The sequence below is a fragment of the Equus przewalskii genome, chromosome X (assembly GCF_037783145.1).
Source record: "Equus przewalskii isolate Varuska chromosome X, EquPr2, whole genome shotgun sequence".
NCBI lineage: Eukaryota > Metazoa > Chordata > Mammalia > Perissodactyla > Equidae > Equus > Equus przewalskii.
The window spans coordinates 41,517,650-41,661,828 of record NC_091863.1 but is presented as its reverse complement, the minus strand read 5'-3'; the positions used below and the strand labels follow the sequence as shown (position 1 = coordinate 41,661,828).

At 37.9% G+C, this 144,179-nt stretch overlaps 2 protein-coding genes across 3 annotated transcripts; one reads left to right on the top strand and one right to left on the bottom strand.

Moving 5' to 3' along the window:
* Positions 1–27,448: 27,448 nt before the first annotated feature.
* Positions 27,449–28,436, bottom strand: LOC103545898 (diphosphoinositol polyphosphate phosphohydrolase 3-beta). Its single transcript, XM_008512417.2, has one exon. The coding sequence runs from the start codon at positions 28,420–28,422 to the stop codon at positions 27,928–27,930; it is 495 nt and encodes a 164-aa protein (XP_008510639.2). The 5' UTR covers positions 28,423–28,436; the 3' UTR covers positions 27,449–27,927.
* A 122-nt stretch (positions 28,437–28,558) lies between these two features.
* On the top strand, positions 28,559–93,171 carry LOC139080856 (probable fibrosin-1). 2 transcript variants are annotated; one of them, XM_070603346.1, is made up of 3 exons: positions 28,559–28,750; positions 29,871–29,961; positions 92,866–93,171. In XM_070603346.1, the coding sequence occupies exons 1-2, from the start codon at positions 28,559–28,561 to the stop codon at positions 29,922–29,924; spliced, it is 246 nt and encodes an 81-aa protein (XP_070459447.1). In that variant the 3' UTR covers positions 29,925–29,961; positions 92,866–93,171. The 2 variants fall into 2 exon arrangements, with proteins under 2 accessions (XP_070459447.1, XP_070459446.1); XM_070603345.1 differs by lacking the exon at positions 92,866–93,171 and having other exon boundaries at positions 29,871–30,057.
* Positions 93,172–144,179: the final 51,008 nt, after the last annotated feature.

The following is a 144,179-nucleotide window of genomic DNA, read 5'->3' as shown; positions in this document are numbered from 1 at the left end:
TCAAGGAAGATAGTACCCCTAACTCTCCGTCTCCTTAGAAGTTTAAATTAGGTGTTTGGTTCCAAACTGTAACTACCTGCCTGTCATAAAAATATGAGAAGTTTTATTATGACTTTGGATAAAGGCAGTTAACAAAGATAAATGGCCACTTCAATTACCAGGTGAATTTAAGATGAACTATGTGTGACAGAGGGTGCCGTCAAGTCCTTTTACTTGAGGACTAGTCATTGTTTATCCTGAGGACAGGTATGTAATGGGTTGTATCTGCCTGGGCTATGTAAAAAGGCCAGATTTTTGGCGGGGGGCTTTGCAATCTCTTCAGCAGATTGCCTGTGATGCACATCACATTCTGGTGTAATGCTTATTTAATAGTGAAACCGTTTCCTTTCTCTTCTACTTTTGTAGAGAGGTTTTCTGGGTTGGAAGGAGATTTTGTTTGTAATTACATTTTTCCAACAGAGGTATTTGGGGGAAATTTGGAAAAAATTACCTTTTTCCAACAGAGGCACCTAGGGGACATGGGAACCTCCACTGGACTTCTAAACCAAATGGAAGAGCTTTTCTGCAACACAGAGCTGGAGGAGATGGGAGCTGCCATTCACCTGCTGATGCTCAGCTGTTGAATCTGCTGGAATAGTTAGTTCTTCAGCAACATGGAAATGTGTGTGGGGAAGTGCAGCCCCAGGCTCAAATGCCAGAGTTTTCTGCTGTTCCTACAGAATTTCAATAGATTTTGCTGGATAAAAGCTTCTCAATTAGTTATAAACACCTTGGTCAATCTCCAAAGACTTTGTCCAATTTGAAAGATTTTTCTCTGGAGGGAAGGATTAGCTGAGCTCCTCACACCACCATTCCAGAAGTCCCAACCCTTGAACTATTTTTGCAACTTCTTGTGAATCCTAAATTATTCCAAAATAAAGAGTTTAAAAAATAAACTAAAAATTCAGTGATGCCTAGTGTGATTCAGGGAGTGTCCTAGATGTTGGATTTACAAAGACCAATGAAACCTGATTGCTTTCCTTAAGGGTCATACAGTCTGGTGTGGAAGGCAGACACAAACGTTGAAAAGCACTGAAACGTGCTATAGATGCTGAATTAGAAATCTATGCAAGTAGTCAGAATACTGAGAGACAAAAAACAAGAGTAGTCAGTAAAATAAAGAAATGACCAACAAATTAAAAGAAAAATCAGAGGAACTGTGTCCTTTTGAGTGTGAGAATAGTCACTTGCACTTGACAATTTACGTGATCAGTGGGTTTTGCATCCTTGGCTCTTTCTAGATAATATTGATTAATATCTATCCTCAAAATAAAATAGTATAACTTGCAAGCTTGTCTTAATTTGACCATGCATCCACTCAAATAGTATTTTATGAAACTTCCCTGTACATCAATCATTGTTTATCAGGGAAACTTTCAGTGAATTATCTAATACAGTCCCACTACAAGATCAAATCTGAAGGAAAGGGAGTAATGGGTTGGCCGAAGTACTTTATGAAGTCAAGGAGTCAGGACTAGAAATTTCCATAACGGAAACATGGTGTAAAGAACAAAAAATCTCAAATGAGAAGAATTTTGAGTATAGATGTGCCCTATGTCAACTCATTCTCCATATATTTTTCCAGTAGAGACATAACAGAGACAACGATAGCAATAGTTTATCGAGCAAGTAACAAGTGTTACAGCAATTCATTCAATAAATGTTTACTGATGATAGAGAGATAACTTAAGCCGGGTTTCATCCCCCAAAGATTTCATGGTCTAGTGGGCAGCGTGTAGGTAGATAATTCAATCAAATTGTGAGGAGAGCTTTGACAGAGATAAACAGAGGGGACCCAGGGAAACAGAAGTGGGCCTCTTAACCTAGGTAGCCATAAAAGAATTCTCAGAAGAGGTTATGTCTATGAATTAGGCACTGTTGTGATCCTCAATGACAGATTAGAAAACTGCAGATCAGGGAGGTAAAGAAACTTGTCCAAGATCACATGGATAGTAAATGGTTGAGCCAGTTTTCATTCTTGGTATGACAATTTCCCAAACCTCATTTGTTTTGCTTGACTGCCACCACTTAGATTTTCAGTGGGTCTGCTTGCTTCAAATTTTTTTAAAAATCAGCTAAATTTTATAATCCATGGGAAAGTCAGAAAAAAAGACTTGACATCTGTCAGTGTTAGTACTGCTCCTCTGAGTTCAAACTACTAGGCCCTGGTGCTAGACAGAATTCTGAACACAGTCTAGAACTAAACGCTGTTTTTTTCCTTCTGCAGACTGAAATGCTAAATGATTCATTTCAGCCTTGAGTATTAACTACTTTTTTCCTGCTTACCCCACTCTTAAAAAAATTTTAAGTTACTTAATCCCCTCTCAAAATCCAATCAAATAAAGATATAGTAGGGATCTTTATAAAGATCCTAGAATTTCCTCCTCTGAAATGCCATCCAATTGACTATTCACCTCAATGGAAACTGGATTTAGAGTGTTATAAAAATCCTGCTCAAAAGCATACATTAAACCCTTACCATTTTCCAGTAAGTACAATTTGAAAGAGCCAATTAAGAATATGACTCAAATGAGACTATAGAAAAGTAGCTTTTAATCGCTCCTGAATGATTTCTCCCTCTCCTTTCAGGTATCTGAACCTCATAGACCAGAAGTAGTAGTATCCTAGAATGAAAGAACTCAGACTAAAACTAAAACCTTTCCTCCCTTTTCTTTTCTTTTTTATTTACTTCTACGCTATACACTGACCTTAGTGAGAAACACTGTGATAACCAAATGTGTATGTGTGTATGTAGCTATCTCTGAGCGGTGTATCTTCAGTCATTTATGACCTTTGTCTGTAGAGAAATTGCCTAACCTCTCTGATTCTTGGTTTTGCCTTATGTAAAATGTTGGGTAAAATAACTACTTCTCAGAGATGGTATGAGAATTAGATGCCGTAATATACCTGAAAATACTTTTGTGTGAACTACAAAGGGCTATACATGTGTTACATGCTCCCGGGGAATCTTCTGGTGCACTACACATATGAATCACAGAAAAAACAATTTTTATAAAAACAAACAGTTTCTTTAGCCCACTTCCTAGTATACAACAGTGAGTACTCAATATATTTTATTGTACCAATGAGTTTACACAAACTTAACTCATTCAGATGGATGAATGGTCTATTAGGGGAACAATCCTGGAAACAAATAACTACAAGGACTGTGACAGGGTACATAGTAGAAGTGTATGCTGGGTACAATGTGGTTGTACAGATAGGGCAGGTACTCCCAAACCCTTTCTCTCTCTCAGACTCTTGTTCTATTGATTACCATATCTTTCTATGTCCTCATCTTCTCCCTCTTTACTGGCTCCTCCCCATCAATGAATAAGCCATGCTACCATCTCTGTCACAAAGTTCAGTGACTGAGTCAGACAAGTACTTCAAAGAACTGCAGGATTCGCAGTGGAATTTCATTTTAAAGTTAAATGAGAAGGGATGGCAGTGGAGTAGTGGTAGGGTGAAGTGTCTAGTTTTGGTCACTGAGAACATGGTGGTGTCATTCACCAGAACAGGGACCATAGGAGGAGGGAAATTATTAGAGAAAGGAGGCTTTGTAAGGTGGCAGGCCCAGATGTATATGGATAAATCATAATTAAGTTTAATGCTTCGTACTTGGCAAGAAGTATAACAAGATAATTGAGGAAGAAGTTAGTCTTTGTCAGGCCAAATTCAGCCCAAATCCAGGCTGTGCTGTCCCTGAGCTCTATGACCTTGGGAAATTGACTTTTATGTGTTTAAGGTTCCATTTGCCCAACATTATTGATAAATTTAAAAACATTACAAGACATAATAAGGAATACAGACTCTGGAATTAGATTGCCTCGGTTTAAAACTCAGTGCGACCCTTTACTTTCTATAGGCACGTGATTAAATGTTAACCTCCCAGTTAACCCCTCACCTATAAAATGGCATGTTAAATAACAGTGTTGATCTCACAGAGTTCTTATGGAGATTCAACTACTAAATATGTTAAATAGTATAGACTAGTGTCTGGCATGTAGCAACTGCTATGTTTTCTAAATATGCTAAAAATACATAATTCAAAGTTCATTGCAAATCTTATAGGATATGAAGATAATAGTCATTGTTGTTATGCCACTATACCCTCTTCCGAAATCTTGATTTTAAAAAGAATATCATGGCATGTCTTCATAGCTTAGAGTTATCTTTAACTTTAAACTGGAGTTCTACTGTGAATCCTACAGTTCCTTGAAGTACTCATCGGACTCTCCCACTAAACTGTGACTGTGACAGAGACAGTAGTATGCCTTACTCTGGGACTGTTAATCTGTAGGTATCTGGTCTTTCGCATGTGGTCCTCAACAAGAGTCAGCTTCCTGTAGCCAGGGAAGCTCAGCAGCAGGTTCAGTGCACTGGCACCATGAGTTGCCCTTCTGAGGATGTGGCCCCCACACAGAGGGTCATGATAACACCTGAGATCACCAAATTTGTTCTCCTTTCCTATAGAACTTTCCTCAACATTCACTCTGCCTGACATTTCTCTCCATCTCATGGCCTTGTGGCATCAGGTACATGAATGTTCTATCCTCTGGCAAGGAGCTATTAGGACTAGTCATGAGACAGACTTTGAATATATGGATTTGAGAAGCAGGTAAAGTGCAAATCCAAATAACAGATAAAATATATTCAAACAGAGGTATTGTTTTTGGAGTGGAAGCAGTGGAGGTTTGTTCAGTTTGTCATTTAACTATAAGAAACAGGGCTACATTAGATAGATTTTCCATGGGTCTGTAGGCACTTGTTGCCACATAGGTGTTTTCCAACCTCACCTGGGGCCCTCACTGCTGCCTAGAAATCTTGCTCTGTTTTCTTAGTCAGTTCTTTTTCCAGTTCTTCACAGAGCTACATCAATTCTGCTCCCCTTTCTCCTAAGCTCTTATCATATACATTCTCTCCTCACACTCAGTAGATGATTCTGACTCTTACCTCTCCAAGAGAAATTAATCTCTTAAGTGTAACATATCTCAATTTGATAACACAAACATACAACCTGCCTTATACTCTAATCTAGCCTTTCCTCCTTCCCTCCTGGTATAGTGGAGGAGGTAACCTTCCCCCAACTAAGATAAATTCTTCATTGTGCTTCACATCACAAGTCCTTCCACTCTCTCAGGCACTTGTTCCATTGGTTAACACATCTTCTTATGTCTCTAGGCTTTCCCTTTCTACTGGCTCCTCCCCATCAAGAAATAAAGTTGCCCAAGTCTCTGCCATCTTGAAAACATTAAAACTCTCCTTCAATCTGGCAACACCCTTAAGCCACTATTGCATTTTCCTCTTCTCCTTCATAGTCAAACTACTTGAATGAATTATTTAGACTTACTGAATCTAATTTCTTATCTCCGACTCATTCCTCAACTCACTGTTAATCTGCCTTCCCACTCTGCCACTCTATTGAGAGAGTTCTTATTAATGGTCTTTTCTACTATGTCATTGTCACTGCAACACTCATACACCTTACAACTCTCTCCTTAAAATGTTGTATACTTGCAATTCTGTGACTTTACTTTCTCCCAGTTTCCCTCTTATTTTAATGACCACTCCTGTTTTGATGATCCCTTTGTCGACGAAAATAATCCGTAACCAATCTATAAATGAAAATTTGGGTGAGTTTATTCTGAGTTTAAATCTGAGGATTATAACCTGGGGCCTTTCTTCCCGAAGGAACAAAGGGCACCAAAGAAGTGGGGTGCACAGAGTGGTTATATATCCCCAGAGAGGATGTTTCACATAGGATTGAAATGTCCCTTTTACAACAGTCGCGAGACTGCTCTGTCGGCACAGCGATTGATGGAAACAGCAGGTAGGTCTGCTGTCTCAGTGAACACAGCAGGGGGGCAGTCTGTTGTCTCCAGCTGAGTGGTCACAGGTGAGCTGGGTGGTCAAAGGTGAGTGCAGCAATCAGTTCCCAGCCTAACGAAAAATGCTTATCCCTAAGGAAATGCCAATGTGGGGGGAAGTTGTACCTTTATCTCAAGGGCCTTTGTTCTGGCCATAGGAAATGTCTAAGCAGATATACAATGCATGCTCAACAGCCACAGTCAGGCCCTTTTGAAAAAAAAACAAAGTCAGGCCGAATTAGGTTTATACCAAATGGCTTCCTCATATACTCCAATATATCCTATTGCTTGCCATTTTTATTTGTCACCTTTGTATGCACTTCTTTCTTTACCTACCCTAGAAATTTTTCTTAATAGTTTTATTAAGATATACATTACATACCATAATCTTCACCCATTTAAAGTGTATAATTCGATGATTGTTAGTGCATTTACGGAGTCATACAACTATCATCATAATCTAATTTTAGAATATCTTCATTATGACAAAAAGAAACCTTGTACCAATTCGAGGTCAATTCCCATTCCCCTTTCCTTCAGCCACAGGCAACCATTAATCTACTTTTTGATTCTATAGGTTTGCCCATACTAGACATTACATATAAATGAAATCATACAATACGTGATGTGTTGTGTCTGCCTTCCTGTTCATTCATGAAATAATATAGTACTTCATTCCCTTTTATTGCTGAATAATGTCCCACTGTATTAATATACATTTTGTTTATACATTCATCTGTCAATGGACATTTGGGTTGTTTCCACTTTGGGGTAATAGGAACAATGCTGCTATAAATATTCATGAACAAGTCTTTTTGTGGAATATGTTTTCATTTCTCTTGGGTGTATATCCAGCAGTGGAATTATTTGGTCTTATGATAACTCTGTTTAACATTTTAAAGAGTTGCCAAACTATTTTCTAAAGTAGTAGTGATATTTTACACATATGAAGGCTCCAATTTTTCCACATCCTCAGTAGCACTTGTTATTTTTAGTATCTTTGATTATAGTCATTCTAGTGGGTGAGAAGTGATATCTGATTGTGGTTTTGATTTGCATTTCCCTAATAACTAATAATGTTGAGCATCTTTTCATATGCTTAGTGTCCACTTGTATATTTCTTTGGAGAAAAGTCTATTCAAATTCTTTGCCAATTTTTAATTGAATTATTTGCTTTATTATTGAATTGTAAGTGTTCTTTAATATTCTGGACACAATACAGATTGTTTATCATTTCAAAGAGCCAACTTTTAGTGTTGTAGATTTTCTCTATTATTTTTCTATTGTTTAATTTATTTTCATTCTGATCTTTTGTATTATCTTCTTTCTCCTTGCTTTGTATTTACTTTTTTCTTCATTTTATAGGAATAAATAATTATGAATTATCCTTTAAGTACTGCTTTAGCTGCACCTCAAGTTTTCATGTTTGATTGCATCTATCTTGAAGTATTTTCTAATTTCCGTTGCGACTTCTTCTTTGACACGTTGGTTATTTAGGAACATATTGTTTAATTTCCACATATTAGTGAGTTTTCCGCATTTCTTTCTATTGCTGATTTCTAATTTATCTCCATTTTGATTAAAGAACATAATATGTATGATTTTGAGCTTTTAAAATCTATTGAGGCATGTTTAAGGCCTAGCATATGCCTACTTTTGAGAAGAATCCATGTACTTGAGAGGGATGTATATACAGTCAGCGCTGTGTATCCATGAGTTCTGCATTTGTGGATTCAGTCAACCACAGATTGAAAGGCCTATGATGCTTATGTCTGAACAGAACATGTACAGACTTTTTTTCTCATCATTATTCCATAAACAACACAGAATAACAACTATTTACATAGCATTTACATTGTATTAGGTATTATAAGTAACCTAGAGATGATTTAAAGTATATGGGAGGTTATCCATAGGCTATATGCAAATAGTACACCATTAATTACAAGGGACTTTTGATTCTGTGTATTTTTGTATCTGTGGGGGCAGTTCCTGGCACCAATCCCCTGTGGATACTGAAGGAAGACTGTATTTTGTTGTTGTTTGGTGGAGTGGCCTTTAGATGTACGTTCGTCTAGTTGTTTTATAGTGTTGTTCCCTTGTTGCTACTAGTATCCTGGAGCTACCAGGCCCCTCTTAATTGCTCACCATTCAGATCCCTATTGTTGTGTTAGCATCATGGTAGAGTCAGTTGCTCCCTTTCTCTCTCCTTTCTAAGTTACAACCAGTAGGACATCCATAGACCAAAAAAGGATTCTCTGCACAGAAAACAAGAACACCTGAGAGATCCAGACATCTGTACATCTGAAGGTGGGTGGATTGGACCTCGTGTAGGCAGTGGAACCAGGATGCATCAGTGGCAGCTCCCAAGATCAAATGCTCCAGGAACTGTGGCCACACCTGCAACCAGAGGCTCCAGGAACTGAGGTTAATGCCCTCAAATGGAGGCCCGAGGAATGGAGGTAGCCCATGCTCCTAGACGATCCAGGAACTGCTAGGGTGCCTGGAACCTGAGATTCCAGGAATCATAACAGTGCCTGAGACCAGAGGCTCCAGTATCTACAGCAACACTCACAAATCAACCCCTCCTCCTTCCCCAGCAGTGGTAGTGGCACCAATGACCTGAGACTCCACGTACCACTGTGGCATCTAAGACCAGAGGCTCCAGGAACCATGACAGTGCCCATGACCCGCCCCTCCCCTCACCCAGAAGTGGTGCCCCTGACACCAGACCTCCCAGCAGCAGGGGCCGCACCCAAGACCCAAGTGCCCCCAACAATAGTGGCAGTGCCTGAGACTTGAGGTTCACAGGAACCACATCAGCACCTGAGACCTGAGGCTCCAGGAACCATGGTGGTGCCTGTGACCAAGGTAACCCTCCCCTCATGGTGGTGGTGTCTGTGACCCTGGCCCACCTAACAACAGTGGTAACACCTGCAAACCCAGTGTCCCCAGCAGCAGTGGTTCCAGTACCCTTGAAAACCCAGGAGCAGCAGTACAGGCAGTACATGTGGCCGCAACACCCAAGGCCATAGAGAGCTTCATAACAGCAACAACAGATCCCATAAACCCAGTCCCCCCTAGCTGCAGCAGAGCCCACAACTCCAGCCCTCCCTACCTGTTGCAGTAGCACATGCAGACCCAACAGTCTTGGACATGGCCCTGGCTCCCAACCCACCCTCCCACTCCACCGATCACAGTGGGGAAACTTGTAACCCAGGTGACCCTGGAAGCACCAGTGACACTGGTGGCAATGCCTGTGATTGCAGAGACACTATAAGTAGCACAGCACCAGAAACCTTGGAGCACAAGCAGCACAACCAGGGGACTGATGACACCTCTGGCAGAAGCAGTGGAGGGTGGAAATTGCAGGTTCTAAAATACAATCAGAAGCACTCAGAATCAAAGTAAACAATGCTTTACCTAAATAAGAAAGGTGTTTGCTACTACAAATGTGCCAGCAAAGGAAAAACTCATTAAAGCACCATGAAAAACTACGGTAATACAGTTTCACAAAGTGAAAATGACAATTCTCCAGAAACCAAGCTTGAAGTCATGGAAGACTGCAATCTAGCTGATAGGGAACTCAAAATAGCTGTCAAGAAGAAACTCAATGAGCTACAGGAAAACTAAAAAAAAATATAGAGAGACAGTTCAATGAGCTCAGGAATAAAATTAATAAACAGAAAGAATACTTCACCAAAGAGATTGAAACTCTAAAAAAGAACCAAACAGAAATTCTAGAGATGAAGAACTCAATAAATACGATGAAGAATGCATTAGAAAGCACTGGAAATAGAGCAGACCATATAGAAGAGAGAATTAGTGAGCTTCAAGATAGAAATCTAGAAATCATTCAGGTGGAAGAAGGTAAAGAATTAAGATTTTTTTAAAAATGGAGATATTCTATGGGAAATATCCGACTCAATTATGAAAAGTAACATAAAGATAATGAATATCCCAGAAGGAGAAGAGAGGCAGAAAGGAACAGAGAGTTTATTTAAAGAAATAATAGCAGATAACTTCCCAAACCTGGGGAAGGAACCAGATATTCAAGTGCCTAAAGCTAATATAACACCTAATTATCTCAATGCAAAAGGACCTTCTCCAAGTGACATCATATTAAAACTGTCAAAAGCCTATGACAAAGAAAGAATATTAAAGGCAGCCAGAGAGAAGAAAATACCCTGCAAAGGAAGCCCCATTAGACAATCAATGGATTTCTCAGCAGAAACTCTACAAGCTAGGAAAGGGTGGAACGATATATTCAAAATATTGAAAGATAAAAACTGTCAGCTAAGAATACTCTATCCAGCAAAGTTATCTTTCTAATATGAAGGAGAAATAAAAGCTTTACAGACAAACAAAAGCCGAGAGAGTTCATTGCTGCTAGATCTGCCTTACAAGAAATCTTGAAAAGAGCTCTCCTACCTGAAATGGAAAGGCAAAGCTATACAAAGTTTTAAACAAGGTGATAAATAGGCAGAATCAGAAAATTGCAACTCCATATCTGAATAGGTTAGTAAATACTTAATTATAACAAAAGTTAAAGGGAAAGAAAGTATTAAAAATAACTATAACCACTTCAATTTGGTGATGAACCCACAGTACATGAAAGGGACAATTTCTGACAACAAAAACATAGAAGTGGAAGAGGAAAGGGACAGAACTTGCATAGGCAAATGAAGATAAGATGCTATAAGGAGAAAAAGGACTATCTCATCTATGAGATCTTTTATGCAAACCTCACAGTAACCACAAAATAAAATTTCAGTGCAGAGTCACAAAACACAAAGAAAGAGGAAACTGAGAAACACATCACGGAAAGCAACCAAACTGAAATGGCAGACAGAAATCAAGGAAAAAGAAACAATGGACATATAGAACAACCAGAAAACAAAAGATAAAATGGCATTATTAAGTCCTCATATGTCAATAATCATCCTAAATGTAAGTGGATTGACTCTACCAATCAAAAGACACAGAGTGGCTGGATGGATAAAAAGCAAGACCCAACAATATGCTGCCTCCAGGACATTCATCTCAGCTCTAAAGAAAACACAGTCTCAGAGCAAAGGGATGGAAGATGATAGTCCAAGAAAAATGGCAACCAAAAGAAAGTGATGTAGGCATACTTATATCAGACAAAATAGACTTCAAGCCAAAAAATATAACAAGAGACAAAGATGGATATTATATAATGATAAAGAGGAAACTCCATCAAGATGAGATAACATTTATTAATATATATGCACCTAGTATAGGAACACCAAAGTATATAAAGCAACCATTAACAGACCTGAGAGGAGAAATTGACAGCAACATCATAATAGTGGGGGACTTTAATACCTCATTTACATCATGGATAGATCACCCAGACAGAAAGTCAACAAGGAAATGTTGGTCTTAAATGAAACACTAGATCAAATAGACTTAATAGGTATATGGAGAACATTCCAGCCAAAAGTATCAGAATGCACATTCTTCTGAAGTGCACATGGAACTTTTTCAAAAATAGGTGATACGTTGGGAAACAAAGCAAGTATCAATAAAGTTAAGAAGATTGAAATCATATCAAGCATCATTTCTGACCACAATGGTATTAAATTAGAAATCAACTACAAGCAGAAAGGTGGAAAAGTCCCAAATATGTGGAGACTAAACAACATGCTATTGAAAAACTATTGGATCAACAAAGAAATCAAAGGAGAAATAAAAAAAATACCTGGAGAAAAATGAAAATGAAATACAATGTACTAAACTTATGGAATGCAAGGAATGCAGTACTGAGAGGGAAGTTTATAACAATACAGGCCTACCTCAGAGAACAAGAAAAATCCCAAATAAACAATCTAACGTTACACCTAAAGGAACTAGAAAAAGAAGAACAAATGAAGCCCAAAGTCAGCAGAAGGAATGAAATAATAAAAATCAGACCAAAAATACATGAAATAAGTACTAAAAAGATAATAGAAAAAAATCAATGAAACGAAGAGCTTGATCTTTGAAAAGATAAACAAAATGGACAAATTCTTAGTTAGATTCACCAAGAAAAAAGGGGAGAAGGTTCAAATAAATAAAATCAGAAATAAAAGAGGAGAAATTACATTGTATAGCACAGAAAAACAAAGGATCATTAGAGAATATGTTGAAAAGCTATATTCCAACAAACTGGATAACCTAGAAGACATGGATAAATTCTTAGAATCATACAACCTTCCAAAACTGAATCAAGAAGCAGTAGAGAATCTGAATAGGCTAATCAATAGTAAAGATATTAAAACAATAATCAAAAACCTCTCAAAAAACAAAATTCCAGGACCAGATAGCTTCTCAGATGAATTCTACCAAATATTCAAGGAAGATATAGTATGTATTCTTCTCAAACTCTTAAAAATTGAAGAAGAAGAGACATTTTGAATTCATTTTACAAGGTGAAAAGGATCCTGATACAAAACCAGACAAGGACAATAGAAAAAAGTAAAATTACAGGGCAATATCACTGATGAACATTGATGCAAAAATCCTCAACAAAATATTAATGAATCAAGTAAAATAATATATTAAAAGGATCATACACAAGGATCAAGCAGGATTTATTCCAGCGTTCAAAGGTGGTTCCACATTTGCAAATAAATCAATGTGATACACAACATTAACAAAATAAAGAATAAAAATGATATAATTATCTGAATACATGCAGAGAAAGCATTTGACAAGACTCAGCATCCATTTATGATAAAAACTCTCAGTAAAATGGGTATAGAAGGAAAGTACCTCAGCATAATAAAGGCCATATATGACAAACCCACAGCTAACAGTATACTTAATAGTGAAAAACTGAAAGCTATCCCTGTAAGAACAGCAACAAGACAAGGATGCCCACTCTCACCACTGTTATTCAACATAGTTTTGTAAGTCCTAGCCAGAGTGATTAGGCAAAAAACAAACAAACAAATAAAAGGTATCCAAATTGGAAAAGAAGAAGTAGAACTGTCACTGTTTGCTGATGACACGATTTTATATGTAGAAAACGCTAAACAATCCACAAAAAAACCTATGAGAAACAATTAACAAACACAATAAAGTTGCAGGGAACAAAATCAACACACAAAAATCAGTTGCATTTTTATACACTAACAATGAGCTAGCAGAAAGAAATCAAGAATACAATCCCATTTATGATCACAACAAGAAAAATAAAATACCTAGGAATAAACTTAAGCAAGGAGGTGAAAGACCTATACGTGAAAACTATAAGACATTGTCGAAAGAAGTCAAAGAAGAAACAAAGAAATGGAAAGTTATTGCATACACATGAATTGGAAGAATTAACATAGTTAAGATGTCCATATTACCTAAAGCACTAACCAGATTCAATGCAATCCCTATCAGAATCCCAACAACATTTTTGAAGGAAATGGAGCAAAGAATCATAAAATTTATATGGAACAACAAAATGCAAATAGCCAAAGCAATCCTGAGAAAAAAGAAGAAAGCTGGAGGTGGGACACTCTCTGATTTCAAAATATGCCATAAAGCTACAGTAATCAAAACAGCATGGTACTGGCAGAAAAACAGACACACAGATCAATGGAAGAGAATTGAGAACCTAGAAATAAAACTACACATTTATGGACAGCTAATCTTCGACAAATGAGTGAAGAACATAAAATGGAGACAGGAAAGTCACTTCAATAAATGACATTGAGAAAACTGGACAGCCACTTGGAAAAGAATAAAAGTAGAGGAATATCTTAATTCATACACAAAAATTAACTCAAAATGAATTAAAGACTTGAATGTAAGACCCGAAACCATAAAACTCTTAGAAGAAAGCATAGGTAGTACCCTCTTTGACATTGATCTTAAGAGTATCTTTTTGAATTTGTCTCCTCAGGCAAGGGAAACAAAAGAAAATGCTAAAAATGGGACTACATCCGACTAAAAAGCTTCTGCACAGCAAAGAAAACAAGGGGTCCAGCCAGGTGGTGCAGCAGTTAAGTTTGCACATTTCACTTTGGCAGCTCGGGGTTCGCCAGTTCGGATCCCAGGTGCAGACACGGCACTGCTTGGCAAGCCATACTGTGGTAGGCATCCCACATATAAAGTAGAGGAAGATGGGCATGGATGTTAGCTCAGGGCCAGTCTTCCTCAAAAAAAATAGGAGGATTGGCAGATGTTAGCTCAGAGCTAATCTTCCTCAAAAGAAAAAAACAAAAACTAAAAGACAACCTACAAATTGGGAGAAAATATTTGCGAATCATATATCTGATAAGGGATTAATAAGCAAAATATATAAAGAACTCATACAGCTCAACAACAAAAACAAACAATCTGCTTAAAAAATGGGCAGAGGATGTAAACATTTTTTTCCAAGAATATATACAGATGGCCAACAGGCACATGAAAAGATGTTCAACACCATTAATTATTAGGGAAATGCAAATGAAAACCACAATACGATATGACCTCATGCCTGTCAGAGTGGCTGTTATTAAAAAGACAAGAAATAAATGTTGGAGAGGATGCGGAGGAGAGGGAACCCTCATACATTGCATGTGGGAATTCAAATTGGTGCACCCTGTATGGAAGTATGGAGTTTCCTCAAAAAATTAGCAATAGAACTATCATATGATCCAGTTATTCCATTTCTGGGTATTTATCCAAAGAACATGAAAACACTATTTTGAAGATATATGCACCCCTATGCACCCCATTGCCCTATTACTAAAATAGGCATGACCTGCAAACAATCTAAGTGTCCATTGATGGATGAATGGATAAAGAAGATATATATATATTTATATTTATATATACATACACACACATACATACACACACAAGAGAATACTAGTCAGCCACAAAAAAGGTGAAATCTTGCCGTTTGAGACATTGTGGATGGACCTAGAGGATATTATGCTAAGTGAAGTAAGTCAGATGGAGAAAGACAAATACCATATGATTTCACTTATATTTGGAAGATAAACAAAGAAACAAACACATAGATACATGTAACCAAGTGGCAGTTACCAGTGGGAAAAGAAGATTAGAGGAGGGAAAAAGGGGTAACGTGGGACATTTGTAGGGTGACAGATGGAAACTAGACTTTTGGTGATGAACACAATATAGTTTATACAGAAGTCAAAATATAATGATCTACACCTGAAATTTATAGAATGTTATAAATCAATGTTACCTCAGTTAAAAACAAAGGAAATTAACTTAAATCCATCATGATTTGAGTAAATAGTTCAGTTCAAACTTAGTGGCTGGTAATAGCACTAGCTGTGTTCCCTTCAAAGGCTACTGTTTACAAAATGAAAATAAATTAGATGGATTTCAAAAAAAAAAAAGATCTCCATTGGTTTCAACAATGCCCTTAGGCACGAAATTTTCCAGGTTCTTTTCCAAATAAATTTAATGCCTTCAGGCAAAGCTGCTGTGCTTAGTTCCTATGGACTGCCCCTCCACCCAAGGCAGAAACTCCGGACAACTGTGCCTGAACTGGGGATGGGTAAAGTAAGCCATTTCTTCTGTAGTAATGTCATCGACTAGTTACCCCAAGAAACTCAAGGGTGAGTTGGATATTTGAATGGTTTTTCCAAATTGTTCTTTTTCCTTTTGTTATGTCAATGAGATCCAGTCACCAACCACCCTGAACAAGACCAAGCCTCACCAGAGAGCTATGACTATGACCTTTGCCTTATTTTTAATGCTAAGATCTCTCCAGGAGGTGCTTAGGCCTTAATACCATAACCTGCAGTGTAGGTGGAAGCATGTTTTCCATCTGAGGCTGTGCAAGCAAATACCCACCTCTCCCTTTTGAATATTCATTCTCCATCCAAAATAAATGTCCCTGTTTCCCTTTGTTTGGGGACACCATGACTTTGGAAATGATTCCTCATGGTCTCCTATTTGCCGCAAATATCCTTTACTTTGTGAGACAACTACTTCTGGTGGAGAGTCTGATTTAACTTGCCATCAGGGAACCCACTTTGGTTCAGTAACAGTAACACCCCATTCTGTTTGTGGGCACTGAGGAGAGATGGTAACCCCTGGTTATTTCAGCTTCCTTGTCTCCATCTTACAAATGAACTGAGGCAGAGGAGATTGGGATCCCACTATTCTTGGCCTATCATGCCTGAGGCCAAGCCCCCATACTACAATTGGTAAATAGTCCTCTAGCCCAGGTTTGCCTGGAATAGCACTTCTGCAACATGGGGCTGTGGGGGAATAAGAGACACTGCTAGCCTTCTTCTCCTGGGGTGAAAACATAGCTCTTGACTAGGAACTGGGAGGATAGAGCATTCCCATCATCTTGGGTGCATCCATATTTGGAGTAGAGTTTATCACATGGAGCTGGGGGAGATGGAACAGATTATAGCTCAAATGCCACAGATTCTCACTATTTTTACAGAGATTTAGTAGATTTCCTTGAACAAATGTTTATTCGTTTGCTGTACGCCCTTATGACAATTTCTAGGGACTTTAAATGTGTGTGTGTGCACATACATATAATTGTTACCAAGTAAATGGTGTTTCATTATGAAGCGCATCCACTAAGATCCTCACAAAACCATTCTGGAAGTCCTGCACCCACCCTTAAAAGTTGATCTCCTCAGGGAGATCTTCACTGTCCTCTGTCAACACCCTCTCCTGGATGACTTTGTTTATACCCGCTTCTTTACTTACTGCCAATCTACTGATGAATCCAAAATCTACACCTCCAGCTCATTTTTCTTTCTTAACCTGTGTGTCTTTGTATCTCTGGCCTTTTAGACATCTCCAAGTTAATGTCCCTTTGGTACCAGAAACTAACAGTTGTAAAACTAATCTCATCTTCTTGGCCCTGCATAACTAATGGTTTCCCTCTATATGATTCCACCTAAGGGAATGATACCGCCAACTCAGTTGCTCCAGCCAGATATTTTTAAATATATCCATGATATCTACATCTCTCTCATCTCCCACATCCAATTAATCAACCCACACCCCTTTAAATTCTATGTATTTCTAAGACGTGTCCACTTCTATCAACATGGTCAACACCCTAGTTCAGGTCACCATCATTTCTCACCTGGACTATTACCAGACAATTTCCCACTCTTTAGAAAAGTTGATGTCATGTCTCCTCTCCTCAAATCCCTGAACAAGTCACATCAGACCCTCTATAATCTGGCTTTTTCTAACCCCATTGGCTTCATCTCTAGAAGATGCTTTCTTCTTCTCTATAACCTCAGACTATGTTCTAGACATAATGAGTAAGTTCTTGTTCCTAAAAGCACCATTGTTATTCTGGCTTCCAGAACATCACACCTGTTCTTACCTCTTTCTGGAACACCCCCCCACTACTTCTGGCTAAGTTCTATTCAGCCTTCAGATGCCAAGTTACATGGCCCTACCTCTGAGACTCTCCAACTCTCCCCACTGACTAAACTAGCTTAGTTCCCCCTATTATGTGCTGGCAGAGCCCACTGAATCCCCACTCTCACAAAAAACACTTAGTACATTTTCTTGGAATTTTTTGTTTTACTTTTTTTTTTTAAAAGATTTTATTTTTTCCCTTTTTCTCCCCAAAGCCCCCTGGTACATAGTTGTATATTCTTTGTTGTGGGTCCTTCTAATTGTGGCATGTGGGACGCTGCCTCAGCGTGGTCTGATGAGCAGTGCCATGTCCGCGCCCAGGATTCAAACCAACGAAACACTGGGCCGCCTGCCCCAGAGCGCGTGAACTTAACCACTCGGCCACGGGGCCAGCCCCTGTTTTACTTTTTTAAATAGTATTGTAACAATGTTATATTTTTATTGAGGTCATATTGACTTACAACATTGTGTAAATTTCAGGTGTACATTGTTATATATCAGTTTCTGTATAGATTGCATTGCATTCACCACCAACTGTCCAGTTTTTATCCGTCACCATACATATGTGCCCCTTTACCCTTTTTGTCCTCCTCCAACCCCTTTCCCTTCTGGTAACCACTAATCTATTCTCCTTATCTATTTGTTTATCTTCCACATATGAGTGAAATCGTATGGGATTTGTCTTTGACTTACTTCGCTTAGCATAATACCCCCAAAGTCCATCCATGTTGTTGCAAATGGCATGATTTTGTCTTTTTTATGAGTAATACTCCATTGTATATATATACCACAACTTCTTTATCCATTCTTCTGTTGATGGGCACTTGGGTTTCTTCCACATCTTAGCTATTGTGGATAATGCTGCAATGAACATAGGGGTGCATACATCTTTTTGAATTGTTGATTTCATGTTCTTTGTATAAATACCCAGTAGTGGAATAGCTGGATCATATGGTATTTCTATTTTTAATTTTTTGATAAATCTCCATACTGTTTTCCATAGTAGCTGCACCAGTTTGCATTTCCACCAGCAGTGTATGAGGGTTCCCTTTTCTCCACATCCTCTCCAACACTTGTTATTTCTTGTTGTGTTAATTATAGCCATTCTGACAGGTGTGAGTTTTGAATGTCGTTTTCATTTGCATTTCCCTAATAGTGATGTTGAACATCTTTTCATGTTCCTGTTGGCCATTTGTATATATTCTTTGGAAAAATGTTCAGATCCTCTGCCCATTTTTTGATTGGGTTGTTCATTTTGTTGTTGTTGAGTTGTCTGAGTTCTTTATATGTTTTGGATATTAACCCCTTATTGGATACATGATATGCATATATTTTCTCCAAGTTGATGAGTTGTCTTTTCATTTTGTTGATGGTTTCCTTTGCCATGCAGAAGCTTTTTAGTCTGATGTAGTCCCATTTGTTTATTTTTTCTTTTGTTTCTCTTGCCTGAGTAGACATGGTATTTGAAAAGATACTGCTAAGACCAGTGCCAAAGAGTGTACTGCTTATATTTTCTTCTAACAGTTACATGGTTTCAGGTCTTACATTCAAGTCTCTAAGCAATTTCGAGTTAATTTTTGTGTATGGTGTAAGATAATGGTCTACTGTCATTCTTTTGCATGTGGCTGTCCAGTTTTCCCAACACCATTTGTTGAAGAGACTTTCCTTTCTCCATTGTATGTTCTTGGCTCCTTTGTCAAAGATTAGCTGGCCATAGAGGTGTGGTTTTATTTCTGGGTTCTCAATCCTGTTCCACTGATCTGTGTGTCTGTTTTTCTGCCAGTACCATGCTGTTTTGGTTACTATAGCTTTGCAGCATATTTTGAAATTAGTGAGTGTGCTACCTCCAGCTTTCTTCTTTTTTCTCAGGATTGTTTTGGCTATTCGGGGTCTTCTGTTGTTCCATGTAAATTTTAGGATTCTTTGTCCTATTTCTGTGAAGAATGTCACTGAGATTCTGATTGGGATGGTATTGAATCTGTAGATTGCTTTAGTAAATAGTGACCTTTTATTTATGTTTATTCTTCCAAATCATGAGCATGGAATCTCTTTCCATTTCTTTATGTCTTCTTCGATATCTTTCAATACTGTCTTATAGTTTTCAGGGTATAGGTCTTTCACTTCCTTGCTTAAATTTATTCCTAGGTATTTGATTCTTTTTGTTGCAATTGTAAATGGGATTGTATTCTTGATTTCTCTTTCTGCTTGTTTGTTGTTAGTGTATAGAAATGCAACTGATTTTTGCATGTTGATTTTGTACCCTGCAACTTTACTATATTTGTTGATTATTTCTTGGTGGATTCTTTAGGGTTTTGGAATTTTTTGTTTTAGTATCTGTCTCCCCAATACACATAGAGCTCCATGAAGACAGGGGTCATGTCTCATTTGTTCAACCATGTATCCCTAGAGGGAACAGAATTCTTGGCCTAAAGTTCTGAATAGCTTTATCACAGCAAAAGCTCAGTTGTAAGGCTGGAGGTACTAGACAAATGCAAACACTTTTCTATTTATCTACCAGGTTAAAGCTAGATGAAAAAACACAGCTTAAAGAACTCAAAATTTTACTGATTGGAATATGATAGAGGATCTTTCTTCATATATAGAACATATTAAGATTTAATTCAGTATTAGAAAAAGATAATTATAAATAGACTTGGATAGCAGAGTTCTTGGGCAGCAGAGTGGTCCTGGGAAAGGTTTCCTTGCTCTCAGTAGAATACGTTCAAAACTGGGCTAATTCCTAAAATGTCCACTAGAGAGCAAAATGTCACTGCTGGTACCATCTACTAATAATGCTTTTGCAGTCTGTTTATGTCTTTTTAACACCCAAGAAATGAGGTGTAAGTTTGAGTGGGTAGACAAAAGGAAAAGAGAGAATTGATACTAACCCTGTTCTGAGTCCTCTATACCCTCAACACTGGCCCCAAAGAAGTCTAAACTTGCAGGGATCCTGGCTTGCTTCTTCACACTGCTGTGTAGGTTTACACAGGGCATGGTGTTAAGTCTTCTTGGACCATCCCAGAAAGAAGTGGAGCACCAAGTTCACTATAAGATATTGTCTGCCTGTTCTTCTTTGTCTTAATATAGAGCATGAGTTTTATAATTTAGAGCATGGAGTAATATAAAACTGAATTTCTATCCCTAACCTATCAATTCTAGTCCTTTGATCCATTCCATTGATTTCAGGTTCACGTCTTTGCTTCTGGGAATATAAATCTGAGACACTTTGAGTACTGTTTGGATATTGAGTCGCGGAAGAAGCTTTCCCCTTCTCCATGGGTATAGAAATCACTTTGGCCATGATTTGAAACTGCCGGCTCTCAGGTTTTTGGTGGTGATGGGGAATGAGAGGGTGGGACTTCCGGGCTATTTGGAGTCAACTTGTGTTAGGGAACTAGTCTAGCAATGGAACCTAGAAAAGATCTGACCTTTTCAGTGGTTGTAAATTGTGTTCTTTTTGTTACATTTGCCTCACATAATCTGGTAATCTTCAATAAAATCTCATTAAAAGTTATGGCCTAGTCTCTGGTGTGCTGCAGGAAATTAGGGAAGGATGAGGGCACATTCTGGGGTAAAAAGGTAGAAAGAGAACAGGATTCCATTCCCCCAGTCCAGAGTGGTGGTGTCCTTGTTTACCAGTTGAAAACCACTGTGCCCAGAAGAGCAACAAATTCATGAGGGTCAGAGGCTGCAGAGAGGTAGTGGTATGGTAGCTTGCTGAAAATCCAGAGAAGACAGAGGGAAATTTCTGGAAAACAAGGTAGTAGCAGGCCTACTTTTAACCAATATATAGAAATTGTGTGATCTATTAAACGGGTACCCCCTCTGAATTGATGCCCCCACCCCCCCCCCGCCCCGCCCCCGCCAGCCTCAGTGCTTGGTGAGTAGAAAGTTTGTGTGGAAATTAGCAAACAAAAACCAAAACAAAACACAAACAGGCCTATTCCACACTGTATCGGGACTTGATGAGTAAAGCTTGGTCTGGATCTCAGACCTAAGTTGTGTGCTATGACTGCTGTGCTTGTACAGGACACAAGTAGCACAGATTCCATAATGGCCCTGAGCGTTAGCCTAAAAAATTCTAAGAAACAGCAAGGTGCCCGTGTGGTGTGTGCTTAACAGTAAAATGGGTCATGGATCTTTGGAAATATTCTGGTGGAAGGGGCTCCCTGTGCCATCTTTGTTTGGGTTACATATATTTATATTTGAAAAGAAAAAAGGCTGGAATATAAATATATATATATATACACACACACACATACACACACACGTATTTTTTTTCAAACTTGGTTATTCTGGGTAAGGGGATCATGTGTGATTTTTTAATTCATTTTTTAGAAATTTCCTGAAATTAAGATTAATTAATTTTGTAATCAGAAAAAAATTCAATTTTTTTTAAGATAAATTGCAGAACGGGGAGTGTTGTCTCATCTGGAACCTAAGCTTATGTTCAGCACTGGGGTTCAAAGTTTTCTGGTCATGGGGCTGGCCCAGTGGCACAACAGTTAACTGCGCATGTTCCGCTTCGGCAGCCTGGGGTCCGCCGGTTCGGATCCCGGGTGTGGACATGGCACTGCCTGGCACGGCATGCTGTGGTAGGCGTCCCACATATAAAGTAGAGGAAGATGGGCATGGATGTTAGCTCAGGGCCAGTCTTCCTCAGCGAAAAGAGGAGGATTGGCAGCAGTTAGCTCAGGGCTAATCTTCCTCAAAGAAAAATAAAATAAAAAAATAAAAAATAAAGTTTTCTGGTCATGTTTGGCATATTGATTGGGCTCAAAGTCTTTTTGCATGTGGAACTGGGGGATGTCTAAGGAAAGAATTTACACTAAGGGAAGAGCAAGTCTGCCAACATGTTTAGCTCAGGAACAAAACCTAGGTCTTTAGAGGTGAGGAGTGAATTTGTCTGACTAGGCTGTAGACTTATCTTCTGATCAGCCTTCCTGACTTAAGTCTTAGGGATGGGGGTGGGGCACAAGTAAACTCAAGAATTTTTGTTTCAATTTTTATTATGTAAAATTTCAAACATATACAAAAGTATAGAGAATAGTATAATGAACTCTCAGATATCCATCACACAGCTTCAACAATTATCAATTTTTCATCTTTGTTTCATCTATACACTCACCTACCCCACCCTCAGATTATTTTGAAGCAAATACCGGTAGCATATCATTTCATCCGTAAAATTTACAGTACATTTCTCTAAAAGATAAGGATTTTTAAGAAAACATAACTACAGTACCATATCACACCTAAAAAAAGATCAATAAATTGGGGAGACGTGTTTTTATTTCAAATTCTGTAAGGATTGGGGGAAGAATCAATACATTTCCCCTATACCATGAGGAAGGGTGTTAACACTAAAATGGAGCCCAAGTTTTTTCCAATGTACTTGCTTTATAAAACAAAAGAAATAAAGCTACCATATTAAAGCCACTTTGGGACCTTTGTAGGGAGCTGGGGAAGAGTGCTGACATCACAAACCCCATGGAAAAACTCCATAAAGTTTTCTCTAAACATCTTTGTCATTTTTTTAAAGTAGCTCTCCTGGAGGCAGCTGACCTAAGTCCTCTCTTTATAAATCCTTCATTTTCTGTCACCGCCTCCCCCTCTCGATTTTCTGTTTTGAATGCCTTTTTCAAGTGACAATAATTTAGCTGTCTCTCAGTCCTCTGCATGCTTACATGCACCAGGTGGGATGAGGAGCTAGCTGAGTGTATTGGAAAAGAAGATGAAAACTGGCCAACGAATCAGTAAGAGCTGCAAAAGGGAACCTAGGCAAAGTAAGTAGCATAATTCACTTTGGAAACTGTCTATACTGCAGTCTTTGCTGGCTCTGGCATCAACTAATAAGAGCATACTGAATCTGTAAAATAAGAAACACAATCTTTTCTTCAAAGAGATATTAAGATTACATGTAAGAAGTGGTTATGGCATTGCAAAAACATCAAAATTTATTTTTATAAAAACTCACAATATTATCTTGTGTTCATTGTATTTATTTTTATAGTTTTATATCAAGTGATATTTTTTAATAGAATTTTAAGCAAATTAGCAATAGTACAAAAACACTGAAGTTGTGGCACAAAGGACTGGTTCTACAAAATGGTGACCTAAGTGATGGGGTAATCTTAAAACTGTGCTAACCACTGTGTGATTATGACATAAAATTATGAGTAATAATTCTAGTCCTTGAACATCTTACGACTGCCTTGAAAAGTTTCTGCAACACCTGATAAAGAAAAGCCACACCAAAGGGTGCCTAGACAGCACAGATACTCTACTAGCACCAGATTGGAAGGGGAATGTTTGCCATGTAGTGATTACAAATACGAATTTAATCAAAGAAGCTTCAGTGATGCCAACCATATTTCAAGTAGTGTCTCAGATGCAGAATATGCAAAGAATAAGGAAATGTGGTCCTTGCTCTCAGGGACATCATAGTCTAATGGAGAAGGCAGAGACATCAAAAAGCATAACAAAAGGCAATAGGTGCTGAATTAAGAGTCTGTTCACGTACAATAGTACAACCACCAGGGCAAGAGGAGTCAGTGGAGTAGACAGGGAAGGAGGATGCAGGAGGAAAACCAGATGAGCTGTCTCCTTGGAAACACGAAAGCGCCCAGCTGTACTTGACAATTCTATTGGTTCACAAAATTTATTCTTTCAAAGCAATCCTGAACATCTTTGCTGTTCATCTGGAAAAATAAACCAACATACAATTAGCAGACTTATACTAATTTAACACTTCCTCAAATCAACAAATTTACAAAGGGCCTATTATCTGCATTACTCACTTCGCATTTGGAAAGCCTTCACAGAATTATCTAATGCAGATGCAATTCTTACATGCAGAACCAGGTGGGATGAGGAACTAGTTGAATGTATTGGAAAAGGGGATGAAAACTGTGGCCAACTGGATCAGCAGCTGAGGGAGTTACAGGTCAATATATATTATGAAACAAAAAAGTCAGGAAAGCACTAATACTAGAAGTTTTGCAAAAGAAAGGGGGTTCATCAGAGACATAAAAAATGCTGAAGTCAACGTTCTGCACTCTAGGCTTATGGAAATAATTCAGGCTGGTTCCCATCCATCAAAGAGTTTGTGGTCTGGTGGCCACACAGCCATGCAAATAGGTAAGTATAAGAACTTGTGAGAACATGACACACAGAAGAGGGTATCTTAACCCCGGTGGTCAGGAAAGGTTTCTCATAGGAGAAGTTTATGAAGTATCTATTTTTATTATCTCCAATTTTATATTAACAAGAAAATTAAGCATCAGATAGTTAGCTAACTTGGCTGAAGTTACAGAGTAAGAAATGAAACGAGTTTTTAACCCTAGGTCTGTCTGACTTCAAAGCCTCAATGTACTTTCTATCACATTAAACTCTCTCATAAAAACGTCGTGCTTTACTTCAGTCACCATAGTTACTTTTCCACTTCTCAGAGTGCTGTTTGCTCATAAATATTTAAAATCTTCTAAATACAGTATAACAGTTTATCAGGAGACAGCAACCAGGAAAACACTGATAAAGCTCTGCTAGTGTCTGGTGGCTCCCCCACATGGGACACCTGAAAGAAAAAGCTCTGCCCAACTAAATATACATTATTTGTGTGTGTGTAGGTACACAGACACAACTTCTTGAAAGAATTCTATACATTATGGACACAGCACTAATTATTTCCAGTGTATCTAGATATCTATATCAACCTCTGTTTTCTCTCTATACATTAACAAGAATAAAATATTTGACCAGCTGAAAATGTAAGCCGCTTATAAACATGCGGAAAATAAATTTCTGATTCATGTCTACAAACCTCAATTATCTGTGAAGAATACTCTTTGTCCTTTTTTATTGAGGGGAGGGCTAAAAAAAACAAATAATGAATAAGTGACTTTTTAACACTCTATAAAGGAAAAAACATCCCAACTGTATATCAATCATTGGAGCGCTGAAGTGGTAGAAGTTTTCTACCTACTACCTCTGGTCACCTGTTTTAGCCTGAAACTCTTGGTCTTGATGAGAAAAAATGAATCTCCTTGGAGCTTTTAACTATTCTGACCAGGCTATGTTCCAGTGAATATTTCACAAAAACCACTTAAATGAACCTGACAGTCAATCCTGAAAAATAGCATGACTTATTCTAAATGTTTCTGGCAAAAAAAGAAAAAACAACCCACAACATATTTATAGGCTAATAATTCTTAATAATGGGTCAATATGAATACTGTACAGTTTTGCCTTTGTCAGATACTTGATTCAAGAACTAAATAAGATGATGCATTATTACCTCTAAGAATAGCAGGTACAAGTTAAGCCTCCAAAGTATTTGTGACAGCATTTCAAGTGGAAGGGGTTTTTATCTACAAAAATATCTATAAAATAAGAATCCAGTATATCTGTTATGTGAACGTAGAATTTAAGAATCTTCTTGAATAAGTTATTGGGGGAAAACATTTTGGTGTCAATTTGTTTGAAATTAAAAAACTATGTGCACAAATATATTCCATATGTATCGGTTTCCTAGAGAAAAACAGAAAAATACTCAATAACCATACTTGATCAAACTATATAATTCCGATAATGAAACTGTCATTTGTTTTAAAAACCCACTTATTCTTTTAGTTTACTTTGATAGCAATACTACAGAAAATATATTGTGAATTGAAACTTGTACTTTGCTTATCTGTACTTAAATGTGTAATAAGATGTTTTCAAAACAGTGGCACCAAATTTCTTTAGAAAGTGCAACAGAGCCCACTTTTTAGCAGCAATCATATGAAAATATTAGTAATTTTTAGAATTACAATGCAAAACAAATGGAGAAAAACATTTGAGTATTCTGAAGAGTAGTAAAACGTGCAAAGCACGCAAGGAGCAGCACAAAAGAGTATATATTCTAAAATTCACCATATAAAGTTCAAAACCAACTATTCTATGGTCTTAAAAGATAGGAAGGTGGAGTACTAATTAGGGGGAGGAATGCAGTGGGCTTTTGAGTTACAGGCAAAGTTAATTTTTTGATCTGGATTCTGGCTACATGTATGTGTTCACTATGTAAAAATTCATTAAGCTGTACACTTAAGATTTGTGCATTGTTCTGTATGCATGTTGCAACAGTAAAATACTAATTTTTTAAACAAATGGTAACTCTATTAAAATTTTAGCAGTACTTGTGTTTAAAAACAGGTTACTTTGAGGAGTAGCAAAATGTTTTTAATAACCATTATTTTCTACTTTATACTCATTATTTACTAGTAGAATGTTTTAAAAATGCTTAAGTGTTATATATGGAATGACCTTTCCACCCCTAATACTCTCTTCACAAACTTGGTTTTCCCTCTACTTAACTACTGACATGGCTAGGGAAATAAAAATAGTTAGAGAAGAGAGACCTATGCATTTCAGACGGGACTCTTGGTCGCAAGCAAGTATCAAGGCAAATGTAAGATCTTTTAATTCGGTACCGCAAAGTTTGTCCTGTGAGAACAAACGTTTATCCTAAATGTTTAAGAGAAACTGCCCTAACACTGAGAAGTCTGTAACAGCTGAATATCAAGAAAGCTAACTCGCTTAATTGGGATGTAATTACCATATAAGATTCCATTCTTCTGGCTACTGGCACTCAGACAAGTTTAACTGGAATATCCCAAATTCAAACGTGGGAAATAACTTTCTTCCAAAAACTAACTTACATTTAGAGAACTATGCTTCTTCTAGGGTATTAAGAAAAAGGCAATGGAGTTGGAGGCTGAGCATGCTACATCATACTCCACGAACACAGTTTTCATGCTAATATGTACACCTCGGGATGTGCTTGGCCAACAATACCTTCCTAAGAAGTAACACTTTGTTAAACTTCGTTGGTGCTTGTAGGGGGAAAATGGGGAAACGGCCATTTCAAGTAAGCAGTGAAAAATTACCAGGTGAGAAATTTTTTTTCTGAAAGTCAAATTATCTACATAAGAATAAAGAAATTTCCGAAAAGGGCAAACTAGATTAAATTTCTAGAGATCAAATTATGGTCCAGTGCGGAAAGAGCACAAGATGTAAAATTTCTTAAATGTTTTTTAAATTCAAAACTGATCGCTTAAACCAATTCCCATCACAGAAGGGCTTACTGACAAGGGCGAATGCTATGAACGAGAAAACAAGAAAAAAAATTAATGAAAGATGCCACACAACCAAGCGATCAGATCCCTACGAAACAAACCACAAGAATGGTACCAAAAAAGCACACGTGCGCGCGCGCGCGCACACACACACACACACACACACAAAGTATGTGTGAAACGTAAAAGAACAAACCACAGCGCGTACACACGTGTACACACACACACGCACAGCTCCCCCCCAAGGGCTGGGTGAGCAGTTAAGGCACCTTTAAAAAAAAACCCACGTGGCTTTGGCTTTCCGAAATATGTTACAGCGCTACCAGAAGCGATTTTCAAAGCATCTGAAAAACGCGCAAATTGAAAACAGTGCCTGGCAACTGAGGCGGTCTGCAAGCGTGATTCAGAGGTCTGCCAAGGAAACAAAAGAAGCCTCCCTCCGCCCCGAAGACCGCACACGGCACAGGGGTGCTCCGGCCACTATTTATTCTAAGGGAGGCGGAAAGCAGAAGTCTGTGCAGGAGCCGTACATACTAGGGATCGCTCTCTGGCGGGGACGGGGCCACGGAGTTTCCATTGGTTGGGGAACCGCCCAGCTTTAGTTTTTCCAGATATTCGGCATGCACGGGCTTGTGGCACTGGAGAACCTTGATCGCATCTTCGATTTTGAACCACTCTCGCTTCCTCCCAATGCTAACCGAATCTTCCCAATCCTCCAGAATCTCAGTGACAGTCAGTACATACACGTACGTTCGGTGCTTGCGATCTTGGTTCTGTTCGAAAATGCCCAGGAGCCGGCCTAACTTCCCCTTGACTCCCGCCTCTTCGTACACCTCTCGGACTGCCGCGCCGCCCGGCTCCTCCTCGGGCTCCATGCCCCCGCCCGGCACGATCCAGCGGTCCGGGTACCGACTGCTGCTCACTAACAGCACCTCGTCCTCGCGCTCGCTCCGGAAGCACAGGCACGCCGCCCGCTTCTTGAACCCCTCCGGGTCGTAGGTCCGCGTCTGGTTCGGCTTGCACTTCATCCTCGAGGCCGCCTGCTCCCGCCGCTCGCTGCTGCTCTGGCCGCCGCCGCCCGAGGTGCCGGGAGAGGAAGGGCCGAGGGCGAGGGGCGGGGAGAGAGAGGCGCCTCAGCCGGGGAGCCCCGGAGCCTAGGGGAAGATGAGGCGGGGGCGGGGGCGGGCGAGGTACGTCAGTCAGTCCGTCCCTCGCGCGGCGGAGGGTCCCGAGCGCAGACGCCCGAAGGGAGGAGGTGGCGCTGCCGCAGCCGCCGCCGCAGCCGCCGCCGCAGCCGCCGCCGCCGCCGGGGAGCCCGCCACTCTGCACACAGCCCACCCGCGGCCCCCTCAGCAGGTAGGGCGCGCGCCTCCCTCCCTGCTCAGCCGCCCGGGCAGGGGTTGAGCGAGGTGAGGCGCATTCGCGTGCGCGTTCGCGTCTCCATTCGCGTGCGCGTTCACGTTGGCGGGCGAGGGGCGGGGGCGGGGGCGGGGGCGGGGGCGGGGGCGGGGGTCTCGCGGCTCCCGCAGCGCGCAGCGCCTGGGGCCCACTGCGCAGGCGCCCCGCGCGCCTCAGGCTGGGAATCTCCTTCCCCCAGGGTTCAATTCACCGCATTGTGCCTTGGGCCCAGGTTCTTTCCACGTGTGCCTTAGAGCTGAACGTGGCTGTGGCGTGGCCGGACGTTTCTCCTCACCCCACCAGGTTGCAGGAAACACACACACACGCGCAGTCCTTTTACACGCAGTAAGATCAAGGGCATCGTCATCACCATCGCCCACGATGAATAGGACCGGCTTATTTAGAGCAAGGCCCCAGTTTTGTCAAAACGATCCTCGGTATTCTTGGCAAAACAGGACCTAATCTCTGCTGAGTCATGTCATACAGTTTTCTTTCTTCAACAGGTTCTTCACCTTGCCAGGCATCTTGGCACAGCCCGTTGCTTAACACTTGTCTTGAGCCCCTCTTGACATCTTACCTAACTTCTGTTCCTCAGTTTCCTCATCAGTAAACTCCTTGCCTTACTTGGTTCAGCCCTTTGCACTTTGAGCCATATTCGCCCAACAACTGGAGAACCCCCCGAGTAGTGTTTGATTAAGTCCCGAGAACCTCGATCCTCCGCACACTCCGCCCTTCTCTCTTTCTCGTTGATAAGTACCGGTTGGGGTTTTGGAAGACACGCCTGTGGAAATCTCTTCATGCTTTACATTTTGGTTTTTGGAAGGCCCCTGGCGTGGGACGGGGACTCCAGCAAGGCCACTTGGTGCTCTCTCACCTCTCTGGTCATCCTGTCCTCTTGGCCAAGAAGTGGCCCCCCACAGCCAAAAATCTAACAACCTCAAGCCTTCCCTCTCCTTCTATATTTTTCCTTGTATATTGTTTCCCTGCTCTAACAGTAGCCTTATGGAGAAGACCTCTGATGTCTCCTAACTTTTGCCCTATTGCAGCTTAGGCATCTTTGTCTCTGTCTTCCCCACAGACCCTCTGGCTGGCATCAGCCAAGCAGGATTATGAAAACTCACTTTTCTGGTGAAATAACCCCTTCATCGAGGGGAAATTGAACCTGAAAGGTAAGTGGAAAGGAGTCATGAAACTTACAGTCCAGTTTTTAAATAACAAGGTAGTTCAGCTTCCCAAGGGTCTGCTACCCTCCATTTATGCCCAAAATAGCTCGTAAAAATGATCCTGTTCCCGGTGGCAACACAGCTGCAATATCTAGAGCATAACATGACATAAATACAGGTACGGGTGGTATACGAAGAAAATGGCAAGACGGAGGCGTAATGAGAAGGACTGCAACCAGTAGAGACACTACCGCAACTGATCGTCTGTTAACGATATGTGGACGATCAAGGAACATTTGAAGGAGGACGACAGCTCATGATTCAAAACGAACTAGGAAAATAGATGTCAGCTAGCTGTATTCCTCGGTGGGTCCGTACGCACACATACACAGATAGTGTTCGACAACTAGGAAAAAATCCATTACAGTCAGGATCTAGGCAAATATACCTATTATCACCAATATTCTTAAATATCGTTTTAGACATTCTTTCCAGTGTGTGAGATTGTAAAGAGAAAAGATCTGTCATTTTGGTAAAGAAGACGAAATTGTCATTATTGGCAGATGATATGAATATGTTCTTGGGAAACACCTAAGAAACGATATAAAAATGAATTCCTTTAAGTGGCAGAATGAAATGTTGATATTTGAAATACCAAGAGCTTCCATGTATGCCAGCAGTAATCGTGTAAAAAATAGGATGGGGAAATGATGACATTCACAGTAGCACTATCAGCCACCACAAAATAAATAAAGTAGCAAGGGATCCTAAAAACATATGGTTAGGACACTGTAGTAGAAAATGATAAAACTTGTACTCAGCTTTGAAAGATGATTCGAATAAACCAAGAGGAACTCTCGCAAAGCTGGGGATTTGGCTGGTGTCTGGGGGGAAGGGTTGCCCAACTAGGCCCCCGCCACGTCACAAGTCTGCTTTACGGTTACCAGGTACTATCTCCTTGTCTCGGTAGAGCTGCCGTTTTCTGGTCTATGCCATCACTTCTCCATCACATTATGCCTCTGCAATATGCGTCTGCTTGGGGCGCATTTGTTGGAAGGGAGAGCAATAGCAGCACTATAATCAGGAAAGATGTACAGGCTGGATTCCCACTGGCAAAGTCATAGCGTGTTTCGGGATAAGACATCCACAACTTACAAGTTTAGTACAATGACGAGAAAAATTTCAAATTAGTTTTTTTCCCCCAGAATTTCATAAAATAATTTTATTATTCACCTGTTAGACCCATAGAGCAAGATGGTTATGACTTCTTCTAAAGAAGAGTCAAAATCATTTTTGAGAGACTGGCATTCCACTGTCTGGTTTATCCATAGGTAAATATTTCTGTGGTGATGAACAAGGTTATTTCGTAAACCAGCGTAGTGGTAGAGTCTTACAGTAACAACTGCCATTTGTGCAGGCCTGTATCTCCTCCCCCATTGTCCTTGGCCTTGGCGATGGAACTTGCTTTGTCCCATGGGACTAGTAGCAAGTGTGAAGCAAGCAGAGAATTAAAAAGTACTTGCACTCTCTCGCCGCTCTTGAAACAAGGTGACGACAATGTGCTGAGGCCCTGGCTAGGTGGATGATGAGAGACCCTGGCCCATGCATCCCTTTCATCCCAGCTGACAGTGAACCCATTGCCAGAAAGGTGGGTAAGACCATCCTAGACCACCCGGCTCCCAGCAGAGCCACCTAGCTGACAAGGCTCTGACCACAGTTGCACAAGCAAGCCTTCTTATGCATAAGGACCACTCAGCTGAGCCTGGCTGAAACTGCTGACCTGCAGAATTGTGAGCAACAGAATTGGTTGTTGTTTAAAGTCACTCAATTTGAGGGTTGTCTGTTATGCATCAAAAGCTAGCTGACACAACCGTTAACTGCCATGCACCAAAATCCAACCAAAAATAAGGGAGAGAAGAAACATTCTCCGTAGTAGAAATTGAACCTCTGCTTGAAGAGGTTGACAGTGACCTTTCCCTTGATCGGAAGGAAAGGGATGAGGTCAAGGCATGGAATACTTGTGGAGCACAGTCTCTGTGCCAGGCCCTGTGTTGAGCCCTGTAGCCTGTGTTCTCGACAGCCCATTATATCTTGAGCGGGCGGTTATTATTCCCATCTCCATGGGCGTGGCACCTAGAGCTGCCACTTTGGGGACTAACTTTTAAGGGGAGTACGATTCTAAGAGAGAGGAGCTCTCCAGAACAGCTGTTCCCTCGGATAGAGACTGTCACAGACCTTCTCAGAGCCTGATAGAATTCACAGCTGAACCCAGCTTTCAGGAGAGTGACCACAACGTAGCTGAGAAGATTTCAAGGTACGTTAAAGGGAAACAGAGTCAGGGGAAGTGATCTTAGTAGTAGTCAACGAGACCAAAAAAAGGTGTTTTATAAACCAAATGCCCTGGAGTATAAATCTGGCTCCCTCAGTAGCTATGCAGCCTTAAGTAAGTAAGTTTCTTTGACTTTAATATTTCTTATCTGTAAAATGGGGGTAATAAAATCACCTACCTCATTAACCTCGCCTCTCGCGAAAAAGGCTTTCCTGACCGTGTGTACTCACTCACCCCTTACACTGGGATTAAATTACCCTCCTTTCTTGTCGCAGGCTCCCTTGACTTTGATTCTGTCATTGCTCTAATCAAGGAGCTCTGTCATGATCTGTCTGCGTGTTTGTAAGGAATTTAAAGGCTGGGAGCCAGCCCGAAACATACCTGTTCCCCCTGAGTCAGCACAGTGCCTGGAACTTGGTGTCCAGCAGGGATTCAAAATACAGCGACTGAATGCAAGACCGTGACAGAAGCTACATGGATCAAAAAGGACAGTTATTATTATACCTAATTGTTTATTAGAGGTTCAAAATGAAAGAGGAGCGAACATAGGCAGCTCCATACATGTCTTTGCACTTGGGGAGGTTGAGTGGGTTGTGTCTTTCGAACCACTCTCCATAGGTTCCCAAATTCCTTGTTTCTTCCTGTACCGTGGACACTGATTTTCTCGCAGCCACAGAATTGGCTTCACGGAGGGGCTGTGCTAAGTGAGTCAGGGAAAACTTCTCAAAAGCAAAGCGACTGGAACAAAAAATGCCTCCCCAGTTTTTCATTCGATTAATTGATAGATCACGGGATGAATACAGGACTTCTAATTGCGTGATTTTTGTGAGTAATGGCACGGGTGTGCACAGAGTTGAGGGTGTGAACACAAAGATTGATGGATGTCAAGTCCAGGTGAGTGCTTCCACTCTCTCAAAGAGGCAGCACTCCTTGATTTCTCCTGCTTCATTGGTCACGACCTCTAGCTCCCTGACTGCTGTGTACCTCCCTTTCACTGATCCTGTCCCCATACAGACTTCTCATTCAGCACCGAAACCCGTCCTAGTGCTCCTCTGTTCGTGCGACAGAGTCAAATGCTAAATCCTCACACAGGTCTACGAGGCCCTGGGAGGTCAGGGCCCTGTTTGCTCTTTGACTTACCCTTAGGCTCTCCCCTCAGTCACTCCTCTCTGGCTCTGCTGGACTCTGGGCGCTTTCTGCATTATGTCAGCCAGGCTCCCTCCTCAGGGCCTTTGCTGTAGCTATTCCCTCCACCTGGGATGCTCCCTACCCCGGCTGACTTCCTCACTTCCATCAAGCCTTGGCTCAGTTCTGAGCTTCTCAGTGAGGTCTACCCAGGCCACCGTATTTTCTATTGCTGAGTGCACTCATCTTTTCCACCACCCCATATTCCTGATCCCCCCTTACCTCGGCCTAAATTGTCTCTTTGTTAGAGCACTTATCACCTAACAGATTATGTTATCTACTGTGTCGTTGTGTTTATTGCTTATCTCTCTCCTCCCCCATAGCTCCTGCTTGGACATAAACTCCTTGATGTTAGGGATCTTTGTCTCTTGCTCAATGGTTTCTCACAAGCAGCCCTGAACTTTGCTGAGCACACAGTATAGTCATCCAGACCATATCTGTTGATGTAATGAACATGCCTGTCTCCTTTGCTACATTGAGACACCCTTGAGGGCAAGGGCCGTGTTTCACTGGTCTTTGTCAATCCACCAGCCAGCACACTTTCTGATACAACTGGAAAGACACCACTGAATATTTGTCGAATTAATGAATTAGTTAATTGATTAATTAATCTTTTGAAAGTGACCCTAATAGGGAAAACATTCTGTTTCCAAACCACAGTTCTTCCAGTAGGTGCCATCTGGGTCAGCACCATGCATGTATCAGCTTCCATGCAAACTCTGTTAGTCGGCTGCGAGACAGCTGAGGGCCAGAGGTCTGACTCACTTTTGGCGAATCCCTCATAGGGCTGGCACAGTTTTTACTACACAGCCTGACTTAGGGTGGTGTTTCCAGATCCCGGTCATTCATCACCTCGGTGGTTTTTGCTTTTATCTTGGCAGAACAGGTACTATAATTTACATAGTATATTTTGTTTAGATACAACTGTGTCTTTGAGAATAAAACACAATTCTATAATTAAACAATGAAAGCAAAGCAATGGAATGAAATAGTTGACAGAATGGTTGAGATTAATGTTAAGTAATAGTACACATAATGATGGGCACTCCACCAGGCTCTTCATCGATCTTATTTCATCTAATTCTACCAAAAACCCTTTGAGGGAAATATTTGCATTCCCATTTCATAAAGGGGAATATTAAGATCAAGGGCATTATGTAAACGGCCCAGGATCTGACACTTAGTAGGTAGCCAAATGAGGTAGAAACTCAGGGCTCATTGACCATAACACCCCACAAAGAGTGCAGGGCAGGCAGAGCCCAGCTGAACTTGCCCCCAGCAGTCCTCTCTGATTCCCCTCCCTTTTCCCACTGATTGAGCTCTCCAAGGTTATCATCGCGTCTCCTAACGCTCTCAGAAGCTGTTCACCCCAGAGATCTCTCCCAGCTCCTTTGGCCAAATGTTGGTATATTCAACACTGATTCCTGCTGTGGCAGATGAAAGATAGCTATTTCAAGTCTTTGTAAAGGAATAGGATAATTGTTATTTACAACTCCTTCTTGACTTTGATGAGATGGATCCGAGGAGGGTTTTTGTTGCAGAGCTAATTTCCTTGTCTGAGAATCCTCTTCTTGGCAGGACGCCTTCCCTTCCACAAAGACATCAATCCCGCCCAGGATGGAAGATAGTTGACTTATCAATGATGCTGTGCACCCACAGGCCCAGGCACCATGAGACCCATTCCCTCAGAAGAAACAAAGGTTTCTCGGGGTCACCACGCTGTTCCACAAATTTCCTAGCTTCCTTAGATGAAGACAACAAGGCACACACAAGTGAGGTTTGAGATCAAAATCGGGATCAGGAAAATGGCCGCATTCCGTCTTTCACAGTAAAAGCTTCAAGTACCCCCAATAAAGTCAGCTCGTTCTGCAAAGATGCATCATCAGTGAGCACCATGGTGGGGTGTCTGTGACCATAGGCTCTGAACCGGGCACCGTTCTCTGGAATTCGAGATTGGTAGGAAAACAGCTTTTCCTTTTCTTTTTTCCCATCTTCTCATAGGTTATGTATTTCAAGGCAAGTTTGAAAATCAGTGGTCTTGTTGGCAGTTTTCCCAAAATACAATATTACACCTCCTAAGAGAGGGCACGAATTAGATTTTTGGTTTCTACACTTCACTTTAGCTTTGATCCAACAGCTTCGACTACCAGCCTATACCTCAAAGGAAGTATCCTTGATTTGTTGCTTTCAATGAACTTTCTGATGTGCATAATTCCCAAAATTCTTATAAAGGAACCCTATTTGGGTTTTTTGTTGTTGTTTCAAAACTGCAGTATTAGAAGAGGTAATAAAAGCTCTTTGAGGGCCTACCATGTGTCAGATCCTTTACATATCTCACTGATAATTTTCATAAAATCCCTGTGACGTAAGTACCATGATTCCAGTTTCACAAATGAGAAAAGTAAGCGTCAGGAGGATGGATAACTTGCCCCTAACCACACAGCCAGGAAGTGGCAAAGCTGGGCTTTAGAAGAACTGCTGTTACAATCCAAAGCCTGCATTGGTGAGCATATCTGCACATTAAAAAAAGAATTCGAAAAATTCCTGTTTTCTCGAAAGTCACCAGTGTAAATTTTAAAATTCCATGCCATTGCTATGTCATCACTTTATTGATTTTACAGTCTTTTTTTCCTTAAAGATTGGCACCTGGGCTAACAACTGTTGCCAATCTTTTTTTTTTTTTCTGCTTTATCTTCCCAAACCCCGCCCCTTACACACTTGTATATCTTAGTTGCTTCCAGTTGTGGGATGTGGGACGCCACCTCAGCGTGGCCTGACGAGCAGCGCCATGTCTGCGTCCAGGATCTGAACCCTGGGCCGCCACAGCGGAGCGCGCGAACTTAACCACTCGGCCACGGAGCTGGCCCCTTGATTTTTACAGTTTTACTCCTGATAAATAATACTTTTCTTTGCAGTAAAACACGAAGTTTATAACATTTCAGTTGAGGGTGGCAGATATGGAAAGGCGTCGACATGGCTAAGGTCTGGGAATTGTTGCTTTAAGCCATATTGTGTGCTGAAACCTATGCCACATGCTGTGTAGAGGCATATGGACAAATGGACCAGATTTCTCATCCTCCAACACCTTTTAGCTTCTCTAGGAGAGTTTTCATGGCACGTGCTACTCAAAAGCCACACATATGCCACCTACAGAGGAAGCATTTAGTGGACTACCATCCAGATTGAAAGTAGGTGTTGTTGCTGTCAAAGTTTCGGTATGAAATAAATGAATTCAGCAAACCTTCAGCAATGCCTATCATATTTCAGGTAGTGTACTTCCTACAAGGTAAGCAAAGTGCAAGTAAACCATCCTCCCAGCAGGAAAACAACAAAAAAAGAAGTGTAATTTCTGAATTAGAAGTCTCCACAGGGTACATTTGCAGTGCCGGGGGGGTGGGGGAGAGGAAGAGGATACAAAAATTGGACTGAGGAAGAATAGAAGCAATGGGAGCAGGAGTCGGATCAGGGAAACTGAGTCCTTGTGACTATGATCATGCGTGCCTGAACCTGATATTCCATTATTTGGGGGCTCACAGACTTGGTTCCATATTCCTGAATATTTATGATTTTCACCAGAAAATTAAATAATCAAATCACCAGTCTTATATTTATTCGTTTCTCCAGTTAAATTTTTCATGACTTTTGTGCGTCAGTCACTTTGTATTTCCAGAGCCTAGGGGAGTTTCAAATGTTCTCCCACTCTAAGCCCATTTCAGACACTGAGAGATTATTAGAAAGGCTGACTCTGATTATGAAGCCAGGAAGTCAGCAATACAGTGGTACTAGAAGCTAGTGAATACAGGGAGCTGGGATGAAAGTCAGAAAATCCATATGTGCCATGCACCGTGGTAGTCTCTGGGGCTAGAGGGATCGTTCAAGCTGATCCAGCTGTCTTAGTACAGATAATCACGCAGGCAGATGTAAACCCCAGGGGCCTCTAAAGATGTCAGAGTTGTTTATCAAGGGGGTGTTTTACATATGCATGCGCACACAGACACACACGTAATTAATAAATTAAAATTCTGGAACTCAGCTAGGATCACAGAATAATAGAGCCAGTCTGTCTGACTCTAAAGCCTCAAAGCATGTCTATGACTTCAGACCTTTTTTCGTAGTAATTTATTTCAATTTAATTCAGAGCCACCACCTGCAACTCCCCTGACTGTGCTTGTCTGTTGTTGTCTCATAAAAGAACCTTGGAACGGAATGTTCTGCCTTATCTAAAGGGCAGGGACTGAATAGGCAGCTCCAACATCCAAGCCCTTCGCACTGAGTGTGGCACCCATCTTACCAGAGTGTCCTCATTGTTGCTGTCACACTTCAAGCTGTCTGTTCTTGCCTCTGTGTTACACTCGAGTTAGACTTCACTGCCCTGTGACTTTGTCCATACTTATTTTAATTCGCACCTTGGAGCTACATGTGGTGGTGGCTGGGCCAGAAATTATTTCTCAACCTCTTCGGTAGGTTGGATAATACTGAGAAATACCTTAACCACACACATTCAATACACTAATAACTTAAATACCTGTGTATCAGTTTTCCATGGCTGCATAACAGATTGCCACAAATTGGGCAGATTCAATCGACCCATACTTATGATTTCACAGTTTCCATAGGTCCGATGTGTGGCATAGATGAAGTGAGTTCTCTCTTAGGGTCTCACAAGGCTGAAGTCAAGGTGTCAGCTGGGAGGAGGTCTTACCTGGAGGCTCTGGGGAAGAAGGTGCTTCCTGGCTCATTCAGGTGGTCGGCAGATTCTCCTCCTGTGGTGGTCGGACCCATGACACCACATCCTCATGAGATGTCCTCAGGGTCTGCTCTCAGATTCTAGAGTCTGCTTATATCTCTCGTCATGTGGCTCCCTCCATCTTCAAGTGAGCAATAGTGTGTCAAATCCTTCTCGAGCTTCCAATCTCTCTTGCTTCCCCTTCTGCTGCTAACCAGAGAAGACTGTCTGCTTCTAAAGGGCCCCTGTGATTAGATTAGGCTCTTTAGGATAATCTCCCTATTTGAAGGTCAACAGTTTAGTAACCTTAATTACAACTGCAAAGTCCCTTTAGCCGTGTAACATAACGCAAAAATGCATGTGATGCCTCTTCTTATTCACTGTTCCTGGGCTAATGGCAGGAAATCTTGGGAGACCATTTTTAGAATTCTGCCTCCCACAACCTTTAATAACCGTCAGTTAATTTTTTTATGAAAACCCTGTTTTGTGACCCTGATTGTCTGTACTCCTGTGAACATACTGCCCACTCTTTCCAGAGTTACATCATGTCATCATGTCCTTTTACTTCAACAAGAGGCTTGTGCCTTCCCGAGTGTATTAGTCAGCCTTCTCCAGAGGAACAGAACCAATACCATATACAGAGAGAGACGGAACAGAACCAATAGCATATACAGAGAGAGACGGAACAGAACCAATAGCATATACAGAGAGAGATGGAAAGAGATTTTTTTTATTAGGAATTGGGGCTCCCATGAAGATGGAGGCTGAGAAGGCCCAAGATCTACAGTTGGCAAGGTGGAGACCCAGGAGAGCCAATGGTGCAAGTTCCAGTCCAAAAGCTGCTGGGACCGAGTCTCAAAAAGAAGCCGTTATTCAGTTCAGATCCAAAGGCAGGAAAAGACCAGTGTCCCACCTCAAGTGGTCAGGCAGGAGCGGTTCCCTCCTGCTTGAGGGGAGGTCAGCTTTTTCGTTCTATTCAGGCCTCTGACTGATTGGATGTGAGACACCCACATTAGAGAGGGCAACCTGCTTTACTCAGTCTACCTATTCAAGTGTTAGTCTCATCCAAAAACACCCTCACAGACACACTCAGAATAACGTTTGACCTAATATCTGGGCACCCTGAGGCCCAGTCAAGTGGACATGTAAAATTAAACATCGCCCCAAGCATCTTGACACGGTTGGTCACAAATTAACATTTATTTTTCAATTCCTATTGAATCTTAATTAAATACTCTATTTCCCTGTTTCCTTACCTGTAAAAAGGAGCTGTGAATAATTTCACTCTGTTAGTTGCATGTTGTCTAATTACCTTTAAGGCTCCATGTCTCAAAAGGGCAAAACAAAGCAGCGAGCAGTTTACATTCTTTACTGTATGGGGAAGTTTGCATCACGTGGTCTGCAGATTTAATGATACCTCATATTTATGAAATAGTTAGCATTTTAGCAAGTCCTTTTGTAAGCTCTTTAAGCGCTTTACCTCAGTCGGTCAGCAAAACTTCATGAGATTATGTGCCAATTATTAGCCCCATTGTCATATAAAGAAACTTAGGCACAGAAGTTAAGAAATTGTCTAAGATGGCATCTTGTAAGTGGCAGGCCCAGGATTGGCATCTATGGCTTCAGAACCAGTGTTCCTAACTAATTAGTGTGACCATATAATTTATCATCAAAACCAGTTCATATAATTTATCACCAAAACCAGAAGGAAAGAGAGTACTGTGAAAAGTTATACCTCAGTAGGCCTAAAACAGAAAAGCCTTAGACATACCAAGACATTGCTCACTCTGTTAGTGAAAGTTCTTCTGGTTGCAAGTAGCAGAGAATTCTCACCTAAATTGGCTAAATCGAAAAGGAAATTCATATTTTCACAGCATTTGTAACATCATCATCACTTTTCCTGCCTCTGCTAGATTAGTCCTGTCAGCATACAAACTGGTGCTATTTTTTTCCATCTTAAAAACAACACAAAACCAACCAAACAGAAAACTTTCTTTCACCTCACTCCCTGTGCCAGCCATAGGGCCATTTCTTCTCCCCTTGATAGCAAACCTCCCATAGAGAGTTGTCTGCGTTCACGGTCTCCAATTCCTCTCCTCCCATTCTGCCTTAATCACACTCTGATCAAGCTTATATACCTTCAGCTACACTGAACTGTTCTGGTCAAGGTAACAATGACATGGATATTTCTAAATTAAATGGCTATCTCAGTCCTCTCCTTAACCGACCTATCCATAATTTTGGACAGAGCTGGTCACTCCCTGCGCCTGGGAGTACTTTCTTCCCTGGTGTATTAGTCACCATTCTCTAGAGAAACGGAACCAATCGGATACATAGATGGGAAGAGATTTATTATAAGGGATTGGCTTATGTAGCTGTGGAAGCTGAGAAGTTCCCTGGTCTGGCAGCTGCCAGCTGGAGTCCCAGGAAAGCCGGTGGTGTAATTCAGTTCAGCTCCAAAGGCCTGAGAACCAAGGGAGCCGCCGATGTAGCTTTCAGTCAGAGTCTGAAGACCTGAGAATCAGTAGCACCGAGGACAGGAGAAGATCGATGTCCTAGGTCAATCAAGCAGGCAGGAAGGGCCAAATTCTTCCTTCCTCCACCTTTTTGTTCTATTCAGGCCCTTAAAGGATTGGATGATGCCCACTCCCATTGGGGAGGGCAAACGGTGTTACTGAGTCCACACATGTAAATGTTACTTTCATCTGGAAACACCCTCACAGACACACCCAGAAATAACGTTTAGCCAAATATTTGGACACCCCGTGATCCAGTCCAGTCGACACACACACACACCTGGGTTCCAGGACAATACTTTCCTGGTTGTTCTCTGACCTCATGAGTATAACTCCTCAGTCTGCTTGGTTGTTCTCCTTTCCTTGTGACCTCTTGACATTGACATGGCTCAGAATTCGATCCTTGGCCGTCTGCTCTTCCCTACGTACACTCATTCCCTTGGTGATCTCATCCAATATTGTGGCTTTATTTGCCACGTATACCCTCTTCTCTCTCCAATTTAGATATCCAACTTAAACTCTAGAGTCTGTTTCTTCCACCTCTCCACTTGGCAAGTCCAGATGGATGTCTAATAGACATTTTGATTTTAACCATGAAAAAAAAAGAGATTCTTATTCCATCCCCCTCACTGCATCTACTTTAGTTCTTCCTCATCTCAGTTAACATTAACATTATGATTCTAGATGCTCACTTAAAAATAGTGGGTCTGTCTTGGCATTAAATCTGTTCAGAAATCCTGTTGATAACATGTTCTAAATATATGGAGAATGGGAACAGTTTTGCCACCTCCACAGCTACCACTTGATTCTAAGCCACTACCATTTCTTGCCTGGATTATTTCAATAACATTCTTACTGGTTTATCTTCCTATAACTTTACCTTGATGTTTGGTCCCATCACAGCAACCAGAGGTATCCTTTTAAAACCTAAGTCAGATCACGCCACTCTTCTGCCGTTGCTCTCCATCTCACTGAGAGGAAAAAATCAAAGTATTCACAAGTTTCTACATGATTTGATGTTGTGGTACTTCTCTAAAATCCAACTGCACTCCCACTACATGCCTCCACGTCTCCCTTAACTATAATAGTTACACTTTTACTTGAAGGCATCTGCACTGGCTGTTCTTTGTGCTTGAAATGTTCCTGCACATATTTAATGGCTCATTCCAGCTCCTTCCAGTCTTTGCTCAAATACCACCTTCTGAGGTTGGCCTATCCTGACCGCTGTTTTACAAGAATTCCAATTCCTTAGCATTCCATATTTTTCTTAACTTGCTCTAATTTTTCCCCAGAGCATCATAATCTTCTTACACACAGTATAATTTAATTATTTTATTTATTATTTGTACAATTACTGAAAAATATGAGTTCTATGAGGGAAGAGACAGTTGTCTGTTTTGTTTACTACGGTATCTTCGGAGACAACAGTAATGCCTGGCTGTTAGCTGTTACTCATTAAATATTTGGTCCATTTCCAAGATAGACTGGAAGTCAGCAGTAGGATGGGTTCTAGACATGGAGAACTGTAGCTCAGGGATGTCATCAAGGGTTCAGATCCTTTCCTTCTCTTTTCCCTGCCATCCTCAGTGTCCTCATCATCCTGGTCCCAAGATGTCTGTAGCAGTTCCAAGCCTCATACCTAGGCACGGTAACTTTAAGAGAGAAAGGGAAAATATCTTCCACTGTCCCTTTTCAAAGGGATGGGAAACCATGACACAATGCTTTCCAGAAGATATCCACCCCCATCAAGCCCAGCATATGAGACTGAATTTGGTCTCATGTCCAATCGAAAAACAGTGATTATCAAAGATATTGGACTTGTCATGACTGGCTTAGATGAATAGGTGATGAAATGGATGTTGAGGAGTCAACTACAATGTTCCCTGAGACACATCGGTGCACTAGTATGATGTGTGTGTGTGTGTGTGTGTGTGTGTGACCTGATAGGGGGCTGAATTCTGGTACTCAATTGTTGCACAGTGAGAAAGAACAGACTATGATAATTTGTGAACCAGAAATTAGAGAAGAGTTCATGTCTTGCATAGAAACTCTTTGTCTGTTAATGGCATAAGGCTAACATCATCCAATATGTCCATCTCGCTCCAGGTAATATTTTGACAAAGGGACCAGAAATCCTCAAAGTCCCTTGTTAGAGATATTTCTTTATCCACACAGATTTTATCATTGGGCGTTAAAAGTATTTTCTTTCATAGATGACCAACTAACCCCTTCTGACTGATACATTCTTCATGTAGCCATGTTAAGACCTTTATTCAAATCTTGGTGTCTCTCTGAGCTGAGACATTCCTATTCTATTTTTGTGGGTCTCAGTTGTGAAATAATATATACATACCTACAAAAAAGTGCATAAACATGTATACAGAAGTTAATAATGAGCAATTATAAAGTGAAAACCTATGTAACCACCACCCAAAGCAATGAAATCAAAGATTATTAAAACCCCAGAGCCCATGATGCTCCCCTCCCTGACCACAACTGTGTATCTCCTTACAGAGATATCTGGCATCCTGATCATTGTTTAGTATCTCTTCCTTGCTGCTCAGTAAGCTCTATCACCTGTGTAAACAACACTAAACTACCTAGTTCATTTTTTTTAACTTTATGGCATCACATCTCTGCTTTGAGTTTTTAGTGCACACTTAGAAAACAACCTTATTTTGACTTGTTTCTAGAGGCTCCTTGAAGTGTTTAAAGGCAGTCCCTCTTCCCAGGTTAAAGAGACAAACCCTCTTCCCAGGTAGGTACTTGGGTGCCTACCGTGTGCTTAGGAGTGAATCAGATGCCAGGATATACATGAGAACTAAACAGTCTTCTCTACCTTCAATGAGAGTATAGTGTAGTTGGGAAGGTGGTGCTTAATGATAGTGTACACTGGTAGAACTGAAGACAGCTCAGGTTAGCAGCGAGGCTATGGCTAGTGCAGTGAGATACTCCATGTGCCACCTCTTACTGGCTTTTTGATTTTGGGCAAGTCTCTCCACCTCTCTGAGCCTGAATATATTTACTTCTTAAAGAGAGGGAGATTTAAAACCTACTCCCCAGGGCTGTCGTGTATGGTACTTCGTAGGCTCTCAATAATTGGTAGATACTGCTATTGTAATACATTGTGCTAGACAAAAATAAGGATGAAAAATAATTCAGTTCTCCCTGGACAATGTAGACGGCATATATACAAGTCTAATGAGTTTAGTACATACTAGATGTTAACGCGAGGATTCGTTCAGCCCCAGGAACACACTTAGGCAGCTAAGTGGAGTGGTAAGAGGCTAGACATTAAGATTAAAAATATTGGGACTGAGGGTAAAATCGTCCCATTCACAACAACATGGATGGACCTTGAGGGTATTATGTTAAGCGAAATAAGCCAGACAGAGAAACAAAGTCTCTGTTTGACTCCACTCATATGTGGAAGATAAAGAAACGCGTGGACAAAGATTAGTGGTTACCAGGGGAAAGAGGGGGTGGGGGTGGACATAAAGGGTGAGGTGGTGCACCTATAATATGACTGACAATAATGTACAAGTGAAATTTCACAAGGTTGTAAACTATCATAACCTCAATAAAAAAAATTGGGATTGACAATTACTATCATGATGAAAGCTATCTTTGAGCACTATACGTTCCTGTAAGCACATAGAGTTGGACTCCCGGCGGGCACCTCAGTGACATGGTTAGATATGAGTACTTGGAACCAGAAATATCTAGGTTAATGATGTACTTTAAAGACTTTTGAAAGAATCAAAAACATTAAAGAGGTTTAACTTTTATTGAATATTCTCTGTGTCCAAGATATTGCTCAAAACATATTATATGTATTATCTCGTTTGATCATCTTACCATGGCCCTAGGATGTAGGTAGGCTCAATGATTATCCCTATTTACAGGTCAAAAACCTTGACTTCAAGGGTTAAGTAACTTTTCTGTGATCACACAGTTAATAAATTTCAAATTTACAGAAAAATTGCAAGAATAGTACAAGGAACTCCGATTTATACTTCACCCAAATACCTCAATTGTTAATATTTTACATATTTGTTCTCTCTCCCTCTCCCTCCCTCTTTCTTTTTCCTCTGCATATATACACCACACACAGATGCATATACATGTAAGTTTTTTCTAAACCATTTGAGAGTAAGCGGCAGGCAAGTCCTTTTACTTCTATTGCTGCTGTGCTACTTCCTTTGAACAAGCACCTCCTTTTGCGTAAACACAGTACAATTATCAAAATCAAAGCAATAACATTGATAGAATACTATTGTGTATCTCATTTACAGCCCTTATTCAAATGTGGCCAATTATCTCAACAATGTCATTATAGAAAATTTTATAATTTTCTATTCTACTCTGTAGTCTAGTATTATGCATCGTATTTAGTTGTTATTTCGCTCTAGTCTTCTTCAGTCTGGAACACGTCCTCAGACTTAATGTCTTGCACAACCCTATCAGTTTTGAAGAGTATGGACCATTTACTAGAGTGTCCCTCAATTTGGGTTTGCCTGATTCTCTGTTCTCATGATTAGGTTCAGCTTATGCATTTTTCCCAAGAATACCACAGTAGTGATAGTATCTTCTTCTCAGTGCATTATATCAGTTGGCACATGACATCCATTTATTCCATAATTGGTGATGTTAAATTTGATCACACAGTTAAGGTTGGACTCACCAGGCTACTCCAGTGTAAATTTAATATTTTCCCTTTGTCCACTTAAATATTTTGTGGGGACATACTTGGAGACTATGGAAATATCCTGTTCTATCATCCATTGATCATTGTTGCCTGAATCCATTAATATATGATGGTTGACAAATTATGCATTTCCGATCCCTTCACTTTTCCCCTTTTACTCTTGGGAGTCTTCTGCAATCAAGAGCTTTTCTCTCACCCTCATGTATTCATTAGTCATGTCTTCATTTATATCAGTGTGGGTTCATGGTTATATAATTTATTCACTATATAATAACCCATTACCATCATGATTCGTTTTGATGCTCAAATTTGTCCAGGTTTGGTCAGTGGAAGCCCTTGAATCTTGTTCCTGTGTTCTTTTCACATGTCCCCACTTGTCTTGGAACACATCTTTTGGTGCAGCAAGACGTTCCTGGTTCTTTTTGTACTTTCCCTGTTCCAGTCCTGGAATCAGCCATTTTCCAAGGAGCCCTGGTTTCTTTTAGTGTAGAATGGTACTGAGAATTGAGTCTGCTCTTTTTACCACCATTCTGTACTGATAGTATGACTTTACAATCCTCTATATTTCCCTTAACTTTGGTTACCCGATATGTGGAATTGGCATAGAAATAGGATTTTTGTCATAGGTGTGTTGTCAGGTTTAAATACAGTAACGAAAGCATTTAGTAAAGTGCTTGGCACAGAAGTAATTTTTTTTAAATGGGACAATTTGAGCATCAGAATGAGTAATAATAGTAACGGATTAATACAATGAATAAAATAAGAATCTATAAGTCCATTTGAAAACAAGTGGTAGCTATTTTTATCCTCATTTTTGTTACTGTTAAATACTTCTGATTGTCACTAAGATCCACCACTGGGAAAAACCTCAGGATTACAATATTATCCTTATCAAGTCAAGGCCAGCTCAACAGCATCACAGAGCCTGCAAAAGTAGTGAGAAATAGAAATGGCAAGCAATAGGATATGTTGGAGTATATGAGGAATCCATTTGGTGTAAACCTCATTTGGTCTGATCTTGTTTTTCCAAAAGGGCCTGACCTTAGCCCTTGAGCATGCATTGTATATCTGCTTTAGACATTCCCTATGGCAAGAACAAAGGCCCCTGAGATAAAGGTGCAACTTCCATCCCCCTCCCAAAGTTGGCATTTCCTTGAGGATTAATCATCTTTCCTTGGGCTAGGAACTGATTGCTGCGCTCACCTGTGACCACCCAGCTTGAGACAATAGACTTGCTTCCTGCTGCGCCAGCCAAGATAGCAGACCCACTACCTGCTGTGTCCATCAAGCGCTGTGCTGACAGGGCAATCTTGTGACTATTGTGGGAGGGACATTTCAATCATATGTAAAGCATTCTCTTTGGGGGTATATAACCACTCTGTATACCTCATTTCTTTGGTGCCCTTTCTTCCTTCGGAAGAAAGGCCCCAGGCCATGGTCCTCAGATTTTAGCTCAGAATAAACTCTCCCAAATTTTCATTTATAGATTGGTTATGGATTATTTTCGTCCACAGTAGAAACATGAGGAATGACTCTAGAAGCAGGTCTCAGGCCTTGGGGACTGACAGGGCTTCAATATAGAAACAAACAACATGAAGTGAAGAGCAGCGGCTGCTCCTACAACCCCTGCTACTAGAAGCCAATGCTTTCCTTATCTTGGCTCTAACACCACTGGGCTGTACACAGACAGTTATTTGTCTTTTCCTTCATTAGACAGTGAGCTGATAGATGTAACTTGTTTACTGACTTATTCTCAACACCTAAAACAGTACCTATCAGATGGGAGACATTCAATAAGTGTTTGCTGAATTAATGAATGAAAGTGGTGATCAATTTCAAATATCTCCTTAGGATAACTAACGAGAGGAGGAAACTAAGGCTCAAAAAGAAGAGAAGCATCCCCAAAGTCGTACAACCAGTGAGAGACAGAGGTATAATTCCATCCTGGTTCTACTCTAGAAGCTTGAAGTCTCAGTTGTATTGGCCTCTTTGGATGATGGGCCTTCCCAGAAAGATTAACTCCTCCAGTTTCCATGTTTCCTAGAGTTTGAGTGAGAGCCTTCTATGCACCAGGCTGCATATCCAAGAATTGTTCAAGGGTCAGGTAATTAATTCAACCAACATGGATTAATTACTATAGGCCTTTATTATGGGTTACTTACTCTAAGCCTTTCAGGCTCTGGGGACACAGCTGTGAGCATGACAGTCAGATCCCCTACTCTAATCAATGTTTGGTTCTAGTGTGGAGAGACAGACAATGAACAAAGGAATACAGAAAATTTAAGATGGTGGAGAAAGGACAGTGTGATTAACAAATAGAGAATCATCCAGCATGTGTGTGTACAGAAGAGAGAGTGGATGTGGAGGTGAGACAGGGCTTGCTGGGTTCAGGGAACTTGGAGTAGTTCATAATGGCTGGAGGTAGAGTGGGATATAGGCTGGGGGTTGAGGTGGGAAATTAGAAAGTAGAATCCACAAGAAAATGAGTCACTTAATTTCCCTGAGACTAAATGTTCTTTTCAAGAAAACAGGTATTCAAACGTCTGAGAAAATGCATGGAAAATGTCTAAAGCTCAAATTCAAAAACATTAATGTCATTAAGTTCAGTTATTGAACAATAAAGACAGTGATAATAGCTGATATTTTTTGAGTGTTGCTGTTTGATAGGCACTGTTCTAGTTGTTTACATGTTTATTTAATCCTCTGTAATGAAGAGTAGTGGGGATATTTATAGTTTACTAGGTTCGATAGCAGTAGGTGGCAGATATTGGGATTAAAGCCCATGTCTGTCTAGTTTCAAAGAGCTTGTTCTTTTATCTATGTTTGTGTTTTCCAGAATGACACTCAGGAAAGTGGTGGTGACCAAGATGAATTGAGTGGTACAGAAAGTTTAAAAGGGCAGTTATGAAGATTAAATGGCCATGTTTACAGAATACTTCATAAAAGGAGAATCAATTGTTGAATTGATATTTCATTCTTCGTTTTTAAACTTTTATAATTTTTATATTTCCTTGTATTAATTTTTTAAAATACCATAGCACATAATGCATGTTTTGTGTTTTAAGTAGTTACATAAAATTTTATTTTAAGTGAGCTTATTTGTGAAAAAGATGATACAATATGACTTACATTGTTAAGAAATACTAGCATGGATTTTGTGTGTATCTTGTAAACCCTAAAGTTATAGTACATGAATGACTTAGGTGCTGTTGAAAATTTTGTGCCAAGTCAGGCTCTATAATGAGAACTTTGCTAGATACCAACTGGAGCTGCTAAAAATTCTTTTGTTAATGAGATTCTCCCAGAAAGCCTCAAAGTTGCCTATGAGTTCGCTTGGAATCTGATCTTTAAAGCCATACAAATGATGACTACAAAATAGCATCCAATATATCAAGTTCCTATTGGAAGTGGGTATTTTTCCTATCTGTAGTCTTTATAAAATATTAATTTGTTATGATAGAAAATGCTCAGTTATTCCCATCATATTTCCAGAAGTATTTCCCTGGACATGCAAAGGCCAATGAAATGAGGTCTATCACAATCATGGATTCACAATCTTGTTTTGGGGGCAGATACATAAATTAAAAAATAAAAAGAGGAACTGTGGACTCTGAAATATAAATCTTTACAGACTACCATAAGAGCTCAAAGGGCGGACACAGGGAACGTGGACCAGAGAAATGTAGAGAGGAGTATCCCAAAATGTAGGATAAGTGATACCATATAGTATTTGTCTTTCTCTGTCTGGCTTATTTCACTTAGCATAACGCCCTCCAGGTTCACCCATGGCAGAATTGTCTTATGTTTTTTATGGCTGAATAATATTTCATTTTTTTGTATATTCATCCTTCAATGGACACTTAAGTTGTTTCCATATCTTGGTTATTGTGAATAATTCTGCAATGAACATGGGAATGCAGATATCTCTTTCGAGATAATGATTTTATTTCCTTTGAATATATGCCAAGAAGTGGGATTGCTGGATCGTATAGTAGTTCTATTTTTCACTTTGAGGAAACTCCATACTGTTTTTCATAATGGCTGTACCAATTTACATTCCCACTAACAGTGTACAAGGATTATCTTTTCTCCGCCTCCTTACCAACATTTGTTATCTCTTGTATTTTTGATAAAGCTACTCTTACAGGTATGAAGTGATATCTCATTGTGGTTTTGATTTGCATTGCCCTGATGATTAGTGATTTTGAGCACTTTTTCATGTACTTGTTGGTCACTTGTATGTTTTCTTTGGGAAACTGTCTATTCAGGTCCTTTGCCCTTTTTAAAATCAGATTATTTTCTTTTCTGCTATTGAGTTGCATGAGATTCTCATATATTTTGGATATTAACCCCTTATCAGACAGGTAGTTTGGAAATATTTCCTCCCATTCCATAGGTTGCCTTTTCATTTTGTTGATGGTTTTCTTGGCTGTGTGGAAGGTTTGTAGTTTGATGTAGTCTCACTTGTTTATTTTTGCTTTTTTTGCTTGTGGTTTTGGTGTCATATCCAAAAAATTGTTGTTAAGACCAACATCAAGGAGATTGTCCCGTATATTTCTTCTAGGAGTTAAATGGTTTCGTGTTATACTTTTAAGTCTTTAATCCATTTTGAGTTAATTTTTGTGAGTGGTGTTAGATAGAGGTCCAGTTTCATTCTTTAGCATGTGACTGTCCAGTTTTACCATCAGCATTTATTGAAGAGACTACCCTTTATGTGTTCTTAGTACCTTTGTCAAAGATTAGTTGAGCATATATGCATGGGTTTATTTCTGGGCTCTCTATTCTGCTCCATTGATCTATATGTCTGTTTTTATTACAGTACCATACTGTTTTGATCACTACAGCTTTGTGATACAGTTTGAAATCAGCAAGTGTGATGCCTCCAGCTTTGTTCTTTCTCAAGACTGATTTGTGGATTCAGAGTTCTTTGTGGTTCCATACAAATTATAGGATTGTTTTTCCTATTTCTGTGAAAAATGCTGTTGGGATTTTGATAGAGATTGCATTATATCTACAGATTTCTCCCAAAAAACTTCAGAACTATTAAACAGATTCAGTAAAGTTGCAGGATATAAAATCAAAATACAAAAATCAGTTGCGTTTCTATATGCTAAGAACAAAATAACTGAAAAAGAGAACAATTTCATTTACAATGGCATCAAAAACAATAGAATACTCTGGAATAAATTTAACCAAGGAGGAGAAAGACCTGTACGTTGAAAACTATAACGCATTGATGAAAAAAATGGAAGAAATCCAAAATAAATGGAAAGATATCCTGTGTTTTGGATTGGAAGAATTAATATTATTAAAATGTCCAGGAGTTGGAAGATTAGCTCCCTGCTTGGCTCTGCCAACACAACTGAGTGGGAAATTGGAACACTGCCGCCTGCTTCTATGGGACTGAAGGTGGGATGGAATAGATCAGCTCCTTGCTCGGCCCCTCTGAAACCACAGGTGAGGTGGTGAGGTGGTGGGGTATAGTTTTTCCTTTGGTGTTTGTCTGTAGGTAGGGTGAGAATTGACAGAAAGATTTTATGTTATTAGGACACTCTTTTTTGGGCCCTTTGCCTGAGGGAAACAGGCTTTCCTTGGAGCTTTGTCTGTGGCTGAGGATCACTTCACTTTATTTGTGAGAGTCTATTTCTAGGCTCTCTATCTGTTCCGTTGATCTGTCTATCCTTTCCTCAATACCACACTGTCTTGACTACAGTAGCTTTATAGAAAGTCTTGAAGTAGGATAGCGTCAGTCCTCTAATTTTGTTCTTCTCCTTCAATATTGAGTTGGCTATTCTGGATCTTTTCCCTTTCCAAATAAACTAGAATCAGTTAGTCAATAACCACAAAATAACTTGCTGGGATTTTGATTGAGATTGCATTGAATCTATAAGTTAAGTTGAGAAGAACTGACATGTTGACAATATTGTCTTCTTATTCGTGAACATGGACAATCTTTCTGTTTATTTAGTTTTTCTTTGATGTCTCTCATCAGAGATTTGTAGTTTTCCTTGTATAGATCTTGTACATATTTTGTTAGATTTATATGTAAATATTTCATTTTTTGGCACTAATGTAAATAGGATTATGTTTTTAATTTCAATTACAGTTGTTCATTGCTGGTATATAGGAAAGTTATTGACTTTGGTATATTAACCTTGTATCATGCAAACTTGCTATAATCACTTATTCTAGGAGGTTCTAGGAGGTTTTTTGTTGGTTCTTTTAGATTTTCCACATAGAGGATCATGTCATCTTACAACAAAGATAGTTTGATTTCTTCCTTCCCAAGCTGTATGCCTTTTGTTTCCTTTTCTTATCTTATTTCATTAGCTAGGACTTCCAGTACAATATTGAAAAGTTGTGGTGAGAGACAACGTCCTTGCTTTGTTCCTAATCTTAGCAGGAAAGCTTGTATTTTCTCACCATTAAATATGATGTTAGCTGTAGGTTTTTTGTAGATATTCTTTATCAACTTGAGGAAGTCCCCTCTATTCCTAGTTTCTGAGACTTTTTATCATGAACGAGTGTTGGATTTTGCCAAATGCTCTTTCTGCATCTGTTGATATAATTGTAATTTTTCGTCATTAGCATATGAATGTGAAGGATTACATTAATGGATTTTTTAATGTTGTACCAGCCTTGCATACCTAGGATGAATTCCACATGGTCGTGGTGTATAATTCTTTTTATACATTATTGGATTTGATTTACTAATATTTTGTTAAGGATTTTCTATTTATATTCACGAGGGATATAGGTCTGTAGTTTTATTTTCCTGTAATGTCTTTGTCTAGCTTTGGTATTTGGGTAATGCTGGCCTTGTATAATGGATTAGGAAGCATTCTCTCAGTTTCTATCTTCTGGAAGAGATTATAGAGAATTGATTATAGAGAATTGATATAATTACTTCCTTAAATGTTTGGTAGAATTCACCAACGAACCCATCTTGACATGGCACTTCCTATTTTAGAAGGTTATTAATTATTGATTCAATTTCTTTATACATGTAGGCCTATTCAGATTGTCTATTTCTTCTTGTGTGAATTTTGGCAGATTATATCTTTCAAGGAATTGAACCATTTCACCCAGGTTATCAAAATTGTGGGCATAGAGTTGTTCATAATATTACTTTATTATCCTTTTAATGTCCATCTGTAGTGATGTTCCCTCTTTCATGTCTAATATTAGTAATTTGTGTCTCTTTTTTTCTTAGTTAGCCTGGCTAGAGGTTTATCAATTTCATTGATATTTTCAAAGAACCAGCTTTTGGTTTTTAAATTTTTTTTGTATTGATTTTCTGTTTTCAATTTCTGCTCTAATTTTTATTAGTTCTTTTTTTCTGCTTACTTTGATAAAATTTGCTCTTCTTTTTCTAGTTTCCTAAAGTGAAAGCTGAGATTATTGATTTTAGATCTTTCTTCTTTCCTAATATTTGCATTCAATGCTATAAATTTCCTTCTAAGCACTGCTTTTGCTGCATCCCACACATTTTGATGAGTTGGATTTTAATTTTCATTTAGTTCAAATTTTTTAAAAATTTTCTTTGAGATTTCTTCTTTGACCTATATGTGATTTAAAAGTGCATTGTTTAATCACCAAGATTATGGGATTTCCCAGCTATCTGTTATTTATTTCTAGTTTAATTCTATTGTGTTCTGAGAGCAGACATTTGTATGATTTCTGTTCTTTTAAATTTGTTAAGGTGTGTTTTATGGCACAGATTGTGGTCTATCTTGGTATTTGTTTCATGTCAGCTTGGGAAGAATGTGTAATCTTTTGTCGTTGGATGAAGTAGTCTTAGATATCCATTATATCTATTTGATGGTGCTGTTGAGTTCAACTCTGTTGTTACTGATTTTCTACCTGCTGGATCTGTCCATTTCTGATAGAGAAGTGTTAAAGTCTCTAACTATAATAGTGTATTTATCTATTTTTCCTTGCAGTTCTATCAGTTTTTACCTCATATTTTGTTAGGTGCGTACACATTAAGGATTGTTATGTCTTCTTGGAGTATTGACCCTTTTGTCATTATGTAATGCCCCTTTTTATGTCTGATAACTTTCTTTGCTCAGAAATCTGCTCTATCTGTAATTATTATAGCCATTCCTACTCTCTCTCTCTCTCTCTTTTTGTTTTTTGGCTGAGGAAGATTTTTCCCTGAGCTAACATCCATGCCATTCTTCATCTATTTTGTAGTATGTGGGCCACCAGCACAGCATGGCCACTAACAGAGTGGTATAGGTCTGCACCTGGGAACTAAAACCAGACTGCTGAAGCAGAGTGGGGTGAACTTAACCACTAGGCCACTGGGGCTGGCCCCCTGACTCTTTTTTGATTAGTGTTAGCATGGTATATTTTTATCCATCCTTTACTTTTAATCTATATGTTTTCCTATATTTAAAATGGGTTTCTCTTAGGCAATATATAGTCGTGTGTTTTTTTTTATGCACTCTGAGAATCTGTCTTATAGTTGGTATATTTAGACCATTGACATTTAAAGTGATTATTGATATTTGTGGATTAATATCTGCTATATTTTCACTGTTTTCTAATTGGTGCTCTTGTTCTTTTTTCCAATTTTGTCTTCCACACTTTTTCTGACTTTTATGGTTTTAATTGATCATTTTATATGATCCATTTTCTCTCCTTTCTTAGCATATCAATTCTTTTTCTTTTTAAAACTTTTTTAGTGGTTGCTCTAGTGTTTGCAATGTACATTTACAACTACTCCAAATCCAAAACTTTCAAATAACACTATACTACTTCACGTGTAGTGCAAGTTCCTTATAATAACAAAATATTCCTAATTCCTCCCTCCCATACCTTGCATCATTGCTGCCATTCATTTCACTTATACATGAACATATATAAGCATATATATAAATATACATAAGCATACATAATTGAATACATTGTTGATATTATTTTGAATAAATTGTTATCTACTAGATGAGTAAAGAATAAACAAAATAGAAGTTTAACTTAACCATTTTCTGATGCTCTTCCTTTTTTTATGTAGATCCAAGTTTCTGACCTATATAATTTTCCTTCTCTCTCAATAATTTCTTTTAACCTGTCTTGCAAGGCAAGTATAGGGCAACACATTTCCTCAATTTTTGTCTGAGAAAGGCTTTCTCCTTCACTTTTGAAGGATAATTTTGCAAGGTACAGAATTCTATGTCGATGGTTTTCTTCTCTGAACAATTTAAATATGTCACTCCACTCTTCTTGCTTGCATGGTTTCTGAGAAGTCAGATTTTGTTCTTATCTTTGCTTCTCTATAGATGAGGTGTTTTTTTCCCCTCTGGCTTCTGTCAAAATTTTTTTCTTTATCTTTTATTTTCTGAAGTTTCAGTATGATATCCTAGGTGTAGTTTGTTTATTTATGACATTTATTTTGCTTAGTATTCTCTGAAATTCCTGGATCTGTGGTTTGGTGTCCTACATTAATTTGAGGATATTCTCAGTCATTATTACTTCACATATTGCTTCTCTTCCTTTCTTTCTTCTCCGTGTGGTATTCCCATTACATGTATGTTACACCTTTTATCAGGTTTATGGATATTCTGTTCTGTTTATCTCAATCTTTTTTTTCTCTTGATTTTCAGTTTTGGAGGTTTATTTTGTCATATCCTCAAGCTCAGAGATTCTTTCCTCAGTCATATCCAGGCTGCCAGACTTTGGGATGGGACCAAACCATCAATTCTCCTGCATCTCCAGTCTGTCAGCCCACAATTCAGATTTTGGACTCACCAGCTTCCATAATGGTGTGTGCCAATTCTTTATAATAAATCTCATTCTGTATATACACACACATACTATTGGTTCTGATTCTCTGAAGAACCCTGACTAAGACACATGGTAACCTCTTTAATCTTAGAGTAGTTACTGAATATAAAATAGACGACAGGCAAGTATGCCTTACCTTAGTCATCATAATTGTTGCCTTGACTAAATTCCCCATAGTCATAGTATCCATTGCCCTAAAATATCCAATTGTGGGCCTGGATGGTCTGACCCATTAAGTAATAAATTAAAATTAAGTCTTTGGCAAGTACAAGCTGGTGAAGAAATGGGACCCCATGGACATCCTTTCCACCTTTATCTAGTTAATACAGCTGAATGTAAATTCAAACAGAGCCTTCAATGATTGAAATCCATTATACAAGACCTGTTTAGAGAAGGGGTGATTATCCCCACTGCTTATTCTTTTAACAGCTCAATTTGGTCTGTTCTTAAACTTGGAAAAAGTGAATAGCACTTCCCAGTGGATTACCGCAGCCTTAATGCCATGATCCCACTCATTAAGGCCCCCATAACTAATATTATTGAAATTATTGACTTTGTCTAATCAGAAACTGGTAAAATTTTGCTTTTATAGATCTTTGGCTAATATGTTCTATTCTGCCTATTTCATCCATGTCTTAGACTCAGTTTGCCTTTACCTCTGAAGAGAAGTGATACACATTTACCTAGCTACTCATGGAATACCTAAACAGACTTGTCATCTCAATTTGTGTGTATGTGTGTATATATATGTGTATATATGTATATGTGTACACATATATTTATGTGTACATATATACACATACACATATACTTATATACAAAATTCCATATATAGTTATATATATACAGATATAATATATATACACATGCATCTTTCTCTCCATATATATAGAGAGAGATACATTTACATATATGTCTTTGCCATCTTGAGCATTGTGTGTGTGTGTGTGTGTGTGTGTGTAGGAATTGGCTCACAAAATTGTGGGGACTGACAAGTCCAAAACCTGTAGGGTAAGCCAGCAGGCTGGAAGGAAACTCAGGCAGAATTGCTATGTTGCAGTCTTGAAGCAGTACTGCTTCTTGTTTGCGAAACCACAACTTTGCTCTTAAGGTCTTCAACTGATTGGATGAGGACCATTTACATTTTGGAAGGTAATCTGCTTCACTTAAAGTCAACTGATTGTAAATGTTAATCACATCCACAAATACCTTCACAGATACATCTAGATTAGTATTTGACCAAACAACTGGGTACCAACATCTGGCCAATTTAACACGTAAAATTAACCATCATAGTCCCCAAGAACAAAAGGTTCTAGAATCTATAAAAACTGCAATGATATAGGCACTCTCATTAGTGACCCCCAGAGACTTCATCAATGTAGAGGTTTTAGAAACCTCCTCTCATGCCTCTGGGAGTTGCTGGACCACCTATGATGGCTTTAATTTGCCCATGTGCATCTGATACAAGAAACTGCCCTGCTAGGCCCCATGTTATATGGCATTAGAATGGCAATTGCTGTCAGCATACTAGTGTCCCTTGAAAATAGAGGCTCTTAGCCAGAGCAGTTAGGCAAGAAAAAGAAAAAAAAGGCATCCAAATTGGAAAGGAAGAAGTAAAGTTGTCTCAATTTACAGATTATATAATATGACATATAGAAAACCCTAAATACTTCATGAAAAAACTGTTAGAAACAATAAACAAATTAATTAAAGTTGCAGCATACAAAATCAATATACAAAAATTTGTTTCATTTCTGTACACTAATAAGGAAGTATCAGAAAGAGAAATTAAGAAACAGTCCCACTTACAACTGCATCAAAAGGTATAAAATGCTTAGGAATATAGTTAACCAAGGAGGTGAAATATCTGTACACTGAAAAGTATTGATAAAAGGAAGAAGGAACAAATAAATGGAAAGATATTCCATGCTCATGGATTGGAAGAGTTAGTACTGTTAATATGTCCATATTACCCAAAGCGATCTACAGATTCAGTGCAATCCGTATCAAAATTCCAGTGGCATTTTTTACTGAAATAGAAAAAATAATCCTAAAATTTGTATGGAACCACAAAAGACCCTGAATAACCAAAGCAATCTTGAGAGGGAAGAACAAATCTGGAGGTATCATGCATCCTGATTTCAAACTATGTTACAAAGGTATGGTGTTCAAAACAGTATGGTATTGACATAAAGACAGACACATAGATCAATAGAACAGAGTAGAGAGATCAGAAATAAACCCATGAATATATGGTAAAATAATTTACAACAAAAGAGCCAAGATTATACAATGAGGGACGGATTGTCTCTTCAAAAAATGGTGTTGAGAAAACTTGACAGCCACATGCAAAAGAATGAAAATGAACCACTCTCTTATACCGTACACAAAAATCAACTCAAAATGGAGTAAAGACTTGAACAGAAGACTTGAAACCATAAAACTCCTAGAAGAAAACATAGGAGGTAAATTCCTTGACATTGGTCTTGGCAATGATTTTTTGGATTTGACACCAAAAGCAAAGGCAACAAAAGCAGAAATAAACAAATAGGACTACATCAAACTGAAATCATAGATACAGAGAACAGATTGGTGGTTACCAGGGGAGAAGGGGATTGAGGGTTGCATGGAATGAGTGAATAGGGTCAATGGTATGGTGATGGATGGTAACTAGACTTTTTTGTGGTGATCACTTTGTAATGTATACAGATGTCAAATTATGTTGTACACCTGAAACTTGTATAATGTTATATACCAATTTCACTTAAATAAAAAGAAATAATATAAAACTGGAAGCTCTGAAGAGGAGAAAAGAGCTCAAATGTGGAATTCTGATCGAAATGAAGCCTTAAAGAATTTTAGATTCCTTCAGTACATTAGTCTAGATTAAGGTGATTAACTTTCTGAGATATTTAATATAAATGAAAATATTGCATATTCTCCAAATCCTATATAATTATTTATGAATCCATCAGCCATAAAATAAATTATTCAACACTAGGTAAATTATTAAATACATTAATTACCAAGCTAGAGAATAGTTGTTGGCTGACTTGGTTAGGTCTCTCCTTAAAATGAGCAGTTAAAAGACACTTCTTTCAATTAACTAGACATTAGTGATTTCAGAAGCTGCAACACATATGAGCATAGTTTAATGAGATGCTTTTATTCTGTTTTCTTTTTTTTATCAATTGACAAAGAAATATTCACTGACATTTTGGCTTAGTCATTGCATAAGCTATCTTTTATGTAAGAGTAACTTGAAAATTAAAGTTCTTTCTTTAAAAGAAAGCTTCTATACCACAAAGTAAATCATCAACAAAATGAAAAGACAACCTAAATAATGGGAGAAAATATTTGAAAATCATATATCTGATAAGAGGTTAATATCTGAAATATATGAAGAACTCTTATGACTCAATAGAAAAAAATCCAATTAAAAAATGGGCAGAGAATCTGAATAGACATTTTTCCAAAGAAGACATACAAATGGCAAACAGGTACATGAAAAGGTGCTCAACATCATTAATCTTTAGGAAAATACAAATCAAAACCACAGTGAAATTTCACCTCATGTCTATTAGAATGGCCAATATAAAAATGACAAAGAAATAACAAGTGTTGGTGAGGATGTGGAGAAAAAGGAACCCTTGTCCTCTGTTGGTGGGAATTTAAATTGGTGCAGCCACTATGGAAAACAGAATGGAGGTTCCTCAAAAAAGTAAAGAGAATTACCATATGATCCAGCAATTCCAATTCTGGGTATTTATACAAAGGAAATGAAATCACTTTCTCAAAAAGATATCTGCACTCCCACATTCATTACAGCATTATTTACGATAGCCAAGACATGGAAACAAGCCAAGTGTCCACTGACGGATTAATGGGTAAAGAAAATGTGGTATATGTACACAATGGAATATTATTCAGGCATAAAAAAGAAGGAAATCCTGCCATTTTTTACAACATAGATGGACCTTGAGGGTATTATGCTAAGTGAAATAAATCGGGTAGAGAAAGGCAAATACTGTACGATCTCACTTATATGTAGAATTAAAAAGGAAACCCAAACTCAGAAAAAACGATCAGATTTGTGGTTACCAGAGATGGAGGGTTGGGAGTGGGCAGAATGGATGAAGGTGGTCAAAAGGTACAAACTTCCAGTTTTAAGATAAATAAGTCCTTAGGATGTACTGTACAGCATGGTGACTGTAGTTAACAATACTATATTGCATATTTGAAAGTTCCTAAGACAGTAGATCTTAAAAGTTCTCATGATAAGAAAAAAAATTGTAACTATGTGTGGTGATGGATGTTAACGAAACTTACTATGGTAATCATTTTGCAATATATACATATATCAAATCATTATGTTGTACAACTAAAACTAATACAATGTTATATCTCAGATATATCTCAATTAAAAAAAAAACTTGGGATAGAAAGAAAATTCCTGGATCTAATGGAGGATATATGTGAAAACCTTATAGCTAACATTGTGCTTAATTTTGAGAGACAACATTTTGCTACAGTCAGGAGCAAGGCAAGAATGTTCTCTCTCACCAATCCTATTCAGCATCATACTGGTAGTCCTGGCTAGTGCAATAAGGCAAAAATAAATAAATAAAAGGTTTGCACATTACAAAGAAAAGTGTCATTATTTGTGGATGATATAATTCTCAATATAGAACCCCCCAAGAAATCTATTAGAAAAAAACTTCTAGAACTAACATGTGAGTTTAGTAAGTTTGCTGGATATAGAATCATTGTAAAAATTTCAATTGTGAGCCAGCCTTGATGGCCTAGTGGTTAAAGTTGAGCATACTTTGCTTCAGCAGCCTGGTTTTGGTTCCTGGGCTCAGAACCACAGCACTCATCTGTCAGCAGCCATGCTGTGGTGGTGGCTCACATAGAAGAACGAGAAGAACTTACAACTATACACAACTATGTACTGGGGCTTTGGTGGGGGAAAAGGAAGAAAAAAGGAGGAAGATTGGCAACAGATTTTAGCTTAAAGAATCTTTTAAAAAAAAGTCAATTGCCTTCCCAAATACCAGACACAAACAATTAGAATTTGAAATGTAAAAAAGTATCATTTACAATAGCACCAAAAAATTAAGTACTTAGGTATAAAACTAACAAAATATGTACAATAGCTGTATGTGGTAAACTATAAAACATTGATGAAAAATCAAAGATCTGAATAAATGGAGAGATATTCTGCTTTTATGGAATCAATATTGTTAAGATGTTAATTCTTCCCAATTTTATCAGTAGATAAAATGCAATCCCAATCAAAATCTGTGCAATTTTTTTGTGGATGTCAACAAGCTGGTTCTGAAATATATATACAAAGGCACAGATACTAAAATAGCCAACACAATTCTGAAAAAGAACAAATTCAGATGACTCTTATTAGTTGACTTCAAGAAGTACTGTAAAGCTACAGTAATCGAGCATGGTTTTGACGAAATAATACACACATACATCAATGCATTCAAATTGAGGGACCCATTCAACTATAGTGAACTGATTTTTGACAAAGGTAGAATGTCCCCTCAATATAGAAAGGATAGTCTTTTCAGTAAACAGTGCTGGAAAAATTGGATGTTCACATGAAAAATGTTCAACTTGACCCAAACTGCATAACTTACACAAACATTAACTCAAAATGGATCACAGACTTGCATGTAAAATGCAAAACTATAAATCTTTTAGAAGAAAACATGCAAAAACCTTCGGTTTGGTGAGGAGTTTTTAAATACAACACTAAAAGTATGATCCATGAAAGAAAAAGTGATAAGCTGGGCTTTATTAAAAGTAAAAACTCGTCATCTACAAAAGAGAATTTTAAGAGAGTGAAAAGACAAACCAGATACTGGAGACTATATTTGTAAGTCACATATCTGATAAAGTGCTTGTATCCAGAATATGTGAAGAATTCATAAAACTCAATTAAAAAACCATTTTAAAAATGGGAGAAAGATCTGAACAGATACTTAACCAAAGAAGATAAACAGATGGCAAATAAATGTATGAAAATATGCTTGAAATCATTTTTCATTAGAGGGATGCAAATTAAACAGTGAGATTACACTACACACCTGCTAGAATGGCTAAAACTTGTAAAAAGTGGTAATAACGAATACTGGTGAGCTTGCAGAGCAACAGGAACTCTCATTCATTGCTGGCGGGAATACAAAATGGTACAGCCAATTTGGAAGACAGTTTGGCAGTTTCTTATAAGACTAAACATAGACTTATCATAACATCTGGGAATCATAGTCCTAGACATTTATCCAACTGATTTGAAAATTTATGTCCATGCAAAAGCATCCATGCAACAAAAATATAAAGGAAACATGCACATGAATGTTTTGGCAGCTTAATTCATAATCACCAATAACTGGGAGCAGCCAAGTATTCCTTCAATTGGTGAATGGACAGACAGTCAGTGGTACATTGGTACTAAGCAAAAGTAGCAGTCTAACAAACTTCACAACATAGATAAATGTTAAATGCATATAAGTTAAAGAAGCCTATCTGAGAAAGCTATGTATCATATGATTTAATGTATATGACATTATAAACAAGGGAAAACTGGAGAGTTGAAAAACAAATTAATGGTTGCCAGTGGTTTAGGGAGAAAGAGAGGTGACTAGGTGAAGCACAAAGGATATTTTAGAGCCATGAAACTATTTTGTGGTGGGGACATGACATTTGTGAAACAGTTAGAACATTACAGCACAAAGAGTGAATTTTAACATATGCAGATTTATTTTAAAAGTAACTAGGAGGGGGCCAGCCCCAGTGGCCTAGTGATTAAGTTCACACGCTCTGCTTCAGTGGTCCAGGTTCGGTTCCCAGGTGCATACCTGCACCCCTTGTCTGTCAGTGGCCGTGCTGTGATAGCAGCTCACATACAAAAAGAGGAAGATTGGCAGCAGATCTTAGCTCAGGGTGAATCTTCCTCAGCAACAAAAGAGAAAAGAACAGAAAAAAAAGAAAAGAACTATGAGGGTGGAGAATACCATAACGTATGAAAACTGACAAAAGTCTGGCAAATATATTGCTATATGCATTACAAATGTTTGACGTTATATCACTGAAGGAGATGAATAAAAAGAAGTGCTGGCTGAAGTAACTTTGGAAATGATTGTATATCATAAGACTAAAGACAGAAGGAACTGTATATAAGCTCTGTACTCTAGTTAGTAAAATTGTTTCTCATAGGGTATAGGTTAAAAACTCTCAAATTGTTTTATGTGTATCCTGGGAATGAACAAATAAATAAATGGATGGCAGGTGGTGAGAGTCAGTTTCCTCACTGCTGGAGTAGATAAGCAGGGAGAGAAACTTAGGATGAAACATAAGGTATTGGATTAGAGTTTGAGATATCAGTATGAATTCATATTTAGTTTAATATAGATACTGACAAGTATGCATGGATAAACATAGTATATGTTACATAGTATACATATATATTCCCTAGCTCTGTGTTCTGAGAGGGGCTAGAAGCAGTGATATTCCAATAGCAACAAGCACACCAAGTGCCCAGGCTTTGCTTTCTAATATCATTCTCTAGTAAAAGTAACCAGGGCTCCTTGGAGAATTGGCTGATATTAGGGCTGCGGTGGGAAATATAACAGATGGGGCTGGGGCAGAAAATACATGAGATGAGGCTGAAGCATGTTGTAGGGAGAAAGCAAGGAAGTGCTTAAAAACAAAAGAATAGGGATATGTCAAAGGAATATAGGAGCCAACTGAAAGAGTTCCAAATGGCCAAAAATGGAACAATCTGAGCAACAACATATATAACATAGTATTGGATTATAAACCAAAGCATAAAATAAATGTTCATTAGTTCATACTGATATAAATACATTATTAAATACATAAATAAGTGGAGAAGAGACAAATCTCTCATATAAAAGAATTCCATATAATTTATGTGAATACTCCCCTTTCAAGGTGGTAGAACATAACTCTCTACCCCTAAGTGTGGGATATGCTTCATAATTTGCTTTACAAAGAATGCATTAAGGAAAAAGAGGACATAAAAATTGTAACTATACCATGGAGAAACCTGGCAAACCCTACCTTAGACACGAGATGAAAGTTAACATTATCAGTTTAAGTCAAATTGATAGCATATACTCTTGATATGTTGTGTTGAGAATGTCACTTCATCTCTGTGGTCTTCCTCCCCAAAATCCATAACCTCAGTCTAACCATGAGAAAAACATCAAACAAACACAGTTCAGGTGCATTGTACATAATACCTACCAGTAGTACTCTACACTGTCAAGGTCATCAAAAACAAGGAACGTCTAAGAAACTAACAGCAATAGGATATTATTCACCTTATTTTTAAGTTGATTTTGTTTAATATATTTTCTTCTCTGTTGGAGAAGAACACTATTTAAGTAAACTTTTCTTTAGTTACTGTTTCTTTTGTTCTTGTAAATGACACCGACAAAATTATTCACTTTTCTCTGATAATTTGATCAGGTGAAAACTTAGAAATTTTACAAGTCATAGGTTGGATTTGACAATTTTTTAGTTTTATTGAGGTCATAATAGTTTATAACATTGTGAAATTTCAGTTGTACATTATCATTTGAGTGTCAACATAGGCATGTGCCCATACTGGTTTCTGTAGTGGTTGCACCAGTTTGCATTTCCACCAGGAGTGTATGAGGGTTCCCTTTTCTCCAGATCCTCTCCAACATTTGTTATTTTTTGTCTTGGTGATTATAGTCATTCTAAGTGTAAGGTGATATCGTAGTGTAGTTTTGATTTGCATTTCCCTGATGATTAGTGACGTTGAACATCTTTACATGTGTCTATTAGCCATCTGTATATCTTCTTTGGAAACCACTATGGAAAACAGTATGGAGATTTCTCAAAAAATTAAAAATAGAAATAACATACAATCCAGTTATCCCACTACTGAGGATTTATCCAAAGAACTTGAAATCAATGACCCAAAGAGATTTATGCACCCCTATGTTCATTGCAGCATTATTCACAATAGCCAAGATGTGGAAGCAACCCAAGTGCCCATGTATAGATGAAGGGATAAAGAAGATGTAGTATATATATACAGTGGAATACTACTCAGCCATAAAAAAGCCAAAATCGTCCCGTTTACAACAACATGGATGTACCTTGAGGGTATGATGTTAAGTGAAATAAGCCAGACAGAGAAAGACAAATACTGCATGATTTGACTCATATGTGGAAGATAACAAATAGGGGGATAAAGAGAACAGATTAGTGGTTACCAGAGGGGAAAAGGGTTAGGGGGGTGGGCAAAAGGGATAAAGGGGCACATATGTATGGTGATGGATAAAAATTGGACTACCGGGGGTGAGCATGATGAAGTGTATTCAGGAATTGACAAACAATAATGTACACCCGAAATTATACAATGTTATAAACCATTATAATCCCAATAAAATTACTTGGGAAAAAAAGAATCCCATTTGCAGTCACAACAAAAAGAATAGAATGTCTAGAATTAAATTATTCATCTTTTAAAAAGAAGGGAATCCTGCCATTTGTGACAACATGGGTGAACCTGGAGGACCTTATGCTAAGTGAAATCTCCATTTCTTGGCAAGCACTAATGTGTCCTCTATCTCTATAGCTTTGTCATTTTGAGAATGTTGTATAAATTGAATCATATAGTGTGTAATCTTTTGAGATTTTCTTTTCCATCAATTGTAATGCCCATGAGATCCATATAGGATGTTGCATTTATCAATAGTTCAATTTTTTGTTGTTGTTGCTGAGTAGTATTCCCTTGTAAGGATGCACCAGAATTTGTTTACCCACTGAATGATATTTAGGTTGTTTCCAGTATTTTTGCTGTTATGAATAGAGCTGCTATGAACATTGACGTGAAGATTTTCGTGTAAAGATAAGTTTTCTTTTATTTGGGATAAATACCCCAAGAGTGTGATTTCTAGGTTATGTGGTTAAGTACAGGTTTAGTTCTATAAGAAAATTCCAAATTATTTTCCAGAGTGGTTGTACCATTTTACATTACCACTTGCAATGTATGAGAGATCTCGTTTCCTCACATCCTCACTAGCATTTGGAGTTGCCACTATATTCTATTTTAGCCATTCTGATATCTATGTAGTGATATCACATTGTGGTTTTAGTTGGCAATTCCCTTATGGCTAAAGATGTTGAACATTTTTTCATATGCTTATTTGCCATCCATATTTCCACTTTGGTAAAATGTCGGTTCATGTCTTTTACCAATCTTCCAATTTAATATTATTTTACTGTTTAGTTTTGCGACTTCTTTATGTATTATAAATATAAGAGCATGTTTGATATGTAATTTGCAAATACTTTCTCCCAATCTGTAGCTTATCTTTTCATCATCTTAACAGGGTGTTTGGTAGCACAAATGTTTTTAATTTTAATTTTGATGAAATTCAATTTGATTTTTTTTAATGGATCATGCTATTTTGTCATGTCTAAGAACTTTTCATCTATCCCTAGGTCATAAAGATTTTCTCCTTGGGGCCGGCCCGGTGGTGCAGCAGTTAAGTTTGCACGTTCTGCTTCTCGGTGGCTTGGGGTTCGCTGGTTCAGATCCCGGGTACACACATGGCACCGCTTGGCACGCCATGCTGTGGTAGGTGTCCCACATATAAAGTAGAGGAAGATAGGCATGGATGTTAGCTCAGGGCCAGGCTTCCTCAGCAAAAGAAAGAGGAGGACTGGCAGTAGTTAGCTCAGGGCTAATCTTCCTCAAAAAAAAAAAAAAGAGGTTTTCTTCCTTTTTGTTCTAAAATTTTAAAAATTTTACTCTTGACATTTAAATATACTATCCATTTTGCATTGACTTTTGTATATGATGTGAGTTTTAGGTTGAAGTTCTTTTTTTCCCTATAGATGTCTAATTGTTCCAGTACAATTTTTTTTGAAGAGCTATTATTTCTCCATTGAATTGCTTTTGCCCTTTGTCCAGAATCATTTGGGCATATTTGTGTCAATCTATTTCTGTGGTCTCTATTCTACTCAGTTTACATATGTGTCTATTTCTCTGAAATTTCACATTGTCTTGATTACTGTAGCTATATATAGTAAGTTTTAATATTAGATTGATTTCTCCCACTTTATTCTTCTTTCTCGGAATTATTTTAGTTATTCTAGTTCATTTGCCTTTCCATGTAAATTTTAGTACTAACTTGTCTATATTTATAAGTGATCTTGCTGGAATTTTGATAAGAATTGTGTTAAACCTGTAGATCAATGTGAGGAAAATTGACATATTTTCTATATTCATTCTTCTAGTCCTTGGAAATGGTATATATCTTCATTTATTTAGCTCTTATTTTGTTTATTTCATCACCATTTTTAATTGGCTTCAGCCATAGATGGAGAAATTCGCCCTGACAATGTTCCTACCTGTTGATTTTCACAGACATCTTGACAGCTATGTGGTTTAGAATAGATCAAGGGAGACATGGAGAGAATGACATGGAAAGGATCTCCACTGACGTCAGAAGCTGTGATATCAGGGCTTCATGCCTATCTTTATGCGAGAGATCAACCTACAGGTGCTTTACTAGTCTTACTATTAAAATTATACCTTGTATTTCTTTTTTTGGAGTGCTAGTATTTTTGAGGGGTTTTGCACTTATATTTATGAGAGATATTGGTTTTTAGTTTTCTTTTGTTATACTGTGTTTGTCTGGTTTTGGTATAACACTGGTCTCATAAAGTGAGTTGTGAACTGTTCTCTCCTGTTCTACATTCTGAAAGAGATTGTGCAGACTTGGTGTTAATTCTTTAAATTTTTGGTGGAATTCTCCAGTGGAAACTTCATGAGCCTGGATGATTTCTTTTCTTAAGTTTTTAAATTACAGATTTATCTAATAGATATAGGACTCAATATTATCTATTTCATATTGGGTGAGTTTTAGTAATATATAGTTTTAAGGAATTGTTCCATTTCATTTACTTCGCCAAATTTGTGTTTGTACAGTGTTTGTAATCATCCTGATTATCCTTTTAAAGAATCTGTAATTATATCTCCCATTTCAAACTTGATATTGGTAATTTATGTTTTCATTCATGTTATTTTTGTCAGCCTCATAAAAGGTTTGTCAATTTTACTGATGTTTTCAAAGGAATAGCTTTTGGTTTTTTTGATATTAGATTTTCAATTTTATAAGCCTGGTCTTATCTTACTTATTTCCTTTCTTCTGATGTTTGGTATTCGTTTTACACTGCTATATTTCATCTCATTACACTAGTTGGTGGAGGGGTAGTTAAGTTTTCATCTTGGCCTTTCTAACATCAGTGGGGGTAGTTTTACCACTGGTGCTGGTTTGGAGTAGGGCAGGTATTGTCAAAACGTTTCTGTTTTTCTAGGCTGACCTTTTCCAAGTCCTTTGGCTAAAGAGTTCAGCCTCTTTTTTGGTTGTGTCTTTTTATTTTTGTCTGCAACTGTTGGCATTTCCAGGTGGTAAACTTCTCCATCACCCTGTCTGGGATATATGACATGTAAAAGGAAAACCCAGGGACCTCACCACTGTTTTGTACCTGAAGTCCTGTGGTTCTGAGCCAGTCTGCTTTCTTATTTCCATCTTTGAGTCTTCCTATGTTTGTTGTGTTATATCCTTGGATTTTTAGTCATAAGAGGTAGAAGTAGGAAGTAATGGGGCTATTGCCTTTTGGCCAGAACTGGAAGTCCAAATATCTGGTAAAAATTAAATAATTCAGCATTACAAGCAAAAAAAGAGCTGAAATTGTTGAGAATGCTTTAACTTAATCAGCACACAAATGATTTATACATTATCTCAAAATAGTCTCGGGATCATATTTCTTTACATAGAAAGGAAAATTCTCATTTTGAATGAAAAAAGTTACATACACATTTTTATATAGAAATAGTGCCATTTTTCATCAATAAATCTCAATTAGCATGCTCTTGGAACATTCTTTCATTATCTCTTGATCAACTTCATATCACTTAAAATTATGTAATTCTACCTGCAAAAGCACTTTTATTTTAAAGCCACACACACACATTAGAATCCCTGTCCTTACAGAGAGGGGTTTTAAGCATGGTATTGCTGGCCTTGGAGAATGAATAGAAAAGTATTCCCTTCTTTTCAAATTTCTAGAAGAGTTTGTGAAAAACTGGTATTATTTCTTCTTTAAATATTTGGTGGAATTCCCCAGTAAAGTGATCTGGACTGAGAGATTTCTTTGTTGGAAGGTTATTTTTAGCTAAAAATATGGCTTTCCATAATAGATATAGGGATATTCAGGTTATCTTTCTCTTCTTGAGTTAGCCTTGGTAGTTTGTGACTTTCAAGAAATTCGTCTATGTTGTCCAACTTATTGAATTTATTGGCACAAAGTTGTGCAAAATATATTTCTATTATCCTTTTGATATCCCTATAATCTGTTGTTACATCTTGTCTCTCATTGTATATATTGGTAATATTTGTATTCTCACTTTTACTTTTCCTCATCAGAATGGATAGAGGCTTATCTTATTTTTCTTCTCAAAGAACCAGCTTTAGGGTTTGTTGACTTTATTGTTTGACTGCTTTTAGTTCATTAATTTCCACTCTAATCTTTATTATTTCTATCTTCTCCTTCCTTAGGGTTAGTTAACTCATATTTTCCCCTAGTTTCTGAGATCTTTCTTCTTTTCTATTATATGCATTTCACGCTATAAATTTCCTTTTAAATAATGTTATATCTGTGTCCCCCAAATTTTTATGTGTTTTGCTTTAATTTACATTCAGTTCAAAGTGCATTCTAATTTCCTTTTTGATCTTTTTAAAACTGAAGGGGTATTTAGATGTGTGTTACTTAGTTTCCAAATACACCAGAATTTTTGAGAATTCTTTCTACTATTGATTTGTAATTTAGTTCCAGTCTGGTCAGAGAGCACAGTTTGTATTACTTAAAATCTTTTTAAATTTATTGAGACTTGACTTATGATGCAGAATATTATCTATCTTAGTAAAGGTTCTGTGTGCACATCTAAAGAACATTTATTCTGTTGTTGAGTGGAATGTTCCATAAATATCAATTAGGACAAGTTGCTTGATCGTATTGTTCAACATTCTTGTATTGTACATTCTTGCTAATTTATGTCTACTTTTTCTATCAACTATTGAGAAAGGGTGTTGAAATCCCTGACTATAATTGAAAATTTGTCTATTTCTCCTTTCAGTTCTGTCTGTTTCTGCTTCATTTACTTTGAAGCTATATTACTTGATACATAAATGCTTAGAATTTTTATGTCCTCTTGGTGGATTAGCCACTTAATATTATGAAGCTACTTTCTTTATCAGTGCTATTATTATTTATGCTAACATATAATTTGTCTTATATTAATATACATAATCCTTATACCTTTTTAGTGATGTCAGTATGGTATGTCATTTTTTGAAACTTGATCTTTTTGTGTCTTTATATTGAAAAGGTGTTTCTTATAGGCAGCATATACTTGGGTCTTTATATTTAATCCAATCTGACAATGTATGCCTATTAATTGGGGTGTTTAAACCACTTAAATTTGATTGATTGTTGACATGGTTGTATTTCAATCTACCCTTCAGCTGTTTTATTTTGATTTGTCACATATGTTTTTTGTTCCTTTTCTTTCACTCTTTCTCTACCTTCTTTTGGATTAATTGACTATTTTTTGTGATTTTATTTTATCTCTAGTTGACTAATTTGCTATACCTCTGTTACAGTATTTTGGTGGTTGCTTTAAGGTTTATATATACATATGTTACTTATCATAATCTACCTTTAAGTAATATCATACCACTTCATGTATAAAATAAAAGCCATACAGTATTGTACTTTTATTTCTCTTGTCCCTAACTTTATACTACTATTGCTATGTTTTACTCCTCCATGTGACATAAAGGCTAAAATATGTTGTTATTATCTTTGTTTTACATGGTCAATTACCACTTTTTCTAGGTAAGGAGAGACTTTATTTGAAAGAATTGTTCCAACAGGGGGGAAAGGGACTATTACATAGGGAAAATTCTCTGACCATGAGATCTGCAAGCATCTCAAAAGTTAGGAAGAAAAGAGCTTTTCTTTATTTTTTTGAATATTTGGACACCATGGCTTATTACTTATGTGTTTTTTGAATTTTGGTAGCATAACATAAAATTAACCATTCTAACTATTGGTAAGTGTACAGTTCAGTGGCATAAAGTACATTCACATTGTTGTACGGCCATTACTACTATCCATTTTCAGAACTTTTTCATCTTTCCAGACTGAAACTCTGTACTCATTAAATAATAACTATGCATTCCCTTCTCCCTGCAGCCTTTGAAAACCACCATTCTCCTCTCTGTCTTTATGAATTTGACTACACTGGTAAATCATGTAATCGTAAACATACAAAATTTGTTGTTTTGTGACTTTTTTTTTCACTTAGCATAATGTCTTCAAGGTTCATCCTTGTTGTAGCATGTTCAGAATTTCCTTCATTTTTAAGGGTTAATAATAGTCCATTGTCTGGATATATCACGTTTTATTGATCCATTCATGTGTTGATAGACAACACTGGAGTTACATCAACCTTTTGGCTATTGTGAATAATGCAGCTATGAACATGAGTGTACAAATATCTATTTGAATGCTTCTTTTCAATTCTTTTGGGACTATACCCAGAAATGGAATTGATGGATCATACAGTAATTTTGTTTTTGTTCTTTTGAGGAACAGCCAAACTGTTTTCCACAGCAGCTGCACCATTTTAATGTTCCCACCATCAATGCACGAGAGTTGCAATTTCTCTAGATCCTTGCCAACACTTGTTATTTTCTCCATTTTTTTTTGTAATAGCCATCCTAATCAGTGTTAAATGCTATCTCATTGTGGTATTCATTTGCATTTCCTTAATGACTAGTGATACTGAGCATCTTCTCATGTGCTCATTGACCATTTGTCTATCTTCTCAGGATAAATGTCTATTCAAGTCCTTTGCCCATTTTTTTAGTTGTTGTTGTTGTTGCTGAGTTGTAGGAGATCCTTCAATATTCAGGATATTAATCCCTTATCAGAGACATGATTTGTAAGTATTTTCTTCCATTCTTTGGGTTGCCTTTTCACTCTGTTGATAGTGTCCCCTGATGCACAAAAAGTTTAATTTTCGTGAAGTCCAATTTATCTGTTCTTTTCTTTTGTTGCCTGTGATTTTGATGCCATATCCAAAAAACTGTTACCAAATCCAATGCTTTCCAGATTATGTTTGCTTCTAAGAGTTTTACAGTTTTAACTGTTATGTTTAAGCCTGTGATCTATTTTGAGTTAGTTATACTATGTAGTGTGAGATCAGGGTCCAACTTCATACTTTTGCTTGTGGATATCCAGTTTTCCCAACATCAGTTGTAGAAAAGACTGTCCCCTCTGCATTGGCACTCTTGTTGAAAATAACTTGACAATAAAGAAGATTTATTTCTGGGCTGTCTATTCTATTCTGTTGGTCTATATGTCTGTCTTTATGCCAGTAATATACTGTTTGCATTACTGTAGCTTTGTAGTAAGGTTTAAAATGGGGAAATGTGAGACGTCCAACTTTATCTTTGTTTTTCAAGACTATTTTGGCTATTTGAAGTCCCTTGAGATTCCATATGAATTTTAGGATTGATTTTTCTATTTCTACAAAAAATGTCATTGGGATTTCACAAGGATTGCATTGAATCTGTAGGTCACTCAGGGTAGTATTGACATCTCAACAGTATTAAGTCTTCTAATCAATGAATACAGAATGCCTCCATTTATTTGTGTTTTCTTTAATTTCTTTCAGTGATTTTTCTAGTTTTCAGTGTACAAGTCTTTTACCTCCTTGGTTAAGTTGATTCCTAATTATTTTATTCTTTTTGATTCTATTGTAAATGGAATTGTCTTCTTAATTTATTTTTAGGATTGTTCATTCTTAGTGTATGAAAATGCAACTGATTTTTGTGTGTTGAGTTTGTCTTCTGCAACTTTGCTGAATTTGTTGATTAGTACTAACAGACTTTTTGTGGACTCTTTTGGTTTAATAACATCATGTTGTCTGGGAACACAGATAATTTTACTTATTCCATTCCAATTTGGATGACTTTTGTTTCTTTTTCCTGCCAAATTGCCTGGGCTACAACTTTCAATACTATGTCGAATAGAAATGGCTAAAGAGGGCGTCCTTGTCTTGTTTCTGATTTCAGAGGAAAAGATATCAGTCTTTCACCATTGAGTATGATTTTTGCTGTTTTTCATATATGGATTTTATTATGTTGAGATAGTTTCCTTCTATTCATAGTTTGTTTTTAATCATGAAAATTACTGAATTTTGTCAAATGCTTTTTCTGCATCAATTGAGATGATCATGTAGTTTTTCTTTCCTTCATTCTATTAATGTTATGTATTATATTAATTGATTTTTGTGTGTTGAAGCATCTGTGCATTCCAGGAAACAATCCCACTTAGTCATGGTGTATAAATCCTTTAATATTCTGTTGAATTCTGTTTTCTAGTATTTGGTGGAGGATTTTTGCATCAATGTTCATCAGGGATATTGATCTGTAGTTTTCTTTCCTTGTAGAATCTTTTTCTTACTTTGGTATCAGGGTTATGCTGGCATGATAGAATGGTTTAGGAAGTATTCCCCCTGCAATATTTTTGGAAGAGTTTGAGAAGGAATGGTGTTAATTATATTTCTTAATTTTTTTGTAAAATTCACCAGTGAAGCCATCTGGTCCTGAACTTTTCTATATTGGCAGATTTTTTGATTACTACTTCAATCTCCTCACTAGTTATAGGTCTACACCTAGTAAGTAATTTTCTGTTTCTTCATGATTCAGTCTTGATAGATTATGTGTTTCTAGAAATTTGTCCATTTCATTTAGGTTATTCAGTCTATTGGCAATCAATTGTTAATGGTACTCCTTATAATTTTTTTATTTGAGATGCAATTGACATATAACATTGCATTAGTTTAAGGTGTACAACATAATGATTCGATATATGTATATATTGTAAAATGATTACCACAATAAGTTTAGTTAACATCCATCAGTTCACACAGTTACAAATTTTTTTCTTGTGATGAGAACTTTTAAGATGTAATCTCTTAGCAACTTTCAAATATACAATACAGTACTGTTAGCTATAGTCACCATGCCATAAATTTCATCCTGCAAACTTATTTATCTTATAACTGGAAGTTTGTGCCTTCTGACCACCTTCACCCATTTCGCACACTCCTCACCCCCCACCTCTGGCAACCACCAATCTGTTTCTATGAGTTCGGTATTTTTAGATTCCACATGTAAATGAAATCATAGTGTTTGTCTTTCTCTGACTTATTTCACTTAGCAAAATGAACTCAAAGTCCATCCATGTTGTTGTACATGGCAGGATTGCCATCTTTTTATGGCTGCATAATATTTCATTGTAAGTAGATACCACATTTTCTTTATTCATTCATCAGTGGACACTTAGATTGTTTCCACGTTTTGGCTATGGTAAATAATGCTGTAATGAACATGGAGTGCAGATGTCTTTTCAAGATAGTGTTTTTGTTTCCTTAGGTATATACCCAGAAGTGGGATTTCTGGACCATATGGTAATTCTATTTTTAATTTTTGAGGGAAACTCGAGTGGCTGTCCGGGTTTCCCAACATCATTTTTTGAAGAGACTATCCTTTCCTTATTATACATGCCTGGCTCTTTTGTCATAAATTAACTGATCATATTTGCATGGGTTTATTTCTGGGCTCTCTATTCTGTTCCATTGACCTATGTTTCTGTTTTTATGACAATACCATACTGTTTTGAATACTATACCTTTGTAATACAGTTTGAAATCAGGAAGTGTGATGCCTCTAGCTTTATTCTTCTTTCTCAAGATTGCTTTGGCTATTCGGGGTCTTTTGTGAATCTATACAAATTTTAGGATTTTCTTTCTATTATTGTGAAAAATGTCATTGGAGTTTTGATAGGGATTGCATTGAATCTGTAAATTGCTTTGGGTAATATGAACATTTTAAGAATATCAATTCTTCCAATACATGACTATGGAATATCTTTCCATTTACTTGTGTCTTCTTCAAATTCTTTCATCAGAGTCTTGTAGTTTTCAGTGTACAGATATTTTACCTGTTTAAATTTATTCCCAAGTATTTTATTCCTTTTGATGCAATTATAAATGGGATTGTTTTCTTAATTTGTGTTTCTGATAGTTTGATATGAACATGTAGAAATGCAACTTGATTTTGTATCATGTAATTTTGCTGAAATTATTTATTAGTTCTAACAGCTTTTTGATGAAATCTTTAAGGTTTTCTATGTATAGTATCATGTCATCTACAAATAGTGACAGTTTTACTTCTGTCTTTCTTTCGATGCCTTTTATTTCTTTTTCTGGCCTAACTGCTCTGGCTAGGACTTACACTACTATGTTGAATAAAAGTGGTGAGAGTGGGCATCCTTGTCTTGTTCCTGAAGTTAGAGGAAAGCTTTTAGCTTTTCACCATGAAGTAGAATGTTAGGTGGCGGCTTGTTATATATAGCCTTTATTATGTTATAATTATATTATATTTCTTTTTATTTCTGTAAAATTGGTAGTAATATCTTCACTTTCATTTCAGGTTTCTTTATTTTAGTCTTTTCTTTTTTTTCTTAGTCAATATAGCTAAAAGTTTGTGAATTTTGTTGATCTTATAAAGACTCAATGTTTTATTTCATTATTTTTCTCTATTGTTCTTCTATTCCCTCTTATTTGTCTCTGCTCTAATAGTTCTTATTTCCATTCTGTGCTACTTTACGTTTAGTGTGTTCTTCTTTTTTAATTCCTTAAAGTGTAAAGTTAGACTGTTGATTAGAGATCTTTCTTCTTTTTAATGTAAGCATGTACACCTATAAATTTCCCTGTTAGTACTGCTGTCATTATATGTCATAAGTTTTGGGGTTATATGTTCATTTTCATTTGTCTCAAAACATTTTCTAATTTCACTTGTGACTTATTCTTTGACCCATGGTTTTTTAAGAGTGTGTTGTTTAATTTCCACATATTATGAATTTTCCAGTTTTCCTTCTTCTGCTGCTTTCTACTTTCCATTGTGATCAGAAAAGATACTTTGTATGATTCAAATCTTTAAAAATTTGTTGACTTGTTTTGTGTCCTGATATGTGGTCTATCATGGAGAATATTCCATGTACACTGGAGAAAAATGTATATTTGATGCTGTCAGGTGGAGTATTCTATATATGTCTGTTAGGTCCAGTTGGTCTATAGTGTTGGCTCAAGCCTTTCTATTTCCTTGTTCATCTTCTGTCTGATGTTCTATCTATTATTGAAAGTAAGGTATTGAAATCTCCTACTACTTTTGTAGAGCTTTCTATTTCTGTCTTTAATTCTGTCAGTGTTTACTTTCCCTATTTTGGAACTGTGATGTTTGGTGCATATATGTTTATAATTGTTACATATTCTGGCTGAATTGACCCTTTTATCAATACATAATGTCCTTCTTTGCCTCTTGTAACAGTTTAAAATTGCGGTTTAAAGTAACAGTTTAAAGTTGTAACAGTTTAACTTGAAGTCTATGTTGGCTCATATCAGTATAACCACCTCTGCTCTCTTTTGGTTACTGTTTGCATGGAATATCTTTTTCCATCTTTTCATTTTCAACCTATAAGTATCCTTAGATCCAAAGTGTCCTTTGTCTGTAATGATCTAGATATAGTAATGAGAGCTCTTTTTGTTCCTTATTTCCTCTGTTACTGCCCACTTTTGTGTTTACTTCCCTTTTTTTGGTGACATTTGATCCCTTCCCATTTCCTTTTGTGTATATTCTATAGATATTTTCTTTGTGGTTACCATGGGGATTTCATATAACATCCTAAAATTATAGCAATCTTTTAAAAATTATTGTCAACCCCTCTTCAACCACATACAAAAACACTACTCCTTTACAGCTCCACGTGTCCCACTTTATGTTTTTTTTTTTTTTGAGGAAGATTAGCCCTGAGCTAACTACTGCAAGTCCTCCTCTTTTTTGCTGAGGAAGCCTGGCCCTGAGCTAACATCGTGCCCATCTTCCTCTACTTTATACGTGGGACGCCTACCACAGCATGGCGTGCCAAGTGGTGCCGTGTCTGCACCCAGGATCTGAACTGGTGAACCCCGGGCCGCTGAGAAGCGGAACATGCGGACTTAACCGCTGCACCACTGGGCCGAGCCCCCCACTTTATGTTATTGATGTCACAGATTACATCATTATATACTGTGTACCCATTAACATTGATTTATAATTATTTTATACATTTGTCTTCTAAATCCTATAGAATATAAAAACTATATTTAACAACCAAATACAATAATACTACTTTTTATGTTTACCCATGAATTTACTTTTACTGAAGAACTTTATTTCTTCATATGGCTTTGAGTTACTAGCTAGTGACCTTTCATTTCAATCTAATCTTTCATATCAATCTAATGGACTCCCTTCAACATTTTTTTGTAGAGCAGGTCTACACATAATGAACTCCTTTAGCTCTTGTGTTTCTGGGAGTGTCATAATTTCTCCTTCATTTTTGAAGGATAGTTTTGATGAATGTAGAACTTTTGGTTGTCAGTTTTTTCTTTCAGCATTTTATATGTCATCTCACTGCCTTCTATTCTCCATGGTTTCTGATGAGAAATCACCTATTTGTTGAGTATTCCCTGTATGTGAGGGGTCACATCTCTTTTGCTGCTCCTACAATCTTCTGTTCATATTTGTCTTTTGACAGTTTGGCTAAATTGTGTCTCAGTATGGAGTTTTTTCTGAGCTTCTTTTATATGTAAATTCATGTCTTCCATTGAATTTGCTAAGATTTTGGCCAGTATTTCTTCAAATATTCTTTCTGGCCCTTTCTCTCTCTTTCTTTTTGGACTCTCATAATGCATATGTTGATCTGCTTGATAATATCCCACAGGTTCCTTAGGACCTCCTCACTTTTCTTCATTATTTTTCATTCTGCTTCTCTATGTGGATAATTTGAATTGTCCCTTCTTCAAGTGTGCTGATTGTTTTCTGCCTGCTCAGATCTACTTTTGAATCTCTCTAGTGAATTTTTTCATACCCACTACTATACCTTTCAGCTCTTGAATTTCTATTCATTTCCATTTAACAATTTCTATCTCTTCATAGTTGTTCTCATTTTGTTCATATATTGTTTTCCTGGTTTCCTTTGGCTTATTGTCTATGGTTTTCTTTAGCTCTCTGGTAATATTTGATACAGTGATATGAAGTATTTTTTTAGTAATTCTAATGTCTGGACTTTCTCAGAGATTGTTTCTTTCAATATATTTTTTTCCTGTGAATGGGCCATACTTTCCTGTTTCTTTATATACCTTGTGATTTTTTCTGATGGAAGCTTAATCTTTGAATACTATAATGTAGTAAGTGTGGAAATCAGATTCTCCTCTTTCCCCAAGGTTGCTGTTTTTGATTGTTGAAGTCTGAAGTCATTCATTTGTTTAGTGAATCTTCCAAATCTTTTTTAATACCAAGACTGCATTCCCTGTCATCTGTGATCTCCAAAGTCTCTGTTCCCTTAGCTTGTGTTCAGCTAGTGTTTTGAAAGAGATTTCCTTGAATGGCTGGAGCTAATTTTTTTAAAAGATGAAAGAATTAAAACAACCCCCTCTTCTCCCAGTTTTTGCAGATTGGCTCTGTGCTGTGGCACTTCTTCAACACGCATGCTAGTCTATTTACAAATTTGCTTTAGCCTTCACTTCAGGCTTGTATAGAGCCTAGATATCAACCAGAGGTAAAAATCTTAGGATCTTCTCAGTTTTTTCTGAGCATGAGTCCTACCCTTGTCTTGAACACAGCTTTCTAAATTCATCATTAATAGATGTTTTTGAATACCAAATTTCCTGAAGAAATTCTCTCCCCAGCTTTTCTCTGAGGCCTTATGTGATCTATTGTATAGCTCAATGGTAATCTTTTGCCCCAGGGATTGCAGGTTTTTCTTTCACCTTATAATTCTTTTGAGCCATGCCCATGACTTTTTGTTAGGCAAAACAGAAACAAGCACCTGTGTCAATACTTCAAGTAGCCCACAGACAGGTTAGAAGAGACAAACACAATAATTTGGAAATAAGCTCTGCTCTGCATTCTCCAGAAGCAAGGACCAGGGTTCCACACTGGAAACACAGGCTGCCATCTTGAAGACTTCCAGTGATCTGGGGGAAGGGTTGGCAAAGGGCAAGTAAAACCACCATACAGATTTTCTATTCCTTTTAAGTTGCCTTTTTCTTGATATAACATTAACTTGTTTACTGTAAACTTGGACTCTTTTCTGAAGTTCTGATAAAGTTGATTCTAATTGTTTCTTCTTTAAAAAAGATGTTTCTGTGTAGGATCGGGAGTTTGGAGCTGCCTGCTCCACTATTTTACTGATATCACTCTCTCATATTCATTTTTATGTTATTGTTGGATTCTGTTTTAAAAAACTCTGTTGAGCAATTTTGTGTCTATGTTCGTGAGAGATATTGATCTTCAGTATTTTTTTCTGTTGTCTTTGTCTGGTTTTGATATCAAGGTCATTTTGGCCTTATAAAATAAGTGAGGATGTGTTTCCCCTGGCTCTATCATCTGCATGATACTGTGTAGAATTGGTAGTATTTAAACATTTGGTAGAATTCACCAGTGAAATGATCTGGGTCTGGAAATTAATTTTTGAGTAGTTGTAAACTATGAATTTAATGTCTTTTATAGATATAGAACTATTCATTTTATCTTTTTTATCTTGGTGAGTTTCTGTAGTTTGTGTTTTTTGTCAAACTTGTCCATTTTATATACATTGTTTAATTTATGTATTTAGAGTTGTTCATAGTATTCTCTTATTATCCTTTTAATGTCTAAAGGATCTGTATTGAGATCCTCTCTTTCGTTCCTAATATTGGTAAATTGTGTCTTATTTTCCCTTTGTCACTTCTGCTAGAAGTTTATCAATTCTACTCATCTTTCCAAGAGATGCTTTTGGTTTTATTGATTCTATTTCTTTCCTATAATCACTTTCTTTATTTTTTAATTTATTTTTTAAAGATTGACACCTGAGCTAACATCTATTGCCAATCTTCTTTTTTTCTTTCTTTCTTCTTCTTCTCCCCATAGCCCGCCAGCAAATAGTTGTATATTCTAGTTGTGGGTCCTTCTGGTTGTGCTATGTGGGACACCGCCTCAACATGCCTTGATGAGTGGTCTCATGTCCGTGCCCAGAATCTGAACCAGCAAAACACTGGGCCGCTGAAGTGGAGCATGAGAACCCATCTACTTGGCCACAGGGCCGGCCCCTCACTTCTTTATTTTCCTCTCTTATATTTATTATTTCCTTCCTTCTGCTTGACTTGGTTTTATTTTACTCTTCATTCTCTCATTTCCTAAAGTGGAAACTTGGAATATTGATTTCTCACTTTTCTTCTTTTAAAGTAGTTATGTACTGCTATAAATTCCCCTCTAAATACTGCCTTAACTGCATCCCACAAATTTTGGTGTTTTGTATTTTTTATTCAGTTCAAAAATTTACTAATTTCTCTTGAGATTTCCTTTTTGACTAATGAATTAATTAGAAGTGTGTTTAATTTCTAAGTACATGGAATTTTTACTGTTGTCTTTCTATTATTGATTTATAGCTTAATTCTGTTATGGTTAAAGAAAAATATTTGTATGGTTTTGACTATTTTTAACTGGTTAAGATTTACTCTATGACACAGGAAATGGTCTATCTTTTTTAATGTTCTATATGCACTTGAATGAATGCGTATTCTGTTATTATTAGGTGCAGTGATCTAAAATTATTAATGAAATCTAGGTGAGTAATGGTAATGTTGTTTTATTCTTACCCTTGTTAATCTTCTCTTTTTTAGTTCTATCACTGAGAGATAAGTGTTGAAATCTCCAACTATATTTGTGAATTTGTCTACTTCTCTTCTTAGTTCTGCCAATTTTTTTTCCTTCAGATATTGTAAAGCTCTGTTGTTCAGTGAATATGTATTTAACATTTTTTTTGTGAGTCCATCATTTTATCATTGTCATGATGTTAATGTACCTCTTTTTTGCTGGCAACTTTCTTTGCTTGGAAGCCTAGTTTGTCTGATAGTTGTAAAGTTGCTCCAGGTTTCTTTTGATAATTTTTTGCATGGAATATCTTTTTCTATCATATTGCTTCTATCCTACATATATCATTATGTGTGAAATGAGATTTTTGTAGACAACATATATTTGGGTCATATTTTTAGTCTTTCTGGCAATCTTTCCCTTTTAATTGTTATGTTTAGACCATTTGCATTTAAAGAGATTATTGATATGCTTAGATTTAGGTCTAAACTTAATTGTTTTCTCTTTCTTCTCCCTCATCTATATTCCTCCATTTCCCCTTTCTGCCTTCTTTTGCATTATTTCAACATTTATTAGTATTTCATTTTAATTTAAATTCTGTATTTTTTACTTTATCTTTTTGTATAACTATTTTGGTGATTGTTTTAGAGATTTCCATATAGATACTTAACTTTTCACAATCTACTTAGAATCAATATTTTATTATTTCAAATGGAGTATAGAATCCTTAACACCTTATAAATTCATTTACTGCCTCCTTTCTATTTCTCTTATATATTACATATGCATACACTGAAAATCCCTTCAAAGTTACATTTTTTTCTTTCAACCGTCAAACATTTTAAAGAACAGTAAATGAGAAGATTAGTTTATTTACCAGATGTTTACCATTTTTCTTATTATTTCTTCATTCTTGATGTTCCAAGTTTCCTTCTGGTTTTATTTCTCTTCAGTCTAAGTGAAAAACTTCCTTCAACATTTCTTTTAGAGAATGTCTCTTGGCAATGAATCCTCTTCATTTTCCTTCTTCATAGAATGTCTTTGTTTATCCTTCATTCATTAAAGATATGTTTCTGGATATAGAATTTTTGGTTGGCAATTATTTTCATTAACACTTGAAAAAAGTTTTGCTTCCTTTCAGCCACTATGGTTTCTGATGAGAAACCCACAGTTATTCAAGTTGTTGTTTTCCTATAGGTAATGTGTAATTTTTGTTCTGTCTGCTTCAATACGTTTTATTTGTGGTGTTTTTCAGCAGTTTGATTACAGTGGGTATGGGTATGTATTCCTCTGAGGTTATCATGTTTGAAGTTTCATGATCTTCTTAAATTAGTTGGTTTATGATTGTTACCAATTTGGAGAAACTTTCAGCCATTAATTTATCTAATATCTTTCAACACTGTACTCATTTCCTCTATTTCTGGGACTCAGATGACATGAATGTTGGGCCCTTGATATTGTCTCTGAGTCTTTAATTTTTAAATGACATTCCTCCCTGAAAATTAATTGATCACCTATTAAACAATACTTGGGTAAGAGAAAAACTAGAAATGATAATTATGAAATTTAAAAAAAAGAGATCATGAAATCAGTACGTATTAAGACCTTTGTCATATGAAAAGCATAGTTAGAGGAAAATTCAAAGCTTTACACTTTTTTCATCAATAACGACTAAAGAATGATAAAAAATAAATTAAATTTATAGTTCAAAAAGTTAAAAAACAACAAAGTAAATCAAAACAAAATATAATGAAGGACATAATATATACGGAAGTAGAATGTAGTAATAATGTAGAAAAAAGCAAAACATTGTTTTTCCTGGTTTCTTGAAAAATATTAATAGAAATACCACTAGCTAACATAATCAAGAAGAAAAGGAGAAATCAGACATAGAAAATAAGAAATTACAAGGATAAATAACTATTGAATCAGAAGAAATGTTAAAAAATTATTCAACCTACTTTGCAGACCTCTATGAAAGTGAATTTTAAAACTTTATGAGATGACTAATTTCGCTAGAGAAATACTGGTTACCAAAATTGACGCTATTAAAGATAGAAGGCCTAAATAGACCAATTGTCCTAGAAGAAAGAGAAAAAGTTATCAACTAGTCCACCAAAAAAGCTCATGTCCTAGAAGATTTCACAGGGGAATTCTGCCAAACTTTTAAAGACCAGATTGTTCCTTTGATTTATAAATTGTTTTAGATTATTGGAAACCAAGGAAAACTGCTTATAATTTTTTAGATAAACCAAATATAACTTTGATGTTTAAGTCTGATAAAGACAGTATGAAAAATTAAAAGTATTTTAATTTAATTTTAATAAAAAATAATTTAATTTACAAGAAAGAAACATGTAATCCAGTATAAGAATCCTCTCCTGCTCTTCACGTCCAGCCCTAGCTGCTATTCTATACCTCCTTCAGGATTAAGATAGCAGGTTACCCTAACTGCCTCCACCAACATTTCTGGTAGTCATTCCATACCTCCTTCCCAATCAGATGATTTCTGACCTACCATGTTACCAACACATCTTTGGTCACTACCAGTGACCTCCAACATGAACATCCCAATGGATATTTATCAGTTTTCATCTAGTTTTAGTTAAAATCTCTGCAATCATTGGCACTCAGTGACATTCTTCTCTCCCTTATTTTTTTTAATGCCCTCTCAGGCTACTATTCAGTATGCCTTGATGAAGACTGGACAGCCAAATGCTTCTCACCAACTCCAACCCCACATATGCAATCGAATGCTAGACTTTTCCACTGGAATACCTTTGATGCACCTAAAATTTGGTGAGAGTATAAATGAACTCATCTTTCATATACGAAGTTTCCCTTAGTAGTCATTGTCCTATTTGTGTTAACTAGTTTCCAAAGATGGCCTCTGATGAATGATGACTCGGTTTTCATATCTTTTTGTAGTTATTTTCCACAATGAATGTGGGCTGGCTCTGTAACCAAAGAATAAAGAGGTGATGATGTGTCATTTCTGGGCCTCAGCTTTAAGAAAGCCTGACAGCTTCCCCTTTTACACTATTGGGAGCCGTGAGATGCCCTGTAAGAGGATCAGCTACCCTACTGTAAGAACAACTGGAGAGCCAGCATGGTGAGGGAGAGGCTCTGAGACTACATGAAGAGAGGGAGGCCCAGCAGTCCCAAATGAGTCTGGCTTTCCAGCTATCCCCTTCCAAGGACCCAGGTATGTACATAAACTGTCATAGACTTTCCAGACTGGTCAAGCCCTTAAACGACCACTGACCCACCAATATTGAGTGGGACAGAAGAATCAACCAGCACATAATCTAAGAGGTTATAAAATGGTGGTTGTTTAAAGCCACTCTCTATGCACTGCCTTACCCAACAGCCACCACCACCACTCACCCACACAACCATACAACAAAATCCTCTCCATTAAAGACAGACATCTGCTCAGCTCTGCCCATACTAGGGTCTTCCCATCACATTAAGCAGGATACTCTACACATTCTTGCTCCTGCCATGGTGGTTCTCTTTCTTGTACGTAGGCTTCTAGCCATTCTTACCCATGCCTAACTCTCCAGTGCCACCACATGCAGTGTCATGGTTCAATTCCATCATTAATCTCTGTCACAGGTATGTTTGGTTTTTATTTAAGTTCTATTATATCACTCCTCTGTCATACACAGGGATTCCACAGATACACATATAACAAAATTTTCCATATGTGTGGCTCTGGAACCTATACTTGGATTTGGAATATACTTTCTCTTTATAGGGACAATTATTACATTATGGCTTTTTCCATGCTTTTTATATGCTTTGTGTGTCTCTGTGTGTGCTCTCATTTTCCCCATTCAAGTGATTCTGGATGGACTGGGTCAACTGTCCAAGTTGTAGTCTATGCCCAGTTGTTCCTGAATTACTTTCCTACTGCTACTAGAACAACTTTCCACAAATTTAGAGGCTTAGAAATCCCATGAATTTATTCTATTACATTTCTGGGAAGTCAAGAGTCAGAAATGGTCTTAGTGGGCTAAAAATCAAAGCGTCAGCAGAGATGTGTTCCTTTTGGAGGCTCTAAGAGGGAATCCATTCTTTTGCCTTTTTCATCTTCTAGAGGCCTTCTACATTCCTTGGCTCATGGCCCCTTCCTCCATATTCAAAGCCAATAGTGTAGCCTCTTGAGTTTGATCTCTTCTCTGACCTCTGTTTCTGTGATCTTATTCTCTGAATCTGACTCTGACCCTCTTGTCTCCCTCTTATAAGGACTCATGTGATTATATTGGACCTACCTAAATAATTCAGGATAATCTCCTCATTTCAAGATCCTTAATCACATGTGCAGTCTCTTTTTCCATGTAAAGTAACATATTCACAGATTACAGAGATTAGGATGTGGACACTTTGGGGAGGGCATTATTTAGTCTACCACAAAGATTCACATCTGTCTCAGATTAGGTGCCAAAATACATTCGTCCCACACTAAAGTCCCCAAAAGGCTGAACCCATTACAGCATCAAGCCAAGTCCAAAATCTCATGGCAATCTAGGTTTTTTCTATTATGGTCCTCAAAATTCTACCATCCCCTACCCATTGCCATTCCAAATCTACTTCCACATTTTTAGGTATTTGTTATAGCAGCACTCTATTTCTATTACCAAAATTTGTATTAGTTTCCTTTTACTGATATAACAAATTATCACAAATTTAGGGCTTTAAACAACATACACTTATTCTGTCATATTTCTGGAGGTCAGAAGTCATAAATGGTCTTACTAGGCAAAAATAAATACGTAGGTAAGGCTGCATTCCTTCTGTAAGCTGTAGGGGAAAATTCATTCTCTTGCCTTTTCCAGCTTCCAGAGGCTGCCTGTATTCCTTGGCTCATGGCCCCTTTGTCCATTTTCAAAGCCAGCAAAGTAGCATCTTCAAGTCTATCTCTTCTTTGACCTCTGATTCTGTGGTCTCCTTCTCTGACCCTGAATTTGACCCTTCTGCCTCCCTCCTGTGATTATATTGGGCCTGCCGGGATAATCTCCTCATCTCAAAATCATTAATTTAACCAAACTTGCAAAGTCTTTGTTGTAATGTAAGGAAATATATTCACAGATTCTAGGAATTAGGATGTGGATATCTTTGAGAGTCCATCATGCAGCCTACCATAGCCCTCAATCCCAATTCTCCTAGCTCTATGTCCTGACCTTTCAAACTGACCATTGACAGAACCATTTGGCAGCAACACAGCATTGATGTTGAGCAAAACACTGCAGGTTCTCCCAGTATTCATGCTGCAGCTTCCAATATCCTAGCCTTCTCTAACTCTAGTTGCCTTTCTAAACTCCTGCCTCTGGCCAATTTCCTTCATATTACTTCATAAAGATGACAATCTGGTTTCTTTCTCAGCTCCTATTTACATTCTCTCACTAAGTTGCCAGCATTGCACCAAAAACTCTCCTCACAAACCAAAATTCTTGGTAAATGGCAGGAGATTATAAATAACAATTATCTATTCATTTCAAAAATACTTAAAAGCAAAGTTGTTTTTACAAAAGGTTAGTTTCAGGGAAAATACTTAACTCTATAAAAGATGGCATGGAGTAATAAACTTCCAAAGAAGATAACTGAGCAAGCAATCAGATTGGCTTGCCAAAAGTTGATGGGTGCCAAAAGTAGATAATGAGACTTAATGAATCAAAGCACAACAGTTTATTACTCACAGCATAGGAAACAGCATGAACATCAGTATGGTAGCACAGGTGTCCCTGTCTCCAAGTCCCACAGGGCCCAGATGGTGGCTTCACACACAGTGAGTTGTACCACAGCTGAGAAAGCAAAGAGCAAGGGCTCTGAACCTTTTGTAGCAAGCAGCAAACAGGTTAGTTCTCTTTTCCAGGGAGTAAGCAGTCACACAGTAGTTAAGCTAAGATTGCCTTGACCTATGTAATTGCCTATGTGACTAACTACAGAAATTGCTTAGTATCAAGGGACAGTTAGGCACTGCAGTTTGGATGTGCAGAGACGCTCGGGACCCATGGTGAACTGCTTTCCCCAACAGTTATAAAATCCATGTATAGTATTGTAATATATCACAGGGGGCAAAACAAGAAGTCAGTGTTGTGTATGCACAGCATTTAGCCACTGGATCTAGAGGTAAGTCTCAGGAATGAAGAGCACCTGGAATTGTTAGGAGATGGAATGAAAATTGTGAAGAGCTGTAACAGAGAGGAAGGGAAAAGGAAAGAGTGGGAATTGCTAGAGCATGAGTAAGTTGGGGACTTCTTATATTACAGGACTCTGGTACTTTAGAATAAGATAGCTATAAGTTGAATTCTGGCTTGTCACATCTATATAAGGGAATAATAATGCATACATTGAGGAAACAATGTGAGAATCAACTGAACAGCTTATATAAGGCATAATTGGATTTAAAAATCCTCTGCATTCCTTGTTAATATAAATTTTCAAAATTTTGCTGATTTTTTTATTGTAATTATTTTTATCTTTATGGCAATTAATCCTCTTATATACATAAAAGTATTAGGCATAAAATGAAATGAGCTGTGTAGCTCTGACAAAAACCCTAGAGGTAATATAAGAATGAGGTATAAACAATGTTGCTCATGGTGTGTATGGGTAATTTTGCTAGTGTGTTTGTAGGTTGATGTAGAAAAATATGTGAGAATTCCACATTACCTGATACACAAAGATCTCACATATAGTTATCTATGCGGATAAGATTTACCGTACTACCTCCAATTGGAAAAAGGGCTATTTCTCTAACCAGTGTTATTACCATAAATTAATTATTCAGTTAAACAACCATTGATGACTACTTGATTTCAGGAAGTGTCCTGAAAGTTGGATATGCAAAGACCAATCATTCAAGGCCCTACCTTTCAAAGATCAAACATCTCAGTGAAAGAAGCAATCATATAAGCATATAGGTCTTAGAGGATAAGTTACTTATTCAAGGTCACAGAACGAGTAGTGGTAGTAATAAATTGTCCACTCTAGTTCTGCCAGTCTATAGTCTCAAGCAATTGTTTTCAACAAAGTTTCCTCTTATAGTCTTCTCCATTTTAACTTATCTCACTTCCCCTGGCTCTGCTTGCCCATAAATTATTAAAATATGCACAGTAAGTTAATAGACTTGTATCAGGAGGCAGCTTCCAGGGAAAGATTGCTGGAAGCCTCTCTGTATTTTTCTACTGCTTCCCCAGGGAAAAATTCTGGAAGTAAAGCTTTGTTTATCTGTGAGTGGTACAGGGATCTAAGGCAGGACTTTCACCTTCTCTTTCCTAGCTAATAACTGTTCCAGAAAAACTGCTTTCTTAGTCGTGGACCCCATTTAAGGAGTAATAACAGAAGGGACAGCTCCAGCTTCCAAGCTTTTCAAATTAAGTAATGCCTGCATGATCCTCAGAGACGGCCTCTAATGTTTCTGTCATTGTCCAAATTGCCTAATCCTTTCTGATGTATAAAAATGTCAGATAGTTGGCCCCAAGCTGGTTGGTTTCAGCATAGATCCTCTGAACTCTGACTTAGTCTTTTGAGGGATGCTACAACCTTGTGAGTTCCTGGATTTTTCAAGTGTCCTCCTGTGTTGCCAGGAAGATGACTCTGTTGTCAAGAATGAAATCTGTATCTCAACAACTGTAACAGAAGCAGTGTTTCCATGGTGAATGGAAAAAGACCCACCTTTGGAGTTCAGCAGGTCTGGATGCGAATCTAAGCACCACCACTTGACAACCTAATTTGCCTAACTCATCTCAGCATATTTCTTCAACTGCAGAAGGGGAACAATAATATCTTTCTCTCAGGTCTTTGGTAAATAACAAATGTAAAGAATTGAGCACACAGTTGGTATTCGATATAGGTTATTACACGAATGATATGTTTATGTTATTCCTCAATATTGTTGAGCTCCTTGAGACAAGGACACTGCGTGAATCATCTCTGTGTCCTTCAAACTCTTAGCAGTGTTTAAAGTGTCAGTGAATATTTGTGGAGCACAGCTAACCAGGACTCAGTCTTTATATCTGAAAAACAGATGAGTATTTCAACTCTGAATTTTTACAGCTCTGTATAAACTACTCATATGCCAATGTTGATATTGATCTCTATTATACACAAAGTAAAATGTTGCTGCATATAACACTCTTGCCATGATGATTTTCGTTTTTGCTGTTGAGCTATATGGGACTAGGCTTGACTGCAGCATTTCCAGTCCTCAAATCCAGACAGGGCAATATACAAAGGCTGAAAGATTTGGTTTCTTACAGCATCTCTTTTTTAAGAGCAGAGAAATATATCCAAGAAGCACTTCAGCAGACTTCCCCTCAGGGCGCATTGCCCAGATCTGGGCCACACACAATCCTAAATCAGTCAAAGACAAGGAAAGTCATGTGAGAGAGGAGGTGTGTGTGTAATGGGTATGTGGAGGCAGAGGGAATGTGGTTGTGTGCATGTATCTATGTGCCCATGCCTAATGAATGGTTGATTCCTGGGTCCATCAAAATGGCGCAGAGTAGGGGCCGACTGTGTGGTGGAGTGGTTAAGTTTGCTTGCTCCACTTCGGCAGCCCAGACTTTCGCCAGTTCGAATCCTGGGCGTGGACATGGCACCGCTCATCAAGCCATGCTGAGGTGGCATGCTGCATGCCACAACTAGAAGGACCCACAACTAAAAATATACAACTATGTACCAGGGGGCTTTGGGGAGAAAAAGCAAAAATAAAATCTTTAAAAAAAAAAAAAAAGATTGTGCAGCGTTAAAATGGTCTGATAGTTCAGATTTTAAGGAATGGGAGACAGCCAACGTGAAATGTGCATAAATTTACCTATTTAATGGCTTCATGATAATCCCATTGTATCTATCTAGTAATTGTTAAAGCCTTGCAAATGGGATCTGACATATGCATAATCCCCTGGATAAGACTTTTCTACCCTTGCCAGTGCTGGAATGGGCACTGACTTTGATTGTTTCCATGGCTGACCAAATGTTTACCTTTTGATTGATAATTTTTTTCTGTAACTATTCTTTTAATAGTTTTATTCTTAAGTTTTAAAGACGCCTTGAAATATCTTCCCTGATTTTGTAGTTCAAACTTAGCAAACAAATATATTTACCTGGGGTATCAATTGTGGCCACCGCCATGAACACCTATTGGAAAGCTTTTACATTCTGGAGTTTTCTCTCAGGCTTTCACATCTGTTCATGTTCATGTAAGAAGCTCTTTCCCATGGGGTAATTCTGGCTTCAGATTACAAGTGTAAGGACTGAATAAACTAGTGGTCACTTGTCACATAAATTTCAAGAGGCATGGAAATGCTGCTGCAATGTTGAGTTCTCTGAAATACACCAGATTTGAGACATGATCACCAGTGGCGCAGTGATAGCTAATGTTTATTGCACAGTTACCATAAGACAACTACTTTTTTAAGTGTTTTAATCATGGTAATTAATTTAATGATCAAAGCAAAGTCCCTATAAGTTTAGGTATAGGCATTTCCCAATTTTATCAATAAAGATATCGATAGAAAGGTTCAGTGACATGCTGACAGTCATTCAGCAGGCAGATAGTGGAAGCAGGATTTTTACCCAATCCATCTCCCTTCAAAGCCCAACCTCTTAGCCACTGTGGCACATGGCTTCTACTCCAATGGCGGGACAGGAGAGGTGCTCGGATTCTTTTATTTTGGGGAAGTCAGTGAGACCCAGTGCAAAGGGCATGAATAATGTTAATAATAATGTGCCTTCTAATTTTCTCTAAAGATGAATGAGAGAAAATATCATGCTTAGCACCTGGAATTTATGTAGAAACCCAGTGAATGATATATGGGATATATAGAAAAAAGACAAAAGAAGAAAACAACTTTTTTGTGTTGTTTAAGAGTGGTTGGGGCCAGCCCAGTGGCGCAGCAGTTAAGTTTGCACGTTCTACTTCTGGGCGACCCAGGGTTCGCCGGTTTGGATCCCAGGTGTGGACATGGCACTGCTTGGCAAAAGCCATGCTGTGGTAGGCGTCCCACATATAAACTAGAGGAAGATGGGCACGGATGTTAGCTCAGGACCAGTCTTCCTCAGCAAAAAGAGGAGGATTGGCAGTAGTTAGCTTAGGGCTAATCTTCCTCAAAAAAAAAAAAAAAAAGAAAGAAAGAAAGAAAGAAAGAGTGGTAATAACCTAACTCTGGGAAAAAAGACTATCAATTATTTTATAAATGTCTTCTCAGACCACCCACAGGGTCTGAATGGGGTTTCCTCTGAAAAATAAGAATGGTCTGCTGTTACACATTCTAGATGAAGGTGGGTCTTGGGGCCTAAAATGAGGGTACTATAGAATTCCCCCTTCTTAGACTGAGATAAGGGAAGAATTTTCCAACACTCTGTTCTGTGCTAGTAGTAAGTTTGGCCATGATTCTGAGGTGGAAAGGCTCATAGAAAATCCTGGTGGTGGAGGTGATGAACTGCCCCTGGCCATTTGGAGGCAGGCTGGGGGTCAGGCAGAAAACTGGCATAGTGAGAAATCTCAGAATGGATCTGAGGTCTATGAATAGTTATAAGTCCTAGTATTTGTGTTACACTTCTCTCCCACAGTCCAAGAAGTGTCAATAAAATCTTATTAAACATTACAGCCTGGTTTCTGCTGTGCGGTGAGAAATCTGGGAACGTCCTAAGTCCATGCCTGGAGTTAAGAGGCAGAGGTGAAAGAGCAGGATCCCCTCCGTTGAGGCCTGAGTGCTGATGGCTGAGACAGTCACTGGTCTGGAACCAAAACGCCCTGGGGAGGAACATCATAGGGTCAGAAGTGGCAGAGGTAGACTGGTGTGGCAGCAGGGCAATAAGTCCAGAGTAAACAGAAGGACTCCAGGGAACTTTTTCACATCACAGAGAAAGCAGCAGTAGGGCCACCTCTAGCAAATCTGATTCATCAAACCAAATTATACAAAGGACTCCTCCTCTCTTTGATCAGGAAGATGGCCTTGGCTTTTTTGCTTTTGTCATTTTAACAAGGGGAGAATTACCATTAGTACAGAAAACTCTGTACAAAGGCTAAAAACTGCTTAACCTTTTAGTTTAGTTTAGTTTTTGCTCTGTTAATCCTAAACCTAGGTGACAGATCATGAAAAAAGAGATGAGGTATTGAAATAAAGAGCAAGTCTCAGTCTTCAGGGTAGCAAGGATTGATCATACCCAGGATTTCAATGAAGGTCACAGGCCCTGGAGACAAACAATTCTATGGTGAAAAGTATGGCTCTACCACTAATCAGCCGAATGATCTGTTGATTGTTACCAAACCTCTGGGAGCCTTTCTTTCTTCACCTGTGGAAAGGAGCTGATGAGGGTACCTGTGTGAAAATTTTAAACTGGTGTGTATTTGGTGAAACAGTCACTCATAAACTGCTGGTAGTACTGTGAAGTCATTCAATCTTTATGGAAGCCTGCATCAAAGGTTAAATACGCAGAAGCACTAAATCTATAATGTCCCTTCAACAATTTATTCTAAAGGAAATAAATGGACATGTATACAAACATGCAAGTAAAAGATTGTTCACTAGTGTATTGTTATTAACATGAAAAAATGCCCTAAATGTGCATTAAGTCTCAGCTTAACTTCCTCTGGGATGCATTACTTGACTACACTTAAACAAGGTTATTTTCCTCCCTTCCTAGGAAGGTATGCAGCCCTTCCTGGGGTCAGTTCTGAGTTGGTCTCCCAGGGTCCTGGAGGAGGCTTCTGGATGGTCTGCAGAGGGCACTGTACCTAGGGAGCGAGAGAGTTGTGGGTGGGGACCTTTGGCTGGGTTGTGCAGTTCTCCTTGAAATCCAGCACTCACACCCTTCAGTCTGCACCTCCCTTGATTTCCACTGCCTCGGTGGCTCCACTTCATTAGCTATGCACCACCTGTGCCCCCTGCAGGAATGCCCTTTCTAGACAGAGTGTTCAGAAAGGCTTTCATGGCCTCTGCTCCTGTGTAGTAGCCCCGTGCTTGCCTGCTTGCCCCTTCACAGGGATCCATTCACTTAGGGGCACAAAGCTCTACCCTTTCCATTTCCCTGTTTCTGTCTTTGCCTCCAACCTCCCTCCCTGGCCTCCATACCTCTTCTTTGCTGGTCCCTACTTCTGAGGTGGTATGAGTTTCTGAGAGGAACTACATATCCAGCTTTTCCATCTTTGCTATCATCCTGGATACAAGGTGAGATTGAGGAGGAGGGAGAAGGAGGTGAAGGTTAGACAAAGAAGAGAAGAAAAAAAGAGGGAAAGAAGAGAGGAGAAGGGGTGAGGAGAAGAGAGAAAAAGAGGAGAAGAGAAAGGGGGAAAGAAGGAGGGGAGGAGAGAGAAGAGGAGGGAGGGAAAAGAATAAGGAGAGGGGAAAGTGGAGGGAGGAGTTGAAGGACAAATAGGGAGAGGAGGGAAAGAGAGTGAGGGGAAAAGGAGCATGGAGAAGGATTAGGAGTGAAGGGAGAACATTAGGAGGTAAAGGAGAAAGAGAAGGAACAGGTGATGGAAGGGAGGAAGAGGAGAGGGAGAATTTTGTGTAGGGGGTGGGGGAAAAGGAGAGGGAAGGAGAAAAAAGAGCTTAGACGGAGATGAAGAGAAGGATAAGAAAGGAGAAAAGGAAGAGGAACAAAAGAGGAGGGAGGGAAGAGGGTTGAATGGAGATGTGAGAGTGGGGGAATTTGTATGTCTTAAGATCTCAGTTGATGCTCCCCAGGGACAGCTTTCCCAGGTGGGCTCTGAGTCCCACTCTTCTCTGCTTTCCCCACAGGTAGCCCCTTATGAGGGTGCTCTCTGCTCACCTCTGGTGCTTATGCTGTGATTGCTGATGTTGCTTGGAATCTGCCTCCAGGAACTCCTTTGCCTTCCTGTTCTCCTCCTCAAACAGCTGCCTGGAGGGCTGGCCACAAGGGTTGAAGGGTCATCAGTCCATCCCCCAACTCCTCTCTTCAGCTTCCCTCCGTTCTGCTGTGAAAAAAGAGCCTTACACTGAGGGCAGGGTGACCTTTTCCATAGAACAGCTGGTTCAGCTGATGCTGCAAGTACTCCTTCTTTATGTATCAGCTTCTCTGTGGAAGTAAGTAAGGCAGGGCGGGTACCTCTTACCTCTGAGCCTCACTTTGCATTCCCTTGCATTGCATCAGGAAGATTCTCAGTGTCTATCTATGGGGAGAGGAATTAAGGAGGCCTTTTGAGAGGTCACAGGATGAATCAGGGTTGGGCAGATTATTGGGTGGAAGATGCCAAGCTAATTTAAAGGAATACTGGTTCTCTGCCTCCATGTCCCACCTCCAGAGTCCCTATTGCACAGATTGAACCCCTAGAGGACACACTTGCATTTTATTCATCCATTATGTTGTCCTTGGCGCATAGTAAGGGCCCTGACACAATTGCCACATATTTGCACGAGCTAAACAGAATCCTCAGGTGCCAGAGCAGTCTATGTGTACTATGTGTAGGTGTTGCTCTTTCACCAACTGGCACAGAACAGGAAATCCAGAAGTGTTGATCAGAAATGGGAAGTTTGTTCTGCCAATGTTTACTCTGGCCACTGAAGCACCAGGTTTTACATACCACACACACAAACACATATACATATATAGCAACGAGGCTTCTGAGAAACCTGTTCTGGGGTTCCTATGACCATTACCTTTACCCTTCTATGCTTCTTCTTTCCTCCTGGAAATGGTGGATGCAAGTTGAGTGGATTTATGAATGTACAGGTGGATGAGTAAATGGTTGGATGGATACATGAAGAGATGATAAACACATGGTTGAATGAGTGGATGGAATATAAGACAGTTGGATAGATGAAAAATGGATTGGAGGAAGGATTATGGATGAATAAATAAATCGATGGATGGATGGTTGAAAGGAAGGGGAGATGGCTAGTTGGGTGATGGTATGATTTTTTGTATGAATGGGTAGATGAATAGATGGATGGATAATTGGATGATGGTTATACAGATGTATATTTGAATGGATGGATAAAAACAGCTGTGTGGATGACTGAATTTATAGATGGTGGGTAGGTAGATAGATGAATGGATGACGAAATGGATGAATGGATGGGTAAATGGATAGATGACTGGGTCTATTGTTGGCTAGATGAATAGATGGAAGGGTAGATAGTTGGATGATGGATGGTTAGTTGCAAGGGGTGGAGGAATGGAAGAGTGGATGCATTGGATAATTTGGATGGATAGATAGATGGATAGATGGCATATTGGGTGAACAGATGGATGGTAGGCTGACTAGATGGTTAAATGGATGGAGAGATGGTTAGTTGAATTGGATACTGCTGCTTTTAAGTCCCTGCATGGTTTTGGCCTGTGTGGCTCCTTATGTAACTTTTTTCTTTCTTACCCTGGTTTCCTCTTGCTGTTTCCTTCAGAAAGGCTGGGTTAAAAAAAATAATAATTCTTCATCCTACTAGGAATTGATTCAGTTCATTTGTTCCATAAGCATTTATCCAATGCCTATTACTATGTGTCAGACTTTGGGCTTGAGTTGGTAAAAATTCAATGAACAAAAAAAAGGGTGATTAATTACCAGTAGGGAATCTACAGATTAGTGGGGGGGGGGAGGTATTAAGTTCATTACCATGCAAATAACTCCGTCATTATTTATGAAATTTATGATTATCAGTAACTGGAGTGTTTCAGGCAACAGGAATGGCAAATTAAAAGGCTCTGAGGTTTTAGAATGTGCCCAGTGAATGTCTGGGAATAGTGAGAAGGCTAGTATGACTGGAGTGAACTCAGCCAAGGGAAGTGGTAAAAGGTGAAATGGAGACATAAAGGGGCTAGATAATATCTAGGTTGCAGCTCATTGACAGGACATCCATATTTACTATGAGTGAGGTGGGAGGTAGGAAGGGGTTTTACTATAGGAGGGATGTGACTTGATTTACATTTCAACAGGATTCATCTGTCTACTATGGAAAAAGTTTTTATGGCATAGCTAGGGCAGAAGCACTGAGAGAGAGAGAGAGAGAGCAACTATTCAATACCTTGCTTTTTCCTTAGACCTCCTTCAAGCTCAGCTGCTCTAGATTCTGGAAAAAAACAGTGACACATTCAGACCTCAGGGACCACACACTGCCCTGCCCCCCAAAATTCCAACTTCAGGGAAGCGACTTGCCTGATGTCACATGAAAGGTCTTGTATAGACCCAGGAGAGACCTGAGTGTCTAGTCCATCTCCTTTGCTTAGTGAAGATCACTCTGAGATCAGCCCCTTCTTCTATGTGTGCCCACATTCTCTGTAAGTGCTAAAAGGCCATGGCCTTCACAAATGGAAGTGTGAGTATGGTACAGACTGAACATGGTTTTACACAAACCTTACATTTCGTTGGAGAGATATGATAACACAGTTGTAAATATATCAAGTCAGGTAGGAATAAGGGCTATAAAGAAAAAAATCAAGCAAAGTATGGGGAATGGGGAATGATCAGGTTGGGGCAGGTGCTATTTTTCAGATGGTAAGATAAGTTAAAACCTCTATAAAAATGATGTGAAGTTTGAGCTGAGAGCTGAATTACTAGAGGCAGTAGGAGGACATCTAGATTATGAAGGGTGAAAAGTACTAAAGCAGAGGGAACGGATAGTGAAAAGTCCTTAAGATGAGAGCGTGCTCTTGCACTTATAACTCTTTGGACTCTTGGTAGGTTCTGCTTTGTTGTCATCACAGTGGAAGAGGGGTGAGAGGTAGAAGTTGAAGCCAAAGAGGTGGCAGGACACCCAAGTGGGCCTTGGGACCACATTGAAAAATCTGCATGTTTGAAACCCAGGATTTAGGTAGGACAAGGGGATTTACTATTTAGAGATGTCATAGGACTTCACTGTGTTCTTCTTGCACCACTTGCATGAATCTAATTCCTTCTGTTTGGTCACCCAGAGGGAATGGGCCTCTCTCACATCCTCACTGGCTTTCTGTTTAACTGGGCAAGAGAAAAGAAAGTCAGACATTGAGTAAGCAAAGCACTTAGCTCTGCTGCCTCTCAAAATGTTGCATTTCAAATTACTCAACAAGCATCCCCAGATTACACAGATGAAGAAACAGAAGCTTCAAAGCCCAGGCCCTTCTCTCTGAGCTAAGCACGCCAGCCAAGTTCACTGAACTCACATTTTTTAAACTCCTTAACCCATCTAATCAGGTCTTCAAGCCGTAGATCCAGGCTTCCTGCTGCAGACGGAGAGAGATGGAACTGGAGATAGCCGGCAATCCGAAGCAGGTGGAGGTGGGGTGGGTGCTTGTTCAGTGTCTATCCTGCTTTCATTTGACATGCATTTATTGAGTTTCTGCTGCATCACAAGAGATGTGGAGGAGCCTTGTGGACTTCTGTTATGAGTGGTAGACAAAGACAGTGAACAGAAAAACATCACAATATTTGACATCATGTTGGTAACTGTTTTGTAAAAAATAATAACACAAGGCATAGGGAGATATTGAAGGGCTGGCAGACGTTTCTTTTTACAGGAAGGACTTCTTGGGCCCCAAATAAGGAAGATGAGCAAGCTCTACAGTTCTCAAAGAGGGGAAGTTGTGGGACATTTCTAGGCAGAGAGAACATCAAGTGCAAACACCTTGAGCTGGGGAGGCAGGAGGTAAATGTTCCAGAGTACAGGGAGAATACCCAGTGACCAAGTGGAGAGTAGCAGGATGTGAAGTGGAGTGAAGAGAGAAGGGAGATCGTACAAGGCCTTGTGAACCAAAATAAGGACTTCTGGATTTTACTGAGTGTTGTGAGAAGCCGATGGAGATCTCCCTGCAGTCCCATCCTATTAAGATTCCTGACAAGGGTTAGGGAAGAATATGGCAAATCTGTGACTAAGGCCCTATTAGACAAAAGAAAAAAACACTGCTCCTTTGCATGCCAAGTGGCAGCTTGCAAGCCCCAAAGTAAAGGGAACACACTGCCTCTTGGAGAACTTTTACTACTGTCTTCTTATCTTAGTCTCACAAGTTTCCTGGTTTCAATGATCTGAATTGAGAAGCACTCCTCCTCCTGCCTCTCTGGCTCCCAGACCATCAGTGCAAGAGCTGGAGGACTAAATTTGAAGAAAAACATCTCAATTGTCCCTGGGCCCTCCACCAACTCCCCCAAGAACTTCTGGGCCTCAGTTTTACCCAGTTCTTTCTGTAAGCCAGGGTTCTACTTGCAGGACACATACCTTACAATTGTACTTCTGAGTGGGATTTAAAAAAAACAACACAGGGAAATACAAGGAAAACGCATCCTGTCGATCTATTAACAAAATACCCAAGGCGTGGCCAGCCCGGTATCATAGTAGTTAAGTTTGTGCACTCCACTTCCGTGGCCTGGGGTTCGTAGGTTTGGATCCCAGGCGCAGACCTACACATCGCTCATCAAGCCACGCTATGGTGGCATCCCGCATACAAAATAGAGGGAAATTGCCACGAATAATTAGCTCAGGGCCAATCTTTCTCACCAAAAGAAGAAAAAAAATACCCAACGCCTTAAAATGCTCATCTCAACTCATTTCCCAGGCTGGATCCTCAACTCCTCCCAGAGTAGGAACTAAGTGTCTTCATCTCTGCATCTGCCCAGGGCCAAACCCATAGAACCTACCAAGAGTCCACAGAGTTATAAGTGCAAGCAATGGGTTTCTGAAGTCACTAACTGGGTTACATGACCTTTGGACCAGGTAGCACTTTCTGAGGTGCTAACAATAACTTTGAACACCACCCCCCCGAGGGCCTTTTGTTTTCCTGAGGTTAGGGTGGTTCCTGTCCTATGGTCTACCTAATTGTTGCCCAGACAGCAGGCCTGATGTTCCATCTTAGGAAAGAGGGCCAAAGTTCTTACTTATGTGGTTTTGACTGAATGACCATAGTGTTTTTAAACTGAGAATGGTAGAATCCCTTTGTCCGAATTCTGCTGTGGGCTCTGGGCTCATATTATCTCTATGATACAGCTCAACAACAAAAGGAAGGCGCAAAGCCATTTACATTGTTTACTGCCACTTGTGTATCAAAAACTGGGGAAAAGTATATATATTCGTACTTGTGTATATATAAAATATCTCTGGGAGGATATATAAATTATCTAATAACAGTTGTGAATTACCTACCTGAGGGGAAGACAAATGGGAGACAAGAATTTAGGGAAATAATTTGCCATTTATCTTATTTAACTTCTTGAATTCTGAACCCTGATGTGATATTATTGGTTCAAATAATTAAATTTTAAAACAAAAAGTGAAATGGGATAATTTCCTGAGGTTTGAATTGTGAGGGCTCTGAATCCTGTCTGTAAACTCCAGACCTGGACTCAGGCACAAGGAGACACATGACCTTGCTGCAGCTTTTCTACCATCTCAAGAAATTCTCCTATCTTCTTTGAGTTGGATTGCCCTGTGGAGGCAAAAACCAGAATTACAGGATCTTCTGAGAGTGAGAGGGAAGTGAGGAAAGGATCCAATCCATCTGGAAGTAGATGGAAGGGACCCCTAGTGGACTTTAAAATCAAGCCCAGACTTCCTGGCATTTCATATCCAAATACTTCAGAATGCATCTCTAAAAGTTAAAGGTATTTTCTTAGAAATCCACAACTCTATTATAATGACCAACGAAATTCCTTAATATCATCCCAAACCTAAACCTATACGAATGTTCATGATTGTCCCTAAAATGTCTCTTAGAGTTGGTAGGCGCAATCATTTCTCAGTGTGGTTTGGTAACAGATATGACCTCTACCTCTCGTTTTACTCTCCACTGTATTTTTAGTCACAGTCACAGGGTATGGCTTGGTATATTTTCATGTGTTCCCCTAGGATGGTGTCATCATTATTAACTAACATCTGCCTAGGACAGTAGAAAAGATGTAATCTAATATTTTAAATTATAGAGGTTTAAAGGGAGTGTAGAGGAATTGATGAAAACAAGAAGGGCAGTAAGTCAATGGTTGAAGATAAGTGATAGGTACAAGGGGTTTCGTTATATATTATTCTCTTTACTTCGTTTGAAATGTTTTAATAAAAAAGTATAGTGGCACATCCTCTGAGGAATGGAGTACAGTTACAGGAGACAGTTACGGGATAATTTTTCAATGTTTTTATATTTTCTGGATAGCAATTTTCAGAAATTATCTGAAAAAAAATGCACTAGCTTTTAATTCCATAGGGAAAATATCATAATCTAAAAATAAAGAGAAAGAATGTGTTTGTGATGGAGGATGGTCTTAAGAGATTCCTAAAAGACTATGCAACATGTGGACACTGTTTTGAAAACAAAAATCCCACTTTTAAAAGTGATTGTGAGGACAAAGAAGGAATCTACATAGGAGCTGGGTATGAGATGATAATATTGGGGACTTGTTAATTTTTTCAGTTGTGATAGTAGTATGATGATTTTTGTTGAGGAAAATGTTCTTTTACTAAAGAGAAACATACTAAAATATTTCAGAGGCAATTGAAAGGATATCTATAATTACTTACTTTTAAATACTTAAAAAATAATTGTAGCAAATATGGTAAAATTAACAAGACTGAAATCTTGGTGATAGAGAGTCAGAAAATAGTGGTGGCAGTAACACAGTTTACGTCTTTTTTAATTTGCACTTAAAAACAGACAGAACTAGATAGCGAAACCAAATATTATCATCAACATTTACAATAAAATGTGGTAAGAAACTATTCTCATAGACCTTAAAATACACGTGGGTGGAAACAAACCACCAACAGCCACAGGATCTGTTGGCATCTGTGTGACAGTAAAAGGAAGAAATAATGGCACAGCATCTGATGGACCTAAGACAGGAGAACAACAAAATAGCCAGAAGATATTCAGTGGAAAACACAGCAGGCCAATTTGAGAACAGCAACTAAAAATGGTAGTTGTTTTGCCCTCTCCAATACTGAGTGAGTGTGAGGGCCAAGGTAAAGACTACTGGAGCAGTTTAAACCCTAAGCCTTTGGTGTGCTTAGCTATCCAAAGAAAAAAATGGCTTGACTGTATTATTTGCCAATTTCTCCCACCATGGCTAATTTTAAGTTGCCAATGTGATGTCACTGAAATCAGACTTGAGAAAAAATGCTAAATAGAACACTGTAATATAATATTTCAACCATACAAGCACAATAGGTATGAATAATCTCAAGAGCATAATGGTAAGATGTAATAAAATACAAACCTAAACTTTTACATGCCTTAGTAATGCAGCTTCAAAATGCATGAAACAAGAACTGATAAAACTAAAAAGAGTAATAGAAAAATCAAATTTATAGTTATGGATTTTAATAACCATCTCTTAATACAACAACCAGAGGGAAAAACAAGTAGACAGGAAATTGATGAGCATACAGAGAACTTGGAAAACATAAGCTAACTGAAATTTGTGACTATTAACCAAGATGTGCTAACTGAAATTATGGAACATTCTACCCACAACAGCAGAATACACATTCTTTTCAATGGCTCACAAAACATTAACCAATATAGACCATATCTGGGGCCCCAAAAAACTCCAAATAAATTTAAATGTATTCAAATAATACAAAGTATGTTCTAAAGCCACAATGGAAATAAAGTGGAAATAAATAAGAGAAAGATATCAGGAAAGCATTCAAATATTTGATAACTAAATAACATAGTTCTATATAACCCATAGATCAAAGAAAAAAAAGAGAGACTGAAAAGTGTTTTGCACTCAATTTAAACGAAACTACAAAAGGGAATTATGGCTCTAAATACTTATATTAGAAAATAAGAAAGATCTCAGAACTAGAACATAAGCTTCCACCTTAAAAAATAAAAGAGGAAGAGCAAATTAAACCCAAATCAGAAGGTAAGCAGAAGTACAGAAGAAAGGAAAACAAAAAACTAATAAAGAAAATTAATGAAACCAAAAACTGGTTGTTTGAGAAATCAAAGTTCAAATTCATAAAATTGTGCACATTAAACATGTGCAGCTCTTTGCATATCAATTATACCTCAGTAAAGCTGTTAAAGAAAGGAAAGATAAACCACTAACCAAAGTGATCAAGAGAAAACACAATTACCATTATTAGGAATGGAAAGGGAACATCACTATAAATTCTAGACATTAAAGTTACAAGAAGGGAATGTTATAACAACTTCGTTGCAATAAATCTGACAACCTGAAAGAAATGAACAAATAACTTGAAAGAAACAAACTACCAAAGCTCACTCAAGAAGAAATAGGTAACTTTTATGGCCTTGTATTTACTGAAGAGATTGTATTTGTAGTAGTAAACCTTCCCACATAGAAAACACCAAGCCCAGCTGGCTTCACTTCTGAACCCCACTATACGTTTAAGGATGAGATAATATCAATTCTCTGCAAAATTTCCAGAAAATTGAAAAGATATGAAAACTTTCCAATTCATTCAATAAGGAAAGCCTTATTCTGAAACCAAAGACAGACAAAGATGATACAAGAAAAAAACACTACAGAGTAATATCCCTCATGAACATAAATGCAAAAATATTTAGCAAGTCAAATCCAAAAGAAAAATATATCATGGCCAAGTGTAGTTTATCCCAATAATACCAGGTTGGTTTAACATTTAAAAATGAATTAATATAATTCATCATATTAAACAAGTTACAAAAACAAAATTTTAAAAAGAAAAGAAAAATAAATTATCATCACAACAGATGCAGAAAAAGCATTTGATAAGGTTCACGTTCCATCCCTGAAAAAAGCTTTCTCCTAATATCAGGAATAAGAGAAGGATATCTCTTGTCAACAGTTCTATTCAATATTGTGCTGGAGGTTCTAACTAGTGCAATAAAGTGAAAAAAGGGAAAGAAAGTCGTTCAGATTGGAAAGTAACAATTAAAACTGCTTTATTCACAGATGGCATGATCGCCCAGGTAGAAAATCCAAAGAAAACTACAAAAAAGCTAGAAATGATGAGTATAGCAATGTTGCAGGATACAAGGCCAGTAATAAAAACTGATTGCATTTCAATTTATTATCAACAAATCTGGAGTGGAAATTTTAAAAAATACAATTTGCAATAGCAGTAAAAATATGAAATACTTAGTGGGAAAACAGAAAAAATCATGCGTAAGAACTGTACTCCAAAAAAATACACAATGTTGATGAGAGAAATTAAAGGAAACAAATATATAGAGGCATATACCATATTCATGGATTAGAAGATGCAATATTGCTGAGATAGGAAAACTCTACAAATTGATCTATAGACTCAGTGCTATCACAATCAAAATTTGGCAGGTGGCATTCTAGACATTAACAAATTGGTTTTAAAATGCATATAGGAATGAAGAGGACCTAGAATAGCCAATAAATTTGAAAAAGAATAAAGTTGGAGTACTTATAGTACCTTATTTCAAGACTTATTATAGAGCTACAATACCAAGACAGTGAAGTATTAGCATGAAGATGGACAAATAGACCAATGAACAGAATAGATCCAGAAACAGACCTAGGCATATATATGGAAAACTTATTTTCAGCAAATGTGTAAAGATAATTCAGTGGAGAAAACACAATCTTTTCAACAAACGGTGCCGAAACACTTGGAGACCTATATGCAAAAAGCAAAACAAAAACAAAACACTTGGAATCACAACTCACAACATATAGAAAAAGTAACTCAAAGTGAATCATAGACTTAAAATTAAAATATAAAGCTATAAAATTTCTAGTAAAGATTTGTTAAATACAAAAGCAAAGCATAATCCATAAAAGAACAATATGATTAGCAGTACTTCACATTTTTAAAACTTCTGCTCTTAAAAAGATGCTGTTTAGAGAACGAGAAGATAAACTATAGATTGGGAGAAAAGCTTTGCAAAACGTTTATCTGATAAAGGACTTGTATTCACAACACAAAACAAATTCTTAAAACAATAACAAGCAAACAACCCATCCAATGTAAAATAGGCAAAAAGTTTAGCAGACACTTCACCATAGAAAATATACTGATGGCAAATAAGCACATGAAAAGATGTTCAATATTATTAATCACTAGGCAAATGCAAATTAAAAACACAAGATGCCACTATACACCTATTAAAATGGCTAAAATGAATAATGCCTGCCATACCGTCAGTGAGGTTCTGGAAAAACTGGAACATACACACTACTGGTGGAAATGTAAAATGTAAAAATTTAAAATGTTATAACTACTCTGAAAAACTGTTTGGCAGGTTCTTGAGAAGTTAATTATACACTCAGTCTATTACCCAGTCATTCCCACGCTAGGCAATTACCCACAAGCAAAACTACATGTCTATAAAAAAGACTTTTAGCTGAATATTCTCAGCAGCACTATTTGAATAGGCAGAATCTGAACATAATCCAAATAAGAACACCTGAACAAATTGTGGTCTATTATACAATGGCTTACTACTCAGGAGTAAAAAGGAATGAGTTATTCATACAAGACTGTGGATGAATCTCAAAGTGATTACACTGGTGAAAGAAGCCAAGCCAAAGAATGCATATCATATTGCTCCACTTACAAAAAATTTTAAAAGCTACAAACTAATCTTTAGTGAAAGAAAACTGATCCATAGTTTCAAATGGGGGAGGAGCAGGAGGGCAGATTGCAAAAACAATGTGAGTGAATTCCTTGTTTTGACAGTGCTGATGGTTTTTCGGGTGTATACATATGTCAAAACTTATCAGATCTAAGGCTTTAAACTAAATACAGCTTATTGTATGTCAATTATACTTAAATAAAGCTGTTGAAAATAACCTACATAGTGGTTATTTTGGTTTTGATAATAAAAAGCTTAATATATCATTATTTTTAAATTCATTATTCGTTAATATTACAGTTAGAATTTTATCTGGAGGAAGCTTCCTGCTCTAATTACATCCCTTTTTCCCAAGCCTGTCTCTGCTGGGTATGAGGCCCAGGCCATTTTTCCTTGCCCACTCCCTCCCAAACTTAGTACCAGAGGGAGGCCCTCCATAGCCACCAACCTCCTTACTTCCAACCTGTTCAGTCCAGTCCATTGCCCCTGCAGGTCCCAATCAGGACATTTCTGACATTATCCAAGGGTCTTTCTGAAGGTCCTCTGGCACCTTTCCTTCACCTCAGCTTGGACCAAAACCATGAAAGGGGCAGGGTGCTCTGCAGCCCAAGCCTGTGCAGTGTACTTCTGGGCCATTGTTAATACCAGAAACCTGGGAGCAAGAGCAATGAGTCAGTGGTCTAAGCAAGTCCAGGATATCTGGTGTGAAAAGAGAGTACCAGGTATAGATGCTTCTGGTTTGGGGCAACTTAAGCACAAGGTTCTCTTTTAAAACAACCTCAACAGGCTGTAAGCAATGGTTTCTTTAGGCACCAGAGTCCTCCAAGTGGGCACTCTGTCCCAAACAGAGTGTCCCTTTCATCCAGAACTGCCAACTGTCTGTGGAACCTTAGCTGGCCATGGATAGTTCAAGGTAGTAATCTGCTCAGGAGGCAGATCTCTGAGGCATGGCCTGAGGATAAGATGCCCAAGAGAAAAGGTGCAGCCCCTGCTAGAGGCTGGAACATCACTTGGTGTGGGGAGGTGGAGTTGGAGGAAAGTGGAAGAAAGGGTTTCCCAAAGGCAGAGGGGATTCCCTTTGGGGGCATCCAGCACCTGAAGGGGTGTACAGTCATGCTGAATTCCTTCCCCATATTGTGTGGGGACTCTCAGAAGCTGCCCTCCTGAGCACAGAGGCTCCAGCCATAGGCCTCTCCAGCAGTCTTCCTCTTTTCCCTCCTAACAGGGTCCAGAGATAAAGGGTCAAAGCTGGACGTCAGCATCATGGTGGAGTGAGTTTTCCCAGTAATCTTTCCCCTCCAATATACAATGAAAAGGACATTCATACTCCAACAGAGGACAGCCAAACACAACACAAAAAACATCGGGGAGACCCATGCAGCCATGCTATGGAGGGCGGAAAGGCTAGAGACCCCCTAGGAAGAGGTGGAATAAGGGAAGAGAAAACTTAGCTCCCTCCCATAAAGACTGCGATCTGGGACCATGGGCGGCCTCTGAGAGGGAAGGAGCAGGGGAGGGGACATTCGTTTGTAAAACATCAAGGACTCCCAAGGGCTCTTGCAGCCTAGAGGGAAGCCCTCTACTAGGGCAAAAGCTTTCGCAGGGGGTGACATTATCAAGCCAACACCCAAGGAGAGCAGATAGCAAGAGCAGAATGAGAAAACCCTGAGATCACACAGGAGAAAGCATCCCTCCCCCCACCCACCCAACCAGGCTCCACTGCCTGGGATTTCGACTGAAGGCAGAAGGCTCACAATACGTGGATCCTGACCACCTCCCAGTGGTGATAGGTGGTAACTGTGACCAAATAACACCAAGATGCGAAAAAACAGAGCCACTCCCTCTAGCAATATCAAACATTATATTAGATCTCCAGACTGGAGAGCAAATGACAAGTACCCAGAGATCAGTCCTGAGGACACATAAATATGTAATCTAAATGACAAAGAATTCAAAACAGCTATCATCAAAAAACTCAACGTGGTAAAAGAGAATGCAGAGAAACAATTCAACGAGTTCAGGAGCTACTTCACAAAAGAGATTGAAACTATAAAGAAGAATCAGTCAGAACTATTACAGATGAAAGACACAATGGAAGAAATAAAACAAAATATGGATTCCATGAATGCTTGAGCGGACACCATAGAGGAGCATATCAGCATAATCAAAGATAGACATGTCGAAATGCTCCAGATAGAGGAGGAGAGAAAACTAAGGCTAAAAAGAAATGAAGAAATTCGCCGAGAAATATCCTATTCAATTAGGAAATGCAACATGAAAATTATAGGTATTCCAGAAGAAGAAGAGAAGGAGAATGTAGTAGAAAGCTTGTTCAAAGAAATAATAGCAGAGAACTCCCCAAACTTAGGGAAGGAAATCCATGTGGAAGAGGCTGCCAGATCACCTAAATATGTCAATATAAAAAGACCTACTGCAAGGCATATAGTAGTGAAACTGGCAAAACTGAATGACAAAGAAAGGGTCAAAGCTGAGGTTGGACCCTCTTCAGTTTTCTCTACACGGTTTCAGTTTTCAGAGATACATATATAAGTCATTATGGTGGATCCCTTCTGCAAGAGCCAGGTGGGGAGGCATAGAACCACTCCTCCTGTGTCTTCACTCAGTTGGTATTTGTTCAGCAATTACTGCATATCAGGCTGATTCTAAGAGATTTATCTACCTCAGTTTTCCTCATCTATAATATATGTATAATACCAAATTGTGTAAAATTGCTGTTAATTATTTTCTGAATGTTTGGTAAATTCTTCAGTGAAACCATCCAGGCCTGGAGATTTCTTTTTTGTGAGCCTTTTAGTTACAAATTCAATTTCTTTAATGGTTATAGGCATATTCAGTTTATTTATTTCACTTTGGCTAAATTTTAGTAGTTTGTGGTTTTTGAAGAATTGAAAGATTTCTTCTAAGTTGTTGAATTTATGAACATAAAATTGTCATGGTACTCCCTTATTATAATTTTAATGGTTGCAGGATCTGTTGTGATGCCCCCTGTTTCTTTCAGATATTGGTGGTTTTTGTCTTCTTCTTTATTTTTATCTTTGTCAGTCTTGCTATCAATTTTGTGGGGTTTTTGGAAGAAATAACTTTTGTCTATGTTTTTCCTATTTTCAGTTTTGTTGGTTTCTGTTCATATCTTTATTATTCCCACTTTCTGCTTCCTTTCGGTTTATTTTGCACTTCTTTTTCTATGTTTTGAGACAGAAACTTAGACTATTGAATTGACATTTTTCCTTTTTTTCTAATGGAAGCATGTAGTGCTTTAAATTTTCTTCTCAGCATTGCTTTAACTGCATCCCATAAATTTAGATATTCCATGTTTTCATATTCATTGGTTCTATGTATTGTTTTTATTTCCTTTGAGATTTCCTCCTTGACTTATGGAGTATTTGGAGATGTGTTGCTCAATTTTCAAGTATTTGGAGATTTTTCTGTTCTATTTTAGAACTGTATTTCAGTTACTGACTTATAGTTGGATTCCATTATGGTCACAAAATACACTCAGTATTATTCAATTTTTTAAAAGCATATACTGAGGTTTGTCTGATGACTTAAGATATTGTCTATCTTTGTGGAAGCTCTGTTGAGAAATCTACTTTTTTCTGATATTAATAACATCTGCTTTTTTGATTAGTGCTTTTATGATATATTATTTTAACTTTCAATCTACCTAATTTGCTATATTTGATGTCAGTGTCTTATAGAGAACATATAGTTGGGTTGTGTCTTTTTATCTCCTCTGCCAACCTCTGTCTGATATTTGTTGTACTTGAGCATTTACATTTAATGTAGTTATTAAATGTTAGAGCTTAAGTGTTCCATGTTATTATTTGTTTTCTGTTTATTCCCTTTGTTTCTAGTGTTTCAGTTCTTCTGTCTTATCCTCTTATGGGTTACATGAACATTTTATAAAGCTCTATCTTCATTTATAATATTTTTAAGTATATTTCTTTTTATCATTTTCTTACTATTTATGCTAGGTATTGCCATATGCACACATAACTTATCATGGCCTACTAATGTCGATGTTTTACCACTTCAAGTGAAGTGTATGTTCATTATGTTGCTTTAACCCTCCCCAATTTTTAAATATAATTGTACTAAGTATTTGCTGTGCATACATTGAGTATCACATTAGATGCTGTATAACTTTTGCTTCAACCATAAAATATGATTAAAGAAATTCATGAGATGAAAGATAGTCTATTATGCTTCTATTTTTACCCATTTTATTGTTCTTTCTTTTGTTATTACAGTCATGTCTTGCTTAATGACAAGGATACATTCTGAGAAATTCATCATTAGGCAATTTCATCATTGTGCAAATATCATAGCATATACTTACACAGACCTACATGGTAAAGCCTACTACACACCTAGGCTACATGGTACTAATCTTATGGGACTACTGTCATATATGCAGCCCAATGTTGAAATGTCATTATGTGGTGCATGATTGTATTTTCTTTCTATTTGGAGAGGTTCCTTTAGCTATTATTCGAGGGTAGATCTGGTAAGCAAAATGTTTCTTAGTTTTCCTTAGTCTGAGAATTTCTTTGTGTCCTCATCATTCCTGAAGGATAGTTTCGCCAGATCAACTATTCTTTTCTCTCAATATTTGAAAATTTTGTGCCCCTTCCTTCTGGCGTCCATGGTTTCATGTGAGAAATCCACTGTCATTTGAATTGTTGTTACTTTATAGGTAATGTGTCATTTATCTATTCCTATTTTTAATAGTTTTGTCTCTAGTTTTCAGAAGATTAATTATGATGTCTCTTCTTGTGAATTTCTTTGAATTTAACCTATTTGGGATTCACTTGAATTCTTGGATCTGTAGGTCTTTCACCAAATTTAAAATATTTTCAGCCATTATTTCTTCAAATACTTCTTCAGGCCTACTGTTTTTCCTCTCCTATAATTCCAGTGATAAGAATGTTAGATCTTTTGTTATTGTCCCACAGATCATTGAGACTCTGTTCATTTTCAGTCTATATCTTCAACAAAAAGAATTGTGATGGCCCAAGAATCCTACAGATTATCTCATTTGTAGATAATTTTGTTATTTTGAAAATTTGAAAGTTTTATTACATAAAATTCAAGCAATATAGAAGAGTGAAAAAGAAAAGAATGTAGCAATTTCTCCAAAGCTCCCTATTTAGAAGTAACCAGTAATAACATTTTGTAATTTGTATTTCCTCTCCCATATTTACCTCTTCTTATATACCTACAGAAGAATGAAGAGAGAGGGAAAGGAAAATTTTTTAAAGATTAGGGTCAAAGTATAAATGCTATTTTTTTTTATTTTACTTTTTTTTACTTTTTCTCACCAAAGCCCCCCGGTACATAGTTGTATGTTCTTCGTTGTGGGTCCTTCTAGTTGTGGCATGTGGGACGCTGCCTCAGCATGGTTTGATGAGCAGTGCCATGTCTGCGCCCAGGATTCGAACCAACGAAACACTGGGCTGCCTGCAGTGGAGTGCGCGAACTTAACCATTCAGCCACGGGGCCAGCCACCGCTATTTTAAAAATAATTATTCACTTTAAATGTGTGCAACATACACATGACAAAAAAAATCAAAAGATAAAAAGAATAATGAGTGAATAGAAGACTTCTTTTTCTACCCTGTCCCTTATCAACACCTATCCCTTCTTGCAGGCATCTATGTTTAATCCATTTTTGCACTTCTTTCACCTGACATTTCAAGCATTTTCAAAGATTTTCAAATTCCTTTTTTAAAATTTTATTTGACGAAAATGATAGCATACTTAAACACAATGCTGTGTATTGCTTTTTTTTCTTAATAATATATCTTTCAGATCCTCTCCTATTCATAAAACCCTGTGAGCTCTAGAGTGGTTTCTGTGCCTTCTCTTCCCTTCCCATTCTTCTTGGAACAATAGACTCTCATTCAAAAATGTGCTCTTTCTATATATCATAGTTTTGAGGTTTAACTATGGAGATACTTGTAGATATGGTCTATTCCATTTAATTGCTGTATAATTTTTCATTTTTTAAAATATACATAGAACAACTTATCCATATTTCTTCTGAAGGCTTATCTTAACCTAGGTTACCACTAAAAGCAGAGCCTGAAACAAAGGGGTGTGTGTGTGTGTGTGTGTGTGTGTGTGTAGTAGTAGTAGTAGTAGTAGTAGTAGTAGTAGTTTATTTCAGAAGTAATTATGAGGAAAAGATTGGGGGACTTGGGAGCACAAAAGAGGACATATATCCAGAGGTGGAATTCCAGCATCAATGAGTATTTGCATGTTTTAATTTCACTTGCACTTTTCACTTCACTCGATGCTGCTGATCCTCAATGTATCTGTTCCATTGTTCATTCCCATCAACTGAAAGTATTCTCATTGCTCATCATACTCATCATCACATGGATTAATATTCTTCCAGTCATATGCTTATAAAATATGGAATCCTGGAGTAATTTTATGTAGCAATTCCATGATTTTTAACTAGGGAGGTTGAACATTTCATCATATGTTCTTTGGCCATTCAGTTATTCTTTCCTCTGAGTTGCCTATTCCTATCCTTTGCCTATTACAAACTTAGAATATTATCTTTTGCCTAATTTATATGTGGTAGTTCATTATGTATGCACAGTACCTAGTGTCATATGGTTATACACAAATTTGTTCTCCTGGTCTTTGGCCTAAATTACACCTGGTTTTATAGAGAAAGTGACATTAAGTAGTTAGGAAACACATCCTCTGGCATCAAGTTATTGGAGATCATATCTCTGCTCTTATTAGCTGTGTGTTCTCAGGCAAGGTATGTATCCTCTCTATAGCTAACTTTATACAAATGAAAACTGATAATAATGACAATACCCACAGTCTGGCCTTTCTTGGAGAATTCAAAGGCACTATCCATGTAAGGCTCATAGAACTTTGCCCTATTCAGAAGAAATTTTCAATAGGTATTAGCTATCATATTTGAGTTAACTTTTGTAAAACGTGAGTTAATAATTTTAACACTGCCAAATTTATGTCTTTTCCTGCATTGATTGCCCCTTGTCAATCTTGTTTAATTCCTCTGCACTCAAAAGTACAAAATTATTCTCTTTCCAATATTTGGTGTTTGCTCTCTCTGAGAATTTAATTTTGTGAATGGTATTAAAATTAGAGGCTGTCCTTTTGCAATTGTTCCTGCTCATTTACATTTTTGAAATGGTATCAACTTAGTATTTCAATGTTAATCACCAACTCTTGAGAATTAACTTTTCTGTTGCTCTGGTTACTTTGATAATGCTACACTTAGTATTACTAGCTGTAACTCAGTACCAAGAATGTGTGTACCTAGTGTATGTGTGCGTATGGGTAACTAGTTAATGACAAAGTAAGTATTGAATTGAAACTAATTGAGATCAGTCTCATGTGACCAAATGCTAGTCAGTGATGCAGCCTTACAAGGGTTCACGTTGCATTAATCCCCTTGCAGTGCTCTTATGTTGTATGATTCTTGTTTGTTTATAGCTATTAATTGCTTAAGTGTACTTTTGTCAAGGCCTAGTTGATAAGATAGTACATATGAAATGACTCCAAGCAATATCTACCTTAAAAGTACATGCTCATTTGTATTAAATTCATAGGTGAATTTTTTTCTACCAATAATAATTTACAGTACCTTATGAGGAAAATAGTACCAGGAATTGAGGTTCTTTTGTTTTCTGATCACAAAGTCAGATCTCTAGCCCTAGCAATCCATCATCTACTTGAATTTAGTGTTAAATACTGATTGTGTGTATAATCCTGGAGGAAGAATCTAGGAATGAACACTTTTCTGCATAAAAATTGTAAGAGATTAAAATTTCCAAGGAAAGCTCTCAGAGGGAGAAAGAGAAGCCAGTGGGATTCAGAGACTGTTCAGCTGAAAAGTGGAGAAAGAGAGGAAACCTAAGAAACTAGAGGAGGAAAAGGGAAATTTGAGAGTTTATATATGCCTAATTGTAACAAAGCTATTAAAATATCTATGCATAAACCCCAAAACTCATCTCCCCTATGAAATCTTCAGGACACTCAATATAGGTTCCTAATGATTTGGTGTGATTAAAGAGGCACAGATCAATCCCCTGGGTTCCCTTATAATGAACCTATGTTTAGTTGGAGCCCACAAGCTCCCAGGGGCTTCTCCTACAGAAGTGGTCCCAAATGAAGGCCTGGGCTGCCTGTGTTGCACCAATGTTACCTAGGTGGATGGTGTTCTACTTGTCATCACATATAGACCTCTATTTGGATCAGTCTTGCCAAAGCCTCTAAAGACTCTTGAGTACCTCCCCATATAGGAAAAACCTTAAATTTTAGTTGAAAACTGATCAATAAATCATTTCAAGTCACTACTTCCTTCTTTGATGGGAAGTTTTTCTCAATGGTGTTATTATTGAAGCATTATTTTCTATTTAAGAACATCTTTATTTCAAATTTTTATCCATATTTTAGCCTTTGGACAATTTTCAAAATTTTTTCACATTTAAAATTATATTTTAGGACCTGTTGCTGGGAGTATATATGTTCCTGTTGTCCAGAGGAGAATGTCTTCCCCTAAAACCCCATAAAACTCTTCCATTTGGACTTTGGAGAAGAGAAAGAATAGGAAAGGGGAAAGGTAGCCATTTTGAAATATACCCAGAGCATTCACAAGTGTCCCTGTAAGGGCTATCTAGAAACCATAAAAAGAATGAATGTATATTATTGTGAAAGGCAATCATCATGAGGTGAGTTCTGATTCCCTAGTTAGGAAGAGAGGTATCCTGCAAGAAGAACTAAGGCATCATGCTCAGCTTGTCTACCATAAGTTCCTCGTCCCTGAACTTGACATCAGCAAACAGGCTCTACCTAAATCAGGGGACTATCACATGAGTGCTAAGGGAAATAGGTCACAACTTTAGGATCATGCACTGATAAATAATGCTGAGTATAAACACCATAAAGTACAAAAGATCTGTTCAGTTAAAATGGAAATGAACTCTACCAACATATAATTTCAAAAAATTGTACTGATTAAAAATAGTCCTAATGATGACTTCTGGTTTTTGGTCCAGCATGTAAGGAACCTTGAAATTGTCACTCCCTTCCTCACAATAAAAAAAAGATGAACAAGTTAAAAATCAACAACTCTTCTTAGATTCATCAGAGAATTGAGGTCACAGGGCAAACTACTGCCCCCAAAATTGGAAATATTGACAGAGAGATACAGAGAATCACAATTTACTGGAGTAGAAACCCAAAGAAGAAACCTTTATGGGAACTAGCATCAGGGTAGGGAAACCTAAACTGTGATTGATGAATTGCTCAAGACTCAATGTGGACAAGTTTGTGGGCTCAGTCTAAGGGAGACCTACACTTCTATGACTTTTACATCCAGGAGCTCTACTAGATTCTCACAGTGAAGATCAGAGAAAACTTTCCTTGTGTTTTTGGCAGGAAGAAGGGAAAAAGAGCCATTTTGAAATACACCCAGGGCATTCTTCTTATTAATAAGGCTTACCCTCTTGAGAAACTGTTTCGCTATGGCCTAACTGACTAGGGTTTTACCAGAGCCTAAACGATATACAGGAAAGGAAATACACAACTCCAGACCTCTCTAACTTTCATGTCTAACATAAGGTAGGGAGAAACAAAACTGAAAAGCACTTAAGAAGGTCACAGCCCAGGGAAACAGGATCACTAAAAGAGAGAAAATTATAGAACTTCCACCACCACACACACACCTCACTATTACATCAATAAGGCTCCTGTATAATAACAAGGAGAATACAACCTAAAGACTGCACATCTCAGACCTTATTTAAGCGGTCTCTAGGGAAACCCAAAAGCAATAGGAGAGAGAAAAACAGTGGAAATTTTAGCTTCTGACATCTACACTTACATAAAACAACAAATATGGCCTGAGCCCTAGCCAGAAAAACATAAAATCTCACACTAAAGGAAAATTTACTTCAGTTCCTTTTGCCCAGTTTGTCATATCCAGCTTTCAATAAAAAATTACAAGCCATACTAAATGACCAAAAGCACAGCTTGAAGAGAAAGCATGAGCATCAGAAACAGATTCAGGTAAGGCAGAGACATTGGAATTATCAGACTAGGAATTTAAAACAATTATAATTAGTATGCTATGGGCTGTAACGGAAAAATTGGACAACATGCAAAAGCAAACGGATAATGCAACAGAGAAATAAAAACTAAGAAAGAATGGAAAAGAAAAGCTATAAATCAAAGAATATAGTAAATGAAGAATAACTTCAATGGGCTTATCAATAGACTTGGAAATAATTAATGAAAGAGCTAGTGAGCTTGTCGAAATGTCAATAAAAACTTCCAAAACTGAAGTGGAAAGTAAGAAAGAGTGAAAAAGACAGAACAGAATATCCAAGAACTATGGGACAACTAGAAATGTTTAACATATGTATTACAGGAATGTCAGAAGGAGAAGAAAAAGAGAAAGTAACAGAAGAAATATTTTCAGCAATAGTAACTGAGAATTTCCCAAAACTAATGATAGAACACCAAACCACAGATCTGAGAAGCTGAGAGACACCAAGCAGGATAAAACAACAAAATCTGCACCTAGGCATATCATGTTTAAACTGCAGAGAATCAAAGACAAAGAGAAAATCTTGAAAGTAGCTAGAGGGAGGGAAAAAAACCCTATAGAGTAGCAAGGATAAGAATTACATCAGATTTTTCTTCAGAAATCATGAAAGCAGGAAGAGAGTGGAATAAAATATTTAAAGTGTTGAAAAGACAAAAACACCAACCTAGAATTCTATATACAGTGAAAGTACCCTTCAAAAGTGAAGGATAAGTAAAGACTTTCTCAGACAAACAAAAATTAAGGGAATTTTTCACCACTAGACCTGCCTTGCAAGAAATGATAAATTCTTCAGACAAAAAGGAAAATAATACAGGTCAGAAACTCAGATCTACATAAAGAAAGCAAAAGTGTTAGAGAAGGAGTAAATGAAAGTAAAATGAAATTTTATTTTTCTTAAATTGATCAAACAATTGTTTGTTGAAAATAATAATAGCACCAATCTATTCAGTGATTGTGGCTTATGCATAAGTGAAAAGAATGAAAGCGATGTTATAAGGGATGGGAGGGAGGAATTGGGAATATTCTGGTATAAGGCAATTATACTACTCATGAAGTGGTATACTGTTCTTTGAAAGAGGACTTGGATAAGTTGAAAATGCCTTGAAAACTCAAGGGCAACCACCAAAAAAATGGAAAAATAAGTATAATTGATATTCTAAAAGACAAAGAAGAAAAAATGAAATTATGTAAAATGCTCAGTTCAAACCAGAGATGTGCAGGCCAGCCCTGTGGGATAGTGATTAAGTCTGTCATGCTCTGCTTCAATGGCCTGGGTTCACAGGTTCGGATTCTGGGAGCAGACCTACACTACTTGTCAAGCCATGCTGTGGTGGTGACCCACATACGAAATAGAGGAAGATTGGCACAGATGTTACTTCAGGGCTAATCTTCCTCAAGCGAAAGAAGAGGTAGATTGGCAGTAGATATTAGCTCAGAGTGAATCTTCCTCACAAAAAACCCCAAAACACCCCAAAAAAACCAGAGAAGGTAGAAAAAGAATGAAATACAGTAAAAGAAATGAAGAATGAGAGCAAGGAGGAGCAGTGCGAAGAAGAGGCAAGAACACCCCCAGACTGACCAAAGCCCATGCACCACTGCACCACTGTGTCCAGCACCTATGTCCCACTACTGTTGCCACCATGCCCAAAAGAAAAGCTGAGAAGAATGCTAAAGGAGATACAGCCAACATGAAGAATGAACCACAGAGAAGATTCACAATGTTATCTGCTGAACCTTCTTCTCCAAAGCCAGAACCCAGACTTCACTGGGTTTTATAGTGGCTTTCTAATTTTGGTAGTCCGTTAAAGAAGGGAGTTTGAAAGTCGTTGTATACTACTAATGATTGTCTGCTCATGACCTGTCTGAAATACCATGATTGTTTATGAAAAGTATCTTTAATAAAGCTAGAAAAGCCCCTTCAAAGAAAGGAAAGAAGGTACCCAAAGGGAAAAAAGGAAAAGCTAATGCTAGCAAGGATGGGAACAACCCTGCAGAAAATGGAGATGCAAAAACAGACCAGGCACAGAAAGCTGAAGGTGCTGGAGATGCCAAATAAAATGTGTGCATTTTTGATAACTATATATTTCTGGTGACTTTAGAGTTTGAAATACTATTTTTATCAGGTTTTATAAAAATGTAGGATTTTGTTTTACCTTTTTTTGAGCTATGTTATTAGCATACAGAACACTTTGTTGTTTTTTGAGGAAGGGCATATGTCACTAATAAAATGTCTCTGAAGCTGGACTGACATCAGGGAAAAACATCTTTCCTTTCTAGTTTTGAGAGACTTCCTTTTAGTTCCCAGAAGGAAGGATTCTTTGATGTTGACACAAATTGGCCACCTTGGCACAAATGCCTTGTGGTGTGGAAAAATGAAGATTTGTTTTTAAGTCCTCTTCTTCCTCTCCATCTTCATCATAGACTTGACTCCCTTAAACTCAGAGACCTGTTGGCACCTGACCCAAAAAAATTGTTTACAAATATGTCAGGTAATCTGGACTTTCCAGTGTCACCATTGAGATGGCATCCCTCAAATGAGCAGCCTATCCTTTTTTAGATTGCACAGCTGAGGAAATCAGGCACTCACTCACTACTCTTCCTTTCCCCCAAGGAAGAGGTTGCCTCTGATTATTTCAGCCCCATGCTATTCTGTCTTAAGGGAGGGGAAGTGCTGGCAAATTTCCTCTTACTTCAGATTGATAATTCTCCCATTTTCATTTCGTTTCCTGAAAGTCAAAGTTGGCTTGTGAAAAGTTGTTAAACAACATGCTAAATATGAAATGTTAACCATCACTCTAAACTTTCCCTGTTCGGAGTGTCAAATGAGGACTTCATTGGGTTTTATAGTGGCTTTCTAATTTTGGTAGTCCATTGAAGAAGGGAGTTTGAAAGTTGTTGTATACTACTAATGATTGTCTGCCCATGACCTGCCTGAAATACCATGATTGTTTATAAAAAGTGTCTTTAATAAAGCTGGAAAAAAGAGAATGAGGGCAAGGAATAGAAAGTAGTAACGAATACAGTAGACATCAATAATTACATCAGAGGCCAGCCTGGTGGTGCAGTGGTTAAGTTCGCACATTCCTTTTCAGCAGCCCGGGGTTCGCTGGTTCTGATCCTGGGTGTGAACATGGCACCACTTGGCAAAAGCCATGCTGTGGTAGGCGTCCCACATATAAAGTAGAGGAAGATGGACATGGATGTTAGCTCAGGGCCAGTCTTCCTCAGCAAAAAGAGAAGGATTGGCAGCAGTTAGCTCAGGGCTAATCTTCCTCAAAAAAAAAAAAAAAAAAGAATTACATCGATCATCATTCTAAATGCCAACAGTCTAAATACACCAATTAAAAGACAGAAACTATCCAATTAGATAAGAAAAAACAAGATCCAACTGTGTGATGTCTACAAGAAACTTACTTTTAATGCCAAGACAAAGATAGATTAAAAGTAAAGGGATTGGAGGTCGGCATCACGGTAGCATAAGACATCCCTCCTTTTTGTCCCCCTTTTAATAACTAAAACTTAACATCCATTCACAAGCAAAAGTGCTTCTGTGGAAGTTGTGAGACCCAGCACCATAGGCCAAGGGACCCAGAAAGAGTCTTGCCCACCTGTGCATCCAGTAATAGGCAGAGAGACCCTAGTATTGTCTGTGGAATCATCAGGGCCAGGAACTTGGCCCCAGCCCTTTTAAACTGTGGCTGGAGAATTCCTGGTGAGTGCTGATTTAGAGAGACACCCAGAGATGAGAGAACTTTTATAGAAGGCCGGGATTCCTGAGGAGAGATTCCAGCATTCCATTGGAGCAAAAAGAAAATACAAGTTTGGATGCATTGGAGAAGTAAGAGGAAATTTGCCAGTACTGCCCCTCCCTCAAGACAGAGTAACATGGGGCTGAAATAGCCAGAGGCAACCTCTTCCATGGGGGAAAGACTGAGTAGTGAGTGAGTGCCTGGCTTCTCCAGCTATGCAGGACACTGCTGCAGAAACCTGTTTCTCTCCTGCAGTACCCAGAGTATTTAAGCAGGACTTCCATGACTGGGAGAAGGGAGGTGTGTGAAAAAGAGGCAGATAAGAAAATCAGAAGCCACCAGTGTTGCTGGTGGGAATGTAAATTGGTGCAGCCACTATAGAAAACAGTATGGAGATTCCTCAAAAAATTAAAAATAGTGGGGCTGATCCCATGACAGAGTGGTTAAGTTCAGTGTGCTCCACTTTGGCAGCCCGAGTTTGTGGATTTGGATCCTGGGTGCAGACCTACATCTCTTGTCAGCCATGCTTTGGTGGTGACCCACATATAAAGTGGGGGCGGGGGGGAAGATTGGTGCAGATGTTAGCTATGGCTAATCTTCCTTAGGAAAAAGAAATTCAAAACAGAAATACCATATGATTCAGCTATTCCACTTCTGGGTATTTATCCAAAGAACACAAAAACACTATTTTGAAAAGATATATGCACCACTGTGTTCATTTCAACATTATTCACAATAGCCAAGGCTTGGAAACAACCTAAGTGCCCATTAACAATAAACAAATAAACAAGATGTGATATATATATACAATGGATTACTACTCAGCCATAAAAAAGATGAAATCTTGCCATTTGTGACAACATGGATGGAACTTGAGGGCATTATACTAAATAAAATAAGTCATATAGAGAAAAACAATTACTGTATGACTTCATTCATGTGTACAAGATAAGCAAACACATAGATATGGAGACCAGAGTGGGGGTTACCACAGAGGAAGGGGGTCGGGGGAAGGCAAAAAGAGTAAAGAGGCACAAGTGTATGGTTATGGATGGCAGCTAGACTTTTGGTGGTGAACATGATGCAGACTATGCAGAAGTCAACATATAATGATGTACACCTGAAATTTATATAATGTCGTAAACCAAAGAGACCTCAATAAAAAGAAAAAGAAAAAGAATCAGGGGGCATTAAAGGGATGCAGTTCTTACTGACTGCATTTGGAACTCCAGCAGGAAGCCCAAAAAAGATCCCTTGGGGAAACCTCACCCAAGGATCCTCACATCTGGCCCATGGGCACCCCCAAAACTTGGAGTATTAAACCCACACCTCCCCTACTCTGCAGCCAGCTCCTTGTGTGTGCTCCTGAGTTTGGCAGCAAGAGCAAGCTCTATTAGACATAGAATGTGCTCAGAAAACAGGCTGAGGTCTGTGGGGCAAGAGAGATACCATAAATTTGAACGGTAGCACCACCTTCTGGAAAACAAAAGAGAGGTTTCCAGCAGCCAGCATGGTGAGTTGTAAGATCAAGAGAAGATATCCAAGCTTAAGAATTCTGCCATAAGAGAGGTCAAGAAGCGTGGAGCAGGTGTATTCATACAAGCTTGGAGAAAGTCACAGATAGGCAGAACAAACAAAAATATCTTCCCACTAAAGGCAAATAGTAAAGATTGGAGGAGGTGATTGCTATGTCAAATGGAAAACAGCAACACAAAACACCAAGGAACATAAAGAATCAAGGAAACATGACATCACCAGAAGAAAATAATCCTCCAGTAACAGAACTCGAAGACATGGAATTTTATGATCTACCCAATGAAAAATTCAAAATAGCTTTTTGAGGAAACTCAATGTGCTATAAGAAAACACAGAAAGGCAATTCAATGGAATCAGGAAAATAATACATGAACAAAATAAGTAATTTAATAAAGAGGGAGAAATCATTAAAAAGACCCAAATAAAAAATCTGGAGCAGATGAATTCAATGGGGGCCAGCCCAGTGGTGTAGTGGTTAAGTTCTTGTGCTCCACTTCAGTGGTCCAGGGTTGGCAGGTTCAGATCCTAGGCACAGACCTACACATCATTCATCAAGCCATGCTGTGGCAGCTGCCACATATAAAGTGGAGGAAGAGTGGCACAGATGTTACCTCAGGGCCAATCTTCCTCACCAAAAACAAAAAAAAAGGTTGGTGTCAAGATGGCGGCATAGACGGACACTGAACTCACCTCCTCCCATGGACACAACTAATTTACAACTATTCTTGGAACAATTACCTCTGAGAGAGAACTGAAAACTGAATAAAAAGGAACGTCACAACAAGGGACACTCCTCACTGAGGTGGAAGAGGTAGAAATTCCTTTCTGGAGAGAAAACAGCCACCTTTGTGAGCCATGGAGCTTCATGGTCAGCTGGGAGCAACCCTAAGGTGCACAGCCTTCCTGGGAGGAATGGGGGACCTGAGCAGGGGAGTGTTACCACTATAAGCATCCTTTGGACTCAGCACAACTGATATGAGCCTCATAATATCTGGCTTTGCTGGCTATTAACTACAATGGGGACTACCCTAGAAAAGCTATAGGACATAAGCAGAAAAAAGCCAGCTATTAAAGGGCACATACAGAAATTCACCTGATTTGGAAAAAAAACTAAAATCAACAGAAAGAAAAGTACACAGTACTTTCTTGAAAAGAGACTCACCTGATAGGCTCTGAGTGCATCTGGGTGAGAAGTGAGACCTCTCCAGGGGCTGAAACATTGGCAGCAGCCAGTATTGTGACTTGGTACAGGCATGCTGACAGAGATGCTGGCAGATGCCATTGTAGTTCTTCCCCTGGCCTGTTAGCCTAGGGTCTGCCCCACCCACTAGAGTGCTAATTTAATCCAGCTCAGGCAGGACAGGCAGCCTGACATAAGGACTGGCCCCACCCAACAGCAGGCCCCTGGGCAACTTGTGGGCTGGCATAGGTGAGATGCCAGAATCCTCTCCAGGCAGGCAAATGGATCCACATCTGCGAGGCTGGGTGTGTGAGGGGAGTGGATGGAGTGTGTGTGGGCATCTGCAGTGGGGCAAGTGCATCTGCTTCAGGATGTCAGGATGTGTGCATGGACCAGGACTGTGTTGACAGAATCTGTGGCCCTGTGAGCAGTGGAACTTGTCAGCTGCAGTAGACTTGTGCTTCTCAAACAGCCAAAGAGGGCAGTGGCCCCACATTCCAAAGCCATAAACTATTGGGTGCTCTTGTGCCTGGGGCCAGCCCTACTCAGCTGCAATCCTGAGAGAGCTGACAACAGCCTCACAGGCTGGAGGCCTACAGCACTTGTAAGCCCCTGAGCCTAGCAACAAGCCATGCTTGGTGCCTACTCACTTAACACAAACATTGCAACAGGACTGTGCTATTAGACCTTGAAGCCAACTGTGCTGTGACTCCCCAAACCCAATAAAGTGACCAAATGGTCCATAGCAGCCACACACAGCTGAGAATGACAACCAGCTGGCCAGGGGGCAGCCTAGCCTCCTTGAGCACCTGCAGCAAGAGCAACCTGTCACAATAGAAGGACACATGTAGCCCACACAGGGGTCACTCCTGGAAAATTTGGAACTGGTGTTGAGAGGGAAGCACATTGCTGGGCCCAAAAAGGCATCTCCTACATAAGGCCAACTCTCCAAGATCAGGAGACATACCTGACCCACCTAATACATAATATAAGCACAGAGAAAGAGGCAAAATGATGAGGCAAAGGAATACATTCCAAGCAAGGGAACAGGACAAAACCCCAGAAAAAGAAATAAAGGAAACAGAAATAAACAATCTACCTGACAAAAAGTTTTAAAAAAAGAGCTGTAAAGATGCTCACTGATCTTGGGGAAGAATGGATGAACTCAGTGAGAATGTCAACAAAGAATTGGAAAATATAAAAAGAACCAATCAGAAATGAAGACTACAATACTGGAAATGAAAAATTCACTAGAGGGATTCAACAGCAGAGTAGATCATACAGAAGAACAGATTAGCGAGCTGGATGAAAGACTAGAGGAAATCATCCAAGCTGAACAGATAAAAGAAAAAAGAATGAAAAAGAATGAGAAGAGTCTAAAGGAACTCTGGGACAACATCAAGTGCACTAACATTTGTGTTATAGGTGTCCCAGAAGGAGAAGAGAGAGACAAAGGGGCAGAGAATCTAAATGAATAAATAAAAGCTGAAAACTTTCCTAACTTAAGGAAGGCAACAGACATCCAGGTACAGGAAGCACAGAGAGCACCAAACAAGAAAAACTCAAAGAGGCTCACATCAAGACACATTATAATTAAAATGTCCATAATTAAAGATAAAGAGAGAATCCTAAAAGCCACAAGAGAAAGGCAACAAGTGACACACAAAGGAAATCCCATAAAGCTATCAGCTGACTTTTCAGCAGAAACCTTACACGTAGGTGAGACTGGAATGATATATTCAAAATACTGAAAGATAAAAACTTTGAGCCAAGAATACTCTATCCAGTGAAACTATCCTTCAGATACAACAAAGAAACAAAAGCTTTCTTGGATAAACAAAAGCTGAAGGAGTTCATTGCCACTAGACCTCCCTTATAAGAAATGATGAAGGAAGCCCTCCTACCTGAAACAAAAAGACAAAGGTTTACAAAGCTATGAGCAAAGAGATAAATAGACAGACAAAATCAGAAAATTGCAGCTCTGCAGCAAAACAGGTTAGCAAACACTTCATTATAACGTAAAAGATAAAGGGAAGGAAAGCATCAAATAATTATAAACACCTCAATTTAGTAACAAACTCACAACACAAAAAAAGAATAATTTGTGACAACAATAACTCAGAAGGGGAAGAGAGGAAAGAGATGCAACCCACTTAGGCTAATGGAGATAAGAGACTATCAGAAAATGGACTATCTCATCAATGAGATCTTTTGTACAAACCTCATGGTAAGCGCTAAACAAAGAATTAGAATAGAACCACAGCATAAATAAAGAGGACACTAGAAAACGACCAAACTGAAATGACAGTCAGAAATACAAGGGAAGGGAAACAAGGCAAATATAGAACAACCATAAAACAAGAGATAAAATGTAAGTTTTAAGCCCTCATATATCAATAATCACTCTAAAGGTAAATGGATTGAATTCTTCAATCAAAAGACACAGAGTAGCCGGATGAATTAAAAAACAAGATCCAACAATATGCTGCCTCCAGGAAGCACATCTCAGCTATAAAGACAAACATAGGCTCAGAGTGAAGGACTAGAAGGTGACATTCCAAGAAAATGGCAAGCAAAAGAAAGCAGGTGTTCCCACACTTAGACAAAGTAGATGTCAAGATAGAAAAAAACAATGAGAGACAAAGAAGGGCATTATATAATGATAAATGGGACATTCCACTCAGAGTAAATAACACTTATGAACATATGTGCATCTAACACAGGAGCACCAAAGTACATAAAGCAACTATTAACAGACCTAAAAGGAGAAATTAACAGCAACACAATACTAGTAGGAGACCTCAACACTCCACCTACATCAATAGATAGATCATCCAGACAGAAAGTCAACAAGGAAATAGAGGAATTAAATGAAAAACTAGACGAAACAGACTATATATATATATATATATAGAGAGAGAGAGAGAGAGAGAGAGAGAGAGGGAACACTCCATCCAAAAACAGCAGAATAAACATTCTTCTCAAATGCACATGGGATATTCTTAAAGATAGACTGTATGTTGAGAAACATGGCAAGCATCAATAAGTTTAAGAAGAGTGAAATCATATCAAGCATCTTTTCTGACCACAATGCTACAAAACTAGAAATCAACCACAAAAAAAAAGATAAACTGGGAAAGTCACAAATATCCAGAGACTAAACAATGTGCTGCTGAAAAACATTTGAATCAATGAAGAAATCAAACGAGAAGTCAGAAAACATCTGGAAACAAATGAAAATGAAAATACACCATACCAACTCATATGGGATGCTGCAAAAGTGGTCCTAAGAGAGAAATTCATAGCAATAAAGGCCCACGTTAACAAGCAAGAAAAATCTCAAATAAGCAATCTTAAACTACACCTAAAAGAACTAGAAAAAGAAGAACAAACAAAGCCCAAAGTCAGGAGAAGGAGGAAATAATAAAAATTACAGCAGAAATAGGGGAAATTGATACCAAAAACACAGTAGAAACGATTAATGAAACTAAGAGCTGGTTCTTTGAGAACGTAAACCAAATTGACTCATTAAGATAAAAAAAGTAAAGCCTCAAATAAATAAAAGTAGAAATGAAAGAGAAGAAATTACAATGGATAACAGAAATACAAAGGATTATAAGAGAATGCTATGAAAAACTATATGCCAACTAATTGGAAATCTAGAAGAAATGGATAAAATCTTAGACTCTTATAACCTCCCAAAACAAAATCAAGAAGAAATAGAGAATCTGAATAGACCTATCACAAGTAAAGTGATTAAAACAGTAATCAAAAACCTCCCCAAAAATAAAAGTGCAGGACCTGATGGCTTCTCCGGAGAATTCTACCAAACATTCAAAGAAGATTTATTACCTATCCTTCTCAAACTATTCCAAAATTGAAGAAGACAGAATGCTTCCTAATACATTTTATGAGGCCGACGTCACCCTGATCCCAAACCAAAAGTGGACAATGCAAAGAAAGAAAATTACAGGCCAATATCACTGATTAACATATCTGCAAAAATCCTCAACAAAATATTGGCAAACCAAATACAGCAATACATTAAAAGGATCATACGCCATGATCAAGTGAGATTTATACCAGGGATGCAGGGATGGTTCAACATCCACAAATCAATCAATGTGATACACCACAGTAACAGAATGAGGAACAAAAATCACATGATCATCTCAATAGATGCAGATAAAGCATTTGACAACATCTAACATCCATTTATGATAACAAGTCTCAATAAAACAGGTATAGAAGGAAAGTACCTCAACATAACAAAGGCCATATATGACAAACCCACAGCCAACATCATACTTGACAGTGAAAAAATGATAGTGATCCCTCTGAGAAAGAAAAAAGACAAGGGTGCCTGCTCTCATCACTCCTATTCAACATAGTCTGGAGGTTTTGACCAGAGCAACTAGACGAGCAAAATAGATAGCAGGTATCCAAATTGGAAAGGAAGAAGTGAAACTCTCACTGTTTGCAGATGAAAACCTAAAAAATCCATAAGAAAACTATTAGAAAAAATCAATAACTACAGCAAAGATGCAGGGTACCAAATCAACTTACAAAAATGAGTTGCATTTCTATACACTAATAACTAACTTGCAGAAAGAGAACTCAAGAATACAATCTCATTTACAATCGCAAGAAAAAGAATAAAATATCTATGTATAAATTTAACCAAGGAGATGAAAGTTCTATACACTGAAAACTATAAGACATTATTGAAAGAAATTGAAGAAGAGATAAGGAAACAGAAAGATATTCAATGCTCACAGATTGGAAACGTTAACAGAGTTAAAATGTTCATATTATATAAAGCAATCCACAGATTCATTGCAATCCCAATCAGAATCCCCATGACATTCTTCACAGAAATAGAACAAAGAATCCTAAAATTTATATGGAACAACAAAAGACCCCAAATAGCAAAAGCAATCCTGAGAAAAAAGAACAAAGCTGGAGACATCACAATCCCTGACTTCAAAATATACTACAAAGCTATAGTGACAAAATAGCATGATACTGTCACAAAAACAGACACACAGATCAATGGACCAGAATTGAAAGCCCAGAAATAAAAGCACCATCTATGTACAGCTAATCTTTGACAAAGGAGCCAAGAACATACAATGGAGAAAGTCTCTTCAATAAACTGTGTTGGGAAAACTGGACAGCCACATGCAAAAGAATAAAAGTAGAGGGCCAGCCTCATGGGCTAGTGATTAAGTTCATGTGTTCTTCTTCGGCAGCCCAGGGTTTGCAGGTTCAGATCCCTGTGTGGACCTATCACCACTTGTCAAGCCACACTGTGGCAGCATCCCACATAAAATAGAGGAAGGTTGGCACAAATATTATCTCAGCAGCAATCTTCCTTAAGCAAAAAGAGGAAGATTGGTGATATATGTTAGCTCAGGCCCAATCTTCCTCACGCACAAAAAAAGGAATGAAAGTAGACTATTATCTTACACTCACTATAAAAATGTACTCAAAATGGATTAAAGACTTGGATGTAAGACCTAGAACAATAAAACATCTAGAAGAAAATATAGATAGTATACTCTTTGACATCAGTAGTAGCAGCATCATTTCAAATACTATGTCTCCTCAGGCAAGGGGAACAAAGGAAAAAATAAATGAATGGGACTACATCAGGCTAAAAATCTTCTTCAAGGCAAAGGAAACCATGAACAAAACGAAAAGACAATCCACCAACTGGGAGAAAATATTTGCAAATCATATATCTGACAAGTGCTAAAATATATAAAGCACTTGGGGCTGGCCCAGTGATGCAATGGTTAAGTGCACACGTTCCGCTTTGGCGGCCCGGGGTTCACCAGTTCGGATCCCGGGTGCGGACGTGGCACCACTTGGCACACCATGCTGTGGTAGGCATCCCACATATAAAGTAGAGGAAGATGGGCATGGATGTTAGCTCAGGGCCAGTCTTCCTCAGCAAAAAGAGGAGGATTGGCAGCAGTTAGCTCAGGGCTAATCTTCCTCAAATAAATAAATAAAATAAAATATATAAAGAACTCATACAACTCAATAACAAAAAAACAAACAACCTAATTAAAAAATGGGCAGAAGATACAAACAGACATTCTTCCAAAGAAGAAATACAGATGGCCAACAGGCATATGAAAAGATGTTCAATGTCACTAATTATTAGGGAAATGCAAATCAAAACTACAATGAGATATCACCTTATACCTGTCAGAATGGGTACAATTAACAAGACAAAAAAATAACAAATGTTGGAAAGGATGTGGAGAAAAGGGAACCCTCATACACTGCTGGTGGGAATGCAAACTGGTGCTATCACTGTGGAAAACAGTATGGAGATTTCTCAAAGAATTAAAAATAGAAATACCATATGATCCAGCTATCCTACTGTGGGGTATTTATCCAAAGAACAGGAAATCAACCATTCAAAGACATTTGTGCATCCCTATGTTCATTGCAGCATTATTCACAATAGCCAAGACATGGAAGCAAACCAAGTGCTCATCAACTGATGAATAGATAAAGATGTGGTGTATATATATATATATATATATATATATATATATATATACACACAATGGAATACTACTCAGCTATAAAAAAAGACAAAATCGTCTCATTTGCAACAATGTGGATGGACCATGAGGGTATTATGTTAAGCAAAATAAGCCAGACAAAGACAAACACCATGTGATTTCACTCATATGTGGAAGAGAAGTAAACACATGGATAAAGGCACAGATTAGTGGTTACCATAGGGGAAGGGGGTGGTGGGTGGGAAAAAGGGGAAAAGCAGCACATATGTATGGTGATGGATAAAAATTAGACTATTGGTGGTGAGCATAATGCAGTCTATACAGAAACTGATATATAATGATATACACGTGAAATTTCACAATGTTATAAACCAGTATTATCTCAATAAAATAGTACTGAAAAAAAAGAAATAATAGCTGAGAACCTCCCAAACCTGGGGAGAGACTTCTACATCCATATAAAGCTAATAGATCACCCCATTATCTCAATTCAAATGACCTTTTCCAAGGCACATTATAACAAATCTATCAAAAACTAAAAACAAAGAAAGAATTCTATAAGCAGCAAGGGAAAGAAAGATTGTACCCTGCAAAGAAATCCCCTTTGGGCTATCAGTGTATTTATCAGCAAAAACCATACAGGCCAGGAAAGAATGGAATGATATATTCAATATGTTGAAAGATAAAAATTGCCAGTCAAGAATATTCTATCCAGCAAAGTTATCCTTCATACATGAAAGAAAAATAAAGACATTCCCAGAAAAACAAAAGCTGAGGGAGTTCATCACCACTACGACTGCCTTACAAGAAACGCTTAAAGGAGTTCTTCAAACTGAAATGAAAGACACTAATTAGGAACATAAAAACATACAAAAATATAGAACAAACTGGTAAAAGTAAATATACAGTCAGATTTAGAAAACTCTAATTCTGTAATATGATGCTGTGTTAGTCACTTATTTATAGTATTCAAGTAAAACAACATTAAAAATAACTATAGCTACATAATTTGCTAATGAATACACAATATGAACACAGGTAAAGTGTGACCTCAAAAATGTAAAAGAGGAGGGAACAAAAGGGTTGAGCTTTTCTATGCAATCAAAGTTAAGTTGCTATCAGCTTAAAATGGGCTGTTGTATCTATAAGATGTTTTATGTAAGCCTCATGGTAACCACAAAACAAAACTTATAGTAGATGTAAAAAAATAAAGAGAGGGGAATCAGAGCATACCAACAAGTAAAATAACCAATTTACAAAGGTAGGCAGAAGGAGAGAAAAAAAAGGAGCAATGGAACTACAAGACAGCTAGAAAGCAATTAATAAGATGGCAATTAGGAAGTTCTTATCTATCAATAATTACTCTAAATGTAAATGGATTGAGTTCTCCAATCAAAAGGCACAGAGTGGCTGGATGGATAAAAAAACAAGACCCAACTTTATGCTGCCTAAAAGAGACTCACTTCATACTTAAGGACATACATTGGTTCAAAGTGAAGGGATGGAAAAAGATATTCAGTCAAAGTGGACACCAAAAGAAGGCAGGGGTAGCTATACTTATATTAGACAAATAGACTTTAAGCCAAAAAAGTAATGAGACACAGATAGTCATTATATAATGTTAAAGGGGTCATTTCATCAATAAAATATAACAATTATAAATATATAAGCACCCCAAATTGGAACCCCTCAATATATTGAGCAAATACTAACAGATCTGATGGGAAAAGTAGACAACAATAGAGTCATAGTAGGGGTCTTCAGTACCTCACTTTCAGCAATAGATAGATCATACAGGCAGAAAATCAACGAGGAGACATTGGACTTGAACCATATTTTAGACCAAATGGACCTAAGAGACATGTATAAAACATTCCATCCAACAGGAGCAGAATACACACTCTTTTCAAGAGCACATAGAATATTCTCCAGGATATATTATATGATAGGCTACAAAAAAAGTCTTAGCAAATTTCAAAAGATTGAAATCAGACCTAGTATCTTTTCTGACCACAATGATATGAAGCCAGAAATCAACAACAAAATTAAAGTTGGGAAATCTACAAATATGTGGAAACTAAAGAACCACACTTAAACAACCAATGGGTCAAAAAATAAATTAAAAGGGAAGTAAAAAATAACTTGAAACAATGAAAATGGAAACACAACATATTAAAATATATGGGATACTGTAAAAGCAGTTCTTAGAGGGAAGTTTATAGCAATAAATACATATATTAGGGGAAAAGAAAGATCTCGAATAAGCTACCTAACTTTGCACTTCAAGGAACTAGAAAAAGAACAACAAACTAAGCCCAAAGTTATCAGAAGGAGGGAAATAATAGTAATCAGAGTGGAAATAAATAAGATAAAGACCATAAAAAAACAGAAAAAGTAAACAAAACTAAGAGCTGGTTTATTGAAAACTTAACTAAAATTGACAAACAATTAGCTAGGCAAACAAAGAAAAAAGAGAGAAGGCTCAAATAAATAAAATCAGAAAGAAAACAGGAGACATTATAACTGATACCACAGAAATATGTAAGATCATAAGAGACTACATAGAACAATTATATGCTAACACATTGGATAACCTAGAAGAAATGGATAAATTCCTAGAAATGTACAGACTATCAAAATTGAATCAGGGAGAAATAAAAAATTGGAACACACTAATAATGAGTAAGGAAATTGAATCAGTAATAAAAAATCTTCCAACACAGAAATGCCCAGAACCACATAGTTTTACTGGTGAATTCTATCAAACATTTAAAGAAGAATTAACACCAATACTTCTCACTTTAAAAAAATTGAAGAGGTAAGAAGACACCTAAATTCATTTTACAAGACCAGCATTACCCAGATATCAAAGCCAGTTAAGGACACTGCAAGAAAAGAAAACTATGGAATAATATACCTGATAATTATAGATGCAAAAATTCTTAGCAAAATATTAGCAAACCAAAGTCACCAACATATTAAAAGGATCATAAAAGTGTAACTTATCCCTGAGATGCAAGGATAGTTCAATGTATGCAATTCAATAAATGTGATATGCCACATAATACAATGAAAGATAAAAATCACATGGTCATCTCAATAGATGCAGAAAAAGCAACTGATAAAATAGAGCATTCTTGCATGATAAAAACCCTAAAAAATGAATTTAGAAGGAACATACCTCAACACAAGAAAGACCATATATGACAAACCCACAGCTAACATGATACTCAGTATTGAAAAGTTGAAAGCTTTTCCTGTAAGGTCAGGAATAAAACAAGGGTCCCTATGCTCACTGCTCTTAATTCAGCTTAGTACTGGAAGTCCTAACCAGAGCAATTAGGTAAGACAAATAGCTAAAAGGCCTCCAAATCAAAAAGGAAAAAGTAAATTTGTCTTTGTTTGCAGATGATATAATCTCATAGGTAGAAAATTCTAAAGTCTCAGCCAAAACACTGTTGGAACTAATCAATGAATTCAGTAAAGTTGCAGGATATAAAATCAACATATAGAATCAGTTGCATTTCTATACTCTAACAACTAAATATCTGAAAAAGTAATAAATAAAACTATCCCATTTATAATAGTATCAAAAAGAATAAAATGCTTAGGAATAAATTTAACCAAGGAAATGAAAGATCTGTACAGTGAAAACTACAAGACTTTGATGAAAGAAACTAAAGAAGATACAAATGAATGGAAAGCCATCCTATGTTTATGGACCAAAATATTTAATATTTTAAAATGTCCATATTACCCAAATCCATCTGTAAATTCAATGCAATCCCTATCAAAATTGCAATGGCATCTTTCCCAGAAATAGGAAAAACAATTCTAAAATTTGTGTTGGAACTACAAAAGACCCCAAATAGCCAAAGCAATCCTGAGAAAGAAGAACAAAACTGGAGCCATCACACTTCCTGATTTCAAACTATATTACAAAGCTATAGTAATCAAAACAGTATGGTACTCACATAAAAATAGGCATATAAACCAATGAAACAGAATCAACAGCCCAGAAATAAACTAATATTTGACAAGGGAGCCAAGAATACTCAATGGAGAAAGGATAGTCTCAACAATTGGTGTTTGGAAAACTGCATAACTACATGCAGAAAAATGAAATTGGACCCCTATCTGACACCACTCACAGAAATTAACTCAACATGGATTAAGGACTTACATATTAGACCTAAAAATGTAAAACTCCTAGAAGAAAACATAAGGAAGAAGCTCCTTGACATCAGTGTTGGAAGGATCTTTTTGGCTATGATACCAGAAGTACAAACAACAAAAGCAAAAATCAACAAGTGGATGGGCCGGCCCTGTGGCTGAGTGGTTAAAGTTCCATGTGCTCCACTTTGGTGGCCCGAAGTTGGCAGGTTCAGATCCCAGGTGCAGACAAACTCCACTCATCAGCCATGCTGTGGAGGCATCCCACATACAAATTAGAGGAAGATTGGCATGGATGTTAGCTCAGGAATAATCTTCCTTAAGCAAAAAAAGAGGAGGATTGGAAACCAATGCTAGCTCAGGGCAAATCTTCCTCAAAAAAACCCAAAATCAACAAGTGGAACTACATCAAACTTAAATGCTTCTGCAGAGCAAACCAATCAAAAAAATAAAAATGTAACCTACAGAATGGGTGGAACTATTTGCAAAGAATATATTGGATTAGGAGTTAATATCTTAAATATATAAAGAACTCATACAACTGAATAACAGAAAACGAAAAATCAAATGTAAAAATGAGCAGAGAAAACAAATAGACATTTTTCTAGAGAAGACATCCAAATGGCCAACAGGTACCTGAAAAGATGCTCAACCTCACTAATCATCAGAGAAATGCAAATCAAATCCACAATGAGAAATAACTTAAGCCTGTTAGACTGGCTATCATCAAAAAGACAAAAGATAAGTTTTAGCAAGGATGTAGAGAAAAGGAAACTCTAGTGCACTGTTGCTGGGAGTGTAAATTGGTATAGCCATTATGGAAAACAGTATGGAATTTCCTCAAAAAATTAAAAATACAGCTACCATACAATCCAGAAGTGCCACTTCTGGATATATATCCAAAGGAAATAAAAACAGAATATCAAAAAGATATCTGCACTCCCATGTTTATTGCAGCATTATTCACAATAGCCAGGACGTGGAAACAACCTAAGTTTCTGTCAGTGGTGAATAAGTAAAGAAATTGTGGTGTATATATATATATACAAAGGAATATTATTTAGCCATGAAGAAGAAGGAAATCCTACCATTTGTGTCAACAAGGATGGACCTTCAAGGCATTATGCTAAGTGAGATAAATCAGGCAGAGAAAAACAAATACTGTATGATATCACTTATATGTGGAGTCTAAAAAAGCCAAATTTGTAGCAACATAGTGTAGAATGGTGGTTACCAGGAGCTGGGGGCTGGAGGAATTGGAGAGATGTTGTTAATGTATACCAACTTGCAACTAGAAGATGAATAGGTTCTGGAGATCTAATGCACAGCATAGTGGTTATAACCAAAAATACTCAACGTTGCTAAGAGACTAGATCTTAAATGTTCTCACAGCAAAAAATAAATGATAGTTATGTGACATGATAGAAGTGTTAGCTAACACTACAGTGTTAATCATATTTTAATATATAAATATATCAAATAAACACATCATACACCTTAAACTTATAGAATGTTATGTATCAATTATTTATCAATAAAAAAGTAAAGGAATGAAGACAGATACACCATGCTAATACTAATTAAGACGTGCCTGTATTAACTATATTCATTTCAGACAAATCAGACTTCAGAGCAAGGAAATTTTCAAGGAAAAAGAAGGGCATTACATAATGATAAACAGATTAATTTTCCAAGAAGACATAACAATCCTTAATTTATATGTGCCTGACAACAAAACATCAAAGTAAGTGATGCCAAAACTGATAGACCTATGTAAAGAAATAGATGACTCCACTATTACAGTTGGAGACTTCAATACTACTCTATCAGTAATTGACAGATCCAGCAGGCAGCAAATCAGTAAGTACATTGATGATCTCAACAGGATCACCAACCAGTTGGATCTAATTGACAATTATAGAACATTTCATCTTACAACCACAAAATACACATTCTCCTCAAGCTCACATGGAACATTACCAAGATAGATCACATTCTGGGCCATAAAACACACTTTAAAAAATATAAAATAACAGGAAATAGACAAAGTATGTTCTCATATCACAGTGGAATTAATGACAGAAGGATAGCTGGAAAATCCCAATGTACTTGAAGGTTAAAAAACACATGTCTAAATAACACATGGACCAAATAGGAAGTCTAAAGAGAACTTTAAAATATTTTAAACTAAATGAAAATGAAAAACCAACTCATAAAATTTATGGGATGCAGTAAAAGCAGTGTTTAGAGGGAAATTCATAGCACTGACTGCAGCTATTAGAAGAGAAAAAAGATGCAAAATCAATAATCTGAGCTTTCACCTTAGCAATATACGCCTAAAGCAAGCAGACAAAAATAAATGATAAACGTTAAAGCAGAAATCAATGAAATTAAGGAAAGCGATGTCAGTAAGAGTGAAGTATGAAGCCCTGGGTCCTCCTTCCCCTGACAAACACACCAATTTAGCAACAATTTACAGACAAATTCCCTTTGTGAGAAATGCAGAAACTAATTAAGAGCTCCTGTACCCTGGACAAATGCAAAACCAGTTTCGCAGAAGCTGGAAAAGATTTGGAATGCCCTCTTGCTGGAATAACTGCACTGGGCATAGCAGCATACAATCAGAAAGAGACCCTCTGACTTTCAGCTTCTCCTCAGGGATGGAGGGATTGGTTCATGCATCCAATGCTGCAACTTTTCTGAGGGGGATCCCCAGAGAACTGGCTTCTGTCTTGGCAGTCTTGGAGCTCTGGCAGTTCTGGCACAGTCTAGCCATCTGAGAGAGAACAAAGATGATGGTTTAGACTGGTACCCACCATAGATTCTCATCCATTCACAGAGTGAACAGATAAAAGTCCCAGCATTCAGCTTCCCACTGAGGAGGCAAAGAGATGATGTCTGTCCAATTCCTCAACTTCTCTGGGCCTTCCCAAAGAACTGGTATCTGATTTGCCAGTCTTAGAGCTCTAATGAGTCTGACACAGTCTGGCCATCTGAGGGAGAACAGAGATGGCAGCTTGGGCTGGCAAATGCCATATATACTCCCCACAACTCAACACAGAGCAAATGGATGAAAAATCTTAGCTCTCAGCTTCCACCTAGGGAGGGAAAGAGTTTGTAGAGACACCCAAAATCTCTGACTGGCTTGATTTGGTGGAGTCTTCTCCCACTGAGGCCAATTTGTGTAGACTGGAAGAGAACCTGCTTTGTCTAATGCACAGACACCAATACATAGAGTCAAAAAAAATGAGGCAAAATTGTTCCAAACAAAGCAACAAAATAAATCTCCATAAAGCAACCCTAATGAAATGGAGTTGTATGGTTTATCTCAAAGAGAATTCAAAATGACTGTCATAAAGATGCTCACTAGAGTCAAGAGAATTGTGCAGGGACAAAGTGAGAATTTCGACAGAGATAAAAATATAAAAATATATAAAGCAGAAATTATGAATCCAAGAACACAATAAGTGAAAAGAAAAATTCACTGGAGGGGTTCAATAGCAGCCTTAGATCAAGCAGAAGAAAGGATCAATGGTCTTGAAGACAAGCCATTGGAAATAACTCAGAAAGACGTATGTGACACCATAAAGCAAACCAATCTATGTGCTATGAATTTCCCAGAAGAAGAGAGAGAGAAAGGACCATAAACCATACTTAAAGAAATAATGACTGAAAACTTCAAGAATCATGGAAAGAAGATGAACTTCTGGATCCAAGAAGTCCCAGTAATACCAAAATATATGAATCTAAAGAAATTCACACTGACATACATCATAATTAAATTGTCAAAAGACAAAGACAGAATTTTGAAAGCAGCAAGAGAAATACGACTTGTCACAAGCAAGGCAAAAATCTATAAGACTATCAGTGGAATTTTCAGCAGAAACTTTACAGAATAGGAGTGGGATGATATATTCAAAGCGCTGAGAGAAAAACAAACCTACCAACCAAGAATACTATACCCATAAAACTGTCCTTCAAAAATGAAGGAGAAATACTTTCCCAGACAAACAACAGTTCAGAGAGTTCATCACCACCAGACCTGCCTTACAAGAATTGTTAAAGGGAGTTATTCAAGTTGAAACAAAAGGACACTAAACAGCATGTTAACATAAGAAAGTGTGAAACTTGTTGGTAAAAGTAAACATATAGACAAATACAGAAAACTGTACTACTGTAATGGTGGTGGGTAAATCACTTTTAATTCTACATAAAAGTTAAAAGATAAAAGTATTAAAATTAACTATAACTAAAAAAATGTTAAAAGATATATAATATGAATAGATATAAATCGTACCAACAATAACATAAAGTGTGTGGGTGGAGTTTGAGCATAGGGTTTTTTAGTGTGATTGAAATTAAGTTGTGATCTATATTAAAATGGACTGTTACATGGGGCCAGCCCCATGGCTGAGCGGTTAAGTTCACATGCTCTTCTTCGGTGGCCCAGGGTTTCACCAGTTCGGCTCCTAGGGGCGGACATAGCACTGCTCATCAGGTCATGCTGAGATGGCGTCCCACAACCAGATGACCTGCAAGTAGAATACACAACTATGTACTGGGGGGGCTTTGGGGAGAAGAAGAAGAAGGAAAAAAAAAAGAAGATTGGCAACAGATATTAGCTGAGGTGCCAATCTTTAAAAAAAAATAGACTGTTATAACTGTAAGTATTTTACGTAGGCCCCATGGTAACCACAAAAAAACACCTGTAAAGGTAACACAAAATAAAAAGAGAAAGTAATCAAAACATATCGATACAAAAAAAGATCAAGAAAACACAAAGGAAGGCAGCAAGAGAGGAATAGACAGACAAAAGAACTATAAGACAAAGAAAATAATTAACAAAACAGTGTAATAAATTCTTCCTATTCAATAATTATTATTATAGATTGATTGTAGCCCCCCCTAAAAATCATATGTTGAAATCTCTTCTCCAGTGTGATGGTGTTTGGAGATGAGGCCTTGGGAGGGGTAATTACATCATGAGGGTGGAGCCCTCCTGAATGGGATTTAGTGCCCTTATAAGAAGAGGCCAGAGAACTAGCTTGCTCTCTTTTCTCCACGTGAGGATACAACAAGAAGTTGGTAGTCTGCAACATGGAAGATGACTCTCACCAGAAGTGACCATGCTGACATCCTGATCTTGAACTTCTAGCCTCCAGACAGCAAGAAAGAAATTTCTATTGTTTATAACCCATTTTATTTATAGTACTTTGTTAGAGCAACCCAAAATGACAAAGACAATTACTTTTAATGTAAATGGATTAAGCCGTACAATCAAAAGACATGGAGTGGCTGAACAGATTTTAAAAACATGACCTTAATAAGATAAAACAGGACTAAAAAAAAGATTATAAAAAAGACTACCCAACTATATGCTGTCTGCAGGAAACTCAGTTTAGATTTAAGGACACACATAGGCTTAAAGTGAAGAGATAGAAAAAGTTATTCCATGCCAATAGTAATTGAAAAAGTACAGAAGTGGCTATACTTATATCATGCAAAATAGACTTTAAGTCAAAAATTGTCACAGGAAACAAAGAAGAACATGATATACAATCCACCAGGAAGATATAATAATTATAAATATATTTGCACCCAACATCAGAGCACCTAAATATACAAAGCAAACAAAGACACAACTGAAAGCAGAAATAGACAGTAACATAATAATAGTAGGAAGAATTCAATACTCCACTTTAAATAATGGAAAGAAGATCCAGACAGAAGATATGGAAACAGCAGTTTTAAACAACACTATAGACCAAATGGACCTAACAAATATTTACAGAACGTATCACCCAATAGCAACAGAATACACATTCTTCTCAAGCACACAGAGAACATTCTCTAGGATAGATCACATGCTAGGTCACAACACAAGTCTTAATGCCTTTAAGAAGATTGAAATTATACCAAGTATCTTTCCTGATCATGATGAAATGAAACTAGAAATCAATAGCAGAAGGAAAACTGTAAAATTCACAGATATGTGGAAATTAAACAATACACTTCTGAACAACCATTGGGTCAAGGAAGAAATGCAAAATGGAATCAGAAAATGCCTCAAGACAAAGGAAAATGAAACCACAACATACCAAAATTTATGGGATGCAACAAAAGTTTTACTAAGAGGGAAATTTACAGTGATAAATGCCTACATTAAAAAAGAAGAACATTTTTAAATAACCCAACTTTACACCTCAATGAGGTAAATAAAGAAGGACAAGTTAAGTTCAAAGTTAGCAGAAGGAAGGAAATAATAAAGATTAAAGCATAAATAAACAAAATAGGAAAACAACAGAAAAAATTAAAACCAATAGTTGGGTTTTTTAAAAGATAAGCAAAATTTACAAACCCTTAGCTAGAATACCTAAGAAAGATGATAAATAAAATCAGATATGAAAGGAGAGACATTATAACTAATGCTACAGAAATGAAAAGGATCATAAGCAACTACTTTGAAAAATTATATGATAACAAACTGGCTAATCTAGAAGAAATGGATAAATTTCTAGAAACATACAATTTACCAAAACTAAATCATAAAGAAAAAAAGTCTGAATTAGTATAGAGATTGAATGAGTAATCAAAAACCTCCCAACAAAAAAAGCCCAGGACCAGATGGCTTCACTCGCAAATTCTACCAAACATTTAAAGAATTAACACCAATAATTCTCAAACTCTCCCAAAAGTTGGAAGAGAAGGGAAGACTTCTAAACTCAGTTTGTGAGGCCAGCTTTACCCTGATACCAAAGCCAGACAAAGACACTATAAGAAAAGAAAACTACAGGCCAATATCACTTTTGAATATAGATGAAGAAATCCTCAACAAAATACTAGGAAATGGAATCAACAGCACATATAAAGAGTCAGACACAATGACCAAGTAGGATTTATCCCCAAGATGCGAGGATGGTTCAACATAATAAAATCAATTAAGGTGATACACTACCTTGAGGATGACTCAATGGATGTTTGGATAGATGGATACTTGATAGCTGCAATAGATCACACTATGTTCAAGTTCCTGCCTAGTTCTGGCTCTCTGTGTCTTTTCTTTCTTTCTCTACCTGGTTAACTTTTGCTGTTGCCTTCCAAGTGTATGGGCTCAAAACAAACAAACAAAACTCCATTATCCTGTTGCATTCAATCTGATTTGTTCATTCAGGACATAGGTATTCATTGAAAGTCTACTATATGCCAGCCATGGAGCTCAGGACTAAAAAATTTCAATGAACCAAAAAGGATAGTTTCTTTCCCTTAGAGAATCAACAGTTTAGTGTGTGTGGGAAGATATTAAGTACTGAATAATGGAATTAGTTATGTCATTAAATATGATAACCATGACTCCCTGTGAGAAAAGTATTTCAAGCAAAAATAATGGCATAATCAAATTCCCTGAAGTTTTAATGTGCCTGGAAAGTGAGGTAATGATAAGGAGGCCTGCATGTCTGGAAGGTGCAGAGCCGGGAAAAGTGTGGTAGTGATAAAAATGACAGATGATGGTGTCTGATCACTTTGAGTCTTGTAGACCATTGACAGGAATTTGTTGTTTACTCCCAGTGAGTTGAGAATCATGAGAAGAATTTTATTATAGGAAAGATGTGATATGACTTTTGTCTCTATGAGTTGCATATGACGTATCTGGGGAGAGTGGGCTTTTGTAGGGTGGGGAGAAAAGAAATTGAAAGATGGAGCAGCAGGAAAACAGCTTGCTTATTCCTCAAGACCTCCTCCAGGGGCACTCTTTCTCCACTCACTAAAAAACACAGAGAATCTTTCAGACCTCAAGGACCATACTTTCTTTTTCCCCAAACTCCAACTTCAGGGAAGGGGCTTGCTGGCACAGACTTAGGAGACACAGAGGTGTCTTCTTGGTACTTCTGCTCCCATTACCTGCTGAGGATCATTCTGAGGTTAGAAGCATTCCCCCCATCTGTGGCCATATTCCCTGTAGATCCTAAAGAGTGGTACAAATATCATGTGGAAAGCACATGGTTTTACACAGAACTTACATCATACATTTATCACATCAGGTGGAGACAAAAGCTGTAAAGTAAAAAAGCAAAGTAAGAGAAATGGAGAGTGACCAGGTTGGGGGTTGGCTGATACTATTTTAGATGGGATGATCTTTTAGGGCCTCTCTGAGAAGGTTGGGTTTCAGTTGAGAACAGAGTGACCTGAGGCAGCAGGGAATCCATCTGCATTACAAGTATGAAGAATGTTCCAGGCAGAGGCAATAGACAGTGAAAAATCCCTGAGGTAGGATTGTGCACAGGAATTGTTCCTTTGTCATTGGAGTAGGACTGCAGAGTGGAAATGTGGGAGAGAGGTAGGAGTTGAGACCGAAGACTTGGCAGAACATCTTACTGCGCCTTGGAGACCATATTTTGGGATGAGCAAGGTGGTGGGTGATCATGGGACCTCACTGTGTCTTTCTATTTTACCAATTGCATGTGTCCACTTCCTTCTGCAGGGAATCCCAAAAAGCATGGACCTCTCTCTCTTCCTCACTGGGTTTTTACTTAACTGGGCAAGAGAAGAGAAAGGCAGATACTGTGTGAGCAGAGCCCCTGAATCTCAGTTCCCTCTCAGAATGTGTTATTTCAAATTTTTCCACCAATCAATCCTGGATTATAGAGATGAATAAATAGAGGCTTTCATAGCCAAGGCCCTTTTTGCTGGGCTAAATTGGCCAGCTGACGTCCCTGAGCTATCTTCGAAACTCTTTTAGTTGGTTAACCAGGACCTTGATCTGCTTATCCAAGCTTCCCACCACAGAAAGAAATAGAGATTGAGGTGAAAATGACCTGCCATCTGAGGCAGATGGAGGTGGGGTGGCCATCAGCCTTGTGTCTTTTCTCTTGTCATTTGACATGCATGTATTAAATGCCTTCTGTGTCCCAGGAGCTATGTAGTGCCCTTGTGGATCTTCTGTTCCAGGTGCAGGAGATGGGCAGTGAACATCAAAACAGACTTAAACATGAAATCTTGTCTGATGATGGTTAAAGTGCTGTGAAGAGAAATAAGGCAGGGCAAAAAGAGAAAAGAGTAAATGAGTAGGAAGTCTGTTCAGATAATTGAAGTGCTTGGCATCCTAAATCAATGAGGGGAGCAAGACCTACAGCTATTGGGGTAGGGGACGAGATTGCCAAGCAGTCTAAGCAAAAGGAGAAGCAGAGAAAGTCTCTGAAACAGTGGCAAGTGAGGCAGTAGCTCCACAGAACAGCAAGTGAGGTAAGTGAGCAAGTGGAGAGGGGCAGGAGTTGAAGAAGATGGAGAAGAGATTGTATAAGCCAATGGAGATCTCCTTCTCTCCTCACCCAGCTCAGAGTCCGACAGGGGAATGCGAGTATCCATCTGCAACAATGTCATCAGCTGGATTTGACAAATGTGTGACAAGTAATACCTTCCATTCCCCCTGAAGAGGAGCTTGTGGCCTCTTGTGGAAACTTTTGCTACAGTCCTCTCTATCTTAGTCTTTTTGCACTTTTCCTGGTTTCTCTGTTCTGAACCTAGAAGGGTTTCTCCTGGCCAATCTGTAGCTTTGGGATCCTCATTACAGATTTGGAGGAACTACCTTGAAGAGAAGACAGTCACCCTTCACTGGGACTTGCCACCAACACCTCATGTGCCAAGTTCTTTCTTTAGGCTGGGGTTTGCCTGCGGGACACTCCTGTGGGAGCTTATACTTCCGCAGTGAATGCTTTTTAAAAGCAAGCAAATATAGGAAAAATCCCTCTTCCTCATTTTAAAGCTACCAGAGACCTAAAAATGCTGACCCCATCAATGCCACGAACTCTGGCTTCTGTGACACAGAACACCCTCCAAAGACCTAATGATACTGAGGAAGACCCCAAGGCCTCTGTTTATCAGAGAAAGTTAGGACTACTCTATTGTTCCTATCCTAGGTTATCTCCAACTAGTTTTCCCAATCAGTGGGTTTGATGTGCTCCCTCTGTGGATGTTCTTGAAATGAGGGGTCTGAGTTTCTATTCATCTTAAAGTGACTGACTGACTATACCAGTTTAAACTGAGCAGGGGGTGAGGGTGCCTCCCTCCACCTGGCCAGTTCTATTCCCCAGCTGTGCTTTGGTCTCTGGATGCATGCCATCTCCCTGATCCCCCACAACAACTAAAAGACATTGAAAAACTATCCACATTGTCTTCTTCCACTTGTGTATAAAAAGAAGGGGGTATAGCGGCTGGCCTCGTGGGAGAGTGGTTAAGTTCGCGCACTCTGCTGCAGGCGGCCCAGTGTTTCGTTGGTTCGAATCCTGGGCGTGGACATGGCACTGCTCATCAAACCATGCTGAGGCAGCGTCCCACATGCCTCAACTAGAAGGACCCACAACGAAGAATATACAACTATGTACCTGGGGGCTTTGGGGAGAAAAAGGAAAAAAAATAAAAATCTTTAAAAAAAAAAAAAGAAGGGGGTATATAGTCATACTTGTGTGTGTGTAAAACATCTCCTGGAAGATATATAATAAATCTAACTGTTAAAGCCTCCTGTGTGAAAGGGAGTGGGTAGCTAATGGAAGGTTAGGGAGAAGGTATTTAAATTCTGAATTCTGAATGAATTCTTAACCATGAGGTGGTATTGTTGGCTTGAAGCATTAATTTTCCAAAGAGAGAGAATGCACAGTGGGAAATTTCCCAAGTTGTGAATTGTGGGGGTCGTATTTGAACCCGCATCTCCCCCAATCCCAAATCCCTGGCCAAGGCTAAAACATAGAGGGAACAAATGACCTTTCTGCAGCTTTTCTACCATTGCCGGCACATTTTTCTCTCTTCTTTGAGACGTTGGCCTGCCCTGTGGAGACAAAGAACAGAAATAAAGAATCTGGTGGAAGTGAGAATGGAATAGGGAAGGGCCAAACACATTTGGAAGGGGAGAGTCACCTATAGTCTCTCCCTGTAAAACAAGCTCCAATAAGCTTCATGACATTTTACCTTCAATAGCTTCAGTATTTATCTCTAGAAATTAAGAATATTTTCTTAGCAATCCACAACCCCATAATCACACTCATGAAGAAAAAAGAGTTCCTTCATATCATGTTATATTCAAATTTTCCTGACTGCCTCCAAAAGTCTTTTTACAGTTGCCATGTGCAACCATTCATCAGTCTGTTATTGGCAATGGACTAGAAAGTAAATCTCACTTCTGCTTTTACTCCCCACTGTATCACTAGTTCTCTTCAGAATGGGCAATCGGTAGTTATCTCTTTAATGATCAAATTATTATCTTGTTGAGAGAAAAAAAAAGATTAAAAGCAATCTTATAATATGACCCTCCATTTATATTCATTTGTGTGTGTGTGTGTGTGTGAGGAAGATTGGCCCTGAGCTAACAACTGTGCCAATCTTCCTATATTGTATGTGAGATGCCACTGCAGCATAGCTTGAGGAGCGGTGCTATGTCTGCGCCCGGGATCCGAATCTGCAAACCCCGGGCCGCAGAAGTGGAGCACGCAAAGTTAACCACTATGCAACCAAGCCAGCCTGTATTAACTTTTTATTTTGAAATAATTTCAAAATTACATAAAAGTTGAATAAGTAAGAAACAGAGCTCCCATTTGCCCTTCACCTGGATATCCACTTTTTAATATTTCTGGTCCATTTTAGAATAAATTGCAGATGGTGCCCCATAATACTATAATACTTCAGTATGTGTCTTTTAAGTACAGACGTCTACATAACTGCAGTAAAATCATCAAAACTAGTATGTTCTCATTGATCCAATATTACTATATATTTCTTAGAATCCATTCAACCTTTGCCAATGGTCCCTAAAAAGCCATTATAGATCCAAGGTCCACTCTATGATAAATGTATTGCATTTAATCATTTTGTATCTTAAGTCTTCTTTAGTCTGGAACAGTTTCTCAGTCCCTCTTTGCCTTTTATGATTGACATTATTATAGAGGACAGGATAGTAATTTTGTAGAATGCCCCTTATTCAATTTTGTTTTACCTAATGTTTCCTCATGATTAGATTCAGGTTATGCACCTTTAGTGGGAATACTACAGAAGAGAAATTGTGTTCTTCCCAGTGCATCATATTAAGAGACACATGATGTCTTTGTCCCACCGCTAGTAACATTAAGCTTGACCACTAGGTTAAGGTGGTAACTCTAAGACTTCTATACTATAAAGTCAATTCTGTAAACTTATATAATTAATAACAACATTTGTAAAGTAAGAGTAGAAATTAAAATCACAAACTCTGGAGTCAGAGAAAACCTAATATGCAAGCTGTGTGACCCTGGGTAAGATGCATAAAACACATATAACAAGCCTGAGGTTCTACTTCATTTGGAATGCAGGGATAAAACCTAATCTATGTTATTATTGTAAAGGAGGAATAAAGTAATATATACACAAGGCTTCACATTTAGGACAAAGTCAATAAATGGGAGTTGTTATCTGTGGTTTACACTAAGATTAAAAGTCTAGAAGAAAGTACAAAGTACAATGGCTTGTCTGGAGGTGGATTGGGGAAAAGATGGGAAGATCTTGGGTGATTTAAATTTTCTTCTAATTTCCAGTTGTAATTCTTCATTCACCAACACTGAATATTAAATTTCTCGTTGGAGTTTGACTTACACTTGAAGGGATTATATTTTCTTATTTTTTTCTAAACGAAAACGCCTTATATTTTACTAACATAATTATAGAAAACCAAAACCAAAGACTCTAGAGTAGATTTTTAGGAACTTCCTTAACCTAAAAATATGACATCTAAAGAAGAAACTCCAGCGACCAGTAAACAGTAAACAGTAAAATATTAGATGCCCACCCTTTAAAACCAGTAAAAAGACATGGATGACAATTTTTGTTATGGGTCTTCATTGTTATGTTGATGTAGGTGGTGAGCACATGGGTGTATGTTAACATTTGTGAGTATGCACTAGTCATCAGACTTAATAAGTGTTCACTTAAAGAGTTAACAAAACATGTTGTAATAATGAAAAAAAGATACACTTATGAGAGTCACAAAAATAAGATACCCAGGGATACAGCTCACAAAAAATGTACAAGACCTTTATATATTTTTTCAACTAAAAGACGCTAAGGAATATCTAAAACTAAGCAAAGAGGCCATGATAATGAATGGGAAGACACCATGTGACAAAAAAGTTATATCTCCTCCAAATTGATTTATCTATTGAATACCATCTCAGTCAAAATCTCAGTGAAGGTTTATTTTTCTTTTCTTTCTTTCCTTTTTTTAAACTTAATTTTAAAATTTTATACAGATAAACAAGCAGTCAAGGAT

What these genes read in the sequence shown, in the direction of transcription:
- LOC103545898 (XM_008512417.2), bottom strand. Translation starts at nt 28,422, where the DNA reads ATGAAGTGCAAGCCGAACCAGACGCGGACCTACGACCCGGAGGGGTTC.
- LOC139080856 (XM_070603346.1), top strand. Translation starts at nt 28,559, where the DNA reads ATGAGGCGGGGGCGGGGGCGGGCGAGGTACGTCAGTCAGTCCGTCCCT. An exon ending in ACCCGCGGCCCCCTCAGCAG is followed by an intron (nt 28,751 to 29,870) that starts GTAGGGCGCGCG and finishes TCTTCCCCACAG; the next exon opens with ACCCTCTGGCTGGCATCAGC.